Genomic DNA, 142,136 nt, shown 5'->3' with positions numbered 1-142,136 from the left:
TAATGTAGGTTTCTTGTAGACAGTATATAGTTTGATCTTGTTTTTATTTATCTGCTCTGATACGCTCTGTCTCATAATTACGTATTTAGAACGGCACACTAAAGATTATTGCCATGGCTACCATTGCTTTCTATTTGCTGCTGGCATCCATAGTTTGCTTTCCTTGATTTTGCTGTTTTTTTTTCAGTGGGGGGAGTGGTGTCTTCCATTCTTTTTTCTTCTTTCTTTGATTCTAATTACACATTTTCTTGCCTCCTCCCTTTTTACTGTTATTAATTCATATTTACTCATGAGTAGACATTTGACCTGTGTAACTCATCTACTTTCAAGCACCCTGCCACTTCATAAGGAATACCAGAGATTTTTCTTAACATAGTTTGAACACTCTTTGGCTTCTGATACCCCATGAACACACTGTTATCAAAAAACAACATTGCCAGCAATGTATTTAATGCCCTGGATCATCATAAAGTCAGACAGGATGGATGAGTTGAATACAAAAGAAACACAGAGCCTAGAGATGTAGTTCACTAAGTAGAGTTATTGCTTAGAATGCATGAGGCCCTAATTTAATCCCCAATGCAGTAAAAGTAGGTCTGGTGGCATCTACCTGTAACTATGGAAGTGGAGGCAGGAGAATCAGGTGTTCAAGGTCATCCCTGACTACATAGGGAGCTTTGGGACAGCCTGGGGTACATGAGACTGTCTCCAAAACAAAAAAAAATCATCATCATCATCATCAACAACAACAACAAAAAAAACAAACCCACAATACCCAAGAAGTTCAGTGACTTACAAATATCAGATATATATGTCATGTTTCCCTTCTGGGATGAAGGAAACAAAAGAAGAAAAGAAATTGTAGAAGTATCTGAAGTAACAAATGCCTGAGAAATTTAAAAGTTAATGGCAAACACTAAGCTACAGATCCAGGAAAGTTAGAGAGCACAACCTGCATCTTACCATGAGGTTGAAAGCTCTGCATGATATCAAGTGATAGGAACAGCATTGTCTTAGTTAGGGCTTCTATTGTTGTGAAGAGATGCCATGACCACAGCTATAAAGGAAAGATTTAACTGGGGCTGGCTTACAGTTCAGAGATTTAGTCCATTTTCATCATGGACTACATGGTGGTGTATAGGCAGATGTGCTGAAGGAGCTAGAGGTCTATATCTTGACCTTCAGGCAGCCGGAAGTACGCTTAGCTTGAGCATAGGAGGTCTCAAAGCCTGCCTCCACAGTGACTCATTTCTGTTGGAGGAAGCTGCTTGTTGGTTCCCGGCTGCTTAGCCCCGAAATAATCACACAGAAACTGTGTTATTTAAATCACTACTTGGCCCATTAGCTCTAGCTTCTTATTGGCTAATCCATCTCCATTAATCTGAGTATCGCCACGTGGCAGTGGCTTACTGGCAAAGTTTCAGCATGTCTGTCTCTGGTGGAGGCTCCATGGCTTCTCTCTGACTCTGCCTCCTTTCTCCCAGCATTCAGTTTAGTTTTCCCCACCTAGTTCTATTCCCCTATAGTTCTGCTATAGGCCCAAAGTAGTTCCTTTATTAACCAATGATATTCATAGCATACAGAGGGGAATCTCACATCACCTCCCCTTTTCTATTTAAATAAAAAAGGAAGGTTTTAACAAAACAGTTAAAGAATTACAGTTACAATATTTATATCTACTTTATCTTTTATCATAACTAAGGAAAACTATAATTATAACTATCAATTCTTTAACTCCATCAAAGACTCCAGAAGGATAGAATATTACCTAAGTTAAAAGAAAGTACATTGTAAGCAACTTCCAAAACTCTAGAATTGATAGAGACATCTCTGCCTGGGCACTCACCCAAAGTTCTTTTGTACCATTGCAGCATCAATCTTTAGCCCACAGGCCCATAGTATCCAGCAGACTTTTCCATGAAGCAGGAAATTCCAAAGACAGTTACACCTATATTAGCCGTTTGTCGGTCACTTTCTTCTGTGTCCTGCAGAATGTCTAGCAGACTCTTTCATGAAGCAGGAACCACGAAAGACTGTCTCATCTTTAGGCAAGCTCAGCAGTCATTTCTCTGTGGGTCCTACATGTCCAGTTAAACAGTCCAGGCAAGAGCAGTTTCTTGCTCAAATGGCTATCAAACTCCATAAGGAGCCGCTTCGATGCCCGTCTTCCTCTTGAAGTAACTGGTGCTGCCAAGAACAGACATGTCTCTGTCATGAAAAGTCCTAACTTCTGAAAGCATTTTAAATGCCATATTCTGTCATCTTTGAAAGGGTTAAGAATGCCTATCCATCTGAAATACATCTCTGTACATCTAGAAAATTTAACTAATGACTACAAGCTTGACTATTATAGATGACTATCAACATGTATTTCTTAAATATACATTACATTTTTAAATGAGCTACATAAACACAATACCTTAATCAAGAACAGAAATACATACACACAGTCTAACAAAATAGACCTTAAATTTGTATCAATAGAGCAAGATCCATACCAATGCAAGTCTCTATAGCATATCTCCCTTTAAATGTAAATAAACATATATAGACAATATTTGGGAATATGGGCATAGTTTTTCTCCAAACTGCTTCCTGCTGTTTATTGTGTGAAATAACTTTTGAGGGGTGTTCAAGGTGACCTTTCATCAAACTATATTAGTCTAGAAGCAATCCACAGGTTCTCATCTTCTGTGGAAACAAAAGAAGACCCTCTTTTCCAAAGCAACATATCCTTAGACTCAAATTCTGAAGTCAAGATACCTTTAAAGCAAGTATGTTGGTTACTTAGCTCCTTCACAGTCAAGAAATTCAAAGAAAACCCATTAATACATAATCCAGACTCACTTTACATATTCCATCTTTACGTGGCTTATTTTTCTTTATTCCTTTTTAATCTATGGCTGTCTGTACTCTGTCTCTTTAAAAACTTTACCTTTTTAAAAAACCATTTACTTCCTTTTATAACTGTCTATATTATTTTTCTTTCTTCCAAGCCTACGTACATTTATCCAACACTATGAACTATTTAGAGGTCTTTTCCATCTGAATTTGTTGTTATTGTGTATCTGTAATTATTTTCTGACTAGAAGCACTTCTTAAAATGCTAAGCCCTTCTTATGAACTTAAGCTGAGACATTACTAGGGTTCATATGGTACTTCCTGCTTGCTCCACACAGACCAACATGGTGGAGCTGCTTGCTGCCTCTGAGAGCCATGCACAATGCCCCATTTTTAAGCACACAGAGGGTCTATATTGCCACCAAGCAAGCCGTAGCATGTTGCTCACAAACCCCATTCAAATGCTCAGTCTCCTGAAAGAGCCAGAGGTCTCACTGGCAGCACAGTCCCAAAAGCTGGCATTTCAAAACAGCATGGCTTCCTTTTCTGCTACTGCTCAATCAGGAAAACCTCTTAAAGGAGCTGTAGCTCACTGCCAGCAAACAGCAAGAAACTGTGTTAAACTCTGTACTTTTGTGTATAGAATTTGTTTTCAAGCCCTCTCAGGTTTTAAATGGATTTTAGTCAACCACATTGGCACCAATTTGCTGGAGGAGCTGCTTGTTGGTTCCCGGCCACTTAGCCACAAAATAATCACACAGAAACTATATTATTCAAATCACTGCTTGGCCCATTGGCTCTAGCTTCTTATTGGTTAACGCTTACATATCAATTTAACCCAACTCCATAAATCTGTGTATCGCCAGTGGCTGTGATTTACTGGCAAAGTTTCAGCATGTCTGTCTCTGGTGGAGGCTCCATAGCTTCTCCCTGACTCTGCCTCATTTCTCCCAGCATTCAGTTTAGTTTTCCCCACCTAGCTCTGTTCCCCTATAGCTCTGCTATAGGACCAAAGCAGTTCCTTTATTAACCAATGATATTCACAGCATACAGAGGGGAATCCCACATCATACTTCCTCCAACAAGGCCACACCTCCTAATAGTGCCACTCCCTATGAATTTATGGGGGCCAGTTGCATTCAAACTACCACAAGGTAAATGGGCCTACAAAATGATCTTCTGTGTCTGTCTGTTTAGGAGTTGGGTTCCATTTACAGCTGCTGTTTCTGCTAAGAGCTCAATCATTTTGTTCTGCTGGGATAGCAATTGTGGGTAGGTGAGGATCAGCTTTTGTGGTTCTTGGTCCTTTTGTAAGCCTAGACAGAGGGTAGTAGCAGCAGCCAGTCAGGAGCAGCAGCATATGGCTCCCTCTAGTGTTATGGGCTTCACCCCGGCCTCAGGGCACTAAACCTGTGGCTCTGCTTTGACTGGTGTTAAAAGCCATTATGTGGGCCTATGAAGTTCCTGACCCTTGACATCAGTTTGTTTTGAGGGTTCTCTTGACAGTGGCCAGAGTTGCAGCTCCTAGGCCTAGGGCATCTAGACTCTTGGCCCTTGGCTGCCACCACCACTACTGTTGCTGATGTCAGAGCTGCTGTACCCCTGCTGCTCCCCTGTTGGCCCCTCCCAGCTGCCTCTCTCACTGTCCACTGCCCCTGTGCCCCTGCCTATTGCCTGAGTTGCACTCAGGCTGTGTTGTCTGTCCGTGTCCCCTGCTGCCCCACATCTCTGCTCTTTCTTAGGCTACTCTCAGGTTTTCTGTTACTGTAGCTTTCCATCTTCTCTGGCTGTCAAAGCTGCCAGGCCGTTTTCAGCCCCACTTTTTGTGGGCCCCCCGACCACTCTGCTGTCAGGCTGCTCTGCTGTGGCCCCAGCCACTGCTTCTTTCTCTGTTATCAGCTTAGTGCATGCTAGCAAAGATTTTAACTCAAGATACCTTTACTGGGTCTAATGTAACTCTGGGGTGGGCAGTTCTAGTTGGAGGCAGTAGGGTGCAGCATAGAGGAGCCCAGCAGTGTGCTTATGTACCCACAAAGGGAAGTTGCAGCAGTCACCACCGACTTCCCTGCAAGTGCAGGATTGCCTGTGTCCTCATGCCTTACCCCTGGTGCACTAGTGACAATGGGCCCTGAAGCAGGCCACCGGGGAAGTTACTGAAGCTCTGGCTTTTGTGGGAATGGCTGCAGGGAAGATCCAGGTAAAGCTATTTGAAATAGTCCTGGCTGGTAGCACGCTTAAGAGCCTGGAGTTGTGCCTATGATGCAGCAGTTGGCTGCAGTTGTGGTGTGGCTTCCTTCACCAAGGTGTCTGTGGAGTGTTCTCAGCAACAGGTGCTGGTATATGGTCATGCCGTTGGACATTCCTTCTCCTTCCTTTCTTTGTGTTTTGTATGTGAACGTGTGTGTTCATGTTTGTATGCATGCATACATGTGTATGTGCAGCCCTTAAGTTGACATGGGATGTGTTTGCTCTTCACTTTACTTTTTGAGGGTCTCTCTTTTACTGAAATTAGAACTTACTGATTGGCTAGGCTGGCTGGCCCGTGAGCTACAGAATTGACTGAATCACTCAGTTCCCCAGCGGTGGGGTTAGAAACAGGCTCCATATGCCTGGCTTATACATGGGTCTTGGGATCCAAGCACTTTACCAACTGAGACATCTTCTTAGCCCCCAACAGTCCTTTTCTTAAGACAGACAATACCAGAAAACAGTCTTAACAGCTGTCACTTAGGGAGCCAGATCACCCATCCCCCAGTATCTTTTTTTACTTACAGGAACATACACACAATAGTACTTACAATAAATAAGAGCTTACTGTTAACACCGATAATTGATTTTAACAGTGCTTTTCACAACCATGGCAGCTGCCCATGCAGCAGAGAGAGGCAGGTCTCCTCATCAGTCTAACCTGTAGCTGGCACAGGGCAGTGTCCTCTAGGTTCCTTGCTTGTGTCTCAGGTCTTGTTTGAGTTTTCTTTGATTCCTTTGATAGTGCCTTCCCTCTGTTAGAGATGAACCAACGGATGAAGGAAGGTGTATGGAAAGTGCTCTAGAACCTTCTGTGTAGTGCTCAGTCCTGAGTGGGCCTGTACCCCCCAGAAAGCAAACATCACAAACACTTCTCAGACCCTCCCCTGGGGAGACAGCAAGGCTCAGGGAGGTGAGCATGGGCTTATTCCTCCTTGCCAGAGGGCCTGTTGGAGGTACCTCAGGATTGTTGCTTTTTCTTTCTTTGGGGGAGGCAAACAGTAAGGCAGAGGGAGCTGAGGCTTGCAGAAGGCAGGAGCTTGCTCTCTGGAAGCTCTTGAGGCAGCCCTGCCCACTGTATGCAGGGACCGGGCAGAAGCTCCAGTGAGCGGTAAGCTGGTTCTTTTTACTTGCCCGTCCCTCCGCTTTGTGAGATCCGTGGCTGGTTCTGTGCCTGCAATCCCTGTTGAACCTAAGACAAGCTGTTGAGTTGGGATTTGTTTCAGCTCTTTTCTCTTTTTATGTATGTGTTTTGCCTGATGATATGTGTATCATGTGCATAGCTGGTGTCCAAGGTCAGAAGAGGGTGTTGGAGCCCCTGGAACTAGGTTTTCAGATGGTTCTGAGTACCTCTGGGTGCTGGAAATCAGTGGGTGCTCCACTGTAAGAGCAGCAAGTGCTCTCTTGCCTTTGTGTCTTAGGGTGACTTCCAGGCCCTTCATGTGTTCTGTTATAAACCTGAAGCTCCCATCGTCCTGGATTTATCTCTTTGTATTTCAGGTTGGGTAGTTTCTCTCAGTTCGCAGCTCTGATTGTTTTCTCCAGCTGTGTCAGGTCTACCAAGAGACCATCACAAAAAGCTCTCTTGATTTTCAAGTCTGTGCATCTGTAGACCACCTTTCTCTTCTCACTTTTCTTCAGTAGCCCCTGTTGCCCACAACTGCCCATAACATTTTCCAGAGATGTTTAGTGTTATCTAATGCGGTTCAGAAAATCTGTGTTGTTTCTGAGCCTGGAAGTGGTGAATGCTATGTGCTTTTCTGTTGCCTTTTGGAATGCCATATTTTTGTTGCTGTTTTTTAAGTTATACATAATTTATCCAGTAAATTATATGGGCATATGTGAGAACTGGGTCCCAGGCTATGCAGTGTTTGTGGTTGCCATACATGGCAGGAACTTCAATTCTCTTTTGTTTGTTTACGTGTGTGTGTGTGTGTGTGTGTGTGTGTGTGTGTGTGTGTGTTCTTCTCACACTCGTGCCTGCAGAGGTCAAAGGGCAACTTGTAGGGATCGGTCCTCTCTTCTACCACGTGGTTCCAGGACTCAAACTCAGATTGTCAGTTTTAGTGGCAAGAGCCTCTAACCTCTGGGGTATCTCTTTAGCCTCTGTGTTTTCTTTTTTCTTTTTCTGTTTTGTCTTTGTTTTTGCCGTTGTTTGTTTGTCTATTGTTTTCTCGGCTTCCTGTCTTGGAGTTCCAATAACTCTTTCTTGCATAGAACCTGTTTTGAAGCTTCATTTGTGATCAGTTGTTTCCTGGGGTCTTTTTGACGTCGTCTTAGGGCGCTAAGGAGAGGAAACAGTCTGCCCGCTTAGGACTTAATCTCAGTTGCTTCATTTATTTATTCATTTTATTATGTGGTTGTTTAGTATATATGAATCTGCTTCCTTGGCTGATACCCTTTACAAACATGCTTTAGCTTTCTTGTTCTTTGCCTGGGGAAGACAAGCAGGAGAGGTCCTCTACTAGGCTTGAGTTGCTGGGCCTCCTGTCTACTCCTCCTTGCTAGTGGACTTTGCTTAAACCCCAGGAGATGCTGTGGGGCTCTGAGAGGAGCAAATCGGTCTTGAGACGTGGAGGTCCTCAGGAGCTGGGATCCTCTCTGGGCTTGCCTCTAGCCATCACATAGGCAACGTGTGAGTGTTCTAGCTGTCTACGGCTCCTGAAGAGTTTCTGTTAGTTAGCTCCTTGCTAAATAAGATTAGCAAAGACGGTTTGAGCTCACAGTTTAGGGTTTCTGCCCGTGGCCTGTGGCCTTGTTGTTTAGGGGCCTGTGGAGAGGCAGGCATATAGAGGAGAACCCCTGGTGTGGCAGTTGCTCACCTTGTGGGAGCTACAAATCATGGGCCCCTCCCATGCCTCACCCTTTCCTAGCCTCCTTTCCCAAATCTTTACCTCCTAGAGGCTCTTTCACTTTCCAGTAGCCTCAGGTTGGGGGCATCCTCCAGCACGTGGCTCTCAGGAAGGTTAAGGTTCAACCCATAGCCGTACGGCTCTGCATTAGCCTGAGTCTCGGCTGTGACGCGTCAGTCGCTCTGTGCCCTGGGTTCCCCAGTGCATATAAGAAGACCTGTTTTCAGTTTTTCCATCTCTCTTCTTGTGAGCAGAGGAAGGTTGAAGTTTGAGCCGCTTACATATCAGAGTATCACTGGAAATCCATGTGGTGGTTCTTGACATTCTCTGGTGTCATGTTGACTCTGGAGTACTTGGTGTCTCTACCTAGCCTCGAGACTAGCAGAGCCAAACAAGCCTGGGCATGCATAGTAACCTGTTCATTCTTGGCTCTGGGATTTGCTTATTATTTCTGCCCTTGTGAGGGACCAGTGGTGGATGGACAGACTCTAGGGCTAGATGTCTTGCATCCAGGATTACTCTCCTTTGATTTGGGGTCTTAGTTTTTCCAGCTGTGCAATGGGGACAGGGTCCAAGCCTGCCAGCATTCCTGCTGTGACAAGAATGGTAGCTTCCAGTTGATCTCCCTGGAGATGAAGAAGTGCTTGGGATGAATAACTAGGTTTGGGATACGCAAGGGCCAGAGATGGGGTAGAGTGCTGAAGACCGGGAGAAGTCAGGAAGTCACTTGGAAGCAAACCTTGTGATTAATGGGAAAACATATTCTAGGAGCAGAGCAATAAGTGAAAAGGCCCTGAGGTTGGAACGAGCTGGGTGTGTGGGAGGAGCCAGCAAAACACTTCCCCTGTGGGAGGTGGGGAAAGTAAGAAAGTAACTGGATGGCAGATCGTCTTAGAGGCCACTGAGGAGGAGTTGGTTTTTTAATTTTTTCTTTGTTTCTGTTTTTGTTGTGTTGGTAAGGCATTGATGATTACGTCAAGAACCAGGGACAAGTCTGGAGTAGGCCAGTTGTGTCTGGGTTGACCACTAGCACATGGGTATTTGACCATGGCTCATCTGGGAAGCGTGAGGGGAAGAGAAGCCAGGAAAGAGGATTCCTCAAACCAGGAAGGAAGAGTTTGCTAAGGTGAGGATCCTAAGGATCCTATTGGTTTGGCATCAGAGGCCACTGGTGGCCCTGGGTACTGTGATCTCCATGGAGGGTCATGGTAGAGGTGGCACTCAGTGTGAGTAGAATCCGTGCCTGGGTGTTAGCAAGGGAAATTATAGAGTTCATGCAGCTTCAGGGAGTCCTGTGCAGGAGTCCAGTTAGGGAGTGGTTCATGGACACTTCCTAAGTATTAGGGTGGCAGCCTGTTTTGTGTCCTGCCTGAGGACATTGGGTAACAAGCGAAAAGGATGCTGCAGAAGACCTGAGGGAAGTTGCCTGTGTAGTGGCCTGTGCTGGCGTTGATGCCGTGTCCAGCCGGGAAGGTCCAGCTTGGTCACTATGACAGGGGAAGAGCTGTCTCGTGTAGAAGCAGGGAGCTGCTCGAGTCAGTGGCGTCGTAATAGAGTGCTCTCTCTTGACTTTTCTTTCGTTTTCTGCAGAAAGCACTCATAGTGGAGAATGGGTTGTATGCGGTTTGGGGAACTAGACCACCTGAAACTCTCATGTGGGAGTCCAGACCGCAGGAGAGATTATCCCCGGGATGAATGACCCACTGGAGGCTTGTGGTTTCAACTTTACAGTGTGATGAGCCACCAGCACGAGGCAGCCAGGACGCGGGTGTGGGGACTTGCCAGGGGTGACCGCAAAGAGCTGGGCCAAGAATAGTAACGTTGTGATGGGTCTGGCTCTAGCTGGGACACACAGCAGGGAGAGGAGGGGACAGGTTGGTGGGACAATGCCATGGAGGTGACATCAGTGAAGAGGATGCTCCCAAGATCTGCCACCCCTGCATCCTCTTTGAAAGGCACAAACTACAGTTGTCTAATCTCCTGCACCAATTGTGAGGAAGTGTCAGAGTGCCCAGGGCTCATCTAATGGGAAGCTCCCAGAACTTGTTGCTGCCCTCAAGAGCAGCAAAGTTGTCCTTAGTGAGGAAAGCTGGCTTTCAGGGACAGGGTGCTTCTCCAGAGAGGATGGCTGGAAGGTGCGTGGCCTAGCAGGGCTCTCAGAAAGGGACTCCTTTGGTTATATTCGTCCTGGCAAGACGGTTGAATGACATTTCAGGTACTCGATGGAGGTACGTCTTGATTTATGCTGAATGGAGGGATGTGGTGAGCTGGTGTCACATGGGTAGATGGGAGGAGTTGGGGGAGGCCTTGGGCAGTTCTGACAGTAATCTGAACATGGCAGGGCATGGTCTGTCATGCCATGTGAGCTCATTTGCCATGGCAACTTCCGAGGTGCCATGGGCGCCCTATGTAGAGGAGAGTGAGGCTTGTACTTACGCAGGCATGCGCGGGAGCCTCCAAACCTTACCCTGCAGATACAGGACAGAGCGACTGCTGATCCAGGCCTGGTTTTGTAAAAGGTCACAAGACCCCAGGGCTAAGCAGGGGTGACAGACTGTGGGTGACCCAACTAGAGCCCTGGTGGCTAGTGTGGGTGGTCCAGTTACTGGGTGGGAAGCTGTCTTATGGCCTTGTCCATTGGGTAGGAGTCATGCAGCTTTTCCTGACCTCTCTGCCTGCAGGCCTTTGCTCTCACCATCAGAGCCACATCGGGCTGCATGTGCTACCCTCTCCTGGATCCTGGGAGCACCCAGTACTGTGCCCAGGGCATCACTGTGTCAAAGAGGTGTGTTCAGGACAGGGTCGGGCAGTCTGGAATTTAGGCCGGCCTCTTCCTGCCTGGTAACCAGAGAAGCTGCACACACGTGTGTCCTGGAGTTGCTTCTGGGTAATGGGTCTAGGTCTCTCAACAGGACCCTTTCTTCTTCCTTCTTCCATGTTTCCTCTAATCCAGGTCAGCCTTAGCTGCTTTGTCAGTAGCTGGATGACGAAAAATCCAACCTCTCTCAACTAGGTACTCCTTGAGAGTGGACAGCGTCTCTTAACCTTCAGTGATGTCCCCAAGATGTGCACATTGTAGTTGCTCAGAATATTTGTTGAATGAATCACATCCACCATGTCACTTGTCTTTCATGGCAAATAAGGATGTGGTCCAGTGGCTGCCACAGAAGTAGGTCTGGTTAATTTCTCCCTGTGTCTTTCAGGATTGATGCTTTTATCTCAGGGGAATTGGCCATTGGCTTAGGCACTGACTGAGACCAGACTCGGGAGGCAGAGTGGACCTGGGCCACATTCTCATGATGCCCAGTTAGCCATGTTGTTTTTGGCATCTTTCTTAGAATCTGGGCCTCAGCTGGAAAAACAAAACAAACAAAAAAGGGGAAACAATAAAAGCTACCTCAGGATGGCAGTGTGAATTTCAAAGACCATAGTGACATTGAGAAGAGGCAGTGCAGTGTGGAAGGAATGTCGAGAATTTTCTAGAGGCTGTCTGCTCTGAGAGACCATACAGGACCTGGAACTTCTGCCAAGGTAGCATAGAAGGGTGAGAAGTGTCACAGCTCCTGTGGCATGGAAGGTGCCCTGGCTATGGCCCAAGGTTCCCTTTGACTTCCTCTTCACACCTGTGTCTTCTGGTCCCTGAGGGTCAGGTGAGTGCACGTTGACCGTGCTTACAGCAGACCCAGAATGTAGGCCAGCTCTCTGTCCCACAGCCCAGACTGCGTTGAGAGCAGTCAAGGACAGAGAGTCTCACTCTCATACTGTTTTGTTTTACTTTGTTTTCGGGAGATGCGTAGAAATACTTCTTCATTCCAGTATTTTCAAAATTGTCTGTTATTTAGTACTGAAGTGTTTCCCCTGCCATCCCAATTAGCTATTTAATCCATTTGGAATTTCCTTGCCTGTAGTTTTTCCCAGTGTCTCACTCCTAGCTCTTCACTTAAGGAGTTTTATTTGCTTTATGGCACCTGAGTCATTTAATGAAGGTTGCTGGTGAGCGCATGCCACTCTCCTGGCCTTCTCCTCTCGCTCTGGAGGTGACAGAGAATCTGGTGCCTCTAACCCCCAGGCAGGATTTATAATATGTTATGCATAGATGAAATGGAACTCTCCCAATGGGCCTTGCAGCTCAGACTTTTCCTTTTCAAAAACTTATTTTGGTGTAATGTAGGCTTACAGAAAGGTTGTAAGAACTGTACAGAGAATACGTGCGTGCTCTTCACTCCCTGTCCCCAGACACTGCTGGACCCTCCTCCCCTCTCATGCCTTCTGGCCTTCTGTACTCTTTACAGGACTCTGTTTCTAGATCATTCAAGCCAACATTGCTACACACTTACGGATGTATTTCCTAAAAGCATAACTACATCACAGTGATCAAATTGAGACGTTAATGCAGAAGAATACTGTTAACCTGTAGACCTGATTCACACCTCCCATCTACTCTAGGGCCCCTAAAGGGGAAGAAGCCCCAAGTCACTAGGTAGGTTCAGTTTTCCCCATTTGACTTAGAAGTAATCTTGCATCTTTTAGTAGTCCAGGCTTGTCGTGAGTCTGTGTGGACTTTCTTGATAGCTGGATTAAAGATAAGCATGTTTTAGAGAACTCACCAGAAGCAGCTCTGAGGTGACGTAAAGACCATTTGCAAAACTGTTCTCTCCACCAATTTGAAACAGTATCTTCAGAGTTCCCTAAAATTCTCCAGTGTCTATGGGGCTGCCTTTGCCCTTGTTACCTTAACTGCACTGGCTGACTTACCTAGCCATTTTTTTCACCAGTTTGAGGTGCTCAGTACTGTATTAGTGTGAAACCATAGGTTATTATTTTAAAATATGTGAAGAGTCCGCACTAGAAGCCAGTAGTTTGTCTTCTGTGTGAGCTTTGTGTGGACTCGAAAAGGTCTGCCAGGAATCCTACTAGGATTTTTGCCTAGAGTCATTGCAATTTGTGGATCCGTTTGGAAGGAAGGGATGTATATATGGTGTGCCAGCTTCGTTGTAATTGGAGGTTTCTAGGAAAACTTCACCATAATCTCCTAGGCGACCTACTCTTCTCACTGAGTTTGCTGTTATGTAGCTCATGTTGATCATACGGTGCTGGGACTTGAACCTAGGGCCTTACAAATGTTAGGTGAGCCCTCTACCAGTGAGTGACATCCCATCCCTACCTGTTCTAGTTCTCACTGATTATTATTGACACTGACTTGTGAATATGTATGCTGCATCTGGTTACTTTTCCAGTTGATCCTCTTAGATTTTTGATGAATACAGACCTGTCTGTAAATAAGGCTGCTTACTGCTTCCTTTTCAGTATTTATATTTCCTGTCCTTCCCCCGCCCCCAGTCTTTCTATAGTGGCCAGGATCTCCAGGATATGAGCATCTTTCTATAGTGGCCAGGATCTCCAGGATATGAGCATCATTCTATAGTGGCCAGGATCTCCGGGATATGAGCATCTTTCTATAGTGACCTGGATCTCCAGGATATGAGCATCATAGTGACCTGGATCTCCAGGATATGAGCATCTTTCTATAGTGACCTGGATCTCCAGGATATGAGCATCTTTCTATAGTGACCTGGATCTCCAGGATATGAGCATCATTCTATAGTGACCTGGATCTCCAGCCACTGTTGAGGAACATTCTCAGCTTTAACTGGAATAGTGCCCCTGTTTTACTAGTATTTGTATGAAGTTTCTGAGCGGTATCTATTAAAAAGCTGTAAAGAAATTCCTAGTAAAATAAATCTTTTTTGGAATGCTGTTGCTTTTGCAGTTTGGTACCATATTTTATTTGCTAACAATTATTTAAGGAAGTTTGGATCTGTATGATTTATGTAAAATTTAGTCACAATTTTTTGCTAACATTTATTTAGAAGTTTAGATTTGTATGATTTGCATAAAATTTAGACACTTTTTTCCTCTCTCAAATTTTCCTTAACCCAATTATAGTAGAAAATTTGGTGTTGTAGCAAGAATTTGAATATCCTACCCACCCAACAATTCAAAAAACAGTGTTTTTTGGTTTTTGTTTTTCTAACAATTTAATATAATTTGTCCATGGAATTATTTGTATAGTCCCAATAATGCATAATTCCTATTTTCTCTCAGATTATTGGCCTATCCAAGCTTGTTGTTTCCTTTTGAATCAGTTTTGTATAATTTTCATTTATTTGGAAAATTCTCATTCCATGTACATTTAAAAATACATCCATATAAAACCATCCTTCTTGTCTCCTCTTCTTATTAATACTTTGAATTTGCTTGTATTTCCTTGACCAGACTTACTGAGGACCAGGCAGGTGCTGTTTGATTAGTGATTTCAAAACCCTTGTCCTGGGTTTGATTCTCAAATCTTCTGATTTTCTTTTCTTTAACTTCTTATATTTCATTCATTTCCTTTTTTGATTCATTTCCTTCTCATTTGTTCCATTTTTTAATGACTACTTCAGAAATACCCCTGGGCATTCCTGTGTGGGACTCTCATTGTTCCTTTTTAAAGAGTCTGCACTCTTTAATTTCTTTCAGAAATATTCCCTTAAATGACCTTCAGGTTACAGTTCTAAGTTCTTGAATTTTTGTGGTTTTCTTTTTGTTTAATTTTTAGTCTTACTGCTTTGCGGCCCGGGAATATGGCCTATGTAACTTCTAATTTTTAAAAAATTGAGGTTTTCTTTGTGGCTTCTCACATCACCAACTTGTGGTTGTTCCACAGATATTTTTGAGATGTATATTATATTAGAAATGTGTATGAAACATATCAAACTTGTTAACTGTGTTTTTAAAAGTTGTTTATTGTCTCATTTGTGTTTGGGTTTTGTTTTAATCATGATCTGCCCATTTCCGGGGAGTGTGCTCAGGCTCTGGACTTGATGGACTCTCCTTCACTTCTCCATGAAGTCCCAGTAGTTTTCATTATGCATTTTTATGCAGATACAAAACTTCCTTGTTGTGCATCTTTTGGTACATTTAAGATTTTGTTCAACTGGGTGGTGGTGGCACACGCCTTTAATCCCAGCACTTGGAAACAGAGGCAGGCAGATCTCTGTGAGTTTGAGGCCAGTCTGGTCTACATAGCGGGTCAACCAGGACCACAAAGAAACCTTGTATTGAAAAACAAAACAAACAAAAAAATACTAAAGGCTCCTTCATATGCTGTTGTCGGAGTCCCACCAGTTCCTGCAGTCGTTAAGTCCCAAAGAAATCACATAGAGGTCTACATTGATCATCAACTGATTGGCCCATTAGCTCAGGCTTCTTATTAATTCTTATAACTTATATAGCCCATTATTCTTATCTATGTTAGCCACATGGCTTGGTACCTTTTTCGGCAGGGCAAGTCACATTCTGCTTCTTCCGTGTCTGGGCAGGACTGCAGAGGAATAGGCTTCCTCCTTCCCAGAATTCTCCTTTTCTCATTGCCCTGCCTCTGCCTCCTGTCTGGTTGTCCCATCTATACTTCCTGCCTGGCTACTGGCCAATCAATGTTTAAATTGACAGAATATAGACAATTGTCCTGTACCAATCTTCTTCATCACTGTCTCCCCATCACCTCAGGCCTCATTTTTCTTACCTTTTTGTGTCTTTTTCTAGCCCTTGACCTGCCCGCATCACCCAGTTTGTGATGCCCGGTTTTTAATGGGAATTTACATACCATCCATATGAAATACAATTTTTAATTTTTCAACTTCTCCCATTTTGATCCCCCCCCCCCCGTGAGGTTGCCAACATTTTCTTTTCTTTTTAGTTCCATGCTATTTCCATTTTTTCTGCCTTCCTCCACTGTTCTGTCCCAATCCCTGTTCTTTATGATTTGGAAGTCATGGTCCTATTTCTTATGTCTTATGCGTAAATCTGTAACAGAGGCATTTAAACTTGTGAGCAAGAATAAATTAGCTTTGCTAGCACCCATCCCCAATCCTTGCACAGAATGTGCACCCTTCCTAGCCCACGTAGAATTGCCTTTCCATGCACTTCTAACTGACCAGGCCCCCCCCCCCCTCTCGTTTTGTTTTTCAAGACAGTGTTTCTCTTTGTATCTCAGGCTGTCCTGGAACTCACTATGTAAATCAGACTGGCTCCAAACTCATAGAGATTCTCCTGCCTCTGCCTCCCTGAGTGTCAGGATTAAAGGCGTGTGCCACCAAGGCCTTTAATCTCTTACTGGTTAATGGAATTTGAAATTTTCATTTTCAGCTTCTGAAAGGAAGGGAGAGAAACCTGTCTGTATTAATTTGGGAGATCAGAAAGCGCCTTGAGTCCTCTGTCAGCACTTAGACTTAGCTCAGTCTGGCCCGTTTATGGTCTTCCTTTTACAATGGGGTCTTTTCCTTCATGTTTGCAGTGTGGATGAGATCGTGCAGGTCTGGAAGGACCTTGTTTTCCCTCAGCCTTGTGTGTTGGATTAGAAAGTGTTCTCTAGGCTTCTAGCCAGTGCACCCTTGATCTTACGCACCTGGCTTGGGTCGTGTCTTTCTGTAGGTTTCTCCTTCGTGGAGGGAGGCCCCACTGTCTTCAGGTTGGGAATCTTACAGAAGTGTCAAGGGGTCTTGTTTTATCTCTCTCCCCCTTCGCTACTTGGCTCTGGAAACTCTGGCCTTTTCTGGTCCTGTTCTCTGCTGCTGCAGAGACTCCTGTGAGGTAGAGTGGTCGTCAGTCCCCTGTGGCAGTGCCCTAGGACTGGTTTTCCTCATCGGGAGGAGACCAGCAGGGCAAGGCTGTGGCTGGCGTAGGAAGCAGTCTTCCTGGCAGGTGACAGAGATGGAGGCAGGATTTGAGTCAGAGTTGGAGACTGGGTAGGCAGAACTTCAGAGCCTCACTTTCCCACTGATGGAACTTGTAGATTTTTGCCTTTGTTTTATTATTTAAAATTTTCTTGTTAAAGAATGGCTTAGTGGGAGATAATTTTGCATGTGTCAGTCTTAACAACTCCTCACCCACCCCCTCCTCCTCATCACCCCCCCTTCTATTTTGTTTTCCTGGTTAGTGAGACTTTGCTGAATTCGGAAATCTGGCCATTGCAAGAGGTTTTACTTTGACACAGCATGTTGTAGACTTTACCAGAACCTACTTTGGTACAGCAAATAAGAAGCAGCCGGTGTTTGTGCATGTTTGGCACCTGGTGTGCCATCTTCAGTTCTCTTCTGTGTGTGTGACCACTTGTCAGGTGAATAGCCACCGTCCCCTGAGAAAGGGCAGAGAGCAGGCCTCAGCAGCCAACTATTCCTGCACTGGAGAATGCTTCAGTCTCACCTCACCGGGCAGGGTGCCCTCGCATTTACAGTTTCATGGAAGATTTTATTTGTGGTTGACTGACAGCGGGAATTCTTTCAGGAAAACCAGAAGAAATGGTTTAGAACCTTTGTGAAACTCCATTTGTAATAGCAGCAAGGCAGGGCTCTGGCCACTTCAAGAGGGACAATCAAGAATTCTTGTTTGCACAACAGAAAGCGGAGATAGCATGGCTTCAAAGTTACCTCAAACTCTGTATAATCTTCAGTGTAACATGTTTAGAAGGGTGCTCAGGGTTGGTTTCACCAAGTAGGCCACTGGCCCAGGAACATGGCTAAGAAGAGAGATCTGTCCAGGAGAGAGTATGGTATCCAAATGTCTTCTCTCTGCTTAGCAGGCTGTTTGAGCATTTATGTTCTGTTTCATGGCCCAGCCATGAGGATGGGGAGCATGGAGGAGCTGATAGCAGTGGAGGGCTGGGGAGTCTGGTCCTGAGAGGGAAGGTGTCCTCATTAGCCGCTGGTAGTTTGGGGCATCGCCTCCTTGCAATAGATAGGGAACCCCTTATTCAATTTCAGGGCTTCCAAGCACTTCTTAGCCCCTTACGATTAGTGCCAGAGAAAACCAAGAGTGCAGAGAGACTCAGGTCCCTGGACTGCACAGGCCCACCCAGTGTTTCCCTAGCCAATAGTGCGTGAGAGGATTTGGCGTTCAGTTTTGAAAATGAAGTGTTGGGGACTAACTAGCACCTGCCCGGCTTTCTTCATCAGGGCTCAAGCATGACAGGTGGAAGGCCTAGCAGGCATCTTAAGTCTGAAGTCCCAGTAGAGGCTAAAGTGGTGGTATCCTTGAGTCCCAGCCCTGCCTGGGAGACCTGTGCACTCTGGTCCATTTTGGGCACAGAGGGAGACTTTGTTTCTAAGATCTAAAAAGAAAACTCGGGCGGGGACTGCTTACATTTTTTTTCATTTTCTTCTAGCGTTTTTTTAATTCGTAAGTCTGACTGACAAGTGTGTTGGGAGCGAGTGGAGACCGGTGGGGGGGGGGGGGCGCGATGGCCTTCTAATGCCCCTTGCTCAGCCTCCACAGTTGGAACCCACTGGAATTTCTCCCTTCTCCTTAGTTTTGTTGAAGAGTACGAAGAAGATTAGAGAAATAGGCCCAGGCCTAAACCAATCCAGGAGGAGGGCCTGCTGCTACCCACCCCTCAGCGCTAGGTAGCTACATTTTTATTTAAAAAGCCTTTGTTCTTAAACACAGATCACACAGCTGCATAGCAGAAATACAAAGCAAGCTGTGCCTGTCACTTTAAATTTTCTAGTGGCCGGATTGAAAAAGGAAAAATGACACAGGTGAAATTAATTTGAATAACGTATTTCATATAACCTAGTATCTCCACAGGGTTATCTGTCCAACATGTAATCATAATAAAAATTCTTACAAAGGTAATATACATTTCTTATCTTGTAGAGCGTCTCCAAAATCAGTGCATGTTTTCCAAGGACCGTGCATCTCAGTTTGGGGACGAACCCCGTCACAACAGCCGAAGCCACATGGGACTGTGGTGACCTTGCTGGACACTGTGGCTATAACAGGTGCATATGGAAAATGTTGTTGTACAGATGGAGAAGAAACACAAAGATCCCAGTGAACGCCATGTGTCCCTCTATTTCCTGCCTGTTTGAGCTTTAGTCAGATCCTCTAGGAATGAGATTCCCCAGCTCTCAGCTCCTCGTCCCAACCATGGCTTGCTCTGAGTTTCTCTTCTGGCTTTTGAACCCTCCTCCGATGCCCTATTCCGAGACTGGGTCCTTCCTCCCGGTGTCTAGCTCATGCCAAGGCTATCTTTCAGGTTCCGTTTCCATTTTTCAGGGTGGCATTTGTTTGTCTCCAGGACCTGTGTTGGGTGCTTCTGTGAGGAGGAGGGGTCTTTCATTCAGCACCTACTGCAGTGATAATTAGCTCTCCAATCCCTCTTTAACCCGTGGGCTGTGCATTCCAACAGCAAAAGGGCCCTGACTTCTTTGTTCTCTTGATTTCTCCACAGCAGCTAGCTAGCAAGGTGGCCACAGAAAATTAATGATCAATAAGTAGGGAATGAATGATGATAGCAGGCTGGATCGATCTTGTGGAATAACCTAGGCCCAGGGGACCCCACCCCACCCCCACCCAGCGGCCCCAGACCCCTGACAGCAAGATCAGGAGCTTGGCCCTTCCAGCCAGCACTGGCCTTCCTGGATCATTTTCAACAGAATCACCCTCTTCCTCTCCCTCTCTTGACTGACTTTCAGTTGCCTCTAAATTATATTTTTGGTGGCTGTTAATAAAAATATAGAGCTGGGAAAAAAAGACTTCTCCTAATAGAATTTTATTAAATGGCACTAGTTTAAAAATGTCTCGTAAAAAGTTAATTAATTTGGGATTTGGGGATGAAAGGCGTGATATAAATGTCAGTTATTATTATTACAATTTCAGCCTTACGCTTACACTCTGGATCCAGACGCTGATCTGGAGTCTCTCCGAATCCCTTGGCCTAAGAATCCCCACTGACAGGGCAGAGGCAGATTGGAGCTCTGAGGTCCTGTGGGGATGGAGAAGACCTCACTAGGTTACGTGGTCCTGCCTGTCCATTTGGAATGAGACAAGGCCTTGAGAGCTGGCACCATTGCCAGGCCACAGCGATTCTGCCTGGGAGGGGCCTCCAGCTGCACCAGGCCTGCGATATCAAGGTCACAGAATTCTGGGATGTCCTAGCTGTGTGTGAGCCAAGAGAGTTTGTAGAGAGTAGCTCTACTCTTGTTTTACATAGAGGGAAACTGAGTTTGAAGGGGAGGCGGTGGCTCCTCTAACCCAAGGTCATATAGCAAGTTAATTAATTTACGAAGAGAAAATGCAGCAAATGCAATTAGTGAAATGGGGGAAGCCATTGAAAAAGAGTTCAGACAATTTATTGGTGACGAATCCAGAATTTGTTTGCCCATGAAATAGAGCCCTGGGACTTGCTGTGAGTTCTCAGAGGCAGACAGCCCTTCAAGACACCTCACCTTTACTCCCTGATGGCAGCCCTTTCCTTGTGTGTAATTACCAGAGCGAGGTGGGGGCATACCACTGTGTTAATTGAGTGACTCCATGCTCGTTCCTGTCATTTTTAAAGAGATCATGTCAGCGTCCTTTAAGAAGTAGGACTGAGGAGATGGAGACCATGAATTTCTGTGCATCTCACAGCCTCACTGAGGTCTAGCCTCAGACCTCACACACTGGTTGGTCATTTGAGACCCTCCGTGGCTGCTCACTCTTTTCCGCAAGTATCTGGCGACTGTCTGCTCATTCAGAGATGGACTCACCCTCTTCTCCCTGTTGGGGATGGCTTCAGAAAGCTGTGACCCTGGAGCTTCTGCCTGACTTGTCTCTGCTCCTTAAGTCCTTATATTCTGAGAGTTGACTTGTCTCTGCTCCTTAAGTCATTCTATTCTGAGAGTTGACATCTTCTGTGCCCTTGCTGAGTGAGCTTTATTACTCACTAGTCATCAGAGTCACAGAGTGTTCAGTCAGGGCGGAGGCTCAGGGAACAAGGAGGCAAGCTTGATCAACTCTGGCCTGGGCTTGTCAGTCAAATTCCCACTACCAGTGGTTAGTATTATCCAGGGAAAGTTGAATTCAGACATAACTGTACTTGAACCTGACCTCTCCTGGAACAAGATTCTCCATCTCCATCTCAGTGACACTGGGGACAGGGACAGCTACACTGGAGTGTTTCTGAAAGCACCAAGAGGAAGGACATGACTCCAGTACTTAGGATTGGTTGCAACAAAATTAGTGGGAGCTCTAGTCATATCAGTACTGACAGTGTCCTCATGACTCATCTGTGTCCCCAAAATTCAGCACGGAAATGGCCCTGCCAGACCTTCACATAGTCGCATGCCCCGACCAGTGAGCTGGAGTGGGGACCCTGGCCTCTGCCTGTGCTAGGTTTCTTATGTCTTCCCAAGCTGACAGACATGACACGAGGAAAAGCCTCAGCTTCGCATCCTGTCTAGAAAAAAGGGAGGTCCAGGATGGACGTGTCTCTGGTGGGCATCTTGGCTATCTTGACCAGATAGGGTGCTCCTCAGCAGCACAGCTTCTCTCCCTCCAAGGTATCAGTGAGTCTGTCCACCCTGGGTCACACATACTGTGTACCCTCCTCAACAGTGTTGTGGAATTCTGGCTGCCATGTCCTGTGGGTCCTCAGCACATTCCACTGCCACTATGGACCATGAAAACCCAGCATACTGCCGCCTCTCCTGGCAGCCAGGGTGTTTGGGATGCAGTAGTACTGTTGGTAGACACAAGATAGAAGGCCTGCCCTGCCAAGGGCCTTTTGAGTGATGGGTCTCGGCCTGGAAATCCATGTCCTTATCTTTCTGTTGTAAGGAAGCCACTTGTTTGTTTCCTGGCTGCCCTGAAATAATCACATAGAAACTATATTATTTAAAGCACTGCTTGGCCTATTAGCTCTAGCTTCTTATTGGCTAACTCTTATATCTTAATTTAACCCATTTCTAGTAATCTGTGTATCGCCACGTGGCTGTGGCTTACTGGGTAAAGTTCTCGCATCGTCTCTGGCGGGGCTACATGGTTTCTCCTTACTCCTGTTTTTTTCTCCCAGCATTCAGTTCAGTTTTCCCTGCTTACCTCTATTCCCTGAGCAGGCCCAAGACTGTTTCTTTAATAGCCAATGGTATTCACAGCATACAGAGGTGAACCCACATCATCTTTCCTGTGGAATGTATTAGGGCCCTAAAGGATCTCCAAGGCCTTATACCTCACTGCTTCACAGTGGAGCAGAGGAAGTGGAATTAGAAGGTTCAGGAATTAGAAGGTTGGGAATTAGAAGGTTTCTGGAAGGAAGGATTCTGGGAAATCATTTCCTCTGACCGGGTAGTGAGAAAATTCAACCATCACGTGTTGTTTTATCAGAGTACCTGGTCGTTCCTTGTTAAGGGCTGTAGCTATGCCATTCATCCATCTCTGTCAGGCACAAGGAAATCCATGATCTCATGGCACGTACGGAAAACCGGACAGCTCTGCTCTCGCTGATGTAAGGTACACCCAAGGTCAGGGCGATCACTGCCTTTACTGGGAAGAGACCTTCCTGTTGGAACATCACTCCTTTCACATGGAGGTAACTGTGGGTTGTTAGGATGCTTCCTGCATTTGAGAAAATAACCAGAAAAGGAACTTGTTCTCCTTGTAGCCACCATATCGAGGGCCAGCTTCCCTATACAAGTGTGTCACTCAGGATCGTGGACGGAGTGGTCCTAAAGAGGAAATGAACCTTTCTTTCCCCAAGACTGCCTTCCTGTCTGTGGCCTGGGGACAGGACGGATTTCAGCCTTTGGAGGTACCCAGTTTGCTTACCTAGGAGGCTTCTCAGCATCCGGCAGCGGCTGTCCAACTTGAATGACTCTGTTGCCAAGGTGCTCACTGCCTTTTGTTGGGACTCTTCCTAGAAGCAGATGCTCCTCTTTATCCCATCCCAGGGCTGCCTCCTCCTGGCTTCTGTTTTCAGGGGACTTCCATGGTTCCCTAGTGTCATGAAGGGGCCAGTGTGTACAGACAGGAAAATACTGCCCTCAGGTGTGGAATTGTGTCACTGCCAATGATAGTTGGTTGGCCCAAAAGCAAGGGCTTTTCTAGGATTGCTTCCTGATTAACTAGGTCAACATTTCCAAAATCAGTTTCCAGCAAGGTTGAGCCATCTGGTTAGTGTCGCCTTCTACCTAGCCAGGCCAGGGGGCTGACGTGGAGATAGTTCCTGCTTTAGCGGGGAGGCCTTGTCTCTACCAGAGAAGAAAGTCATATTACACCTTTCTTCCATGATTACCCCGACTTTTTTATTTGCCCCCCCCTTCAAATCTTCTAGTTGCTTCAAACAGGCAATTAGACTAACAACGTAATTATATCCCTCCATGCTAATTGTAACTGGTTTAGGGGGAAAACAAAGAGAAAGAGGCTTTGAAATTTCTGGAAACTGAAAGCTATGGTAGTAACTCCAGGTACTTATGTCTGGTTGCTGGGGGCTAGTGTCTGCTTCTCTTAGTGTCATGTGGTCTAGGCTGTTGCTAGGACCGTCCTACTGCTGTCTCTCCTCCTGAGTGTGCCTGTGGCTCTGCCCTTTCTCTGGCCTTCCATAGTTTCCTACTTCTCCTGCCCTGCCTTATCTGACCATGCCTCTCTCTCTCTCTCTCTGATTGATTGAACTGTATCCACTCACAGAAAAGGAAGACAAGGATCTGGAGGCCAAAGAAAGAAGGAGGCAGCTTTTCTTTCTGTCTTGCTTGTGCTGTGTTCCTTGGGAGGTTGTGGGAACACAGGGAGATTGGACAAAATAGGCCCAGGTCCTAGGGTTTGAACAGGCCGGGGTTGTATGACGTAGATGCCACTAATTTTTAGAATTTATCTGAGTGTGTTCTCTTGGGGCCAGGCTACGGTTTGGTGAATGGTCCCTCTAGGCTGCTTTCAGCCTGGGGAGAGTCAGATAAGCGACTGAACAGCGGGGCCTTTGGAAAGAGTGACATCTGCTCCACTCTGCTTGTGTGGTGGACACTGAGGGCACAGGGCCGGGCTGCCCTGGTGTGAAGGCCATCCAGGATCAGACTGTGAAGATGGGAGAAAAGATAGCCTGATGGGGGCAGATGTAGGAACACAGGTGTGATGGAACGTTGGTTATGAACATGGCTGCAAGAGAACAGGTGGCCCGAAGGAGGAGGGGCGTGGTTTCACCTTGGCAGAAATGAGAGTCCAGGGTGCAGTGCTTCAGGTAAGGGAGGGTGACAGGGGCAGCTTTGTGTCTCCAAGGAAGGAAGGAGGGGGCGGTGCTTAAGCAGAGATAGCGAAGTCTGAAGGGACTCATAGAAGAAGCATGGAAGAGACAAAGGAGCACTTTCTGAGATGGAAGAACACTTTCTGAGATGGAGGAGCATTTTCTGAGATGGAGGAGCACTTTCTGAGATGGAGGAGCACTTTCTAAGATGGAGGAGTACTTTCTAAGATGGAGGAACATTTTCTGAGATGGAGGAGTAGTTTCTGAGATGGAGCAGCACTTTCTGAGCACTTCTGAGATGGAGGAGCAGTTTCTGAGACGGAGGAGCACTTTTTGAGATGGAGGAGCAGTTTCTGAGAGGGAGGAGCAGTTTCTGAGATGGAGGAGCAGTTTCTGAGATGGAGGAGTAGTTTCTGAGATGGAGGAGTAGCTTCTGAGATGGAGGAGCAGTTTCTGAGACAGAGGAGCACTTTATGAGACAGAGGAACACTTTCTGAGATGGAGAAGCACTTTCTGAGATGGAGGAGAGGTTTCTGAGACGGAGGAGCACTTTCTGAGACGGAGGAACACTTTCTGAGATGTAGGAGCACTTCTGAGATGGAGGAGCACTTTCTGAGATGGAGGAGCACTTTCTGAGATGGAGGTACACTTTCTGAGATAGAGGAGCAGTTTCTGAGATGGAGGAGCACTTTCTGAGATGGAGGAACACTTTCTGAGATGGAGGAGCACTTCTGAGATGGAGGAGTAGTTTCTCAGACAGAGGAGCACTTTTTGAGATGGAAGAACACTTTCTGAGATGGAGGAGCACTTTCTCAGATGGAGGAGTAGTTTCTGAGATGGAGGAGCAGTTTCTGAGACAGAGGAGCACTTTCTGAGACAGAGGAACACTTTCTGAGATGGAGGAGCAGTTTCTGAGATGGAGGAGTAGTTTCTGAGATGGAGGAGCACTTTCTCAGATGGAGGAGTAGTTTCTGAGATGGAGGAGCAGTTTCTGAGACAGAGGAGCACTTTCTGAGACAGAGGAACACTTTCTGAGATGGAGGAGCAGTTTCTGAGATGGAGGAGTAGTTTCTGAGATGGAGGAGCACTTTTTGAGATGGAGGAGCAGTTTCTGAGATGGAGGAGCACTTTTTGAGACGGAGGAGCAGTTTCTGAGATGGAGGAGTAGTTTCTGAGATGGAGGAGTAGCTTCTGAGATGGAGGAGCAGTTTCTGAGACGGAGGAGCACTTTCAGAGATGGAGGAACACTTTCCGAGATGGAGGAGCACTTCTGAGATGGAGGAGCTCTTTTTGAGATGGAGGAGCACTTTCTCAGATGGAGGAGCAGTTTCTGAGACAAAGGAGCACTTTCTGAGAGGGAGGAACACTTTCTGAGATGGAGGAGAACTTTCTGAGATGGAGGAACACTTTCTGAGATGGAGGAGCATTCTCTGAGATGGAGGAATACTTTCTGAGATGGAGGAGTAGCTTCTGAGATGGAGGAGCAGTTTCTGAGACAGAGGAGTACTTTCTGAGACAGAGGAGCACTGTCTGAGATGGAGGAGCACTTTCTGAGATGGAGGAACACTTTCTGAGACGGAGGAGCACTTTCTGAGATGGAGGAACACTTTCTGAGATGGAGGAGCACTTCTGAGATGGAGGAGCTCTTTTTGAGATGGAAGAACACTTTCTGAGATGGAGGAGCACTTTCTCAGATGGAGGAGCAGTTTCTGAGACAAAGGAACACTTTCTGAGATGGAGGAACACTTTCTGAGACGGAGGAGCACTTTCTGAGATGGAGGAACACTTTCTGAGATGGAGGAGCATTCTCTGAGATGGAGGAATACTTTCTGAGATGGAGGAGTAGCTTCTGAGATGGAGGAGCAGTTTCTAAGACAGAGGAGTACTTTCTGAGATGGAGGAGCACTTTCTGAGACGGAGGAACACTTTCTGAGATGTAGGAGCACTTCTGAGATAGAGGAGCACTTTCTGAGATGGAGGAGCACTTTCTGAGATGGAGGAACACTTTCTGAGACGGAGGAGCACTTTCTGAGATGGAGGAGCACTTTCTGAGATGGGACTGGACCAGCTGTGTGGCTTAGTGGCATCACTTTCCTCAGAAGATTTGAAGGGAGGAGGGTCTTGTAGTGCTTCTGGCTCAGCAGCTTATGGAGCAGGATCTGATCAGTATTTTTAGCTGGGAATCTTGTCCCAACCAAACCTAAAGCCTCTTCTTCAATATGCATACTCTGTATGCGCCCACTTCCAGATGAGTGAAGCTCTGTGGTTCTGTGGCTGTGCCCCTCCCAGATGTGCTGGGTTTTTCCAGCTGTACCTTTTGTCCTTTTGGTCTCAGCCCATGGAAGAACGTGTGTGTGTGTGTGTGTGTGTGTGTGTGTGTGTGTGTGTGTGTGTTCTTTCTTATTTCAAATATAGCTTCCCAGTTGGGTGACAAATATGACTATGTTTCCCTTAGGACAGATGTCACTTCATGGCGATTCTGAGGTCTGGGGTGGAGAGATCTTGCTATGCTTTAGATGCAGAGCTGCTTGGAACTTCTTTCATTGTGTGTCTTCATACCTGGTGGCATCCTGTTTGGGCTACTTTGGTGCCAGGTGTTTCAGTCCTGGGCTTGCCAACAGCTCTGTAGAACTGACATTTCCTTAAAATTCCATTAGCTATATTATTCTTTTTTTCAAACCAATGAGCAATTTATGGATTCATTAACTTTTTACAACACGTGTGAAACCATGAAGAAGGGAATAAAGGAAATTAAATATTTGGTCCACAGAGTTTCACTCAAAGATCGTGGCCCTTAAATACGGAGCATAAAAGGTGTATGATGAAGGCCAGTCTGAGAAGCATAGGAAGGTCTGGGATCTTCTAGACATGTCTACAACTAAAGGAATCCTGTTCACACACACACACACACACACACACACACACACACACACACACACACACTTTTTTTTCCATTACCATGCTAGGGTAATGGAAAAAGCATTTTCCTCCTGACACAAAGTGGCTGATGTCCTGTGCTGCTGTCCTGTGGGGATGTCCTGTGCTGCTGTCCTGTGCGGATGTCCTGTCCTGTGCTGTTGTCCTGTGCTGCTGTCTTGTCCTGTGGGGATGTCTGTGCTGCTGTCCTGTGCTGGCTGTCCTGTGCTGCTGTCCTGTGGGGATGTCCTGTGCTGCTGTCCTGTAGGGATGTCCTGTACAGATGGCCCATGGAAGTACACCACGCCTGGCAGTGACTCTTCATGTGTTTCCTTATTTTGAAGTCTGTGTTGTCTTTTGGCTCTTGCTTTCTTTCCTTTAGGGCAAGGTGGGATGCCTTGATGCTTGAGTATGTGGGCTTCAGGGCCAGACAATCTGTGCTTTAAATATTGACCTTTTTGCACACAGGACAGAGTGGCACAGCCCTTGTGACTTTACTAATATAAATCTCTCTGTTTGTATGACATTATAATAGTGCTGGAATCTCTAGGAAGTCCCCGGAGAATGATAGGATATTTTGTTTATTGTGTTTGAACTCCTGGTCTTCCTGCCTTGACCCTTCTGGGTGCTAGGATTGCACAGACACTGTATCTGGCCCTATGGTGTGCTGTGGATTGAAATGCTAGGCAAGCAAGCATTCTACCAACTAAACTACATCAGTAGTTCATGAATAACCATTACCACACAACCCTGGTAAGGATGAAATGAAATGTGGCCTAATTCCATTCTTATTCCAACCTGGACTGTGTGATCGAACCACAGGATTGGGTCACTTTGTCACCCACGGGTTTGCTCAGTCCAGCTCTGTTCCACCAACAGCTGACCTGGTCAACTTTTGACACTCCAGTTTATCCAACTGTAAAGTGAATAAGTGGCTCCTAATGATTGTAGTATGAATAATAAAAACCCAGAGACAGAAGTTGGAATCCAACCTGAAAACCAGAAAAGCAAAGCAGCTAAGCCACTAGAGAAGTTTTACCTTTAAGACTGGTCGACCACAAGTTAAACTGACTAAGCCTCTCCTTCTATTTTATATTCCCTCTAGTTCTGGGATTAAAGGCATGTAACTCCCTAGTACTGGGATTAAAAGTGTGAGTCACCACCATGTGGATTTCTGCATTGATTTGTGTAGCCCAGGGTGGCCTTGAACTCACAGAGATCTATATGCTTCTGTCTCCCATTTCCTGGGTTTAAAGATGTGTGTTACCATTACCTGACCTATAATGGCTTTAGCTTTGCCTCTGATCTTCAGGTAAGATTATTTATTAAAACACACATAATATACCACTCTAAATATTGAAGCTGCTAAACGGGATCGTGTGATGGGCCTTTTTGGGTGTTGGACACTTCAGGGGGTCTTCTCACCCAGCGGTGTCCTGCTGCTGTGGCTGCCACCGCTTATTTATGAAGACAACCAGTATGTATTCTTGAGCCACTTAGCTTGGAGATTTGCTGCCCCTTGTGACCTGGAGGGAGACGGCTCAATAGCCAAGAATGCTTGCTGCTCTTCTAGAGGACTCGAGTTCAGGTGCCTGCGATTCAGCCTCTGACCTCCAAGGACACTGTCATGTAGCACTCACAGATGTGTGGAGGTCAGAGGTTAAATTCTGAGCATCAGTTCTCTCCACCATGTTGGTCCCAGAGTTGAACTCTTGCGCCTCTACTGACCAAGCCATCTTGTTGGCCCAAGGCCAGGTTTTTGTAAAGTTGTAAGTGGCCAGGATATGTCTCATCTGGGATAGGGTGAGACTTCAGTCACTGCTGCAGTGACAGCCCTTGGAGATGTGTAGCCGACTTATTTATAGGCGCTGTGAGGTTTTCTTCATAAGTGACAGTAAAGGGGCTAAGCAGGGAGGGGAAAGGTCATTCCATTTCATACCCTGTGGGGCGGTTGGTTTGGGGATTTTGTGCATAATGCCTGGTGCATTTGTCCTGGTTCACTTTATATAAAGTGGTTTTTTTGTATACTTTTAACTGAGCCCTTGTAGCTTCAGTTTAGCATGTATGTTTTTCCATAGCTCTTTACCAGTTTCAGGCATCTGTCTTGAGTTATTTGGAAGTGGGGATTTGCTGATGTTCTTATTGGCTGTCCCCAAGTTCTTGTATAAACAGGACAGTGGGCATCTTTGTGCATGAAGCATTTTCCTTCTGTACAATATTTACAGGTGCAGTTCCTCAGAATGAGATGCTGGAGTCAAAGGATTTGGGAATTGGTAAGGCTGTGATGATGGTGGTGATGGTGTGACACCTGAGGCTCTGAGCTGCTCCAGAGTCTTGGTGAGGATGAAGACAAAAGTCTAAATCTGATTTCAGAGTCTGGGCCAAGCCATGAGCGGGTGTCTGCAATGCTCATTTGTCAGTGCTGGACTAGAAGCTCACAGAGCCCCATTACAATCTAACTACAGAGGAGATAAGGCTGTGGAGGCTTGCCACCTGCACCCAAACTCATAGGGCCTCTGCACTGTAACTCTTCCCAGGCGTGTCTTCTGTGCATGCAACATGCTACCTGATTCAAAAGGCCATTCCGTGCAAGCAACATGCTACCTGACTCAAAAGGCCATGGCATCCACGACATAGTGAAACCGATAGTGTGCAGGAAGGGGAGCTGCAAGTCTAGCTTTGGAGAATGCAGTTGTGCTTGGTATAGGGAGGTTAGTATTTTGGCTAGACTCCTGAGAATCTTGCTGTCTTCAGATGTTTCCTTTAATTGTTAAGTCCTAAGCTTAAATTAAACGTGGGCATTTTCCATGGTCTACTGTTTGCTTCTGCATTTTGTTTACTGTGGCTATCGTGATAGGTTGGCTTGTGGAGACAAGTTCACTGGTGGAGAATACGGCATGTGGATGGTGACAGTGAAGACCATGGAGTAGTTACTTGCACAGAGCTTGATCTGTGCTGGCCTTTGATCTAAGAGCCTTATATTTACAAACTCCTATTCATTGAATGATTTTATCCATTAACCCAATTTATGAAAGAGACCTTGGAAAGGTAAGTAACTTGGTATTTATCTTAGAAGATGAGAATTTAAACCTCTGCACTACTCCTAACCATATGATTCAGTAGAGTGACCCCAAGCCTGCCCATTCCTCTCTGACATGGAAATCATGACTCCATTCAGGTGAACTGGATGAGGTTGTGGGTGTAGCAACCCCCCATCGTGAAGCAGATGGATCACAGAGCTGATGGGACATGTCCTCCTCCCCCACCCAGACCCAGGCGTCCCAGAACCCGAGTCGTCTTCCCCTTCTAGGATGCTGTGTAGACACACTCTTCTTTGGACACCTGGGAATGCAGAGGCATGGCCCCTGCTGGAGAAGATGGATGGTCCAGCTGAGAAGACAGGTCCTGAAAAGATGACCAAGTATCCCAGCTCAATACTGTTTGAATGGCTCAAGCCATAAGTGCTTTAACAAAACAGGGAGGTGGGAACTGAACCTTAAAGGCAGTCTTCTGTTCCTAAATCAAACCTTTCCCAACAGCCTGCACAGAGACCCCCAGGGTTGCAGCTACTCCCTGCTGTGGTGGGAATGCTGTTGTCTTTAGCAAACTTCAACAGTAACAAAAAGCTGCAGTGCTCTGGAGTGGCCTTGGAGGTGAAAGAGTTTGGAAACTGAGGAGCTTCAGTCCCTGAGGAGGATTAGTCTGGTCAAGGGGTGCTTCCTTGATGCTTGACTCTCCTGGGTGGTGGGTTTGGACAGCTAGTCTTCCATGCTAGGCTCTCAGAAAATTCTGGAAGTAAAAGTGTCAATGAAGGTCATGCAGGCATACCCCCTGAGGTGTCAGGGGTGGATATGGATAGATTTCACACACTTTCCAACCGCAGTCTTGAGATCCCAGAGGGTCTTTGATGAGCTCTAAAAATTACCTCTTTCCTAGTTATGGTGTTTGTTAGAGAACTACATTTCCCAGATGCCTTTGCTGTCTGGCTTTCAACGCCTTCAGCCCAAAGGATATTCAGCAGGGAAATTGGCATAGAAGAAGGAGATGCCTAGGGTTTTTCACTTCTCTCTGTCTGCTTCATGACATGTTTTCTGTGTGGCTGCAGCCCTCCTCTTGTAGTCCTTTCCTGTAGGATAGCTCTTGTTGTAATTCTGCTTATGTCAAACAGCTCTAACTTTTGGCAAGATGAGTTCTTCGCCTCCCCAGGCCCTGACTGCCAGCAGCAGGTCCCTGGATGCTACTCTGGTTAAAGGGCTCACAGTCCCTTTAGGGTCTGAGCTCAGCTCTCCATGTTAAATGGTCTATATTTAAAAGACTCTCGGTGACTTTTTTCCCTCCTTTGTTTCCTAATTGCTTGTTTGCTTGTTTGTTCTTTCGTTTGTTTGTTTTGGTCTGGGAGACGTAACCAGTTGGACCCGAAGAGCACCCTGAGCAGGTGCTCCAGCACCGCACTGTCTGATGGAAGCCGATGGGAAAAGTCACAGCTGCCCTAATGAATTCAGAGCAGCAGAGTCCTTTTTTTTATTTGAGAAGAAAACAAAATTACAGAATAATTTTAAAATAGTCTGGCCGCCCAGATTTCCCGGCAGGCGCCCACTGGGATGTGTAGAATTACCATCTTCTTTGCTTTGTAAGGCTCCTCATTTTGTTGGGAAGTGGGTGACTCCTTCCTTTCCATCTAAGAAAGAACTATTTTTTTAAATTTTTTTATTAAATTATATAATTTTTACAAATTTTCACCTCCTCCCCTCCTCCCATTTCCCTCTCCCATTTCCCCTCCCCATCCCTCTCCAGTCCAAGGAGCAGTCAGGGTTCCCAAGAGAGAACTATTTTGATTTTGAAAAAAATCATGCAGTTGTTCCTCCTCCTTCCAGTTTCCTTGGACTGTTGATCTTGTGATGTATTTATAGAGCTTGTGGTTGGCTGGCCAGGAGTTATTTTGCAAGAGGAATTCATAAGACTTCAACTTGGAGCATGTGTTCTAGACTTTTTTCTTTAAAAAAAAATCTTAGAGCAGCTACCTTGCCCTTTATAATTATTTTTCTTACACACACATACCTCTCTCTCTCTGTCTCTCTCTGTCTCTCTCTCTGTCTCTCTCTGTGTGTCTGTCTCTCTCACACACACACAAATTTTGTGTTTCTGCCCCCCTCGTGTATGTGTCTATATATACATATACACACATACATACATACATATACATATATATATATACATATATATGTATATACATTCCCCCCCCAAATTTAAAAGCCCCAAACTCCATTGTATTGGGATATTTTGCATTGTGATGTCCTGGGAAAGGGTGTTTGGGGTCAGGAGACTCCCATCTGTACATAGAAAGTCTTCGGTTAGCTGAGAGGTGTGAGCAGGCTACCATCCTCAGCTTAGTTCATTGCAGACACTGGTAATGGATCATAGCACTCTCTAGAGGTGCTCTAATGTGGTCCCAGAATCCTCTGGGCACGTTGTCCTAGGCAGCCACTACTAATTGATTAAAATTGGCACTGAAATAAAACCTGCTTGCCATTCTTGGACTGGATGATTCCCTAGACCCCAGTTAGTACCACAGTTTTCTCAATATTGGCAGTACAATTCATTTATGTTTTCAGCCAGTGTACTGGTCCCATGAAGCCCCACCCACATGTAGCACAGCTGGGGCCCTGGATGCTGTGGAGCTACAGAGAAACAGAACACAGCTGGACACCCTCAGGAAGCCTGCAGTGCAGAGCTGCTGGGAGCAAGACTGCAGAAGTCAATGGTGGTCCTTAGTCCTGTAGGATCAAGTTGTCCCTTGATCACCTTGGGCTTCCTGGTTAGAATAGACTAGAACAGCAAGACAGCAGCAGAGTCGAGACACTTCACAACTGGGAGCAGGGGTAATGTCCTCAAAAACGCACTCTGTCAAAATTCTCGGTACTTAACGAAACTGAGGTTTGGAGAAGAAAAGAGACTGGAAACTTATTTTATCTCTTGTTTCCTCATGTATATACTCTTCAGTTACTTCTGAGCTTTTAGACAGGGTCTTGTATAGCCTAAGATGGCTTTGACCTCTTGATCCCCAGTCATAGTCTCCTGACTGCTTCGTTAGGATTGTGCCTCATCACTCTGAGCAGTAAATGGTAGTTTTCTGATGTCCGTTCCTGAGAAACCATTTTCGTAAGAGGTCATTGTTTGTGCAGGTCTCAGTGTGTACCAACCACTGTTTAGAGCTTCGTATCACGGATTCAGCCCTCGGTGATCTCATGAAGTGATGCTGTAACCCCCTCTGATATATACGTACCCTGAGTCGTGAGTTAATGTGTCACTCAGGTATTGAGTTTTGGAGCCAGGGTTTAAAACCCAGCCATCAGCCCCCATAGTCCATTCTGAGAATCACTATGCAGAATCTGTCTTGCTGGAGTAATCAGGATGTTTTTAAGACACTAGTTTTATATCTTAGCATCCGTGTCATCAGAATGACGAACTTTGGGTCTTTGGGTCATGGAACATTTTAGCACTAACTAAGAATGTCCTGGCAGCCTTGTAAAAGGGCTGATTTTTAAACTCGTTTGACATTGGAGGAAAAGGTGGTCCAGAGACAGAGTGTGAATGGAGCAAGGTTACAAAGCGTAATTGTCCCGGCAGAATCTGAATTCAAGGCTGCCTGGTTTTACATGTTGGTGTTAGAGGGTTTGAGAACCTCCCAACCTGGCACTCCACTAGGCAAGAGGGCAAACTAGACCAGGGGCGTTCATCCAGCAGCCATGCAGGCTCTTGCTCCTCCCTGGCAAGATCATCTGGGCCCTTTACAGTCTGTTCTTGAAGCGTTGCAGGGTGGCCTCTTCCACACTCACTCAACTGAGAATCCTATCCTGCCATTCTTGGTCATCAATTCAGACTTCACGGCCCTTCCTGTACTTATAAGAGACTTTCTTAAAAAAAAAAAAAAAAAAAAAAAAAAGAAAAGAAAAGAAAAAAAAGCCGGGCGGTGGTGGCGCACGCCTTTAATCCCAGCACTCGGGAGGCAGAGGCAGGCGGATCTCTGTGAGTTCGAGACCAGCCTGGTCTACAAGAGCTAGTTCCAGGACAGGCTCCAAAGCCACAGAGAAACCCTGTCTCGAAAAACCAAAAAAAAAAAAAAAAGAGAGAGAGACTTTCTTCTCTCCAGGAAACAAACAAACAAAAATGTTTTTTTTTTATGTGCCCCTCCCCCACTTCCTGCTGATCTGAAGTGAGTCGCTATCACTCTATTTAATGAGTAATCTGAGGCTTGGCATGGTAAAAGTGTGCCAGGACATGGTTTATAGCTGGTCTGGTTTTAACTCGCTCCAGGCAGTTTTCCCTGGAGTTTTCTGTAAAATCATAAACCTGGAGAGAGAATTTTTGTGGAATTTGGTCACATGGCTCATTCTTCTGTAAACTGAGAGGTTAGCCATGTGACCACAAAGAGATGCTTTTTTTCCCCTTCTTTTTCTTTCTCGTTTAAGAAAACAAACAGCTGCGCGGACGCACCAAGAGGAGCGTGTCCCCCCCCCAGATGACAGGGAAAGTCATTCGCCAAGGTTACCTTGCAGCCTGGCAGTCAGGCTGCCATTGAAGTGGGACTGTCCAGGCCCAGGGTCTCTGTATCCAGCCCACTGCGAGGCTTTGCCTGGCTAGCAGAAGTTTCCCCTCCTTGGAGAGTGGCAGAGGACACTCTCCAAGCGTCCTGAGATGCTCCTGCATTACACTTATCTTCCTTAGGGTTCTTCCTGCTGTTAACAAGGCTGCCACACTGTGGATGGGAGCCCTCATCTGGACATATGACTGGTTAGCCTGTTTCATCCTCACCATAGCGGGGTGAGATAGACACAATACCTCCCATCTTCCTGCACAGAGAAAAGAATTGAACAACTCTGAGGTCCAGACTTGTCTTTTGTGATTTCTTAGTCCAGACCTGAGCTGGCCCTGCCTGGGTTTCCACTTCTACCTCTACCTGCTTTCAAGATCTCTGCTCTGAGCTACTTTGAAGACAGAATTCTGACAGCGTCTGCTCACCTGAAGCCCCTCATTCTGGATGAAAGGTGGACAAGGGTCCCCACACTGTCAGTCTGTCCTTTGACAATATAAAATGGGTTATGCATATTTAAAAGCCACAGACTTCCCTGGGCCTGACCCAGGAGAACCCCCTTTCTTTCTGAAGCAGCGCTTAGAAGCATTGTGATCCACCTAGTGTGGGGGAAGGCGTGGACACTCATTGAGAACTGGGGCCATCACTGCATCCTTTGGTTCAGAAGTGGACTTGGGGCTCCAATTGCGTTGGTGACAATGAGTCCCTAGAGTGAGGGCCAGGGCTGTGCAGCCTGGAGATCTGTACCTGCCAGTGTCGGGGCTGCTGCTACTTGTGAGGTTTCATCAAGGTGATTCTTGGATCTTACCTTCTTCCTTTTTGTACAGGGCTGTGCAGGCAGGTGGTCCCACCCTCTGCACACACTGGAAGAGTGGCAGGGATTTCATAGCAGTACAGAGCTCTCTTTTGAGAAGTAGACACAAAATCTTGCTACTCTCCAATCAGCTCCCCTGCGTCTGTTTGGCACTGGGGCATTTTCTTCATGTCCTCTTAGCGGTTTGACCCCTGCCCAGAGGGCAGCCTGAGCTCTGGCTTAGGGGGCCTAGTCAGAAGCACTTGTAAGAGCCTGTGCAGATGGTAGACTGCTGCTCCATCCAGAGGTGATCCCTTGCCTCTGCCCTGCGCCTGGGGTGCCCTTGCTCCCTCCACTCATCCCTAAAGCCTGCTCCCTTCCCCTCCTTGGCCCTAAGGACCCTGCAGTCTTAGCGCCGATTGCCAGGGATGTGCTTGGAGCCTGCCCTTCTCTTTTGAGCACATTGGTGATGTCATTGTCACCCTTGGCTCTCTCCTCAGCTGTTCTTGTATAACTGTCCTGGGGCCCTGCCCATCATAGGTGGTGCACAGAAATGCTGCATGAATGAATAAAGACCACGTTTGCTCTCAGTCTGCCCAAGGCCTTGCTTACTGGAAACAACACTTATCTGCCTTCCAGTTCTTTCTTCCCCAAATCCCCTCTGTCCCTACTCATCCCACAGGCTTGGAATCCAGGGCAGTCAGTGTTCAGCTGGGAAAAAAGACACACATTTGAAACCTGAGAAGCATGTCCTAACTGGGGAGATTATATACTACATTCAGTTTTAGGGAACAGAGCCCCCTTTATAACTTGCAAAGCTTTGGCTCTGCATTGACACAGTCAGTCTGTTTTCGTGGACACCAGGGCTGAGTGGTGTCTGAAGGTGAGGTAGGAAGACACTTCCTCCAAGGCTTTGGAGACACAGGTCTTAGTGCATAAAGGAGATGAACAGAGAGTGAGAAGACACATGTGAGCCCAGCTGGCTGCTCACCGCTGTATGGCCCTCAAACATTTCTGTGGCCCCAATGGCTGCTGGGTTAATTGCTATCAGAAGTGTGTGGATAGTAGTGGTGTCTCCTCAGGATCTTCAGGACTGTCCACATGATACACCCCTCTCTCCCTCTACATACCATGGGTTGTTGACATTGGATATCAGAAAGCTATCCATTTTTTTCCTTGGTGTTCCTGTTCCACAGTTTAAAAGTTTTTTTCTTGCAACTTTCTCTCTACCCACCCACATCCATTTCTTGAGTGAGTCCTGTCCTGCGTTCTCTTTCCTACCCCCTCTGCTGTCACACACCGGTTACAGTCAGTTACAGTCAGTCGCGTACGCCAACTGTAGCTCACCAGCTTCCTGCTCAGGGCCTGTTTTCAACACAGCAGCCACGACAGTCTTTCTGAAATCCAAGTCAAATTGTGTCTCTTTGAAAAAACCTCTTTGTGGCTCCCTAGGGTTAAACACACACACACACACACACACACACACAAAACACGGCTCTTTAGTGGCCTCTCAGGGCCCTGTGTGAGCTGACTCTTCGTTACTTCTCCTTATCTCAATTGCTCTGCCACATCAGCGTCCTTTGGGCCACATGCACACTAGGCACACACATGCACCCGCCCGTGGACTTCACAGGGGTCATTCACTCTGGCCCAGATACCTCATGGCCCAGTCTTTGCCTGTTCCTAGTGTTCTCTCAGTTATGCCTATCCTGACCACTGTTAATTCTGATCACAACACACAACTTGGCCTTGTGTCCAACATTCCGGACGTCTCTACCGTTGCCTGCCTTGCATAGAACCCATTAGAAATGATATATTTTACTGATTTCATCTAATGGTACCATCTAACACTTGACTGCGGTGCTGTGACAGCAGGGATCGCTTGTGGAAGGTATAGTGATGCAAAGTCGTATTACTAATTAAGGAAGTTTGGCCTTTAGCTTAGGCTTGTTCCTAACTAGCTCTTAAAACTTAAATTAACCCATTTCTATTAGTCTATGTTCAGCCACGTGACTTTTTATTTCCTCCATCCTGTATGTCTGACTTCCTTAGTGTCCTGCTGGCATCTCCCATGCACCTAGATTCTTCTCCAGTTCCTGCCTCTCCCTGGAAGTCTGCCTATTCTCTCCTGCATCGCTATTGGCCTTTCAGCTCTTTATTAAGCCAATAAGAAGGTGTCTTTCACACGGTGTGATCATATACCTGCAAGAGGAAGGCACTCTGTAGTGATGAGTGGGTGACTTCTTATTTGAGTCCTCCCTCGTTACGTTGTTAATTTGGAGGCAGTGCTGGCTATTGGAAAGGAAAAGGATGTGTTGATGTGGCTCCAGTTCCTTAACTGACCCCCATAAATAGTAAGAAACATAGAATTGTTCCCTGGGCAGGTCCTGGTTCTGACAGCTGCTTCTTGCTAGTAGGCCTTCACCCTTCCTACAGAGCTGAGTATACCAGTTGACATAGAAACAGAATTTTAATTTAATTTAAAATTTTGAACTAACATATATACTAAATGTGAACACACATGTACATATAAATATACTTTACGGACACTTAAGAATGTGACTTTCATGTGAATTGGTATGATGGAGTATGCAGAGACATTGCCTTTGCATGTTTCCAGTTCCTGTGGATACAACAGTCTAGTGTTCTGACCACTGGGGGCTTGTTTAGAACTCAGCATAGTACTTGACACGTAGTAGGTTTCCAGGAAATACTCACAGAGTAAATGAGGAGTGGCCAATCTTTAAAACTCAGTTGATGAGGACTGGGGAGGAGGCTCAGCTGGTAGAGTGCTTGCAGCACAGGCAGGAGGGCCCATGTGAGAACTGAGGACCAGTGTGCACTTGTAATCCCAGCACTGAGGGGCTTGTTGACTAGCCATTCTCAAAGAATCTGTGAGACACCTCTCAACAAACACGGTAGAAAAGTAATGGAAGCAAAGCTCATGTTGCCCTCTTGCCTCCATATGTGTGAGCACACACAAGCGTATATGCATGTGTGTGTGTGTGTGTGTGTGTGTGTGTGGTCACACACTTTTCATCCATGCTGCATTCCCAATGTGATTTGTTCACCAGGGCAACCTTACAATCAGAATTTTCTGGGCAGTGATGTCTATAAAACAAATCCAAAAGTATTTGCTGAGTTTTTTCCCTGAACTGGTTCCTAGAGACATGGCCATGAAATACAATTAATAAAAACTCAGAGACAGATATTCGGGTTCAACCTGAAGGGCAGAAAAGCAAAGCATTGAGCCACTGTCTCTTACCTTGACCTCAGTCTGAAAATGGTGATCCTGACTGGAGGAACCTCAGAATGAGACTGAGACTGAGACTGAGAGCTGTCTCCTCCCGTTTTATGATCCTTTCTAGTCCTGGGATTAAGGGTGTGCACCATTGCTGCCTGGTCTGTAAGACTGGCCAGTGTGTCTGTTTTACTTTTCTGATCCTCAGGCAAGCTTTATGTATTAAAATACAAATGCAGTGGCACTCCATGGCTGTGTGGGGGTTATAGTCTCTGCCTGGGAGGAGTGGCACCTAGTCTGGGGTACATCAGGCACTCCTGTGGAGTTGGTGAAGATTCTTATGGTAGTGTCTTAACAGTGCTGGGGGATAATGCATAGGGACAAATTAAATCTTGCTGGGGGAGGGGAGCCAGTCAGACCTCCAGAGAGGAAGTGATTTTCAAATTGCTATGGGGGATGGCAAAGTCAAGAACCTAATTATCCCACTACAAAACTGCACCATGCCGGGGCCTGTCCTGATGCCATCTTGGATCACATTTGTGGTGCCACCTTAGCCTCTGGCCCCATTCTCTCATCACAGAAAGGCATTTCATTCTTGAGATCAGGCAGCAGACCCAAGGAGCTGTTTTCCTCCATTGTGCAGGCGTGACAAATCATTAATTTTTGATTGATTTGCTTAGAATTATGGGCGCCCCAGCATTCTTTCCGCCACTGAACAGCTGTATAACAAATGAATATATCACAGTGCACAAAAGATTAGAGATCTAAGAGAAGCAATTACATTGGCCACCCTCCCCTCCCCCACCCCCTCCCAGCCAGGGAAAGGAGGAAATTTTTACCAGAAATTCCTCAAGTGGCTTTACAAAAAAGAAAGAAAGGAAGGAAGGAAGGAAGGAAGGAAGGAAGGAAGGAAGGAAGGAAGGAAGGAAGGAAGGAAGGAAGAAAAAAGAAAACCCCCCAAAAAAACCAAAACCAAAAAAAACCTTTTCATAATTGAATTAAATCTTTATTTCTTTGTCTTTTAAAGCTGATTTCCATACACATACCATTTCTTCATATGCTTGGTTGGGTTCTGTCCATCCAGGAAGAATCTTTAAAAATGAAATCTTAACTTGTGAATTAAAACCAAAATAGAAAAGGAAAAAAAAAAAGGAAGAGAGAGGAGAATGCTTGTATTCTACCCCTCTTTTTTACATTTTTTGTTGTTGTTGCTCCTATGCCTTTAAGATTTTGGAACTGTACCCATGCACTAAATGTGACCTCCATAACTTTTAAATTAAGAATTTATGCTGGCTTGAAATTTATGAAATATTTCAGCATGAAAGAAAGCCTTTTTCCCTCAGGAAAATTGAGCAATAAATCACAGCACTGTGGATTTACTGCCCTAGAGCCAGCGAGAGATAGGATTTTTTTTTTTGCTTCATTCTGAAAAAAAAAATGTAATCATATAAGACAGCTTAGCTGCTGTCCTCCTACTCTCTAGAATTTTTAATTTCAGCTGTTTCTGCTTGGATTTATTTCCAATATTCCTGCTCGGCTTTTCAATTTCCTCAGTTATTAAATTTTAATTCAGTGCATTAGCATTTAAATTAAAAAAGGGTTTATTTTATCGAAATCGTTGGCCAGCCCCCATCCCCGTAGCACACGAATTGCCTGTTTCTGCCATTTGCACAAAATGTGAAATGCAGCTAATGTCTTACAACTTACATTTGCACAAATTTAGAAATAAAATTTCTGGGTTTGGAATAATATTTTCTTTCCAAGAAAACCCTTAATAAGAGAATGGAAAAGAACATCTTAACGTGTGTTGGGGAGGAAAGAAGAGGGAGGAAGGAAACCAAAAATAGCCTTGCCCAGGTGCTAGAGAGAATCTGGGATATAAGAAATGGGTGGAGCTGGGAAAGAAGGTGGGTTATCAGAGCGTGGCTGGAGGGCTACCATCTTACTCCAGCCAACAAGAGTGAGAAGGAGGTGCCCATCGACCCATACATACCTAACTGGTCATAGAGGTTGGGTTCACTCAACATGGAGTGGCAGAGGTGGCAGGGATGGGGAGGGATCTGATTTTAGCCCTCAGTGCCCACCCCCACTTTGTGGAGAGCTTCAGGGCTACAGGAAGTTTGACTGAGGTTCAAAGTAAGACCCAGACAGAACCCGAGCGAGAAGCTACATCATTTTGGAACATGAATTCTCTTAGTGGAGGATAGCATGTGACCTCATCAGTCATAGTATCTGAGCTGTTGCAATTTGCCGCCCCCCCCCAGACTTATTGCTAAACTGTAATTGATGTCATTTGGGCCATTGGAGACAACCTTGGGGTTATGGTGGTCTGGTAGAACCTATTGAGATGCCATCTTGAGCAAGGGATTCTGGGAAGTCCAGCCTGACTATTCAGCTTGTTCAGACCGTTCTTCTTTCCCGATCCTTCTTGGCTTCTGTAATTACTTCTGAGGCTGCTAGTGGCTATTGTTGCGGAATCCACACTAAATACTTTAGCATCTGTGACCTTATTTACCTCACACCAGTCACAAAAGCTGTGCTCTCCATGTGCTGTTGTGATAGTGACACATTACCGTGGACTCTCCCTACTGTGTCCATTACCCAGTCATTCTCCAGCCTGACCCGGAATTCCCACATGGGAATGGACATTTCCATCTAGAGAACCCTTCCGCTAGCAGCTTGTACCTGGGGCTCCTGCCCCACTCTCTGCTAAAGGACTTGTTTCAACAACAGTTTGAACGGTTGGGAACATTCTGCCTTCATCACTCATTTTTACAAAACAAGTAGGCGTGACCTCCAGCTCTATGAAGCCAAGAGTCATTGGTAGAGACACAGGTGAAGACTGTCAGGTGTGCCCCCAGCAGAGCATCCATCCTTCCTTCTGCTGCGCATTCACTGGCTGCACCTAGCCAACCTGGCATACAGTTGTGATGGGAAGGGCTGGAGAGATGGCTCAACATTTAAGAGCACTTGCTGCTCTTGTAGAGGACCAGAGTTGGGTACCCAGCGCCCACACACGGCAGCTCACAGCTACTATAACTCCAGCTCCACTTGGTCCTACACCTTCCAGCCTCCACAGCAACCTATGTAGATGTGCTGCATATAAACTCACAGAGACACACACATAAGCAGAAATAACAATACATCCTTTAAAAATTGTGATGGAGAAGACAATAAAAATATATAAAAATGTTACAAATCTATACCCTGAGTTTAGTCTGAAAGGTAAGAGATTATTTGGGATTATACAAGTTTTTAAAACTCTCAGAGTCAGATGTCTCCTGCTTTGTAGGAGATTCCTGACACAAAAGCAGCCTTGCATCTAGTTTGAGAACTTTGGGAGGTAGAGAAGTGGCCGTAGTTGATCCTGTTCCTTTGATTCCATGAAATGGTGGGCCTTTTCCACCAGTTTCTTCTGACATTACAGGTTGTCATTCTTTCCAAACCATACATACAGTGGCACCTCTCCTAGCTTCATCTTTTCTGTTTTCCCTCTGTGGCGATTGGGAGCTCCATGGTCACCTTGCTCTTCCCAAACATTAGCAGAGGACTCTAGGGCTGAGAAAGGTGGCTTTGGAGTGACCTTGGTCTGTAATCATAGCTGTGAGACTTTGTATAAAGAAGGTCTTCTGAGTGAGGACCCACAGTGAGCATTACAGGGGAGGAGGTATCCATGTCCTACACTGGCACTCAGCTGGGAAGTAGACAAGGGGAGCCCGCGGGGACACTCACAGGGACCAAACAGATGCTGGATCTGAGAGGAGGAAGGAATGTGGACTGTGGAGAAGCAGAAATGTCACATTGCTCGCCCATTACCATGTATGACTGAATGTCACTACTGATTACCTGGTGTTTGGGTTTGGTTTGTTTCTAAGAGAAACTGAAAACATGGCCTTTGTGATGAAACTTATTTTTTTAACATATCAATGGTTTGTACGACTCAAACCCAGCCTCATGGTTTCACCAGTTTTTAGCTTCTTAAGAACACATCAAAAGGTGGCTGTTTTACTTTAGATCCTCAGCCCTTTGTCCACAGCTCTGATATTTAGAAAGTTTGGAAACAGAAAGGTAATGGCCATTGAGCAGTAGAACTTGACCTGAGGGGCACAACAGTGGCGGGAGGCAGGTGGGAGGGGGAGGGCTTAACTATCTTGTCACTCAGGAATCCATGCAGAGTGACTGTGTGTGTATTTCATCACGGAAACAGCAGGATGCTAGGTTACCCCAGTGCCACAGACCCTGCTGGGGGTGTTTGAAAACGTGGGACCTGCAGTGGGGCCTCTCTCAGTTTGGCTGGATTCTGGGTAATGGGCACATGCGCCTGGGCTTTGTACACAGCCTAGAATTACTGTGGCTGCAGGTATTTTGAGATAGCAAGAAGGGCATTGCCTGCATCCCGTGGGGGAGGAGGATCTTGGCACTGTTCACATTCTGTAGCCTCCTTTGGTCTCAGTGCCAGAGTCCTCCTGAGCCCTGGACCCCAGGCCATTGTCAGTTGGTCCTGAGACTGAAAACAGTTCCCAGGGCCATGGTCTTTCCATCTGCACCAGAATTTTCTGATTTGTGGAAATTTCATTTGGTCAGCTTTATCTCCCAACCACCTTTACCCCCAAATAAAACGATTAAGAGCTAGCCTCTCTTGCTTTCCTCTGCTCATAGGGTTGGGGGACAGAATATTTAACATAATGGAATTTCCCCCTCTGGTTGGCAGGGATAAATCTGCAGCCACTGTTTTATTGGAAATCCCAGCTGAAAATAAAAGCAGAGCAATTCAATCTCAGATTTAACTAGTTACTTACTTCTCACCGAGTCCCCAGGGTGTGCAGTTACTGGCTTTGTGCTGGCATTGGTGGCCTGTGTTAGCAGTGGGAGCCTGTGGTGGCAGTAGGTGCTCCTGGATTTAAAGGGCCAAGCAGATGGGAATGGGCGAGTGTCCTGACTCCCTCCGGCCCTAAGGACAGGTTCTCGTGCCTGGAGGGATGGAGCAGCCGTTTGTGCCCGGACTATCCATCTTACGGCGAGTGTTCTGTGGGCATCAGGCAAGGTAGTAGTGGTAGTTAGACTCTATCTTCTGCCTTGGCTGATGAAGGTGTTCTGGGTTTCTTTTGCAGGCTGACGGAGCCAGTGCAGCTGGAAGGAAAAGCACTGTTAGCAGGTACATCCCTCACCACACCACACCCCTTCCTGCCCTTGGTCTTGGCCACTGGGAAGATGAGAAGCTTCTACACATCCTCACGGATATGAGCTGGTGGGCAGGACTGTACCCTCTGGGCATCTGTGACAGTGACACATTGGAGAACTTAGCGAGGGACTGCTAAAGTTGGGGTGAGCACAAGTGGGGGATCCCACTCAGCAGATAAGTGGCAGTTTTAGGGTACTAGTTCACCTTAGTGTGACATTCCTGGACCCACGTACTTGGGCCCGGACTTTTGTTCTGAACCCATCACTCTAAAGCAAGGCAATGGACATTTGCTGGACAAGAGGTCCATCCCTACCCTTGCACTTGGCAGGAGATGGGAAGGGATGGCCAGAGAAGAGCTGGGTCGCATTGCTGGAGAAGGGAGAAAGATGTAAAGACACATCCATAGGCTTGATGTAGCCAGCTGACCCTTGGTAAGTTTAGTGCTCGTGCTGCTGCTGAGCCTTGCAGGAAGCTCAGGTGACCATGCGACTTGTGTGTGAGGCCTGGGAGGCAGGAGAAACCAAAGGACAGAGAAGAGGGATGGCTTCCTGGCACATATAGTCAAGGGTCTCATGAAAAAATTTGCCTTTGGACCCCGAACACCAGTTCTTTAAAATGTTGATGGATTTGTTTCTGTGGGAGGAGTAAAGAAAACACTTTCTGTGACCAGATTTCCTGCGAGAGCTCTGGAATAAACAAAGACAAGCAGATTTATTTATTTATTTACTTCCTTATTGCTATGGGATGTTTTATGCTTAAATGTGCTTTGTGCTTGCTTGGGTGGGGAAGAAAAGAGGGGGGGAAGGGATGATAATGTCATGTTTCTTAAACCTTTTGTTGAGATTCACCTACTTAGTGAATGTTCCTTAGAACACCCTTTGGAAATCCTTGGGAAGTGCGTCCTTTTTGTTGAGGGGCAATGTGTCCAACCTTGTTTCAGCAGCCTTGTGTACGGTAAACAGAGAGGGTTTGTCGTGACACTGAGCAGGAGGTCCCTTAACACATGTAACCTCGTATGCTCAGGTACATATTTTACACAATGCGTTATGCAGCGTGAGAGATGGGTAAGTGGGGGTATGCAGGAGCAGAGTATGTGGGCTGGAATGGAGGAGAGATTGTCACTATGACAGAATATCCTGACAAAACAGCTTAGAAGAGAATGGGCTGATTTTCTCTCACAAACCAGGATGCAGTTGATAGTGGGGAAGCCAGTGTAGCAGTGTCCTGAAACGGCAGATCCTCCGGGGCTAGTCAAGAAGAGCAGGCATGTAATCCAGTGTGACAGTTCCTCGTTTGAGACTCTTATCTCAGGTGATCTTGGGTGTGTCAGGTTGGCAGTTGAACTCAGGCTGGTTGGTCAGGCCAGGCCCATGAGCTCTGTGGCAGCATCACTGGAGAAGCTTGTGGCCAGCAGTGCTCTGGATGCAACTTCTCTTGCAGCCTGGTGGTGGACTCTGTCTGAGTCAGCGGCCCCCAAAGCAGTGGCTCCCATAAGCTCAGAGCTGAAGGGGCCTGCGATTCGTCTGGACTCTCATTGTACATGAATGGACGCTCAGGCCATGGCCAGGAGCTCTCCTGCTCGGGGTCATCAGAAGAATGAGTGGCTGGGCCAGACCTGGAACTTGTCAGAAATGGCATCCTCCTCTCTCCTACACTCAAGTGGGGTGCAGCCAGCCGGTCCCCACTTCTTCCATGTCTGCCTTGCACCTGCTGAGGTAGGCCTTGTGCTTTGTGATCAGATGGGTCAAGTAGTCATTGATCTAGCCGGCTTGTGTGGCTTCTGTGTGCCAGACAATGTTCAAAGTGTTGTGTCCATAGCCATGCAGGGGAATGAAGCTGAATCCACACTGTCACTCAGATGGGAATGTGGTTCTTGCGTTTATCATCTGGTGCAGGGAACTCTCCTGCTGCAGAGCACGTATCTGGGTCATTGTAGCCAGAGCACATAGATGGGTTTTCCATAGCACTGGTAGTAGTGAGGTACATATTTGTATTTTTCTGAGATTTTGCTGAAGTATAGGGATTGATGTGCCCAAGGATGCTTAGTTGGATAGATGCAGGAGAACCAGGCTGCCTGCCAGGTCTGACTTCAGGCCTGCCCACTCTGCTGTCCTGCCACGCCGAGTCTCAGTTAGGAGTTCAGTGGCCGGCTAGGGATCCTGGAAGAGAGGGTGGCTGGGCCTGGCGGTGTAGGCTTGTCACTCTGACTACTTGACAGAAGGATTATGAATTCAAAGCCTACTTGTGTTTGCAGAATGTGTTCAAGACTAGCCTAGGTAACTTAGGGAGGACCCCATTCAAAAATTTTTTTAAAAAGTAAAGAAAAGGCATCAGAAAATGACAAGGCTCCCTGGTAAGTGTGTGTGGTTCTGTGAGTGAGACCAGCAGTGCCCAGAGCCGTGCTTCTCTACCTTCCTCCTGCTACTGCCTCTCATGCGGCTCTGTTGTGGTGACCCCAACCATAAATTTGTTTTCATTGCTACTTCATAAGTGTAATTTTGGTACTGTTATGAATCGTAACAGAAATATCTGTGTTTTCTGGGGGTCTTAGGTGACCCCTGTGAAAGGGTTGTTAGACTCCAAAGGGGTTGTGACCCACAGTTTGAGAACTGTTGTTCTAAGTGACCACACTGTGTGGCTGGTGAGTAGCTCAGTGTCCCCAGGAGTGACTGACATATTAAAGCATCAAGAGAACCTAAGCTATTGCCTCCAGAGAGTATGGTCCTGGGCAGGTAGGGTATGGTGGACGCTGAACCATTAGAGCTTACTGAGCCAGTTTCAGATGGAAAAATGAAGGCTTCAGTCCCCCACCACCAGTCAAGACTGAGATTAGAGAGCCATGGGCTTCAGAAATGACCTTGAAGAGTGGACAGTGCCCTCTGTAGGCCCATGCCCCCAGTCAGCCATGGCGCCCTGTTATCCCTGTGCCCTCTTTTGGGCCTAGAACACTCAATTTTGTTGTTTTTCCTAGGGGCCTCTGGCTAACCCCCAAAACCAACAGCATGGCCTGCTAAGGAGTTAGAGTTAAATTGAGGGGGACACGGAGAGGCCGTGTTTCCAGTGTTAAGGAGCACATGAATGTGGTTTGCTGTACTTCCCGGTAACCCAGGCTGGGATGCTTTTACAAGCCCAGGGGTCTAGTGCTTGGGTGGATGCTGCTCTGATGCTCAGGTTGCTCCCCCATATCCCTCCACAACAGCCAAATGCTCTGTTCCAAGGGGCAGAGGGCCGTAACTGGGAAGTCTACGGGAAACACAGGCTTCATGGTTAAGCAGATATAGACACCGCCAGATGTCTTGGAAAACTGTGCCCATTTGGCCTGGGAGAGGTCCAGATTTAAGAGATGTCAGCAGGTTTGCACAGGATCCTGAAGATGGGAAGGCCAGGTCTCATTCATTCACTCATTCTTTCCGTAAGATAATATTCCTAAATGCCTAGGTTCTGATGATACTACAGTGGGCTCAACAGACTGCAGGCCCTGCCCTCCAGGAGTTGGGATTCTAGTGGGGCAAATACGTAAAGTACCTTCTTGTGGGATCTAATGAGTGTCTTGGCAGAAAAAGAGGAGAGGGTGGCAGGGGGATTGTGAGAGTCTGTCTGTCCTTCTTCAACTTGGATACTTAGTCACTAAAGTTACTGGGGAGGTGACACTTAAATATGGACATGAAAGAGGCTAAACCTAGTGGTTCTTTGAGGGAAGCACATACCAGTCAGAACTCCAGATGCCAGGCCCTGGGGCTGGGGGCCCTGAGGCTGGGAGCCCTGGGGCTGGGGGCCCTGGGGCTGGAGGCCCCGGTTGGGGCATGTCCTTTGCATTGGAGCAAATTCAAAGAGGCTTCCTAGTCCCCCAGAGGCCATTGCTAAGACTTTGGCACTTGCTGTTCTCCACATCAGGAGCCACTAGGGATTTTGAGCAGAGATGAAGCTATATTTGATTTTAAAAAGGTCATTGTGTCTTTAAGAGGACAGGAGTTGGGGGCAAGATGTTAGAAGAGATGCTGCCGGGGGTTCAGACCCATGGGACTGTAGAAGGTAAGCACATGAAGGACTGCTGCGTTTTGAGCTCCAAGGATGCTGACTAGGAGAGGCCTACATCTGAAAATGCACAGACTCCTGTTCGGTGCTCGGCAACCCCAGACTGGGCAGTCATATCCGCATGGCACCCCTCTCCCCGACCTTGGTACCTACCCTCTGCTTGGTTGGTTAATTGTACATCTTCTCTGCCTTCCCTCTAGCCATGCTGAAGGCCAAGCAGCTCACACAGAGTCTGTCTAGGTTCAGCTCCTGGTGTTGCCACTGGCTGCATTTTGGTTTCCTCATCCGGACAGTGGAGGTTGGGTCAGTTCCACGCCTCAGTGTGATGGTAATGTGTATGCGCTCTGCACAGTGCTGAGCCGTAGCAGCTCATCTGTGGACACCTGCTTTGCTTGCCACCATGCTGGCCGGGTGTAGGAGAGGGTGAGGATGGAGGCTGATTGTTGAGGGACCCTTGGGACCTGGCCACCATGCCTTGACATCACACATGCCCTATTTGTTCCTCCAAACACCTTGTAAAACAGTGCTTAGCGTCCTTCAGATCCAGCTGAAGATGCCCAAGGTCACCGCTGAGTTAAATGGCTTTGGGCTTAGCTGAGTCTTAGCTGAGTACCCTTAAAGCCAAGGCCTTTCACCAGTAGACTGTGTAGTACTGACCTCATGTGTGAGCCTGTATAACCATTCTTTAGGGAGTAAATCTTGTTTAGCATCCTGGTTTTCAGCAGTAGAATAAAGGCTGTCCCACACAAACCCCTTCCATTAGCACCAGCTTTCTATAGTCACCTAAGCCGGTGAATGGTACGGTGTAGAAGGAAAAGACTCTGAGAATTGGCTTGCTTCAGTCAGGAAGCTTCTTCCTCTGGCTCCAGGCTTATGCTCTGAGTGACAGAGCTTGGATTTGATATCCAGAAATGGCCCTTCTCCCTCTGCCAGACTCTAGGCTAAGTGTGGGTCCTAGACCCTCGCACACAGAAGGTTGACTGTCACACTGAAGTGCCCTTGCTCCAGGGGACCTGTTGCTTTTCTGGTAGGCATGGTTCACTTTTTGCTTAACTAGTTCCTATTAAAGCTAGACTTTCTGGAAAGTTCATATGCAACTCTCGCTGCCTGGCAGAGACAGCCAAGGAATGCACAGCCTCACTCGCAAGTGCTGGGGTCCCCAGGTCGTCCTCACCAAAGGGCGTTTGAGTTTGGGGTGGCCTTGCAGAGACCTGAGCTAGGTCTCCTGGGACTTTTGCTTGACTCTGAGTCCTGCTGTGTGTACCCCATGAGCAGTGGGGCTTCTTCCTGATAGCCTGACTCTGCTGATGGGGGAGGAAACACCTCACTCAGCTGAAACTTGCTCACACACTATTGAAAGCATGTTGGTAAAGAAGGTCCTCCCACTCCATAGCTGCCTTCTGGTTCCTCCAATCTGTTTCTCATAGTCTCTGCCTCATCTTTGCTGCTGCCTGGAGAACAACCATGCCCACAACTCCTTTTGCTTTCATTGGGGCTGAAAATTCCCCTGTTCCCTTTATGTAGAAAACATCCGACTGGGCTGGCTGTAAAGCTGGCCATCCTTTTCATAGTCTGAGCAAATGCCACCTTTTGTCTCTTTGTAGAGACTAGAGAAAATAATGACTTGTTGGGTCCCTGATATGGACAGATATCTGTGTGGGATAAGGGAGGTCCAGGATTCCCACCCACCCCAAGGATACTGAGTCCTGTGATGCTCAGATCTCATCTGAAAATGTGTTATATTTGCCTGTAATCTCTGCACATCCTTCCACATGCTTTGAATTGCCTCTGGATTATTCATAACTAGTACAATATAAATGCCCTGTGTTGGGCTGCTAGACTACACAGCCTAGGGAGTTATGAGAAGGATGTACCTCTGTCTGTGCTGTACACATGCATGCTCGCACGCGTGCGCACGCGCGCGCGCACACACACATGCACACACACGCACACACTCACACACAGGGCAGAGTCTGTTGTTGGTCTGAGGGCTACTTACTTAAGCTAGGTGCCCCCTGGAGAGTGCTGCACTCAGAGATGGCTGGGAACAACAGACGCTGTGTATCGCCCACTAGTTTTAAGGTCTGACTGGGGATCGAGGGGGAAACTCACCAGAGAGAAAGACTACAGAGCGTCTACTAGCATGGGACCAAAAGGAGGAAGAGCAACCGTCCTATGAGAAACTTCTCCTACTGTCAATCCTAGGAAGAAGTGGGGGCCAGGAAGGGAGGAAATGGGAGTTGCTAACCTATAGGCTAGTCAGGAAATAGTATCGTGGGCAGAAGCAATGTTGATTCTGGTTCTGAGACCTGCGTGAAGACTGCCCATGGGTCCACCCACCCTTTGGGATCTGTCTGTATGTGTCCTGAGCAGGGCTGTGTAGGACCTTGGACACAGACCCCTCCATGACTTTTACTCCCAGATACCTGTTTGGAGGTTGTGTGGGCGCTAGTGGCTGGAGCTGTGGTGTCAGTATGTGTGAGAGCAAGGAACAGGGCATGCGCAGGACAGTTCAGAATTATAGTACTGCCAGGCCCACTGGCAAAGGCAAGCCATGTGTCTGTTTAAAATGCTACCACTGCTAATCCCTTGTGATGGTCAGTTCTGGGCCAGCCTCCCATGTGCCCCAGTGCCCATGACATAAGCTTCCGGGTTTAAACAGAACACCTTACCAGCTGAATCTTGGCATTTGGGATTTGATGAGGTTGCCTGAGACTATTTCTTTTTTCCTGCTTTAGTTTTCAATTAACCAGGGAATTTTCTCTTAATATTTAAATCTTAACATTGTCTCTCTGAGCAGCAATATTAGTCAGTGTTTTGGCTGACTGACACTGTGCATTGAAGAAAATTAAGTGCCTAAGAATTATCTCAAAGTAATGATGTATTTATGTATTGTAGGTTATTTTGAGTTTCTAGAATGTTAAGAGTTAATAGGTTAATAGTTTCAATCTATTATTTTAATCTTTTCTTCTTGACTATTTATTAAAATATATCAGTGATACACGACAGGAATGGAAACAGACAATTTGGAGGTTATTGAGGGACAGATAATGGGGCAAGGATTGGAGACTTGGGCAGAATAGCAAGTACAGGTTCTGGGCCAGTCCCCTGTCTCTCCAGCCTGAGCTCTCACTGCAGAGTCCTGGCTCCCTCCCAGTCAGAAGTCTGTCGTTTCCCTGCATGTCCAAAGGACATACGTTGTAGCAAGCAGCTACCTGAGCAGCCTTAGGAAGAATTAGAGGTTGACAATGGGCACCAAGCCCTGGTAATTTTCTCCATGGAGGAGAGGACCCGCCCACTCTTCAGTGTCTCGGTCCTGGATTGGTACTCCCGATTTCTTGGAGTCCCTGATGCTAGTTCCACATCTGTTAATTCAGTCAACAGCTGTTTTACTATTCTCTTTTCTTTTGAGAAGTGAAAACTGAACCTGTCCAAATAGTTAAAAACCTCAGCTTTGGAGTCAGGCAGACCCTGTCGTTAGGGAGCTCAGAGACCCTGCAGAAACTCCATTGGAATTACTGTCCCGGCCTTCTCACCTGTAATATAGGAACTGCCTGCGTGGTAAGGGGCCTTCCAGGGATGGTGGCAGCAACTGCCCAGCATAAAGTGCCCCGCCTGGATACCGCATCCTGGAGCACTGTCTCCTCGCCACTCCCAGCCGTGTGCGTTCTCACCAGAGCATCACCAGCTGCTCCCTGCCTTGTGCTGACTCTGGCCTTCTCCTGCGCGTGTTCAGGGCCCAGGCACGGAAGCGAGTGGAGCTGTGGCCTCTGGATGTCTTTCAGAGTTGCATGGAAACCATAGGTGCAGGTGAGGGCTTAGAGCAGGATGCATTAGAATGGAGTAAGCGTGCAGACTCCAGGGCCTAATCCTCACTCAGGAGTGTTTGCCATGGTGTCTTAGAGTTTCTGTTGCTGTGAAGAGACACCATGACCATGACCACTCTATAAGGAAAACATTTAATTGAGGGGATTTGCTTGCGGTTTCAGAGGTTTGATTCATTATCATCATGGTGGGGAGCATGGCTGCTGCTGGGAGTGCAGGCAGACACCGTGCTCTGAGTTCTACATCGTACAGGCAACAGGAAGTTGGCTGTGACATTGGGTGGTATCCTGAGCTTAGGAAACCTCAAAGCACACCCCTACAATGACACACTTACTCCAGCAAACCACCCTACATAGTAACTGCACAGTCTGAAGAGTGTGCGTCTATTACAGGTATCCACAGCCACATTTTAGACTCTAGGGAGAATGATGCTTCATCTGGAAGAGCAGAGGTAAGCTGACAGTAAAGGAACAAGGGTCACTCATTCACAAAGTTGGCCTCTTGGACCATCTCCTGCCATAGCACAGAGAGGGCAGCGTGCCAGAGACACCCTCCATGTTGTTCTAAACATTCCAAAGCACAGCGCATCAGCAGTGATAGGGATGGGTCATCCATGGAAAGGGCTTGGCCTTGTCGGAGGCTGCGGGTGCTGCCATTGGCCACCCCAGGGAACAGGCTCATAGCTCGCGTCTGTAATGTGCCACCACTGATCTGAGGACAGTGGACCAATGAGACCAAGTCCTGTCTTCTTGTAGCTCACATTCTAGCTGGAGAAACAAAGAGATCATAGAAAATGTTGACTGGGAAAATACTCAGGAGAAAAAAAAATGAGTTTCGAGCCCAGAAGTGATAAAAACCTGGATTGTATGTGGCAACATCATTCTGTCTGGCTGTCAAACAGAGATCTCAGAGCAGAGGCGAGGAGAGAACCTAGCATGTGGATGTTAGTACCCGGGTGAGAATGTGGCTCCAAGTGGAGGGGTGGCTGAGGTTGTAAGGGGAGTTTCGGGGCACACTTTGCAGATGGGATTTGCTGGTGAGCGTGTTGGTTGGGAGGAGTTTGGAGTCGAGGTGTGAGGTGCTGGAGGGAGGATAAGGAGGACTGCTGTTACAGGATTTTCACACATCGGTGTCATGGCAGGAGCATTGGTGTATGAGGCACCAGCGACTGCTCAGCCTACTGTCTGTTACTTTTGAGACAGTTATTAAATATATAGTAGGAGTCAAGTAGATACTTACATAAGTCAGACTGTGGAGCAGTTCCAAGCTGGAGGAATCAGTCTGAGTCTTATGATCATATAGTTCATGTTTAAGTATGAAAGTGAGAGATAGATATGGTCACGCATGTAGGTGGAGGCTGAGGTAGGTTCATGAGTTTAAAGCCAGCTTGGGCTACATAGTAAAATTTTGTCTGAAGTAAGCAAACAAAAGTCTGAGCATACATGAGCTCATTAATGGGGTCCATATAGATAGGCACAGAGGGACTGCACCGCTGCTCCTTGGGTGTGTTAGCATACAAAGGTACGGGGAGATTCCGGTTCACAAAATATACAAGAGTAGGCAGAAGGTGGGAGGGCTGCAGGGGAGTTCAGTGCAAGGGTGGGAAGTTCTGGGAGGAGGAGGATGCACCATCAGCGGCTGGAGATAGAAAGCTCAGTGGGAAGAGAGTGGCATGGGGCAGTTGGTCACGGGGCCTCAGAAATGCAGCTCTGGGTGGCAGTGGAGACAACAGCTCTGTAGACTGAGGAAGCGTTGCCAAGACAGGGTCTTTGGTGACCCACCCCCAGGAAGCAATCTGGCTCAGGTCATCAGCAGGAGGGCAGTTTTGTGAGGACTTGATCAGAGGTCGTCCTCTGCAGGGTCATATGGCCCTTGAGGGTGTGCAGTGTGTGTTTCCGTTTTGGAGAGAATAGTTACACACAGCTTGAGTCATAGTGACTTTTTATTCTGGAGGGGATAATCAAGGCACTGTTTGCATGCTTCAAGGAGGGTTGTCACACCGTTGACGCTGATTTAAATGGATGAACAATAGGGTAAATGGCTCCTTTGGAAGAAATAGGCTGAGTCTGGGGTGCAGGTGAACACAATGCTTCCCGTCTTATAGTGAGGGACACACACCTGAGCATACGGGGTTCACCTCTGTGTGTGCTCTATGCATCCAGATAGAGAAGCTGAATTCCAGAAGCCTGACTTGGTATCATTATGCTCATGGCCCCAGCCACTCAGAAGGTTGAGGCTCAAGGGATCAGCTGAGATAAGAAGTGTGAGACTGGCTTAGGCAGCATAGTGAGACTCCCATCTCCAAAGGCAAAAAGGTTTGCCAGATCAGCCCAAGGGAATGAGCAGCATCAGGGTTCAAGTCCAGGGAGCTGAAATCTCCATTTCCTGAGACTGTGTGGAACTTCATAAGGTAATGTTTATGGTGGAGTGGTGTAGAAATTGTGCCTGAGAACAGCATTGTCTGGGTCATTAGGACCAGTCCTCCAGCATTCCCAGAAACTGCAAGCCTTTGGCCTTGGATCTACTTGATGCATTCTCTGAGGCTGTGAGGTTTAACTGGGAGAAAGTAGAAGCCAGAATTGTTTTTATACTAAGTTCATTATCATTAAAAGTTGTATGACTTTGGGCATGTCCTTCGTTCACCTGGCTGGGTGCTAAGCCTTATGCTGGACTGGGTTCTCCTCTGTGCTATGGGTTCCCTAGCTGGCAGCAGGACTTGGAAACTCAGGTGAATGGGTGGGTATATGCTCTTGAACTTCCAGGTAAGAGTCCAGGGAAGCAGATTGTTTCTGGGGCTTTGCTCAGAGTCTTTGGGTACAGGAGACTGGCTACATGGCCTAGGACTGTAGTGAGAAGCGGCGGGGCTGCGTCCCGCCACCCGCCGCCGGCTAGCTTTACACCCGAAATAATTACACGGAAACTGTATTCTTTTAAACACTGCCTGGCCCATTATCTGTAGCCTCTTATTAGTTAATTCTCACATCTTCCTTTAACCCATATTTAGTAATTTGGGTAGCACCACGAGTTGTGGCTTACCAGGAGAGATCTTAACCTGCGTCCATCTCGGAGAGGAGCAGCATGGAGACTCACCACGCGACTGCCTGAAGCGTCTCTCCCTAACTCTACTTCCTTGTTCCCACAATTCTGTTCTGTCTACTCCACCTACCTAATTTTCTGTTCTTAAAGGGCCAAGGCAGTTTTCTTTATTAATTAACCAATGAAAGAAACATAGACAGATAACTCTCCTCCATCATTTCCCCTTTTTCTGTTTAAACAAAAAAGAAAGGCTTCAACTTTAACATAGCAAAATTACATATAACAAAACAGTTATCAAGCAAGTATTACAGTTACAATATTTAAATCTATTTTATCTTTTATCATAACTAAGGAAAGCTATAACTATCTATTTATTCTTCAACTCCATCAAAGACTCCAGAAGGATATAATGCTACCTAAGTAAATAAGAAATAAGTAACTTATAAAACTCTAGAAATGACAGAGACAACTCGCTGCCTGGACAGTCACCCAAAGTTCCTCTGTACCGTTGAGGCATCCATCTTTAGCCTACAGGCCTATAATGTCCAGCAGACTTTTTCATGAAGCAGGAAATTCCAAAGACAGTTCAGTCACTTTCTGCTGTGTCCTGCAGAACGTCTCGCAGACTCTTTCATGAATCAGGAACCCCGAAAGACCATCTCACCTTTAGGCAAGTTCAGCAGTCCTCTTTCTGTGGGTTCCTTGTGTCCAGTTTATGCAACAGTCCAGGCAAGAGCGTTTTCTTGCCCAAATGGCTAACAAACTCCATAAGTAGCCTCTTCGATGCCCATCTTCCTCTCGAAGTAGATTGGTGCTGCCAGGAGCAGACGTGTCTCATTGTCATGAAAAACCCTAAGTTATTAAAACATTAAATGCCATATTCTGCAGTCTTTGAAAGATATGAAGAATGCCTATCTGAAATATATCTATGCACATCTAGAAAATGACTAACATGACTACAAGCTTGACTATTAATCGATGATTATCCATTAACAACCTATATTTCCTAATTATACATTACATTCTTTAAAATGAACTACAATCACAATAGCTTAATCAAAATCAGAAATACATATACATATAACAAATTGACCTTAAAATCCATACCAATGCAAATTATTCATATCTATATCATATCCCCCTTTAAATGTAAAAGAACATTTATAAACAATATTTGGGAATGTGGGCGCAGTTATTTCTCTCCAAACTGCTTCCTGCTGAGTGGGGGCGTTGTTATTTAGGTCTTTCATGGTATAACCTGTGTGCTAGGTTCCTCTCAGTTGGCAGTTGAGTGAAGTAATTTTTTGAAGATGTTCACAGCAACCTTTCAGGAGGGCGTGGTCTATCATACCATATTGGGATAGAAGCAATCCACAGAGTCTCGTCCTCTGTGAAAACAAAAGAAGAAACTCTTTTCCAAAGCATCATGTTCTTAGATCCAAATCCTGAAGTCATACCGTTAAGATGTCCATTCTGGTCTAGCCTGGCAGCCCATATAATGAAATGTCTCTCTGTACTTAGCTCCTTTACAGTCAAAAAAATCAAAGAAAACACAACAAAATACATAATCCAGACTCTCTGTGAATTTTCCATTTTTACGTGGCTTATTTTTACTCTATCACTTTACTTCTTTTAATCTATAACTATCTGTACTCTGTCTCTTTAAAGACTTTAACCTTTTTTTTTAAGGCATTAACTTTATTTTCTATATTTTCTTTTTCTCTCTTTTAAGCCTACGTGAGCCATTTAAAGGCCTTCTATGTCTAAATCTTTTCTATTGTGAATCTGTAATTTTTTACTATCCAGGAGCATTTCTTAAAAGGTTAACCACTTCTTAAAATAATACGGTACTGCCTGTTTACAGCCAAGTCTAAACCTTAACTGCGCTGTTAGCATGGTAATTACGATAGTTCCTGCCTGAGGTCAGCACAATTCAGCATGGTGGAGCAGAGCCAAAGCCGCTCCTGCCTCAGTCATTTGGTGCCCCTGAGCCGCACACAGTTCCAGGCACACAGCAGTCGACATTGGAGCCGCACTCAGCAGTTTAATTCTGAGACTGAGCGTGCAGCACAGAAACTCTTTTCATCCAAGTTACAGCCAAATCTGACACGCAGAGCACCGCGAAGTCTGAAAACACCTCTCTCTCTATGGCGGCAGGAATCCGCAAACGATGTCCCGCTCGCCTAAGCCTGATTCCGCCATCTGCCCAGGTGCAGGCAGGGAGCAGTGAGCCATTGGCATGGTCTCAGAGAACTTTCTTTCCGATCCCAAGCGGGCAAGGTTTTTAAGTGGATTTAGTCACCACGTTGGAGCGCCAATCTGTAGTGAAAGAATACAGTTTCTGTGTAATTATTTTGGGTAAAGCTAGCCAGCGGCGGGTGGCGGGACGCAGCCCCGCCGCTTCACACTACATAGGACAATAAGCAGGGAACAAGACGAGTGAGAACTGGGGAGAGGGTGGATCATAGACTTCACTGCTTAGCGCCATTGCTTCGGAATTCCCTCTCTCCAGTGTTTGTTTCCTGTGGCCTACCAAACAAGTTACAGTAGCCTTCCCCGCTCACACTCTCACTTCCTGCGCTTTCAGAACAATATCCAAAAATATTAAATAAAAAATTCCAGATAGCTTCCAAGTTTTTCAGTGATTTACTGTTCTCCATGGTGCTGTGAAATCCCGTGCAGTCCTGGTACCCACGTTGTATATGCTGCCTGTTCCTTTTCACTAGTGAGCATCTCCGTGCACATCTCTGTCTCAGCTGGTGTGTAAGTGGCCCCAATACCACTTAATAATGTTTCCAAAGCACAGAAGTCAAAACGCAAAGAAGACCCTAGTACAGGCACAGTGGAAGGACAGGTGCCTTTGGTGTTATGAGGTAAAACTGTGGGGAGCATAGGAAAATTGTCAACACAGTCCCAGCTTCAAGCATATAGTAGGGAAATATGTCCGTTAAAGAGACAAAGGGCCTGTTACACCTCAAGTTGGGTAGCTTAGAGCAACCAAGGTTTATTCCTTAAAAATCTTGAGCAGGAAGTCAGAAATGGGTGGAGCAGCAGGTTAACACTCAACACTAGAGGTCTTAGGAGGATAATGTTTCCTCCTGCTTCCAGCAAGTGTCATGGTTCCTTGATTTATGGCCACATCTACCTGGATGTCAAATAGCTTCCTCCATTTCTCTGGGGCCTTATCTGTGCTCTTAGCAACATTTGCTGCTGGCTATAGGATGAGTTCAGTTCCAACACCTTTACATCTGTAAACATCTGGGGGTTTTGTTTGTTTTAAAGAAGCTCACATCGGGGCTGCGGAGATGGCTCAGTGGATAAAGTGCTTACCATACAGCACATACAGGGTTCTCATCTCAGGTACTCACACAAAGTCAAATGGGTGCGGTGGCATGCCTGTAACCCCAGCACCACTGTAACCCCAGCAGCACTGGAGAGGTGGAAACGGAATCCTCAAAGCCAGCCGGTGAGCCAGATGACTAATGGTTCCATGAGCTCTGGGTTCAGCGAGAGACCCTGAAGGAAAAAGAAAGTGGAGAGTGATCTAGAAGACTGACTGTTAGCTTCTTGCTAGCAACCCCCAACACACACACACACAAGAACACACATACACACACATACACACAAACACACATACACACACACACACACACAAGAACACACATACACACACACACACAAGAACACACATACACACACATACACACACATGCAGAAGTGTGTTCATAGATTCTGGGGTTAGGATGTAGATATGTCTTTTGGGTAAGCTCCAGTCCACCCCACTCAAAGCAGAAACTCGAATATCTGTATGTCAGGCAACAAAACAAGGATGTGGCTATTAAAAATTGAGGAAATGGAGTGTTAGAATCCTACTCAAGGCTGTCCTCACCATCCCAGCCTCTTGGGTGCCTGTGAGTGTTTGCAGCAGGACACCTAAGCCCTTGAGGAACACACTTGAAGACACATTGCCCAAGAGATGGGCAGGAGCTTTCAGCACCTGCTTGGACAGGGGACTCGTTTGGTCTGACCTCTCTCCAGGCATCCTCACTTGCAGTAAGCAATGACCAAGGATGGCAGGTACTTACTGAGAAATACCCTTCTAGTGCCCGTCTTTGGATATTATGTTGAAGTGTGACTGGGTTAAATATAAAATTCACAGCATATCTTGAGCAACTATTTTGTAGTTATCTATATATAAATCTATTTTACAGCGACACAAATAGAATAGATTATGGAGTGTCAGCATGTAGATAGATTCTGAGTGCTTTTCCACTAATATACCTAATGATTCGTGCTGAGAATATTCAAGGGCTCCACTGTACATTTAAATGGATATAATTAAAATAATGAGCTCTATTTTAAAAAATGATATATGAAAAAAAATTTAAGAAGTTGGAAGTAACTGCACCACTAATTCAAAGTGATCTAAGTACTTGTGTGATGCCGTTGTTATTAGGACACCTAATTAAATGCGGAGCAGCTGAGGAAAAGAGAGGTTTGGGCTTGTAAATCTCAGCGCAGGAGTCGGGGAAGAGATAGGAGCTGCCTGTGTCCTTAGCACCTGGAGCCTTTATGGGAGGGGAGCCGGTGGCTCTGTGCCGTGCCAGAGAGTGATTCCTGTGACCCCATCCATAGGCTGCTTCAGCTGGGTTTCCAGAGTAAGCCTTACTGATTTAGAATGTGGTGGGGGCAGGGAGGGGGCTGTGTGGGTTGGGGGTGTGTCTACCTGTCCTTGGGAGGAAGTCATTTGCCGTTCCTCACTCTGGAACCCTAGTGTCCCTACTGGAGGTTCCAGGGGTCAGCAGATGTGGCCTTAAGTCCTCAGTTGGTGCCTTGCCCTGTGTCTCCCTGTAGTATATTTCCACCCAGGCCTGATGCAGGTGGGTATGGCTACCTTAAGCCCGGATCCATCTGCTGTCCCAGAAGTCCCAATGCCTGTTTATTCAGGAGGGGTACGTTTTTGTCATTAAGTAAGTACAGCATTTATGGAGCATCTATTGTATGCCTGCTGTATGCTGGAGATACGGTGTTACAGTAGAGCATTTATGGAGCATCTACTGTATGCCTGCTGTATGCTGGAAATACAGTGTTATGCCAACAACTCTTAGGGGATGTACAATTAGGTGAGTCATTAATGGACAAGATATTTTCAGATAGCAGCCAGGGCTATGAAGATAATAGAACAAGACAGTGACGGAGAGGCTGAACAGTGAAGTAAGAAAGGGGACAGCTGTGCCAAATGCTGTGAGAGTCACCTGTGGGAAGGAAAAGTGACTTCTGTGAGGGATTGCGGCTTGTGCTAGGAAGGCTTCATGGTGGTAAGAGTGACATCATAAGCCAGTGTCGTCATAGTGATAACTACGATTTGAAATTTGTATGGGCATCCACTTCAGGCCACTGCCCCAGTTGGACTCCTTACAGATGTCCCCACGCATCCTTGTGTCCAGCAAGGATCCTCACATAAGAGACACGGAAACGAAGGCTCAGGGAGGGCTTTTTGACCAGCATTGCACAGTGTTGGGAAAGCAGATTAGAGTTACACAGTCTGTCTGATCCATGGCTCCTCTTGTCCCCACAGTGTGGCCTGCAGCTAGTGAGGACATGGGGTGGGTAGGGGGCTGAAACAAGAAGACGGGGTGAGCTGGGGAGGAGATGGTGGTGTTCCTTTTTGTCCTATTTCTGAGTTTAGCAAACCATGGAGAGATCAGGCCTTTGTACCTGAAGGTGGCCGTGGCTGCCTTCCAGCATTCAGTATGTTCATTTCTGTCTCACGAACAGCTCGGGTTCTCGCTCCTGGTTCTCAGCAGTGGTGGAGTTGGGGTTTGGACACTCGTGGGTTGGATTCCCCATCATCCATGTGCTAACATATGTGCCATGTAAGAGTCTTCCAGTTCTGTTGCTGTAATGAAACACTTGGGGCTGAGTAGTTCATAGAGAACAGAAGTTTATTCAGCCTATGCTCGTGAAGTTCAAGAGCCAGCATGAGTTCAGCTCTGGTGAGGTCTCCTGGCAGACAGCTTCACCATGATGTAGTAACAGGCCCAAGTACTCTGCTACGTGTTTTCTGTGTGTTCTCTGGTTAAGTCTCATGTGACAAGCCTGTTAGCTGTGCTTGCCCATGGGAGAGCCAGGCTTCAGGGTGCCATGGCGAGCAGTGAAGTAGCAGCTGGCCCCTCCCTACTTTTCGTGGATGGTGGAAGCAGCGGCCTGGGTGGTTAGTCAGGCAAAGTATTTCTTCAGGCTAGGAACTTGAGGCCAAGTCAGGGGTCTGATGGCTTAGGCTCCAGGGAGCATCCACTACCAAGTTTGCAGACAACCAATTTGCCCTCCATTGGAAGAAATAACTTTTGTAAATTTATTTTTATCTTGGAATTGGAGGGGGCCACATTATAAAGTGTGTCAAGGTCACTTCTCTCCCTCCACCATGTAAGTCACAGAGATGAAACTCAGGTCATCTTTACTGACTAAGCCTTCCTGCTGGTCCAAGAATGCTTTTATGAAGTTACTAATGTCCTCACGAGACTCCACCATGGGGCTCTTGTTTAACCCCAATTACTTCTCAGTCACTCCAGCTCCAGAAACGGCTACATCTGAGATTTGGATATTAATGTGTGAATTTCTGGGGGGGGAGACACAGTTTGGTCCAGAGTAGCTCCCTAGTTACCTTTCTCTGTGCCTCTCTAGTATTCAGGCCCTCAAGGATTCTTTGCTCAGCATCCAGCTTTTGCCCCTCTGGGAACAGCTGCAGCAGGAGAATCAACTTGTGCAATGAAACCATTGCAACTCAACTCTTGTAGCTGCTGAGACCCAGAGAGCCAGGCTCCTACAGGTCCGCACAGCATGGTCCAGGTGGATCCAGGACCAAGTCGCAGGCCCTGCCTCCCAGGCCGCCACGTCTTCACAGTGCTCCACTTTGTTTGTCGTGTGGCCAAGCCTGAACATGCCTGTGTCTAGGTTTCTCTGAGCAGAAGAAAGGACCAGATGTAACAAGGCAGTATCCCTAGGTGTAGAATGAGATTTGATTTTCATCCTGTGCCTACCTTGCCTTACTCACCTCCCAAATGGAAGTTGTGAGGATAGTTCTCTTACTGAAAGGATGTGAGAGTCCATGGAGAATAATGTGGAAAGGGTGGCCCGGGTGTGGGTACCAGAGCCTTGGCTGCGTGTGTTCACCCGTAGCTGCCTTTAAGACCTAGGCAAGTCATGGCTCTGGTCCAGCTACAGAATGCACTCAGCTTCCCGGCCAGTTCCATCTGACCTCAGTTCCTTGAGGATGCTCTCAAATGTTTGGAGAGCAGTCCTGTGCCAAACTGTCACCACGAGAGCCTCTTGGGGCTAGTGTTTTCCCAGCTAAAGTGGGAGTAGAGAAGAGCTTGGATGTGGTCTGAGGTCCTGCTGCCAAGGAACAGAAACAGCGTGAGACGCTTGGCATGCTGATTACGCTGCGCAGAGTGCTGTTGGCAGAACAGATCCCAGCTTGGCCTGGGACTTGTTAGAAACAGAGTCTCAGGCACTGGCCCAGGCTGCCTGAACCAGACCCTGCATTTATGAGGACCCATAGCTTGTACAAATGACAGGACGTCACCTGAGTACTCTCAGAAGTCTGTAGACCTCCACTTATACAGACATAAAATGGAGCTGGTGGGGCAACTGTTAACATTTGGTACAGAGCTGTGTTGTAAGACTGTCTGGTGCTAAGGGCTGGTGGAGCTCCCGTTGCAGATTCCCTCTGAACGGCCTCTCTTTTTTTCCCAGGGAGCGCTTGAAGCGCAGTCAGAAGAACGCCAAGGTGGAGGGCCCAGAGCCAGTGCCTGCTGAGACCTCACTGAGTGCCGAGCAGGGGACGATGACGGAGGTGAAGGTAAAAACAGAACTACCAGACGACTACATCCAGGAGGTCATCTGGCAGGGCGAGGCCAAGGAGGACAAGAAGGCGGCTGGCAAGGACGGAACTGGTGATGTGCCTGCCGAGATCTGTGTGGTGATCGGTGGTGTCCGCAACCAGCAGACCCTTGGTGAGTGCCTGCATGAGGACCAGGATGGGGGCAGGGGAGTGTGCCCAGAAAGAGAACTTTTGGTGTCTTGCTAAAAGTTGCCTTTGCCTATTGAGTTCTAGCCTAGAGACTTCATTTTCTGATATGACAAGACCCCATGCTTCTGTAGAGCCTTTGATGAGGTCAGATACTTAGAATGTCTGCTGGCCCCCATCACACCTCGAGGCCCCCAAGCTCCTGGTGATTGGTTAAGTGTAATAGCCTGCTCTAAGGTCTGACTGGCTGACTTAGCGTATGTAGAGAGAACATGAAGATCCAGAGGGCAGTTGTCCCTACACCACAATGCTTGACAGCCTCTTGAGAGTCACCTCAAGAGGGACCCCGGCTCAACCCTGCCAGATCTCTGCACAGATCCTGTGCCCAACATGTGAACATATTGGTGTGAATTCTTTTGGCTTTCAGCATTGGCTCCCAGATTGACTTTTCAAATCTGCCAAACAAAACATATTGTTGGTTTAACAACTCTCTATGAGCCACAGCTTTGAATTCCAGGGATAGTGAGACAAGGCCCTGTTCCTAGTCTGGCCCCACACGTCTCTCCATCCTTCCTTCCTCCATGGTTGCCATGCCCAGAGTGTTCACAGGCATGCTCCAGCATCACCGTCTGCCCTTCTCTGACTCCTAGGCCCCTGTGTCTTCCTGGCTCACATATTGTCTGCAGCCTGCAAGTCCTCATGGGGAAGCCCTGTTTCCAGTGCCTTTTCTCCTTAGCTGCTCACCTCATCCCCCTGCTCTCTTTCCCCCTGTTCTTCCACGTCACCGTGTGCATCACCACAGTATCCCATGACCAGCCACACTTTTGTGTCTCTCCGCCTGACATACCCTGCTCAGCTGGCTACAAGGAAACCGTAGCTAATAAAACTGCCGAGATCTGCGTGATGATCGGTGGTGGTGCCTGTGATGGAGAGCACTCATCTCTGGTGCCTGTGATGGAGAGCACTCATCTCTGTGGTGCCTGTGATAGGGAGCCCACCTAGGACCTCTGACTCATGGAAGAGCTCTATGTACCACAGTGCCCACCATACAGATTCATGGGTCATATGAGGACATGTTAGGATATGTGCTATGTTGTCCTTCTCAGACCTTGAGACCGACTCCTACCATCTCCAGAAATGTGGCCCCAGCACTGGGGTCCTCCATTGTGCCTATGTTTTTGGCCTCTGGTCATCCCAGACCTCTCATTACGATGTTCATCCTGTCTGCTCTTCCTGTGACCCCTTCTGGGATTACCTCGACTCATTTCCTAAGCCCAGCATGTCGTTCAAGGCAAGTTCCAGGGCCACCTCCCTCCTTCCCTGATTGCTGGTCTGCGAAGTCTGCATGGACTGTGCCCGTCCCCTGCCAGGTTAGCCGTTTTCACAGATGGCCCGATGACAGAGGATAGCAAGCTCTACGTGAACTCAAGCAGGCCACTGACTGCTAGAGCTCGAAGGAAGAGGTATAGAGTTCATTTATAGCTGTCAGACCACGTGAGGAAGCTAGAAGATGCCCACATCCCAAGGATAGCATGAAGGACAATTAGGCATGAGAAGATACGTGGTGGGGAGCCTTGCCTGACCTCTGCCCCTCACCATTTAGTCCCCAGAGCCAAGGACCAAGCTTCCTCCAGCATCTGTGTATGGAGGAGAGGGTGCATGCTTATTCTCGCTGATGAGGATATGTCAATACTCTCTAAGCCCAGCAGCCATTGCTGCCCTTCCCAGGATGTCCTGTGAAGATAACTGTGCAGATCCAGTCAGGGAGGCCTCTGGCAAGCAGGCCAGAGAAATGTGGACAGCCTTCACTCAGCCAGTGGCCCACACAGTGGAGGCCCTTTGCCCTCGGGCCTCCTGCTAGCCAGAAGTGCGCATTTCACACTCAGCTGCTGCTCAGCAGCCTGGTCTTTGGCCTCACTGTCTCAGTGTCCTTTGCTGTTAGATGAGGACACACCGCGGCAACCTCATGGATGCGGGATGTGGTGGGCAGAACAGTGGGAACTCATCTCTGTGGTGCCTGTGATGGGGAGCACTCATCTCTGGTGCCTGTGATGGGGAGCACTCATCCCTGGTGCCTGTGATGAGGAGCACTCATCTCTGTAGTGCCTGTGATAGGGAGCACACCTAGGACCTCTGACTCATGGAAGAGCTCTGTGTACCACAGTGCCCACCATACAGATTCATGGGTCATATGAGGACGTGTTAGGATATGTGCTAAGTACCTGGTGCTGTGTCCAGCAATGCATGAAAAAGCTTTCAGTAGTATAGTCTGAGTGTTGGTAATTGTGGTTGGAATTTTCTTTGAGCCACCAACCAGCTCCCAAATAATGACAAGGAGACTTCTTACTAATTATGAAAGCTGAGCCTTTAGCCTAAGCTTGTCCCACTAGCTCTTACAACTGAATTTAATTTGTTTCTGTTCATCTACATTTTGCCTTATGACTTTATCTTTCTTTCATTCTGTATGTTCAACTCCCTCCAATTCTCATTATTGTATATGTGCACCTTGATTATCTCCTACTACTTCCTCTCTTTGTGCCCAGAAGTCCTGCCTATACCTCCTGCCTAGCTATTGGACATTCAACTTCATTGATCAATCACAGCAATACATTTTTACCCAGTGTACAAATATCCCACATTTCCCATTTTTGTCTAAATAGAAAGGAAAAGTTTTCACTCTAGCATAGCAAAACTATATACAATAAGAACAATTACCAGATAAGAATTATATTTACAATATCTAGTTCATTTGTATTTGGCAAATTCAGAGAAAATGCCCCATTATTTATCCTATCTTGGTGAGTCCAAAGTTTTGCACCTAATTTGCCTTCTGTCGTAGCTAAGGAAAACTGTAACTTTAATTACCTGTGTCCAACTCCAACAGAGACCCCAGAGGTATGTAATACTACCTGAGTAAACAGGACTTGCCGTGCAAGGGACTTCTAAAACTATAGAAATGACAGAGACATATGGTGGCCTAGACAGTCACCCAACGTTCCTCTGCAACATTGGGGCATCCATGTGCTGCCTACAGGCATAGAAGATCTGACAGACTTTTCTATGCAGCAGGAATTTTGAAGGACTGTTCCACCTTCTCTTGGGAATATTTGGTGATCTTTTTCCTTTGTGTCCTGTTCGTCCAGTTTGTACAGTATACTGTTAGCAGTTGAGGCAAGGGCAGTTTCTTGCCCAAATGACCAGCTTTGCCACAATGAAAGCAAGCTCCATATGGAGGTTCTTTTACACCCATTATCCCTTCATGAAGTAGATTGGTGCTGCCAGGAGCAGATGTGTCTCACTGTCATGAAAAGCCTTAGGTTATTAAGCATCTTAAATGCTATATTTGTAGGTCTCTGAAGCATTTGAAGGTCACCTATCTAAAATATCTCTGTTTGACCTTGAAAACATAGCTAACATGACTACAAGTTTGATTGTTATATATGACTAACTACTAACCTGCATTTTTAAAAAATTATCCTAGCCAGTTTGTAATAATAGCTTTCAAAAACTAGAACTTTACATTGCATTTTTAAATGAGCTGCATAGGTACAGTACCTTAAGCAAGAGTAGGAACATATATATGGTAGAACAAAATTAATCTGAAATTTGTATCAATGTACAATAGTCAATATCAATGTAAAATATTTGAGATGAATAGTTGCCTTTTTATCCTATATTCCTATCCCCACTAAATGATGACAAATATCTATAACCCACCAAATTTACCAGAAACCACCGATCCCACCTCTTGGGAATGTGGACAGTGTATACTCTAGACTACTTCCTGTTGTCTGGGGCTGACAGCATCTCCAGGGGACTCTGAGAAAGTTGAGACATTGGCCGAGTACTGAGAAATCTACCTAGCTGTAACATTGTCAGTCCCAGAACTGTTCACACGCAGAAGTCTCAGCATATATGTCTGCTCTCTTGTGGATTTTCCTGGCTATTTCTTTTTTTTTTTTTTTTTTTTTTTTTTTTTCAAGACAGGGTTTCTCTGCAGCTTTATTAGAGCCTGTCCTGGACCTAGCTCTTGTAGACCAGGCCTCATGGATGGTATTGTCTAGGAGAATCCTGCTGCAGGTGTCGGTACCCAGAAGGCTGGTATTGCCTGGAGAGGGCCTGTGTTGAGAAGGGCATGTCTTACTCTTAGCATGTCAGTGCAGGTATAGCTGGCATGGGATTTGTGGGCCAGACCCACGGTTCACTTTTTAGCAAGAGCAGAGATGGTATTGAGTCTGACAGTGTTGTTACGTAAAACCAGAAGTGAACGGATGAGTTCACTGAGGCCTTGCTCCTCTGACAAGCTATAGGGACAGCTCTGCCCTGTAGCCTGGGGAGGGGCTAGAACATGAGGTTTCCACTCCTTCATGAAGGATGACATACACTAAGGACCCCTGTGCACTGTCCCATCAGTGTCCCTCAGAACCTCAACACAGCACACTGCCAGATGGCTGGAACTGAAGACTGGAAGTGGAAACCTGTTTGCTATCGTTGTGCTAGGTAGAGATAAGGAAGGCCAGCTGTGTGTGCCACAGTCAGGACACCATTGTAGATCATTGCATGGTCCCAAGAGATAAGGATGGCCAACACCCACCCTTGTTTGCAATCAGTGAGTGCTTATCTCTGTGGTTTGGAACCAGCCAGGGGCTGAGTGGCCGAGGGAGGCTTCCTGTTCATGGCGACAGAGCTAGTGAACAGTCTTGCCTCCACTGGACTCTGCTTCTCGTGAAAGCTGAGCCAACCAGGCCGTTTCCAGGTGTTAACCAGTATGGGGAAGCCAAGGATCTTGAGTTCTGGAGAAGCAACAAGAGCCTGTAGGGGACGGGGAACAGGGTGACGAAGGCTAGATACCCACCACCTACAGTATTTCAGGAGGCCTAGCCAGTGTGGAGTAGCCACCAGGAAGTCATCTGTGACAGAAATTGTTTGGTAACCAAATATAACCTGTGAGGGAATGAGTTTCTGGTCCTGGAGGTGGGCAAACAGAGAGGAGGGATGGCGGTCAGCCAAGCTATGAGGAAGGAATTAAGGGCCAAATGGAAACTAGATTCTGCAGGGAGGTTTCCTAGGCAGTGAATAGGTGTGCCAAGGAGGAAGTACAGTGTATACACCCCCCCACACACACACACAGAGAGAGAGAGAGAGAGAGAGAGAGAGAGAGAGAGAGAGAGAGAGAGAGAGAGAGAGAGCACATCATCCTGGGAAGAAGAGTGGAGGAGGAAGAGGGAACTCCAGTCAGTAGGAAGCCCCAGGGCTGTGGCTCTGGATGGAGTGACGAGTTCCACGGCTACTCAGACATAGCCACGTGGGCTTCAGTCCTTGACAAGTTTAGGAGCCGAAGGTGCCAGGTTCTACTTGGTAGTGCTAGCTGATAGTGGGTTTCCTATTTCAATAGGCTGTTGGCAGGTCTTGGTGCCTGAGCCTGCCAGAACCAACACTTAGTTTTTTGCTACAGCCATGAGGGAAGGAGGAGTCCTGGCTGCCCTCCAGGCCCAGTTTTCTCTGCTATTGACTCTGCGTCTGGGGTAAACTAGGAAGGGGTCTAGGTGGAGAATCCCTATTGGAAAGTCAGAGATGTTTGGAATGCTCAGTGGGTTACACCTGCAGGGCTGTCAGGACAAGAGGGGAGAGGGAAGCCACAGTTCTGAGAGTATCTTTAAAGGTGGACTAGAACACAAGGTGTCAGCTGAGGCCCCCAGGATGGCCACAGTGGCAAGAGGAGCCCCCAGACCAGAGCGTCGGACATCTAGTTCCGTGCTCCTAAAACACTGTCTCTCGTTTGTCACCAGCTGCAAAGGTTATAATTCCTGGAATATTGTATTGCTTTTTAAAGGTAGAATTGAGGAAATAATCACCATGGCACTGCTGTTTAGGGCCCGCTGTTGTCACTGCAGAAAGCATGTGAACAAGCTCCTCTTTAGCAGACAGAAATTTTATGTCTTCGTTTTTCCTCCTTGAACTCCTGTGTCTAGCCCACCCCCCCCCCACAGGGTTTCATCCTAATGTAATACATTTTCTATGCTTGAAAGTCCTTTATTGATCACTGTTTCACACTCATCTGCACAACACGAGCTACATAAATTGAAATAGAAATTTCTAGAGGAAAAAAAATTTCCTGGGATCATAAAGCTCTCCATTTTAAAAACCTTTTAATTTTTCCCTCAGATTGAGTTGTGATTAGTATGCAAATTGTCAAAAACAAAGTTAGATAAATAGTAAGTGTAAAAATAAAAAATTACCAAAAGCACACTTCTCGATAAAATGGATAAAGCTTTCTTTCTCTCTCAATTGGCTCATGTATCTGTGAATTAATATTTCTTAGAGCTAGAATGAGACAGGACTTGGCCTTCACTTCATGCTGATCTTCCGTGTTTGTAGGGAAGGTGCTCGGAGGGCTGGGTCGTGTGAACAGGGAGCTAGAGACCCTGGGGTCTGCTTCATGGTGTCTCTTGATTCTTTGCACTCTTTCCAAGATGTATGCCTAAAACCACATGAGGGTCTGTCTTCAGACAGTGTTTTTAATGGCCTCTTCATTTACAGCTCTCTCTTTCTCTTTCTCTCTCTCTCTCTCTCTCTCTCTCTCTCTCTCTCTCTGTGTGTGTGTGTGTGTTTGTGTGTGTGTGTGTGTACACGCAAGAATATGAGTGTGGAAGCCAGGAGTCACACTTGGGGTGTCTTTCTTACTCTCTGTATTTATGTTTTTGAGACTGGGTCTCTTGCTGAATCTGGAGCTCACCTATTTGGTTAGACTGCAGGACCCTTCTGTCTTAGCCATCTCCAGCAGTAGGGTTACAGCTGTGCAGCCAGCTGTGCAGCACCACACCTGGCATTTGTGTAGGTGCTGGGGTTCCAAACTCAGGTCCTCATGCATGTCCAGCAGGCACTTCACCCACTGAGCCATTCCTGCAGTCCCTCCGTCTTCATTCAGAGTGGAAGCAGAGGATTGGAAATCCCTGAATGAAGAGCAGGATCTGTCCCCAGGCTTTAGATCCAGTCAGGACTTCAATGTCATCCCGCTCCAGGGAAGCACTGGCCCTGTGAAAGTGTAAGGTACCCTTGGTAGTTGGGAGAAGCTGGAGAAGAGAAGAGAACAAATGAGGAGACAGTGCATAGCACCTCCCCCTGTCTGATTCGTTGTGTTTACGGGGAAAGTGCTTTGACGTTGGCAGCAGGGAAACAATTTTCTTAAAGTCATTGTCCTCAAGTGCCCCCTTTAGAAGACCCTGCTCCAGAGGGCATTCAGCTTGAGGCTAAGACCTTGAGAGCCATAGGAAGCCTACTTGTCATAACTTCCCACATCCACACCCTTTCTTCATCAAGTTCCAGAACCAGCTGCTACAGTTTCTGGGAACTGAGGGGGATAGATGTCCATGAGCCTTACGTCTGGGATCTTCCATTCCTTCCCTTTGCGTGTCTATTGTTTTATATTTTGTGTTGAGGGGAATGGGGCCCCTTGTTCCATCCCACCTGGCTAGCTTACACCCAAAATAATCACACAGAAACTGTATTAATTAAATTACTGCTTGCCCATTATCTCTAGCCTCTTATTGGCTAACTCTCACATCTTGATTCAACCCATTTTCTATTAATCTGTATGTCACCATGAGGTCATGGCTTACCGGGAAAGATTCAGCATGTCTGACCTGGCGGCTCCATGGCAGCTCTCTCTCTTTTCTTCCTTCCTCCCAGAATTCAGTTCTCTCTTCCCGCCTACCTATGTTCTGCCCTATCAGGCCAAGCAGTTTGTTTATTGATTAGCCAATGAAAGCAATACATAAACAGAAGGACCTCCTACACAATTTCCCCTTTTCTGTTTAAAAAGGGAAGGAAGGCTTTAACTTTAACATGGTAAAATTACATATAACAAAACAGTTATCAAGCAAGAATTACAGTTACAATATTTATATCTATTTTATCTTTTATCATAACAAAGGAAAACTATTAACTATAACTATCCATTCTTCAACTCCATCAAAGACTCCAGAAGGATATAATATTACCTAAGTAAACAGGAAGTGCATTGTAAGCAACTTCCAAAATTCTAGAAATGACAGAGACATCTTGCTGCTGGACAGGTTACCCAAAGTTCTTCTGTAACACTGGGACATCCACATTTAGCCTACAGGCCCATAGTATCCAGCAGACATTTCCATGAAGCAGAAAATTTTAAAGACAGTTCAGTCACTTTTTTCTGTGTCCTGCATAATGTCTCGCAGACTCTTTTATGAAACAGGAAGCCAGCCTTCATGTTACAGAATGGTGCCCACGTGGATAACTGCATCCACAGAAAGCCTGAGAAAGCTTGGGAAAGAATAGAGTAAAGCATGTTTTCTTTTTGTTTTCTTTCTTTTTTTTTTTCTTTTTTTTTTTTTTTGGTTTTTCAAGACATGTTTTCTTGGTAGCAGCAATTTCTTGGGTCTGCTCTGCTTCCTAGAGGCAAGCAAGTGCTCTCATCTAAGAGAGGCTTCCTGACTCAGCTTTAGCTGTAAAACCTTGCAGCTCTTTTAAGAGGTCCTGCCATGAAACACTTAAATGGTGTTGATGAAAAGCTGAACTCACGCTTTTAGGTTTTCAGCTGTAGCAGGAAAAAAGCTGCACTGTTTTAAAATGCTGGCTTTCTGGGCCATCCTGCCAAGGCAAACCCTGACTCTTTCAGGTAGGTGGTCCGACTATGGAGCATTTGAGTGTGGTTTGTTAGCACTCTGTTGCACCTTGCTTGCTAACAAGGACCTTGAAACACCATAGAGTTGTGGCAGTAAATGTGGCTACAGCCAGTACCTCTGCCATGAGGCTGGAATCACAGAAAGCTAAGGAATGGGCTGGATCCAGCTGTCAAAGCCACGGCTTTAATTCTACCCATATTGCTTGGTAAATTAAAGACTCATCTGGTCAGAAAAAGAGAGATATACAGTAAAGAGAGAATCAAAGATGAAGAAAACCTCTAAATGGTTTACAGTGTGTTAAAAATATATGCAGGCTTAAAAAAGGTTAAAGTCCTTAAAATAAAAAAGAAAAAGAGTAAGAAAAATAAAAAAAAGAGAGTAGTTGGGGGTGGTGGTACACACCTTTAATCCCAACACTTGGTAGGCAGAAATAGTCAGACCTCTGTGAGTTCAAGGTGTGGTGGCACACGCCTTTAATCCCAATGCCTGGGAGGCAGAGGCAGACAGATCTCTGTGAGTTCAAGGTATGGTAGCACACACTTTTAACCCCAGCACTTGGAAGGCAGAGACAAGTGGATCTCTGTGAGTTCAAGGACAGACTGGTCTACAGAGGGAGTTCCAGCCAAAGATATACAGAGAACCTGTCTCAAAAAGTAAAAGTAAAAATAAAAGAAATAGAGGTTAAAATAAAGCCACAGAAAGATGAAAAATACACAGAGAATCTTGATACTGTATGTTATTATGCTCTCTTTGAATTGTTTGAATGCTGAGGAAGGAGCAACAGCTGCTAAAAGATACTTGCTTATAAATGCTGTTGAATTAATTCAAGATAGGTATTTTGAAAATACCTTGACTTCAGAAGTGAAGTCAAAGGATATGTTACTTTGGAGAAGAGGTTTTGCTTTTGTTTCCACAGGAAATGAAAGGCTGTGGATTCATTCTGAGTTAAGAAAAATCAGGTTTGATCAAAGAAGACCACCTGAGAAATCTCCGGTAGGCACAGATGGCCCAGATGTCAGAGTTCTACATCCAGAACAGGTTCAAGATGCTATCTGAGATGGTCAAGACTCACAGGATACTCCAGTGAGGACTTGATTATAATTCTAAATTTTCTTTAGGTCCCCATAAGATTATCAGCACCCCCAACCAGCAGGAAGTAGCCTGAATAACTACACCTACATTCCCAACAAATGGACTATGGATTTTTCCTTTGTTTAAAAAAAGGGAGAGAAATTTTAGGGGACAATTCTGTATTCTGTCAATTATGTTTTAAATAAATGCTGATTGGCCAGAAGCCAGACAGGAAGTATAGGCGGAGAAACGAGAACAGGCATATTCTGGGAAGAAGGAAGCTCTCCCGCCAGTCCTGTCTCAACCACCTAAGAAGCAAGATGTGACCTGCCCCGCTGAAAAAGGTACTGAGCCATGTGGCTAAGATAGATAAGAACAGTGGGTTAATATAAGTTATAAGAGCTGATACAAAGCCTGAGCTAATGTGCCAATCAGTTTATAACTTATGGAGACCTCTGTGTGATTTTCTTTGGGATTAAACGGCTGCAGGAACCAGGCAGGACAGAAACCCCAACAAAGCAGGCCCTTCATGTTACAGTTTTGTCTAGGTGTCCAAGCTTCTCTGGGGATGGCTCAGAGAATACTCAGAGAATACTTCTCTGAGTATTCACACTTGGAGTCAGGGGTCCTACCCACACATCTGTCCTCTGCCAGGGATGCAGCACAGTGCTAGGTGGGGGCTGCCGACAAGGATCTGTTTGTGACCTGGGAGCCGTCTTGCAGCAAAAGCAAGAGTGGGGACAGGGAAAGACATAACTGGGCAGGCAAGAGCAAGAGAGTCCCTCCCAGATCTGAGAGTCCTGTAAGTGGTGTCAGATCTGGTGAGGACCATAGAATGTGTGGCCTCACTGCTGAGGAGAACATAACTTGCTTGGCATCCAGAAAGAGACCTTGCTGTGCTGGCACAGGGCTAGCTCTGGAATCCCGGAGACTGGCTTTGAGCATTTATCCTCACCAGCCCCAGAGTCCCAGGCCTGGGCACCTCCAGGACCAGTGATCCAGAGGACTGGAAAGGTGGTGGGAAGGGAAGCAAGGCTGTACCTGCTCATAGGCACTGCCCTGAGGATATCCCCTGTGAAGCTCATGGTGTGACACCCAGTTTGGTGGAGCTGAGCAACCTTGGGCCAGAATGTGTCACCCCCCTTGGTCCTCCTTTCCCTCTGTTGAAAAATAGAGATAATAGCTGTCCCTCTCCCCTGGAGCTTTAAAGATGTGTTGAACTAATGGGAGAAGTCTCCCGAGCTGGCATCTTGTATCCAGAAGCCTGGATAGATTCCTGAGTGTGTGTCTCCATCTCTGCTCCCCCACCTGTGCAGGGTCAGAGGTCAGCCCCGTTCCAAGATGTCCTAGGTGACAGCCACAGCAGTGTTTCACAAGGGAGCCAGCAAAATAGGAAGCGTGCAGAAGTGCTCAAGTGAGGCCGTTGCCACATGGTCCTACCTATTCTTACTAACATCAGCTACAGAGACTGAGGCCTTGCGAGCCCAGCTGCCTGGCCGCCTCTTCCCCAGCTGGCCTTGACCCTAAACTCAGGCATAAGTCATTCTCCAACGTTAAGGGCTCTTTCTGATTCCTTACATAATTCAGATGGAAAAGCTCCAGAAGGCAGCCCCCACAGTGGATCTGTTCGGAGCCAGTATTCAGGGACCTGGATTTTTGACCAAGCTTTGAGATGTGCATCTGGTACTTGATGGCTGAGGGGTCGGCATGGAGGGTGGGCACAGTTGGCCATGGCTGCCAGCTGCATCTCCTGAGCGAACTCTGCTGGAATCTCAGGGCCTAAATGGCCACCCTCCCTACTCCTCATCCGACCATTGTGAATAAGTCTTGAGTCTACCCTCAGGGTTGACAGGACACCTGGAAATCTGGTGGTCTAGACTCTCTGGACCATTTCAGCTAGACTTCCTATGGGTCACTGACAGTCACGAGAGAAGAATAGTCCCCACAACCTTCTGTGCAGCTTTGTCTTATGTGCCCACCAGCACAGGGCTTGTGTTGAGCCTTTCTCTGTTGGATGTGAGCCTCCTCCTCCTCCTGTGCATTCTAGAACTTTGGTTCTGAAGAAAGCACTGGAAATGCTGGTGATAGCCTCAGCTCTCACTTCCTGAGTGCCTGCTGTACCAGGCCATATACTAAGGACAGAGTTACACCACTTACCCTGGCTGTTGTTTTACAGAGAGGAATCCTGGGCTTTTCCTGACTCCTCTCAGGGAGTTAAGATTTAGACCTGGCTTGGTTACCCCGACTGCTCAGTGAGGCCACTACTCTCGTGGGCTTCTCATTTCTCTGTCCATTTGATACCTTCTGCCCACAGGAAACTGAGAGCCCTGGGACTGAGGGCAACTGGAAGGTGAGCTTGGAAGTCCCTCCTGCCAGTGTATAGAGCTCATCTTTACTCTGCCAGGGTTAGGGAGGTTGTCAGAGGCCTCACACAGGCAGCATGAATCCTCAGCTTTCCACAAACAGAAGAGATGGCTTGCCTTAAAGCCACTGGTTAGAAACAGCGTTGACTCTGTAGACACCCTCCTCACTCCAGCTGGGCCAGGGTCCCACCTCGAGCCTCCAGGTCCCCCTCTGGCTGTCACAACACCATCACCAAGTTATCCCCAGGCTTGCTGACCTATCTGCCCCCCATTAGATGGAGGGGCGCAGGGACCACATCTATTTCACTGCCGAGCCTCAGTGCCTGGCCATCTCAAATGCTTAATAAATCCTTGGTTGGTGGAAAGAAACTGGCAGAAACTGTTAGAGTGGGTAAAGGTGCCAAAAAGAAAGTCCAGAAGTTATCACTTGGTGATTGATGTGCACAGTAGCAAGCCACCAAGAAGTACCATGTGCTTGCTGTGTGCAGGCTACAGGGCTGAATGCAGAGAATTGTGTGTGCTCTATTGCTGTGTTTGTGACCTTTCCAGTATGGCAGGGGTGATGTATAAACAAAGCCCTAAAAGGTAAACTGCTCTGTGCTGTGTGGCATTAGGATGGCAGTGGCCCTGAAGTAACTCACAGTAACACAGGCAGCAACCACTGCCTCTTAGAACAGTGCTTCTCACCTTCCTAGTGCTGAGACCCCTTAATTCCTCATGTTGTGGTGACTCCCAACTATAAAATTTTTGTTGTACTTCATAACTGCAATTTTACTACTATGACTCATAATGTAAATATCTGTGTTTTCCAGTGGTCTTAGGTGACCCCCCTTAGGGGGGTCATTTGACTCCCCAAAGAGGTTACAACCCACAGGTTCAGAACCGCTGACTGCCCTAGTACTTCTCCTGTGCCCGTGGGTCGTGTGCTGTCTGTGTGCCTTGCTCTCGGTGTGAGAGGCAGGAGCCACAGTCCTGTTGGCACGGGAGGAATCTAAGCCACAGACAGGGAAAGGGAGTTCTAGTGGAGGGGTAGGCTTGGCATACAGACTCTCTCAGTGTGCCCGACTGAAGCATCTCGACTTCTCGGCACAGAAGAGGGAGTGGCCGTTAGCGATCGCGGTCACTCCCGTGCATCTGCAGGGAACATGGTTCTTCTGTATTCAGTCTTCTGTTGGCGCCCTTGCCTTCTCCAGAGAAGAAACTTAGGCACAGCCCATGAATGGCAGAGCTGAGCTCCTTCTCTGCACCTGCACTGAAGGAGTGGTGTCCCACCTTGACTGCTGGGTGCCAGACGTTCCTGAAAAGGCACATGCCTAGGCCCCCAGCCCCAGCAGCTTGAGTGTGACCTCTTCAACATGCTTCCTGACCTTGCTGTTCTAGAAGGTGGAAGCTGCGCCCAGGTAGCCTCAGGTCTGCAGGAGGGCTCTGCCTATCAGAGATGGGCAGGCTCTTTACCTGGGGTTCCTACCAGGTTAGGTCCTGTTCGCTGTATCCAGTCTTACTTCCATGGACTTTGTCCTAGGCTCTACATGGTGGGTCATTTTTTGGTCCCCTTGAGGATCAACTGTTTTAGTTCTCTGCACCTGGGAAAAGGCCCAAGCAGCAGAATTCATTCTCTCTCTCTCTTTCTCTCTCTCTCTCTCTCTCTCTCTCTCTCTCTCTCTCTCTCTCTCTCTCTCTCTCTCTCTCTGTATGTATGTGTGGTGTGGTGTGTTCTCTGTGTCTGAGTACCATGGCTCCACAGCAGATGTGAACTGCTATGTTTGGTGAGCTTGTCTCTCGTGGGACTGGACAGTTGCTAGGGAGAGTGAAGGACCAGAGGGAAGTGCGCAGACCAATCCTACTGTGTCTGGAGAAATCACCAAGGTCAGATGCTGGTAGGTGCACAATGGGGACCTAAAGCCCTGTGGCCTGATGGAGCGACATCCTCATGGTATGGTGGCCCCTCACAGAGCACTCTAGGTCCCTCTCTTTCCTCTCAGAGTGTGGGTGCAGGACTCAGTCAAGGCTGTCCCCTTTATTCTACAGATCTGGAAGCCGGGGAGCAGAGGTGGTTGCAGGTAGGTGTGAAGCTGAGCTCCATGAACTCCAGCTCAATGCCTTCTCTGTTGGTCCTCATTGCTCCTTTGTCTGCCAAGGGACCCTCCCTGCCCAGTGACACTTGGTCCTGGGCCTCATGGTGGCAAGGTAGTTTACCGGCCCTCTCCGCTGTTTTCCAGGGTCCTATGAATGCGGCATCTGCGGCAAGAAGTACAAGTACTATAACTGCTTCCAGACCCACGTGCGGGCGCACCGAGGTGAGGGCGGCCGGCGGCCCCATGCTCTGATGGCCCTAGAAATCAACCATAGGAGGGGGGCATGGAGGAAGGGAAAAGCCTTCTTGGGGTGGGAGAAATAGTGGGGGGGGGATCAGGCCCTAGTTTTGGCCTTGAGGGCTCTGGGGATGCTCAGTAGGAGTATCACCTGCCACTACTCCCAAAGGCCATGTGTTCACATCATCTCATATTCCTCTTGACAACTCAAGAGAGACGCCAGCAGCTGAAATTATGGGGACAAAGGAGCTGGCATGTGCCCCTCCTGAGCCAAGTGGCCGGGAAGAGAAGCCCAGGTTCAGGCCAAGGTGACCTTGTCCCTCATAGGATCCAGGCATGGACAGCACTTCCAGACTCCCTTCAGCTGCCCCACTCAGTCTCTCCCTCAGCATGCCCAGCCATCACCTTTGCCAATTGGTTACCTCCTTCCTCTCTCTCTCTCTCTTTTTCTCGCAGATACCGAAGCCACCTCAGGGGAGGGCGCCTCCCAGAGCAGTGAGTACTTTTCCCACCTCCCGGGTGGGTGGGGGCCAAGCACAGTGCCTGGAAAGGAGCTGTTCCTCCCTCCCCGGAACAGGCTTGAGTAGCCTTTGAGAAAGAAACTCGTTGCCAGGCCTTGGGGCCAGAGGGGCCTTATGAAATCAGAGAAGGCCTTCTCAAAGTGGGTTCCATAGGTTGCACATTCTGAGGAGGGTTCTCTTGAAAAAGGGTTCTCTGGCCAAGTAACCTTGGGAAACCTAGAGTTGTGCTCAGGTGGGCATAGCTGACATCTCTGCTATGGGTGTCCTGAGTTGTGTTCATGTGGGTGTAGCTGACATCTCTGCTATGGGTGTCCTGAGTTGTGCTCAGGTGGGCATAGCTGACATCTTTGCTATGGGTATCCTATGCCACCTGGAATATCTCCAAGAGGAACCAACCTTCCCTGTGCTTTGGACCCTGTTCATGGGCCTGGGGTTCTTAGCCTGTGCTAGGAAAGTTTTCTTGGAGGACCCTCAGCCTTGGGCACAGTTGGTTCCAGATGCTGGGCCCTGTGATAGTTTCTCACAGGTCCTTCTTACCCTCTCTCCAACTCAAACCCCATGGGATGATACACTCTGCCCTTCCACCATCCCTCCCACCCCTGTGCACACATGAGCCTCAAAAGTTCTACCCTTTGTGATTATCTCATGGGAGCACGTGTCTAGGCCCATCTCCATCAGAAGGTACGAACTAGGTTGTTCTTAGTGCATTGTTCCTGACAGCTCTAACGCAGAGGCCCCCAGATGCCTAGCCTTGGGAGTGGCTAAGTAAGTACACTCACATAAAGGGCCACATACAGAAATGAGGGATGAGTGCGGTCTAGCTACCCACGGCTGTGTGCACAGAGCTCTCGAGGGAATCATCTCCTACGACTGTCAGAAAGCATAGGCATAGGGGAAAGGGGTGCTGAGGGAAGTCAGGAGATTAGGCACCCTTGAAAGGGTCTGCCGTCTGCTTCTTGAGCCAAGGGTTCCCATTCCTCAGGACTTTGTGGGTGGAACATGACCAAGCTGCATGCTTAATACCCAAACACTTTGTTCTGTAGGGGCCAAGAAGTGTTTGCTGTAGAGGAGCAGATGGTGAGGAGGTTGTGCCAGGGTCGTGGCATCTCCATCGCCAGCCCTTCACTTGTAGTGGGAACTGTAAGGGGATACCGTGAGGCTACATTCTACCAGTAAAGTTGGTGGGGTCTGGCCTGGGGAACCAGTATGGCCCCTTGTTGCTTGTGTTTGTTGCACCACTGCACTTAAAGATAACAAATGTTACTCAAAAACAAAAGAGGTGAGGGTTGAGCTGAAGAAGGGCCCTACTTGAGGCTAAGCCCCGAGAATGTCCTTCTTGAGATACCCACTCTAGGAAGGTGTTCAGCGTGGCTATCAGCCTGCCATAGACTCTAGCTGGGAGGCACAGCAGCTGCCTCTCCCCGGCCCAGCCCTGTCTGTCTGCTTCACTAGCTGCCCCCTTCTTCTCTGGACCCTGTGGTCAGCCTGTGGTCAGCCACACATTTAACGGCCTTCCCTACTTATCCTTTCTTCCTTGGCCTCCCTGGATGCCGCTCAGTGGGCTGTCGCTCTGTCTGGCTTCCACTCTACAGCTCCCTAGTGTTGGTGCTGTGGTGGGAGGCTTTTTAGACCTTTCTTCATTTTTCCATTCCTCTACACGGGTCATTTTTCCCATGGCCAGGATGCTATCATCTATGTCCCAGCCTCGGTCCAGTCAGCAGCAGTGCTCTGTGTCTAGTGAGGTGCTGGATTGGCCTTGACACAGGGCTGTAGAGCATTGGGACTGGAAGGCTCCTGTGGAAAATGCCAACTCCACCCTGCCGCTTGCACACGAAGACCCCGAGTCCCAGGGTGTGGAAGTCATGTAGTTTGTTAGCCGTGGGGCCGGGCCTGGATAACATTTAGCAGGGAGATAATCCCGTCACAGACAGACAGACAGACACACCTGCCCACGCATCCATCTTTTAGTATCAGATCAAAGACCAGTCAGTCCCTGCAATACACTCCCCGAGCACCATTTCCATCTCCTAGGTCTTTGGGAAACCCTGCCAAGTGACATTTACCCTGTTAGTTGGGGTGGAAGCCATTGTGTTCTGTCTTAGTTAGGATTTCTATTGCTGTGATGAACATCATGACCAAAAGCAGCCTGGGGAGGAAAGGGTTTACTTGCCTTACACTTCCTCTTCTCTGTTCATCACTGAAGGAAGTCAGGACAGGAACTCACACAGGGCAGGAACCTGAGCCTGGAGGCAGGAGCTGATGCAGAGGCCATGGAGGGGAGCTGCTCAGTTGGCTTTCTTATAGAACCCAGAACCACCAGCCCAGGGATAGTGTCTCTTAAAATGGGTTGGACCCTCCGCTATAAATCACTAATTAAGAAAATGCCCTACAGCTGGATCTTGTTCCTTTCTTCATTACAAGGAGCTGCTATTCCCATCTCAGAGGCATTAGGGAGTGTGTCCCAATTCAGACACATTTTTATCAATAGTAGAGTTTGGGCTTAGGTGTCTCGCTCCAGAATCTGCCTCCCGTAGCAGGTCCACGGTGGCATTACTGAGATGCCGGGCTCTCTTGTGAGAACTGTCACTGGCAGACGCTTTTGGGAATAACACTCTCTTCCTGTTCAACTCCTCCATTAACGTTCCGGAGCATGAGGAGACAGTGCAGACTCAGCAGGACAGATGGGAGTGGTTTTCAGTCTCAGAAACGGGGGGGGGGGGGGAGGGCGTCTGTGTTTTATTGGAGCTGGGAAATGTGGCCTATGGGGAGATGAGCGGGCCTGGTGACAGGAGAGGCAATGGGCAGAGACACATGAGAGCCGAGTGAGCAGCATCCACAGAGGGCAGACAGCTTTGGACAACAGAACGAAACTTCATCTGGGTTAGCCCCAGTAGCTTTCCCTGCTGGCATCCAGAAAGATGGTGGAACTGTGGGAGATGCTGAGGGTTATGGGCTAGGTGGTCCAGAATGAAAGGAAGGAGTCTCCCTGAGCTGCCTGGCTTGCCATGGGAAAGGAGGTGATGCTGAAGTAGAAGCCAAAGAAAGGACCCGGAATCACCTGATCTGTGCCCCCTACTTCAGAATTTAGATAGGGACAATGAGGAGGCAGAGACCACACCTCTCACCCACCCCCCTCAGCTCTCCTTTGGAAGACTCTGGTACTCATCCTGTGAATGTCTACTACTGCCCAGACTGTGGCTCCTTAGTGACAGTTCATCTCTGCAGCCCTGGTGTCTGCTAAGACACCTTCAGGGGCCGCCAGTTCCAGGGATGAGCTGGGCAGAGGTGGGAAGAAGGGCGAGTGATTCCTCCATCCCGAGTCCAGCTGAGAAGGGATTGGAAACCTTCTCACCCTTCCACAGATGGAACAGCCTTGGCGTGAAGTATTTTTTTTGACTCCTGTACCTGGTGCTGAGGAGCAGGGAATGGGGCCAGAACAAAGCACCCCAGCATGGTTTATCCAGCAAGGAAAGGCTGCGACCCCTGACTCGGCTCTGGCTTGAAGTTCAGTGAACTTTGGTCCCTAGCTCTTTCTTCTCTCTGTGCAACCGTACCTCTGTATCCTAGGGACCTGGGGAGATAGAATTGATGGGCCCTCCATAGAGCAACCAGAGGGACACATTTCACCAGGTCTGAGCCAGTTCAAATGCAGGAGGGTGTGCCCTGGAGGGAGAGGTATGGGTCTGGGTGCTACTAGCCTCACTGTGGGAGGCCCAGGAAACAGGCAAACTTGGACCAGTGTTAATGACTCAAAGCAGCCCACCCTGCTTTCTCCCCGTTTCTATGGCTGGGAACTTCTATGGTGTGGCTTTTCAGGGTCCTCTGGCGTCGAGATTCCCACAGGACCACAGGCAGATTTGATCAGAGCAGTGGCCTCATCCTGGGCTCAGCTAGTAGGGCTTTCTTTTAGGTTTGCTAGAGAAAGTGTGGGTTGCAGGACTCTGTACCTCTGACACTGTGGCTCCGAGGGCCTCGGTTCCCACTAGCACTCAGAGAGGGCCAAACTCAGTTCCCTGCCCCCTGCATCTGCCCATGACCTAACTAAGAACATAGCAACCAACCACAGGCTGAGCAGGGTCAGGTGGCTTGGGCAAGGCCAGTTCCCTGGTTGCCTGCCACCTAGCTTCCAGAGTGACAGCTCATCACTTTGGCCACATTATCCTAATTAGAAAGACCCTGAGAGCCGGACGATGGTGGCACACGCCTTTAATCCCAGCACTCGGGAGGCAGAGGCAGGCGGATCTCTGTGAGTTCGAGACCAGCCTGGTCTACAGAGCTAGTTCCAGGACAGGCTCCAAAGCCACAGAGAAACCCTGTCTCGAAAAACCAAAAAAAAAAAAAAGAAAGAAAGAAAGACCCTGAGAGGAGTCACACAGGGTGTGGACATGAGCTGCAAGGGGCATCAACATATCGGTGAAGCCAGCCCACCTTACTCTAGGACTTGGGGCAGATCACATCTCTCTAGTTTGCTCATTAATGAGAGACTGCTTCTCCCCTCTATTGAAAAGAATGGTTGAGAGAACCCAGGGAAGGGCCTGGTCCAGCACCTTGCTCACAGTTATATCTGCCTCTTCCGTGATGGGAGATGAGACTCACCTAAAATCAGGACCTGGAGAGCCTAGGTCTCACAGGGAGGGTTGAGGAGTTGGTGTTGGAGTCAGGGCTCCCAGGTATCACGAGTCTCCACAGAGGGCTCCTGTTGTCACCATTCCAGCCCTTGTAGTCCCAGCGTGTGCTCTAAGACGCCCTGGAGTGGAAAGTGACGGAGGTCTGAGGGCCTTGCTAAGCATGGAGGAGGAGCTGCTCAGAGGTCCAGGGAGTGAGCAGGACAGCCACTCCGACTGTTCAGAGGAGCTGAGCAGTCCCTGGACTCAGACAGCTCAGGATCAGCTGGGTTGGTTCCATCTTGGTTCCAGAGTCTGGTGTATTAACCAGCAACCTCACCCCAGGTGACCAGTGTCTTTCCACTAAACTGGGTGTCTTTCTGTTCCCCCCACCAGACAATTTCAGGTACACATGTGACATCTGTGGGAAGAAATACAAATACTACAGCTGCTTCCAGGAGCACCGAGACCTTCACGCCGTGGATGGTGAGTCAGGCCCCTCACTCTTGGGAGTCTGTCCCCATATAGTACCAGACCCCTGAGGAGAGGGATCTCTGTTGCAAGATTCTGGGGAGGGATTGTCCCTGCGTTTCCATATTCTTTCTGTGGCTGATTCAAATGAGACTGCTGGAGCTTTTATAGGTCAACATGAGTCGAATGTTGAAAGTTTGTCATTTTATAATTTTATATTAAGTCTTTGCATGCTGTAATAAAATTAAACCAGTTTGTTGAGATGAATGATGTCCCCTGAGCACCTTAGATTATAGAGATGGAAGTTAGAGCAAGACATTCCTCTAAAGAGTCCTAAGACTCCTAAGAAGGGTGTTGTGGGTCCATAAAGGTTCCCTGTCTGGCCCCCCACCTCAGCCCCTGAACAGTGATATAACACCAGGTTGCCTCTGCCATGACCTCCCCTCACCTCCCTTTTCCCTCTCATCCCCATGAACTGCCTCTGCTGTCATATACATGCTGGGGATTTCTGAGCAGTAAGTGTCTGGGGTGGGCCCCTGCCCCCAGTGAGGAAGAGGAATGGGCCAGGGTGGAGACATGCCCTATCGTGGCCCTGCCTTCCTGTGTTTCCTCAAGGGCCAGGTCAGGCCTCCCCATGATGCTAGGCATGACCCGGAGTGGTAACTGTGGCCCGGGACTAACAGGGCTTCTGTTCGCTTTTTTCCTCCTGCGGCTGTCGCCTCCCGCCTGGGTACAGTGTTCAGTGTGGAAGGGGCTCCCGAGAATCGGGCAGGTAAGTCTTTGTGGCTGCCCATTTTCTCTGTCTCCAGCTGGGTTCCTATGTCCTGGGTGACCAGCATGCTAAGGTCATGTGTTCTCCCACAGACCCCTTTGACCAAGGTGTTGTGGCCACGGATGAGGTGAAGGAGGAGCCTCCGGAGCCTTTCCAGAAAATTGGACCAAGTATGCGGGACCCTGGGGCCAAGGGCTGGCGGGGCTGGGTGAGGGAGGCGGCCTGAGCCACTCTGCTGGAAAGCCTGTGCTCCAGCCTTGCAACTGTGCACCTGCCTGTTGGTTGGGCTAGGCAGGCTCAGATCAGCCTTCAGGGAACTGTAGACGTGTGGGGTCAAGAGCAGGGTAGTGAAGGTAGCCAGTCCACAGCCTTATCTCAGTCAGCTTGTTTATGGTTTCCCCCAGTCTGTTAGCCGCTTGTACTTCAGCCTCCCACAGTGGTGAGGAAAGTGCTCCCTGCGGACTTGGTAGATGTTAATGAGATCACAGACTGAGTATGCTGTAGCACTGTGCCTGGAACATACTAGGTGCTCAGAGGGTGATGACTAAAGCCATTCAAGAAACATCTTAGTGAACCAATCCAAGTAGGGCAGCCACCTGTAGACAGGGACATTTCTCCCATACAAACCCTAAGGACAGGAACCACGCTTGAACTTGTGTGTCTTTGGCAGACTTGTCTTAGATGATAGACATGGCCCTGCACTCAGGTAATTCAGTTCCCCCTTTGGATGGCCCTGTGGTAAAGGAGCCTGGGATTGGATGATGAACAGACCTCAGCATAAGATGGATAGGCACAGCACAGCACAGCACAGCACAGAGTAAGATGAGAAAGGATTTGGGGAAAACAAAACACAAGAGCAGAATGAAAAGTTTCATGTCAGTAATGACAGAATTGATCAGCACAAAACTGATTGGCACCATGAAGGACAGTGGTTAACAGAAGACGGTAAGAGATGTAAGAACAGGGAGCCAGCCCCAGGGGGGATGGTGTGACAGTGTGACACATAAAGACTATAAAGATCTGAGAGAAGAAACTTGTTGAGTGGGTGTGTGTCTGAAAGGCTTGTCATAGTGAGGCAGAGTCAGCGTAAGGAGATCCTACCCTCAGTAGGTCTTAGTGGCTCTAAAAGTGTAGGCAGGAAGAGGAAAATTGAGATAGCCACGTGTATAAAACAAGTTGAATCTACCCGAGTTCCAAGTAGACTTGGCGAGACTTCTCTGCAGCATTGGTTATCCGAAGAAAGTGGGTGTGTTTGGAAGGAAAGACGCTGGAAGAATTTTACACCACAGTACATTGGAATTGGCGTGCAAATAAAAATGAGGGGATTCAGAAAAAAAAAAAAAACTTTTTTGAAAGAATATATTCGGGGAACTGATTGATAGAGCATGTGTAGGCACTTGGGAGGCTTTAGGGTAAGAGGACTGCAAACTCTGAACAAGTAAGTTTAAACCATTGTGAATCTAATTATGGAAGTTGAGTGTGTGTTCACAATTAACCTAAATACAGAGGTGAGTTACCAGAAAGGACCAGGATTAGCTCAGTTGGTAGGTTAGGTACTTGCCTAACATGCACAAACCGTCCTGGGTGTGATCTCCAGTACCCCGTGAACCAAACATGGGAGTGCATGGCTCAGCCATCTTCAGCTACAATAGTGAGTTCAGGGCCAGCCTGAGCTGTGTGAGACCACCCTTTCCCAAAAATAATAAAAATTGCAAGAAAAGGAGGCGTGGATTGTTGAGTAATGCACTAAAGGGTCACAACGCTGTGCACAGCAAAGGCTGGCTTGCCCTACTCTGCTTAGAGTGGGGTCCCATACCAGCTGGATCAGCCGCCCCTTGAAGTTCATCTGAAATGTGAATTCTCTGACTCTAGGCCAGACCTGTGGCACCAGAATCTCTAGAGTAGAATCTGGTGGTTGATCTTTGCTGTGAGACTTTGAGGGGATTTTTACATGTACTAAATCTCAGAAAGGTCTGGAGAGAGACCTACTGATTAAAGGCTGCCCCCCCCCAGAGGACCCAGGTCTGACTCCCACCTCCCGCATCCAGCAGTTCATAGCATACAACTATAACCCTAGCTCCAGGGGCTTGGTACCCTCCTCCGGCTTCCATGGGCACCCGTGCACATGTGGCATACACAGAGACATGTAAATACAGTTTAATAAGCACCAGGTTAAGCACTCTTTTTCAGCACTAAAAGACTTTAAAATGCCATTTCTGCCCCTGTTAACAATTAAAGAAATATATCCTATATGTTTTCTAAAATAATAAGGAATATTGAAAAATAATGGAGCACAGGTGAAAGTGTAAAGGCAAAGAGCTCAGAAGGATAAACCAGAGTGTGAGGCATGAAAAACAGAAAACATAGAGTTTTGCATATCATAAGGAAATATCCTAGGATAGGACCCGAGTCTAAATACAGAATTTACTTACCTTTCATATATATGCATAGATAATCTCTAAGTAATTTCATTAAATATTTGTAATGACATATGTGACACAAAGATTTGAAGCGTGGGGTTTCTTTCTTGTGGCATCTTTCGGAGCATTTCAGGGTTGGGGATTAGGGATGTTCACCCTGTAAAACCGAATCAATCATCGCAATAAAAGCAAGTGGTATAATCTCTCCAGTGAGAAAACAGTAGCTGTCAAGTTCATTTGAAATAATCCCAGCACTAATGGTCTACGAACATTGCACCTAGTTCAGTCCTTATCCTTTCTCTTTGCTTCAGCGTGTCTTGGGGACTTCTCCCTACTTCCGTAAAGAGACGTACCCGTCATGGCTGTTTGAGACACTGTCTGTTTCCTCGAGTGTGCATACCATGGGTGCAGTTTGAAAGTCGTATGACGCTGTGAGCGTTCTGTTTCCCTTTCTACACAGCTCCCTGAAGGCAGGGACATGACAGTTTCTGCTCAGCCTCCACTGTAGTGCCATCTCTGCTTAATGTGAACGTAGGACCATTGGAGCATGCCATTAGACACATGCAAACAAGTAGAGATCATGGCCTGACAGATTGCTGGGAACTTCATAATATTAATATCAGACAAACTAATAAAATGGTTTAATTAAATGTTCGAGCAATGCTTCTTAAACTTTCCCATGCATTAGAATGTTCTTGTTAAAACATAAATTTATGGGCCATGCCCATAGAAGTTTTCTCTTAGCTGATCTTAGGCAAGTCCAGAGATGCTGGGTTTCTGTCAGGCTCCTGTGGTCCAGGAACCACTTAGGAGCAGTGTGTCAGGACTGCCTGTCATGTCACAGGATGACTTAGGACTCCATGTGTAGATGAGAATCACTTTGAATCCCATCTTCTTCCCTCTGCCTTCCTTTTGCTGGGACTGCCAGTGTTACCGCCACATTCAGTTTACCCAGCACTGGGAAGGGAACCTAGGATATCCTGCATGCTAGGTTTAAGCTATAGGTCAAAGAACTTGACCTATAGCTCCATTCCTAGCCCACTAGTAAAGATTCTGAGCCATAGCTTTCATACACCAAGCAATAATGTACCTAAATATCAAAGTAAATCGGAAAAGCAATGGAATGGGAGGGTTTAGCACAGCCTTTAGTCTTTGCTGGAGCAAGCAGACATGGTTATATAATATTGGAATAATATAATTAATACAGTTGATTTAACAACCTTGACAGGAACTAAAATGCATACCTTTCTGGCATTCCTGAGTCAGCTCCTAAAATTGTTTACCTACCCTAAATCCTAAAGCTTCCATCTTGAGAGAGGGAAGCAAAGTAGACTGAGAAGCCCTTGGAGGTAAAGCTGGCCTGTGATAGATGTGACATAATGTTGATATCACAGATCTACAACAATGTAGTGGTTTTAAAGGAAATTCACAAAAGGAAAGCAATAGTTCATTATACAAGAAAGTCAATTTCCTTAGAAATCAAGGAAACAGAAAATAAAACCTGTAGCGCAAGTGGACGGTTTCTCCCAGGTCAGATATGCAAACTAGAGAGGTGGTAGGGGTGTGGTGTGTGACTGGGGGATGGTACTGTGGCCCCTTCCCCACCTCAGAATCCCTAGAATCACAGGCAGTCTCCTGAGCAGTGAGCTTGATTTTGTGATCCTGTGAGAAACTAATGAGCAAATATGCAAAACCCCTGCAAAGATGTGGATTGCAGCATTATTTTAAGTGTGTGTGTGTGTGTGTGTGTGTGTGTGTGACTTGAAACAATCTGAATGTCCCTTGGTGGAGGGCAACTGGCTCAGCAAATTCCCAAGTCCCATGGGAGCCATGCAGCCGATAAAGGCAGTCCTGGAGATCAATACTTATTGATTGGGCAAGATGTCCACAAAGTATTGTCGATTGAATACACCAGGTTACAAAGAGGATATCGATCAGGGCTGGCTAATTCAAGCCAGACAAATGGTAGCAGCAGAGAAATGCCCTAGAGGAGGGTGATGGGAGTGTGGGGGCAGGGCAGGGCCAGGCAGCCGGTGATGCCCTGAGGGAAGGTGTTCCCTTTGGTGTAGGGATCATGCAAGATTGCACTTGCTCCTTTTAAAAACTTTGAGCTTGTATTTATTCCTAATTTAGCACTGTCCCAAAAGAACCATTTTACATCAGACGTCTTTAAAGGAGAATTTAGGCAGAACCTAGAGAGACAGAAAGATAAAAGTCTAGTGATGGACCAGCAAGATGGCTCAAGGGCTACAGTGCTCACCTCATATGCCTAAAGGTGGACTCAATCACAGAACCCGTGTTCTCTGACCTCTGCGTGTTCTCTGTAGCACACATGCACGCACATGTACATTAGAACATGCAATAATAAATACGTAAATAAATAAATATTTAGACCCAGTGAGAACTAAGAAGTGTGACCCCAGCCTTGGTGGGTGGTGACACTTGGGGACAAAGTCCTGGAGATAAGGGACTATGGTTGTGACCCTTGCAGTGGACAGGGCTTGCAGAAAGGCAGATGGAAAGGTTGGCTTTGCGGGGCAGCTGGGGTTCCCTTAATACCAGGGCTGCCACTCAGAGTTAACCCCCCAGCAATCCTCTAGGGTGGCCCTTCCGTCACCTTCCTTGTACAGTTAGAAGGATGGGGGCATGAAGTGGTTAGGGGCGGGAGAGTTGGCTCAGTTGGTAAAGTGCTTGCATGCAGGCGTGAGAACCTGAGTTCAGATCCCTAGGACTCGTGTTAAAAGCCAGGGGCAGCAGTGTGTACCTGTCATCCCAGACTGGGAAGGCAAAATGGGTGGATTCCTGGAGCACACTGGCCAGCCAGCTTCCCCAAATCAGTGAGCTCTGGGTCCAGCAAGAGACCTTGTCTCAAAGCAGTAAACAGCTTTGGAGAAAAATATCCAAAGTTGATACTGGGTCTCCATATGATATGATAACCCATGCACACATGTGTACATGCAACTGCCCCGCCTCCCTGCACCCCCACCACATAAAGAGCTCTAACTGTCAGAGGTTATGAGAGAGGCCACACTGGGATTTGAACCAGCCAGTGCAACTTTACAGTCCCAGCTGAGTCTGGCTCGTGGTCCAAGAATGAAGCAGAGTTGGAGGCTAAGAGATGCTGATGTTTTGTTGGGGGCGGGGCAAGCACCTGATCTCATACTTCCTTCTCCTCTGCAGAAACCGGCAATTACACGTGTGAGTTCTGTGGAAAGCAGTACAAGTACTACACGCCCTACCAAGAGCACGTGGCCTTACATGCCCCCATCAGTGAGTCCCTTCTCCAGCTGGGGGATGGGGAGGCCTGGAAAGGGGCAGGGGTTAGCCACTGACCAAGAATCTGGAGCTTTCCTGGGAAGGAGCCAGCAAGGTGAGCTTGGGTCTGGGTCTAGCCTCAGCCATGAGGGAGACTAGGAGGTAGGAGAGCCTAGAAAGCCTGCCCAGCATCAGAAACCAATTGGTGGAGCTCTTTCATGGTAGCTCAGAGGACTGCCTCTCATACTGGGCATCAGAAGTGGAGATTGCTTATCCAAACACTGCAGTGGGTCCTCTTCTCCAAACACCTGCACGTGTGAACTTCCTGGCTCTGCATCCGTCTCCATAGTGTCTGTCTTAGGATGTCGGACCAAGGTCTAGCCTACCTGACGGGAGGGCACCTGGGCAAGGCAGCCCTTATGCTATGATGGTAGAAAGCTAAGAAGGTGGAAGACGTACTAATGTATGAGGCTGAAAACCTGAAAACCAGCCTCAGGCATCGTGGGCTTCCTGGTGACTGTGACCCGTAGTCCCTTACTCCTCTGCTGATAAGATAGAAAGGGATTCCATTGGGTACTGCTGTTTCTCCACACTCTGGATGCCTGTCAGCCTACCTGGTGACTCCCGGGTGCCTTTCTGCAGATAGGAGTCAGAGGAAGGTCCATCCCTAAGTGTGTGAGCAGAGGGCCTCAGCCTTCCACCCTTTCCTGTATAGGTGGACATAGACGTTGTGATGAGGCGGGAACACATCACCTCTGGGATACTCAGATGGGGTGTGTAGGAGCCTCTGCTAATTTCCCTGTGTGGGCATCTCACTGCAGAACTGTTGGGACCACCCCCTTTCTGAGACTGGGAAAAGTTGGGGTACGGGATGAAAGATAACCTGTGGAGGTCACAACAGCATCTAAACCATTTCTGGGGGGTGGGTCCCAGACCTTCAGTAGCAGCATAGGCAGGTGGCTCCCCTGAGGGCATCTGAGTAGGGAGAGAGATGTCTAGTGCTTGAACAGAAGCTTCCCAAGGAACTCCTCCATGCTGGTGGAGCCATACAGCTGGGACATACTCCTCACTGGATGGCAGCTTCAATTCTATCTTTGCACTGGGTTGTGGTTCTTGGTCTGGCTCACTGTCTAGCTATTGTGTGACCCTTTGCCTGGTGAGTTTCTGAGATATTTCTTGAGATCTTTCTTTGCCAGAGTTTGGACTGACACCTGCAGCAGGTAGTGACTTTCAGGTAGTGTCTGCTGTGGCCCGGATGTACTCTATGTTACCAGACCATCTACCGTGGGCGCGGCTCTGTCCATTTGATCTCTTTTCCTAATGCTGGTGCCCAGGCATTGGGCTGTTTGTGGGTAGCTGCTGCCAGGTGCCAAAGAGGATGCTGCCCAGAATGTACTTAGAGAGGCCAAAGGCAGCTGGGCATCAGTGTGTGTGCTACTTCCTTTTCCTCCCAGAGCATGTTGATAAGGAGTGGACCCTGAACCCCAGGCAGCTGCAAGCTTATCTCCACCCTGAATCCCTTGGCATATGAGAGGAAGGGGCACCCCACTTAGCATCCTAACTTCGTCTCTGACATACAAGCACTTCCCTCCCAAAGGGCTTCCTGTATTGCTTCCTGATTTTCATTTGGTTTTTTTTTTTTTTTCTCTCCATTTTAGACTGTTTTTTTTTTTCTGCATCTCTTTGTTGGCTATGTTTCTCTGGTACTCATCGATGTTGTCTAGGATTTTAGAAACACCAATACGGCATGAGACTTGGTCTAGTTTCAGCAAAGGGTAACTTCTGCAAGGCTGGGCAGGAGCCGGTGTGTTGATGACTTCAGGATTGGGTCTGTGTAGGGGTGGTAGGAGTTGGGTGTGGAGGTGAGATTGGGTGGTGGCCGTGGTTGGACGTGTGTCCCTGGTTCTGATGAGAATCCAAAAGGCTGACGGCACAAGTTCTCCTGTCCCATGTGTGCACTTGTATCTACTTGTGATTTCAGTCACAAAGCATTTTTAAGACCCACGTGTGCCATAGTATCAGCTCCGCTTTGACTGCTGATGGATCCCCCACTGTGCAGAATCTGAGTCTGTTTGCTCGCATGCCTGCTCACTTGGGCCAGCTCCAGCGTTAGGCTGACATGAGTAGAATCCCTGTGAAAGGTTTGTGTGCTGTGTTCTTCAGCCTTACAGGTTGTTCCTTGAGGCTAAATACAAGAGGGGAGGTGGGGGGCTACCGCAGAATAGGTTTGTTTCTCTTTTTATTAGAACTGACAAGCCATTTTCCAAAATGCCCATAGCATTTCAGCCTCCCCAGGAACTCTGCTGGGAAGGTTTGGGACCCCTCCTGTCTCCCCCCCCCCCCCCCGTTGTTTGTCCCTTTTTCGTTGGCCGTAGATACTCTTTGTCTGTTTGAGTTGCTCCGCATCCTTCATCACTGGATAGTTTCTCCCAGCCTTTGGCAGACCTGGTGGTTTCCATGCAGCATCCGCTGATCAGTAGGTCATTTTCTTTCATGAAACATAGTTTATCATTCTTTTCTACAGTGCTTTCTGAATCCTTCCTCGGGGGTATCCTTGCCTACCTCATAATGGTGATGGTCTCGTCCTTGCTGTTAGCAATGTTTTAGATCATTTTAACGTCCACGTTTGGGGCTGCAGCTGAGTTGCATTAGCCCGTGACTGAGGTGAGGTAGGAGGCTGGTCCTACTCTGTGTAGACCCCGGGTTGTCGGACAGCCTTTGTTGAACTTACCTTTTCTTGTTCGGTGGTTTGGTGCCCTTGCTGGAACCAGCTGAATGCCCAAGGGATGTCTTTCTTTTCCATGATTCATTGTTCTACTTTTCTCCGTGCACCAGTGCTCTCGTTTATTGCACCTCTTCTCAGGTCTTCCGCTTTATCCTTCTGTTGTAAAGAAGATAGGCTCATCTAAGAACTTTATATTTTCACATGCATGTTAGAGGCTTGCCAGTTTCTACCGAAATAATAATGATGAGAAAGGAGAAGGCAAGTGGGGCAGAAAGAAGGTCAGTTAAGTTTTGAGGGGGTTACACTGAGTCTGTGGAACAGTTTGAGGAGCACAGGCATTGCAGTGGTGTTGGGGCTTCAGGCAGTCCTGGCCACGGTGTAACCCTCCAAGGGTCTGGGGCTTCTTTAGTTCTCTCAGCTTGCGTGTGCTCTTCGGTCTTAACACCTGTTTCATTAGGTTTCTTGTGTCTTGTGATGCTGCTGTAATTCTTAAACTTGAATTTCCCAGTTGTTCCTGCTGCTTCAAGGGAGTAGTAGAATTTTGCCTTCTGGATTTTATCCTGCAGGTTCACTGAATTTGCTTGTTGGTCCTTGTAGATTCCTTCTTTTGTATTTTTTGCTCATGGTAAAATGATTTGCTAATAGAAGCAACCCCCCTCCTGGTCTGTCTTCTTTTTGTGCTCATCACAGTCTTGTTTTAGGGTGTGTTGTACGGTGTTGAATGGAAGAACTGAGAGGGCGCGCCTGCCTGTGCCCTCACAGGGCTCAGTTGCTGGCTGCTGAGTGTCATCATTTTCAGCAGCACCACTGTGCCGGTTGCAGCAGCTTCCTGGAGTGGCCCTCGGCAGCTCAGGCTGCCTTTCCCTCAGTTCACTGGAAGTTGGGCTTACAAATTAGGGTTGTGTGGCATTTTCCTTCTGTTGAGATGAATGTGGATTCTTAACGTTTCTGTTTTGTTTTTGTTTTGTTGTGTTGTGTTGTGTTTGTTTTTTGCTAGTGTAGTAAATGTGATGTCTTTTAATGAGTCATTGTGCCTATATTTTATTAAGGTTGAGAATATCAGAAAATGAATGTGATATGGGCTGAAGGAACTTGCAGTATTGGGATGTCTCTTCTATGCCAAAATTTCTGATTTAAAACAATGTATATTTAATGTACACAACTCAGATTACATATACACATTTGTGTACATGGATGCACACTCTGAAGATGCCATCACAGTGAGGTTAATGTATAGTTAATGTACACAACTCTGATCTACACATTTACACACATAGATGCACACAGAAGCGCCCCCCCAGCAAGGGCTTTGCAGAGGGATTTATTTTGGAGTACAGAGTCAAGGGAGTTTCGTCAGTTGCTTTGCTTTCCAGAGTGTGTTTTTTACTCACTTCTGTGTAAAATTTCTCGGGATTTTCCCTGACATTTAACCAGACTCCCCTAAGGGCAAGGAACTACAATCCTAAATTAGGAACGTGCCCATGATCAACCAGTGGGGTGTGACTAAGGGTTCTTAATCAAGAAAGTAAATATTTTCAGTGAGTCTCTAAGGCACTAAATAACATTGGTAAAATGTGGTGATCCCATAGAGAAGTTCCCACCATTTATAATGTAAAAGTGGTAAGCTTTTGTTTGGTCCATGAATGTACCAAAATTCAGATGATGAATGCTAATCCACCTGTGCCTTTCGTCATCCCTCATGTGCTGGTCCCATCCCCCACCAGTCACCAGTCCGCTTATGTTTTTGTGGATGAGATTTTATTTCCAGCTTACGTGGACTGTGACAGAATGTGCTCCATTACTGAGGTAGCCTGCCCTTCGGTAGTTCACTCTGAATGCAGCCACAAGTCCCTTAGGCCAGGCACAAGATGAGAAGTACATCATTAGGGTGTTTTGTTGTGCACCTCAGAAAGTGACACTTACACAAACCAATAGCCGTGGCTTTATTAAAGGGTGTGATATTATGTAATCCCCATATACTGGCTTTGTCGTTGACCGAAGCACTGAACAACAAATGGCAAGTAATATTCAACGGTCTGAATAAACATTATCCTTGGGTGAATATTTGGATCTCATGCAGACGAGCTGCCATCTTTATGGAATGGCTGCATCATCTGGTAGGTGTATGTTTAAGGACAGCTAGCGTTTAGGCTGGTGGACGGCTCAGGGATGGAGTACTGGACGTGCAAGCATGAGGAGCTGAGTCTGGTTCCCCTGCACCCACTTAGAAGCTGAGTAGTGGCAACGCCTGCCTGTGATCCCAGCACTAGGAGTGGAGAGAAGAGAGTACCAAGGCCTTACTGACCAGCCATTCTTGTGAAAACAGTGAGCTCTGACTCAGTGGCAGACCCTATCTCAGAAATATGTGGTGAGCTAACAAATCCATCTGAGGCTGACCTCTGGCCTCCATATATGCACACACAGGTGAGTGTGCTCACAACACACATGTACACAACACATACATAGCCAAAGATTAACCTCTGTTTTCCAAGGTAGTTAAAGCCACTTTAACTCCAGCTTCTGTTAACTTCCATGTTCTTTCTGTCACGTTCTTGTGTTTATTATATGTCAGAACAGAATTGTTTCACAGAAGCAGTTTCAAAGAAAATTCCTTTCTCTTCCATTTTCTGAAGAATTCATATAGAGTTGGAATTGCTTTTTATAAATATTTTTATAGAAATTCAACACTTACATTGCCAAACCTGGCATTTTCTTCATAGGAAACATTTAGAAAATAGATTCCCTTTCCATATATTAGTAAATTAATTATTTAAAATTTTTAATTAATTTTAATTTGATTCTATTATGGTCAAATACATATTGTGATTTTCAATCTTTGTAATTTATTGAGTTTTGTTTTATGATCTACCATCTAAATGGCTTCTCTTTGCTATATGTTCCTTGTTCACTTGACCAAAATTATTGATTAATTAATCATAGGTAAGTTTGTTATATGTTTTGTAGTGTCAGTTAAGTTAAGTTAGTTGATAATTTCCAAGTCTCTGTGACCTTTCCTGCCTTTAAAAAAGAAATTGGTTTACCTTATCAAGTACTAAAAAAATCAAAACCCTCAAAATCCTCACCTTCCAGTCTGGGTTTTTCCATTCTCTCTTTAAGATGTATTCATTTTTGGTTGCTTTGTTTGAATGTATCCTGTTAGATGCACACACTGTGTCAAATCTGTATTCCTCCCCTTTAGAATTTTTAAAGTTTTTGTTTTAAGCTTCAAAATAAAATGGAATGTATAAGCCAGGCATGATGGTGCATGACTTTGATTCCAGCTCTCAGGAGGCAAAGGCACAAGGTTCTCTGTGAGTGTCAGACCATCCAGGGCTACATAGAGAAACCTTATCTTGAAAAAAAAAAAGAATATACAATTCTTTGGTACAAAAAGTACAATAAATGAACTATTTCCCTTTAATTGAAAAGTTTAATCCATTTACATTTAATATAGATTATTGATGTGATTGGATTTCATTCAGTACTGTATATTTTTCTGTTTGTTCATATCATTCATTTTCACTCTGACTTTTTTTTGCATGGTTCAGTACTAATCAAGTGTTTTTAAGTTTATTCTATTAATATTCTGCTATTAGTTCTTTTTCATTTTGTGGTTTATAGTATACATCTTTGGTGTATTAGAGTCTATCACGAATTTAGGTCCTAACCACTGAGTCATCTTTCCAACCTTCTGACCTTTCTAAGTACTAACCCATGATACTAGTTCTTAGTAATCTGATTTTTGTTGAGATTCATCTTCTTTGACCAAGAGATTTTTTATTTTTCTTCCCTGATTTTTTTCCTCTCCTTGGACTTTAATTGCATGTGTGTTAGATTTCTGATGGTGCTAACCGTCAGTCTGTGTTTACTTTTTCAGCCTTATTATCCCCCTGTGCTTCAGCTTCCCCTGCTTTCAAAGACATTAATGTTTTCTTCTACAATATCTAATCTCTGCAAATTCTTTTTTATAGCTTTCCTGTTCTCAGTCAGGGTATTCTTTAAACCTTTGGGTACATTTATAATAGTGGCTTTAAGGCCTTTGTCTCATAATTCCATTATCATATTTCTTTCTTTGTTTCTTCTGATTGGTTTTCCTTTTGATCTTTAACTACATTTTCCTGGTCCCCCTCAAAAGTAATTGCTTTCTGTTGCTCATTGTAGATGGTATGTTCTGGACTTGACTGGGCTGTGTTTTCTTCCTTGGTTTTGTTCTGGTAGGCAACTAATTTCCTTACAGATCAACTTAATGCTTCAGAGTCTTGTTTTTAAACTAGGTTAGAGCAGCAGGAGCAGCTCTTACTCAGCAGTGCGGTAGCTCTTCCAGGCCGTGGCTTTTCTGTGACTCTGCTGACATCACCAGGCCTTCAGCTCTCTGGCAGGTGGGGCCCCAAAGACCGCCTAATCTTGTGTGACTTTTGTATGACCTCTGAGTCCTCATTCACGTCACACACACACACACACACACACACACACACACACACCTCCCTCTCTCACATCCACATAAATGCACACACTTGTCTGTTTTCCCTGTGCAGAGACTCAGCCTACACAAAGGATTCGGAATTCAACTGAAGCCTTTGAAGAAGCCCACTGCACATTTCTGCAGTTCTTCCTTGGCTCAAATGTCTGTTCTTTGCTAATCTGCCCTGTGGTGTCCAGCCTCATCAGAAACCCTGGCCTTGATCTCTGTCCTTCTGGTTCAGGTTCAGTGAGTGGGCATGCCCTCTGGGCCCTGCTCTGTTCTCTGAGCTTAACTGTCTCCAGGAGAGATTTTGGAATGAGCTGGGACTCACCAAGTCTCATCCTTGCATCACACCACCTACTGGTGAGGTCTGCTGGGGAGGTCTGTGTTTTTCTAGCTTCCTCAGAAACTCCAGCCCTGTTCCAGTCAGTGCATCGTGGCCAAAAATTTTCTCTGGGACAAAACCCCATGGAGGTTTCCTCTGTCCCCACCTCCATGGTAGAGCAGATGGTTCCTTTGCTGAATTCACCTCTGCTTCCTAGCGTCTAGAGACAGCCCATGCCTCTCTAGTCTCTTACTTTAATTTTTTTTCCTGCTTTGGTTAATTTTTCAGCTTCCTACAGGAGACAATTTGCACCCTCTCATTGTTTAGGTGTGTTATGTATAAAAATATCTTGTGTTTCTTATAGTAGAAAGTAGCCAATCTGCCTGAGGTGCTCATTCCTAGTACAAGGCCAGGCAGCAGCCTGATGGTGTTCTCTGTGAGGTCAGCATATGGAGTAGACTGTTGGGGAATGTGAGTTGAGAACCTGCTGGGATCCATCCATGCTGAGGAGCATCCCACTGGGTGAGCCTGACCTCTGTGACCCAGTCTGCTCTAGGCTTTGAGGCAGTGGGAGGATAAGGATAGCCTCTTGTTGAGCTTTCTGACTTCAGCATTCCAAGTTTCCCTCTTCTGACCGTTCAGTACATTCATTCATGGATGGCATGACTCTTCTTGATCGCCCCCTGTGGTTTGTTCGGGCAATGCATGAAGATAGGGGGACAAACTGAACCACTCAGGCTTTGAGAGAGCAGTCATCAAAGATCACAGCAAATGCCGTTGATGACAGTCACTGCCTGGACAGGAGGAGGTGATGAGATGGTCAGGCAGGGCTCCCTAGGCAGGTGCTGCTCAGGCCGCACATAGGGCCAGGCAGGGCCACTATAAAACAATCCCCAGAAGTGGTTCTGCTGCTACAGAGACAGGTCTGTCAGGAAAACACGTGACCAGGCAGTTCATGGACTCTCCCTGTCCTTGTACCCAGGGCTCGGGATATGTGGGCTAGTGTCTCCTGGTGCGTGGAGGAGATATATGATATTGATAAGCCTTGAACTCCTGACTGGCTTCAGATCCTGTGTCATCCAGCACCTTCCTGCTGGGCGCCCCTAAGGAACTCACTGGAGCTCCTTGTCTTGCATTCCCTGAGTAAGCAGGAGCAGCAGGAGCAGTTTCCATATGGGGACTAGTTACTTTAGGGTGTCTCCCTGGCTTCTAGATGTCTCAATAATCCCTAGGGTGCTGCCCACTCAGAGAGGTAGGAACAGGAAACTGTGTGCCCCTTATAGTACAGAGCCCAGGGCTGCTGAGACCAGAAGTCATGGAGCTAGGCTTCCACCGGGAACTGGCTTCTCCAGCCTCAGTATAGGCCTGAGCGAGAGCCCCAAGCCGTGGCTCTAAACTGTTCCTCCCATAGGGAGACAGTGGAGTAGTCAGAGGTGGGCTGGGGAGGCAGCATCGGGTTATTCTGTGATAACACTGAAGAGGGGGAACTGTCAGATAAGCCGTCCTGTTTGACTCAAGTAGGAAAGAAAGAGCGGGAAGGGAGAGAAGGAAAACACGGAGGTACCTTTGCCATGAGAGCTCTCTGGGCTTTCCTCAGCCTGAGGCCCCCCGGGATCTCCTCAGCTAGGCTGGAGCTGCTAGAGCTGCGACTGAATGGTGCCCCTCCCCTGGCACAGTCAGCCCTGCCACAGGCAAGCATCTCTGCATGAAAGAGCCATGGTTTGCGTGGGCCCGGATTCCTTGGACCTTGACTTCTGCATCAGTGCTGGAACGGCTGGAAGTTGGGCTCAAGGTCCTTCATCTCAGCCTGTGATGTGGTAGCTTGAGTCTTGGACTCCCAGGATGGGCACTGTCCTGAGAGCAGGGTTCTAACAAGGCCCCACCACCCTCACAGAGCCCGAAAGACAAATTGGCTGAGAACAGTGACACCCAGGCCCTGTGCACAGGTAGCACCTTCAGGATGATGCTCATTCCTGTGGGTTCTAGGACCCCCTGCCCCTCTCTGCCTGTCTGCTTGGTCCCCTTCTTTCCATTAGAGGATATAGCTGTAGACCTTACACAGTCTCAGGAAACAGGCCTTGTTTGCTGCTCTTCTGAGTGGGTCAGGTTAGGGACAGGTTCGGGGAACCCAAGACTGCCTGAGAATCCATCCATTCTCATAACCTAGCTCTGTAGAGGGCCCGGTCAGAGAGAGTTCCCACACCTCACAGGGGACAGGCATACCTCTGTTGGCAGTGACAGGTCCCGAGTTTTCTAAGAATAGCAGTCCCCAGACCCTGTCCCTTCCCTACTCCAGCACGGAACCCAGCACATACTGCCTGTCTGTTTTTCATCGCCACTGATGGGCCAGACTCCCTCTTGGAGGAAAAGGGCCGGGAAAATGTACTCGTGCCTGGGGGATAGTCCAGATGCCCTGATGTGGGCACGCAGAAATTGCACAGAGGTGTTGGTGACTAACAGGTAGCTCTGAGCATGCACTGAAGGTCAGGCTTTAGGGAAGATTCCGATTTTCAAAGGTTCTCGGCCCAGGTAGGAGCCTGAGCCCTTGCTCTCTGTAGAATGAGGCAGACTTGTAGATATGTCAGATTGGGCATTCCAGGGCAGCCTGCTAGTCCAGCCACTTGAAAGAAGGCTCGGGAGGCCCTGGAGGACTAAAAGTATGATCCTCTCAGGTACCGCCCCCGGGTGGGAGCCTCCAGAAGATCCAGACACGGGTTCTGAGTGTTCCCATCCAGAGGTCACCTCATCTCCACGCTTCGTGGCTGCGAAGACCCAGACGAACCAGTCGGGGAAAAAAGCTCCAGCCTCCGTGGTCCGATGCACCACCCTCTTACACCGTACCCCTCCAGCTACCCAAACTCAAACGTTTCGAACTCCAAACTCGGGATCTCCAGCAAGCAAGGCAACTGCAGGTATGGATGGCCTCCATTACCCATGCCTCCCTGACTCCCTGCCTACCGCCTATCTAAGCTGTTCCCCTGCAGGAACAACACTGGAAGTTCCATCAATCTTTGGTACAGATTGGGACCCGTGGCCTCTGGCTACCAGTGACCTGGTAGACCAAGTTCTGGACCTCAATTGGAGGGTTAAACAACAAAATTCACAACATTTAAAAGTAATTTGATACATTTTCCCCAAATCATAGCCTGAAGGGTTCTGTTTTATTTGGCCTTTATGAAGTTTAAAAGCTTCTTATTAAAGATAAATTGGTAGTGTTTGACCGTGAGAAGAGTCTCTGTAGAGCCCTGGGGTGCTGACTGTGCTGAGACACCTGCTCAGGCTCTGAGGCCATGGTCCTGCAGGGCAGTGGTTGATGCTTCCTTCTCAGTTTCACGATTCCTACCACTCCCTGCCACCCCCCTGCCGCAGTGGCCCCATAGCAGGTATCATTTACCTTGGTAATTATGCCATTGTCTGTGACCATCCAACCCCATTCTCTGGACCCCTTGGCATGAGCTTGCTTTTTCACCTTCTGGAAAACGCGCTCAAGCTGCTTCACTACAGATATGCTCTCCACCAAGTACGGCGGCTGACAGGAGCTCTGTCACCCTGGCTCCCCACTCCCTAGAGTTCCCCCATGAAACCCTCCCAGAGATAGAGGTCCAGCAGGAAACCAGAGGATTCCAGCCAGCTCCAGAATTTTCCAGCCCTATGCAAAAAGGAACCCTGTCTCCAGAAGGTGACCGAGCAGCAAAATCCCCAGAGATTGTTTCCTCCAGAATATAAGACCTACTGTGTCCTGGGTACCAGTTGCCAGGCACCCTGGGTCTCAGACTTGCATGAGGAAAGTCTTGGACCACATACCCAGATGATGATGCTGTGCTTTTTGGAGGCTATGGGCCTTTTGGTTGCCTTCAGGAGGCCAAAGCTAAGCACACAGAGAATGGTGGCACCGAGAGGGCAGATAAATGAGCCCTGGCATCATCTGGTGACTGGTTACCTGGCTGGGAATTAGTGCTGCTTGCCTTTCTTCTGATTAACAAGCTAATTTGGGCCAAACTGTGGTCGTATGTTTAATGTGCTTGTATCTCCCAAAAGGAGGGGAGTCAGGCAACCTTGAAGTGTGGAATTTTTAAGTACCATGTTGTGACAATTGTGTTTTTGACTACAGTCGAGAGGACCAAAAGTTCAAGCCCTGCTTGGGCTACAGAGTGGGTTCAAGGCCAGACTGGGCAACTTAGTTAGACCCTGTCTTAAATTAAGAGGAGGGTTGGGGGTCTAGCTCAGTGGTAGAGTGACTGGGGGGGGGGCCTTGTCGGGGTCAGTCCTCAGCATTAAAAGCCCCCTGGAGAGACTGGCTGTTGTGGGCCCTTAATCAGATGGCACATCATGCCTTCTGCCTTTGCTTGAGCTTTGTAGCTGAGTTTTTTTTTTTTCGTTTTTTTTTAATTTTTTTTTATTATTAAAAATTTCCTCCTCCTCCCCGCCTCCCATTTACCTCCTCTTTCCCCCTCCACTCCCCCTCCCTCTCATACCCAAAGAGCAGTAAGGGTTCCCTGCCCTGTGGGAAGTCCAATTTCATTCCCCCTCCATCCAGGTCTAGGAAGGTGAGCATCCAAACAGGCTAGCCTCCCCACCCCCCCAAAGCCAGTATGTTTAGTAGAATCAAAATCCAGTGCCATTGTCTTTGGCTTCTCAGCAGTCCTCATTGTCCACCACGTTCAGGGAGTCCGGTTTTATCCCGTGATTTTTCAGTCCCAGTCCAGCTGGCTTTGGTGAGCTCCCATTAGATCAGCCCCACCATCTCAGTGGGTAGGTGCACCCCTCACGGTCCTGACTTCCTTGCTCATGTTCTGCCTCCTTCTGCTCCTCATTTGGGCCTTGGGAGCTCAGTCCGGTGCTCCAGTGTGGGGCTCTATCTCTATCTCCATCCATTGCCAGGTGAAGGTTCTATGGTGATAATGCAAGATATTCATCAGTATGGCTATAGGATCTGGCCTTTTCCGGCTCCCTCTCCTCAGCTGCCCAAGGAAGTTGTAGCTGAGTTTTTAAAGTCCCTCAGCTTGCACTGAGAATTGTTCAGGAACTTCGTGGCATTTGGCACTCATTGAATGCTGCGATCTTCAGGCAAGTGTCCAGCAAGCCATGGGCACACCAGCAAAGTCCAAGGGCTGCAGGTTGGGAGCAAGAGATGGCAGGGGCTATTAAATGGTGCAAAGTAGAGACACTAGAGTATGGCTGTTTGTGTGCATATTATACCTGAAATACCGCACACTGGTTTCCAACCAGATGCCCTTGCACCAGGAAATTCAAACAATGGGGACTCAGTACAGGAGCTGGTGACCTGAGTTGCACTAAGTCGTACCCATGTGCTAGTCCGAACAAGGATCTGCCTACCTGCCTGCCCTCCTGTGAACACAGGCAACGGTAGAGAAGGGGATCCCTTCCTTCCTAGAAGGGAAGCGCCTGCCTCCAGTTGAGCCTCACATACTATCTTAGTGGACAGGAGCCTGCTAACTGCAGTTTGTCTGTTCAGTGGGCAGTACCGCACAGCCTCATGGATTTGCGAGGATTAAAGACCATGATGGCAAAACTCAGACCCAGTGCCAGGTATAGAGTGGGTGCTCAAGAGTGAGCACTCCTCCACTCCGTAGCTAGAGAGTGATTGGGCTATTTGGAGACAACCCATGCTATTACACATGCTGGACACAGAAGGAGCATGTTCCTAGTGCCAGCAGCCTCTACAGGCTATGGGAGACCCTGAAGTGACAGTAAAAGAACTTAGCAGGCCCGTAGGAGCTGCATCTGGCTGCCTTTGCACCCATCACTCAGAGCCCTGACACCCAGCACTTTGCTGGGAAGGATGGACCGGTGAATGGTGTTCCCAGAAACACTACTTGGAAGGAAATTACAGGACCCAGTCTTTAGAATCCCAGTATTTTGCAGGATGCATTAATTAATGCTCAGTGAGTCACCTTCTGGTTAGTTTCTCTGAGCCTGTGGTGGCCTCGTCCAAGCTGTTTAAAGGGTTCGGGCTGATTGAGTATCTCAAGTTGACTTTGCTGAGACCCACATCTCCTGGATCAGCCATGCCCTCTAGAGCCTGGAGCACTGTGGAAAGGCTGGGTTATCTTCTGCAGGTGGGGCTGTAACTGTAGAGTTCTGCTTGCTGGAGCCCGTCTCTGCATTATGGGGTTTCCAGAGAGAGAGCCTGAGTCACAGTGAGCTCTCAGAAAGCTGTTAGACACGGCTCACGGGGAACAGGGAGTTCCAACCCTCCTCACCTGGTCTCTGGCCTTTTCCTTTCTGCTTGTTGTGCGTCTGTCTGTCCCAAGACATCCTTTATGCTTTGCGATACTCACTGGGCCAGAGCTGCCTCCAGATAATGGGCTGTCGTCCTTCATCCTCTTCTGTGGGGGCTGTAGCAGCAGAATCTTCCAGGGTTAACACAGTTCATTTAAATGATTTGGCCTTACACATATGACCCTGACCTGTTTGCTGTCTGCTATTGGCTGCGTTTCATTGGTGTGTCCTTAAGCAGGTCACTTATTCCCCCTCTGACCCTGTACCTCCCAGACACTACCCAGAGATGCTCTTGGGAACCAGGTGGCTCAGGGATCTGCAGGGTTCTTGTTCTCCCAGCCCCAGGAGCCCTCTGCCCACTCTGACAGACAAGCTGATCCCTCCTCTGCCGTTCTCATCCCCCCACCCAGCAGAAAGCACCTTCAGTCGGCGAGTAGAAGGCAAAACACAGAACCACTTTGAAGAGACCAACAGCAGCTCACAGAATTCCAGCGGTGAGTGTACCTGTGATGTGCCATCATATATGACTATGGAGTCTTCTGGTGCATGGTGGGAGGGGAACTGAGCAGTGGAATCAGAGACGATGGAGCCTGTGGAGAGCAGAAGACCTTTGTGTCCGTGGATGCTCTTCTGAGGCTGAACTTTGACCGTTTGTCCCTTGTCCTTAATCCCAAACTCAGGCATCAGTTCAGCCAGCCCAGATGGATAGCCCTGAGAAAGCCAATCGCTAAGTTAAAAGTAACGCCGTCACATGTTTCTTTTCAGGAGATGCAAATGGGGTACAGTAGAAAACGGCTTACAGGAGCCAGAGGTCCCAGGTTCTGGACCCATGCTGGACCTGGTTCCACAGAACAGATAGATGCTCTTCTAGCCCCTGCAGTGCTATGGCTTTGCATGAGCGCGCCTGATAGTGTTTGCTGCCACCTAGTGGCTACCTCGTTCTGGAGTCTAGCGGTACCTCAAAGCCTGCAGAACAGAGAGCTTTGGACTCCAGGGTTTACCCGTGGCTGGAATGTGGCTGAGTGAGTGCCCCCGTGCCAGCACGGCCTGACGTACACAGGCAATGGCATGCATCTTAGCCACCATGGGCTTCAGCAAAGAGCACAGACATTAGGTGGAGGCTTCTGCCTAGTAATAGAAGCAGCCTCTCTGGATCCACTGCCTCCAGTGAGTGCTCCCGATGAGCCCTGATTCCTCCTTGGCAGTGAGTGCTTGGGGATCACAAACTGCCCCAGAGCACACAGGCAGAGAGGAGGGTGCACTGCTTTGAGGCTTGTCTGCTTTGTTTTGCTTTAGTGTAAACCAAGCAATCGGCACAAGTTCCAATGCAGAGGTGTCACTGTGACCCTTCGAGCCCCTCTAAGGGGTTAGTCTAGGAGGGATGGCATGACCCGTGCAAGGCCACAGAGGATTGAGTGGCAGCCTGGAATTAGAACCAGGTTTTTCTGGCAGGTCTCGCAGCCAGGCCCTGTTGCACCCCTCGTACCTCTCCTGACACCAAGGCTGATGTTTGTTTGGGAACAGCACTGCTGTAGGTGGTGGCGGTGGCAGTGGCTGCTGCTGCTGCTGCTGCTGCTGCTGCTGCTGCTGCTGCTGCTGCTGCTGCTGCTGCTGCTGCTGCTGCTGCTGCTGCTGCTGGCAGCCACTGTTTATTGAGCACTTACGACGTGGCTGGCATGTGTTCAGAGCTTTGTGTGTTGTATCTGTTTCACCCATACCACAATCCTGTGGGGATCGTGTTCCCTTTATCCCCACTTTCTGGATGAGGAAACTGAGGCTCAGGATAACTCCATGGTAGCCCCAGGTTCCCCAGACTATAGGTAGAGCCAGGACCCCCTACTCTGCCTGCACTTCACTTTTTCTGCCTGTTACGTTGGAGGCTTGCCAGCCTCACCCTCTGGCACTGCCAGCAAACACCGTCCAGGGCTACTCAGGTGCTTTTGTACCAAGCACTCCCAATCTACTGTCAGACGCTGGGGACAGTTTCCAACAGTCTGTCACCAAGTGTATGGCCACTTATGGACACCGTACCTGTGTCCCACGGCCTCACTGTCAGAGCACCCTAGAGAAATGGCCCTACCAGCACCATGTGGTACCTCCCTTCTCTGATGAATGCAGCCTCTCACCCACCTTCCCACAGCTTTCATGCCTACCCAGAGTACCCCCTGGCTCAGCCCCAGGACTGATGAAAACCTTAGCTAAATTGTTTCTCTTTTGCAGAAACTGCAAGTCCCCTGATTTCCAATCCTTTCCCTCTCCTGCAGAGTAAGTGATGATCCTGCTGGGAGGGCTAGAGAGGGCAAGGCAGCTCAGGGAATGAACACTGCCTGTCGCACGGAGATGTAGATGGGCTTTGGGCCATCCTCCAGGGAACCAGCAATAGCCTGGGGAGGCTGCAGAGGGCTCAGGAAGGTGGAGAGGTGTGCACAGGTTGTCAGAATCCTGAGCACACAGGAGGGAGAACATGTTTACCCATTCCTGGATCTCCAGAAGCCTCAGGACTTCTCTTCCAAGCTACCTTCCTCCCTCTTGCTTTACACGTGTACCTAATAGTGTTTTGTTTCCTCCTTCCTCCCTCTTTGCCAGGTACTGGTGTGAGCCCTGGATACGCAGAGCTGATGGCGCAGGTGCAGCTTGTCCCCCTCAGCCCAGCCTCCTCTTCCTCTCCAGTCCTACCCCGCTGCTGCTGCACTTCCTCCATCTCTCTCTCTCTCTTACACTCCCATTGTGCATTCCTGTGTTGATTCGCGCATCTGCTCACTCCTTCTGTCCATAGCAGTGACCCCTGTGTGGTGCCACGGGCAGGGGGCGAGCTGTGGACCACAAGGGGCACAGTGTGTTTCCTGAGAGCTCCCGGTGCCTGGATGTTGTCCTTTTCTGTGCGCTCAGAACAGTGCCTGGCATGAAGTAAGCACTTGATAAGAAGCCCATTGCTCGAACAGCCTGTCTCTGCCAGTCTTCCCTTCTCTGTGTTTCTGCCTCTCCACAGTGTTTCCCTCTCCAGGCTAGAGACAGGCCCGTGGACAGGTTGGGCCCTGGGCCCCAAGTATGCATCTGGGTCCCCCACCTTCAAAGCTGCCTGCAGCCCAGTATCAGGGTACCTGGGTAGGAGCGACCTGTCACATGTCACCTGTCTTCCCCAGAACCCTACACATGTGGTGCCTGCGGTATCCAGTTTCAGTTCTACAGCAACCTGCTGGAACACATGCAGTCCCATGCAGGTAAGGCCAAGAAGACCCAAACATACAAACGGAAGTGATGAGCAGAGCCCGCTCAGAGTACACACCCCTCCCCATCTCACCCCTAACTCAACACACACATAATGCTGTCACTTCCTGGGCACCCACCCTCTGAGCTCCCAGCCAGTGACTAGTCTAAGCTCTGGGATCTCAGCTCCGGCTCAGGATGGGCTGGACGTGGGGGTGGAAGAAGGGCTTCCTAGAGGTTGCAGGCCAGGAAACGAGACCTGGAAATGGGCGTTTTCAACAGGAGCAGAGGCTGGGGTAGAGAAGCCAGCAGTTGGGTCTTCCCCGGGCAGTCCTGTGTACTGACCATTCTGCCTCTCCAAAGCTCAGTGGAGCTCCTGGAGGAGTTAGCTGGGAGGTATTGAGGCTGTTGCAGGCTTTTAGGCCTGAGATGCTGACTGCTCCACCTCGCAGGCACAGGCTTCTGCTGTCAACCCTCTGAGCCTGTCCTCACTCTTGCACTGCACAGCACAGGCATTGGGCTTCCCAGCCTGGACCTGCAGACGTCAGTTACAGTGGCACCAGCTTCTGGTCTAATCTGTGCTTAGTCGGAGAATGTGTCAGTAGGGAGAGTCCCTAGTCCCAAGTATTTCCACAAACAGGTTACTCTGTCTCCACACAGCCATTGCAAGAAGCCTGGCTGGGGACCTTCATGTGGGTAATCAGGGGTCCAGGTCCCTTCCCTCTCATGGCCCTGTATTCCCCTGGGTACTCAGGGGCTTTCTTCTCTGTAGGTGTGGAGGGAGGCAAGGGGATACACACACAACACATTTCCTACATGCTCAGTTCCTGTGGGTGGGCAGTTAGGAATATGACCAGCCTGAATCTGTGCAGAAGGGTGCCCCGAACCTCTGTCCAGGAACAGCCCAACTCTTGCAAAAGGAACCATCTGGGCAAAGAGGCAGCCATCACCTGTCCCTCAGACAGTTCTTCTCGGGGCAGTAGAAACAGCATGTGAAGTGGAGTGGCAGTGTGTACCTACATTCTCTGCCCACCTGAGACAGGAGAATCACAAACTCAAGGCCATGTTGGGTAACATGGCAAGGCCTTGTTTCAAAAAAAAAAAAAAAATCAAGAAACGAAAAGAAATATTATATGAAATGTAGGTGAGCCATGATGGGGCTGAGTAGTTGGCACTGCTGGTGTTGTCAGTTGCTGTTACTGTTTGTGTCCCTGAGGTTTACAAAGCCTCCAGATTAGACCTGACTAGTACACAGCTTTACAAATTGTCTTAGTCGCTGTTCTATTGCTTTAAACAGACACCATGACCATGGCAACTCTTATAAAAGAAAGCATTTAACTGGGGTAGCTGACACTTCAGAGGTTTAGTCCATTATCATCATAGTGGGAAAATGGCGGCACTCAGGCAGACATGGCGCTAGAGAAGTAGCTGAGAGTTCTTTATCTGGATCCATGGGTACCAACCAGGAAGACAGACCTACTGGCCCTAACTTTGGCTTTTGAAACTCCAAAGCCCACCCCCAGTGACACATTTCCTCCCATAAGGCCCCACCCCAACAAGGTCACACTTCCTAATCCTTCTCAAATAGTGCCACTCCCTGATGACCAAAAATTCAAATATGTAAGCCTGTGGGGACCATTCTTATTCAAACCACCACATTCCACTCCCTGGCCCCCATAGGCTCAGAGCCACACCCTAAGGCACACATGCATTTAGCCCAACTTCAAAAGTCCCCATAGTCTATCACAGTCTCAACATGAACATCCAAAGTTGTAAAATTCGTGACATTCTCTTAATTGTAAACCTCTCTAAAACCAAAATCAAAAAGCAGATGACATGCTTCCAGCATGCAATGGCACAGAATATACATCACCATTCCAAAAGCGGGAAAGGGAGCATGGTGAGGAAACACCACACCAAAGCAAGACCAAAGGTCAGCTGGGCAAACTGCACATTCCTTATCTTCATGTCTGATGTCAAAGTGCCCTTCAGATCTCCAACTTCTTCTAGCTTTGCTGACTGCAACACATTTGTTCTTTATTGGGCCAGTTCCACACCCAGTCTGCAGCTCTTCTTGGCAGGATCTCATGGCTCTGGCATCTCCACCATCTTGGGTCTCCAACACAATCCATGATACCTTTGCAGTTTCACACAAGGGCCTCTCTAGGCGTCCACTCAGGGACACCCCTGCCACATGTCTGGCCTCAGCAACTCTTCTTAACAACGAGGAAAGTTTTTTAGGGAGACACCATAATCCCTTTCTTCTATCATTTACTCAAAAGCCAGAACCATGTGACCAAAGCTGCCGAGTTCTGCTGCTTGCTAGGGCTGGAGCATGGGCCCCTTGTTCAGGTGCATCTGCACCAGCTTTCTGTTGCCGATTCTTCCTTCACTGTTGAATCTTTTCTTTAATTCCTTCTCACAAGTTGGAAGCTTAGCTGGGTGGGGTCTTGCCTTGAGGTCACTACTCCCTTTATTTCATTTAGCTTCAAGCTTTAAAATTTTTTATGTCCTTGAGCACAGGACTTAGCTGTGTTACATTTCCTGGTGCTCCTCTTCTCCTCAAATCTGTTCAATCTGTATTTTTTCCTTTCTCAGCTTGCTCCTTTTCACAATAGATCTGCATAAGACTGACCATGAATAACCAACTATGTGACACATTTATTGAAAAATCTCTTTTGCCAGCACCAGTAATCCAAAACTCTTCAATTTGGATTCAAGCAGATTTTTCAGACCAGGACAAAAAGTAGCCACATTCTTTGCCAAAGTATCACAAAAATGATCTCTAGGCCCTTTCCTAATATTCTTCCCCCTCTGAAACTTCCTGAGCCAAGCCCCCAGTCCAGCTCACCCTCAGCACCGTCTTCCATGCTCCTACTAATATAGTCCATCAAGCCCCACTTAAAGCATTCACCTGATTCCTAATCCAGTGTCCCAAAGTTAACATTCTACCCCCAAGCAGTACGATTAGGCCTGTCACAACAACACCCTACTCCCTGCTACCAGCTTCTGTCCTAGTTTCTGTTGCTGCGAAGAAACACCATGACTGCAGCAACTCTTATAAGACATTTCATTGAGGCCTTGCTTAGAGTTCCAGAGGTTCAGTCCATTGTCCTCATGGCAGGGAGCATGGTGGCACACAGGCAGACCTGTTGTTGGAGACGTAGCTGAGAGCTCTGCATACAGATCCACAAGTAGCAGGAAGAGAGAGTCACTAGGGCTGATTTTGACTTTTGAAACCTCAAAGCCCACCCCCAGTGACTTACACAAGGGCACAGCTACTCCAAAAGGCCACATCTCCTAATCCTTCTCAAGTAGTGCCACTCCCTGATGACTAAACATTCCATATATAAGCCAATGGGTACTGTTCTTATTGAGACCACCACACAAAGTGTGATGTTACTCCAGCCTGCGTTCACTCGTTTCAAGGTGTGTGCTCTACATGAGGCACTAATTCATATTGCTTGGGGGCACAAATCACTCCTGATGTAACCAAGCTATGAGTGCTCAGGACTCTGGGGCTCTAGTTCTGCTCCCTAGGTGCTGTGAGACCTCAGGCAGGAAGCTGTCCCAGTCTCTAAAACAAAGACACACAGACTCCTGTTGCCTGGTGTTTTTGCCCCACTCGGAAGTGTTTCCCATCTCCCAGTGACTCCATGGTTAGCCAGGAATGGTTCGAAGCATTTAGGATGCTTAGCATGCCATCAAGGGAAACTTACAGCCCTGGAGTGATGGTAGCTGAGGTCCTGCTCTTTGGATACCAAGCCTGGTTCCTGAGCCTCACAGCCCAGCCTCCCTGATGACTGTTAACTCATATTCATTCATGCCCCTTCCATCTACCTCTCTCAGTCTCTCTCTGTCTCTTTGTCTCTGTCTCTGTCTCTTTGTGTGTCTTTCTCCCTCTCCCTCTGTCTCTGTCTCTCTGTCTCTCTCTCTCTCTCTCTCTCTCTCTCTCTCTCTCTCCTCTCTCTCTCCTCTCTCTCTCTCTCTCTCTGTGTGTGTGTGTGTGTGTGTGTGTGTGTGGTCTCCTGGGCTTTCCCTGTTTATACCAACTGGGGAAGCTGTAATTAGGCATGACTCTGTATGTGGATGCTTCTCCATCACTCCTGCATTTGATGCAAGTATGTCTGAGCCAGGAAGTGGCCCCCACTATTCTTCACCATCTTGGCTTGTTCGGAGTTACTGAAGAGCTGCTTTGTGCTGGTCCAGCATAGCCAAAGAATGCCTTCCAGTGCAAAGCCAGGCGGAATCCCAGCCAGACTAAATCAGGATTAAAGGATTGGCTTCATGGAGGGAAATTAAGTGTTGTGAGCTGCGCAGTTCACAGCACCACTGATAAGGGGTATCAGCCTCCAGTACACCAATCTCATTAAGAGCTGCTGAATGGCACAGGCTAATTCACGCTAGTAAACTTATGTGCTGGAGGGAACCTGTCTGCCCTTCTGACAGTGCAGTCATGATGCCGACTGTGGTTAGTGATGGCCTGCCAGGTGTCAGGTATATGTGTTGACTGAGGCACATGGAACTGTCCGAGATTGACTTCTCATCCCCTGTATAATGGTCCAGAAAGCACAGCTCCTGGCACAGCACATAAGAACTGTCCAGCACCATTTCACTGATTCTTGCTGGCGGGTCTTGGTCTGAGAGTTTTAGACATGTTCACCATTTAATTCCCAAAGTGGCCCTCTAAATGCCACCTTAATGCCATTTCACAGAAAAGGACATTGGAGAGCTGGGGAAATGGCTGTCAGTACAGTGTTTGCCTTGTAAGAATGAGAATCTGTTTGATTCTCCAAACCCACATAGAACAGCCAGGCTTGGCAATACACACTTGTAATCCTAACCTGGGAAGTCAGAGACTGGTGAATGGAATGTTGGGACTCTCTGGCCAGCCAGCTTGGCCCATCCAGTAAAGTTTGTAAGGTACGTGCCAGTGTTAGACCCTGTCTTCAGAGAAGGTGTGGACAGGTAACCCCTGGGGAAGAGCAGGCAAGGTGTCCTGCAGCTTTCGCTCACAGCACACACTCATGCGCCTGCACGTATGCATCCAGACACCAAGAAAAATAATCTGAAGTTCCATGTGACCGTGGGTGGTTCTGTGTGACCATGGGTGGTTCTGTGTGACCGTGGGTAGTTCTGTGTGACCGTGGGTGTACTGGCTGATTCTGTGTGACCGTGGGTGGTTCTGTGTGACTGTGGGTGGTTCTGTGTGACCATGGGTAGTTCTGTGTGACCGTGGGTGGTTCTGTGTGACCGTGGGTGGTTCTGTGTGACCGTGGGTGGTTCTGTGTGACTGTGGGTGGTTCTGTGTGACTCTGGGTGGTTCTGTGTGACTCTGGGTGGTTCTGTGTGACCATGGGTGGTTCTGTGTGACCATGGGTGGTTCTGTGTGACCGTGGTTGGCTCTGTGTGACCGTGGGTGCACTGGATGGTTCTGTGTCAACTTGACACAAGCTAGAGGCATCAAAGGAAGGGGCCTCAGTTGAGGAAATGCCTCAGTGAGATCCAGCTGTAAGGCATTTTCTCATTTAGTGATCAGTGGAGGAGGGCCCAGGCCATGGTGGGTGGTACCATCCCTGGCTAATGGTCCTGGGTTCTATTAGAAGGTGGGCTGAGCAAGCCATGGGAAGCAAGTCAGTAAGCAACATTCCTCCATGGCCTCTGCATCAGCTCCTGCCTCCTGGATCCTGCCCCATGTGAGTTCCTGTCCTGACTGCCTTCCATGGTGAACCACAATGCTGAAGTGTTGGGCCTTTCCTCCCTAGCCTGCTCTCTGGTCACGGTGTTTTGTTGCAGCAGTAGAAACACTAACTAAGACAGTAGGTTTAGAACTATCTATTGGTGAGCTTAGCCGTGGCACACAACTGAATATGGTTGCTCCCACATCTCCCAGAGTCTGTCAGGGCCAGGCTTATGCAGGTCCAATGCAGGTTACTACAGCTGCTGTGGGTTCGTGACTTTAATGGTTGTGTCATGCCTAGGTGACATTTTTCAGTCCTTTTCCCTGTCTTGCAGCTCTTTCATTCTTCCTGACCCCTTGTCCCCAGTGTTCTCAGAGCCTTAGGAGGGATAGTATACATTTTTTTAGGGATGGGCACTCAGACATCACTTAACTCTCAGTACCTTGGGGAGTCCTAAGTCTCTGCAGTCAACTCTATTCACCGAAAAGAGGCTTATCTCAGGGCAAGAGTAGCCTTTGTCTATTTGTGTAAAAGAGGTGCTTAGTCATTTTAGTCAAAGAACAGTTCTGAATTATCCCCTTGGGCCTATCTATGTATGACTTTGCTAGGTATGGATCATTGATCTGACTTTCAATACTAAGCATGAATTACTTCCTGTGGAGTGGGGTTCAAATTGAATCATAAGGTGATTTGTTGATTACCTAAGTACTCAGGTGGGCACATCTTCTCTAGGTGGTTTTGTAGTTAATAAGATTCACAGCTAGGGAAGTCCTTCGGTGCCTTTTCTACTAGGGTTGCCTGCATACATCACAACGTCTGGCTCTTCGGAAGAGAGTCAGGAAGGAGGAAGTTTCCCAGCTGAGCTCCAGCGGCTCTCTGGAGCTCTCTGCTTTTTAACTGATGTGTGTAGAGTCTGCAGCATAGGGACTTACACTCTAGTTTTGATTGGCAGCCAAGAGGACTACAAGAGCCTGAGTTGTTTGGGGGCCTGACTAACTCTTTTGGAGGTACCAATACCTGGCAGCTGGAATTTTGCATGGTAACTCACTGCCTATAGGAGAAGCATCATCAAGTCATGATGGATGTCTCTCATCAATCTGCCTTTTATATTTTTAAATTGCATTACAAAATAGTAAAAGCTTTTAAGGCTTTTTTTGTATATCCCATGTTTTGGCCAGCCCTCGCCTTCTCTATCCCCATCCACCACTCCCCATTCCACATCAACACTTCTGCCCCCAGGGTTGCCACTCTCTACTTTCCTTTTCCTGTGCTCTGGCACCCTCCCCTCCCTTTTGTTTGTTTTGTTTTTGGAGAAGGGTTTCTCTGTGTAGTCTTGGCTCTCCTAGAACTCACTCTGTAAACGAGGCTGGCCCCAAACTCCTGGAGATTTGTCTGCCTCTGCCTTTCAAGTGCTGGTATTAAAGGTGTGTGCCATCATTTCCTGGCTTTATGACACCCCACATTACTCCCCCACTCCCCCACCCACCCCTGCTCCCACCCACATCCTGATATCCTCTTTCTCATCTCTGGACTTTCAGGCTAAAGCTGGAGTGTAAACTGGAATTTGCATTTAAAAGAGACAGTGTGGTATTCCTCCAGTCTGGGCTATCTCATTTAGTATAATTTTTCTTTCCAGTTCCAGTCATCTACCTGAAAATGTCATAATTTAATTTTTGTTATAGTTAAATGAAATTCCATTGTGTATTTATGCCACATTTTCATTACCCATTCATCAGTTGATGAACATCTAGACTGCTTTCATTTCCTGGCTGTTGTGGATTCAACAGCATTGAGCATGGGTGTGCAAGTGTCTCTACAGTGTAATCTTTGGGGCGTATGCTCAGGGGAAATAGAGCTGGGTCATCTGGTAGCTTGATTTCTAGTTATTTGTTAGTGTATGTTTACAGTGAAACTAGATCTCTATCTCTCATCTCGCACAAAACTCAACAACCTTAGCATGAGAGTTAATACCCCAGAACCTGTGGGGAAGGAAGTGGGGAGCACACCTCAAAAGCTGGAGATCCCAAAACCTGTGGGGAAGGAAGTGGGGAGCGCACCTCAATAGCTGGAGACCCTGGAACCTGCTGGGAAGGGAGTGGGGAGCGCACCTCAAAAGCTGGAGACCCCAAACTGGGGGGGAAGGAAGTGGGGAGCGCACCTCAATAGCTGGAGACCCCAGAACCTGTGGGAAAGGAAGTGGGAAGTGCACCTCAATGCCTGAAGACCCTGGAACCTGCAGGGAAGGAAGTGGGGAGTACACCTCAATAGCTGTAGACTTTCTGAGTGGTACTCACAGCTCAGGGACTAGACCAACAGTGAATCAATGCAATTTCCTGAAACTAAAATGTTTCTGTAAAGCAAAGGAATCTATTAGAATAAAGAGGCAGCCTACAAAATGAAAGAAAAAAATTATCTATATTGGGCAGAGGATTAGTGTCTAGAAAGAACTCAATAAATGAACATGAAGGAAGCAAGCAATCCTATTAGAAGGGGGTTATGGAATTAAGCAGAGAGTTTTCAAAAGAAGAAATATGGATGGCAAATGAACACTTACTTTTGGAAGTGTATAACATCCTCAGTTCAGGGAAATGCAGATTAAAACTGCTTAAGATTACATCTCCTGGGGCTGGGGAGCTGGCTCAGTCATTTAAAGCACTGGCTGCTCTTGCAGAGGAACCAGGTTTAATTCCCCACTCCCACATGAAAGCACAGCTTTCAACTGTCTGTAACTCCAGTCCAAGAGGATCCAACACCCTCTTCTAATCTCAGCAGATACCAGGCATGCTGTGGTGTACAGACATGCTTACAGGCAAAAATAAATAAAGTATTTTTTAATATTGAATTAGAAGATCTCGTCTCCAGTCAGAATGGCTATCATCAAACAAATGGCAATACTAGTCTCATAAAATGAGTTGTGGGATGGTCTTACTACCCATGTTTTCTAGAAGAATTTGTATATAATTAATATCATCACTTACTTAAGTTTTTCATAAAAATCAACCAGTGAACTTTTAAGAGTTCCTTAAGGGAATTATTTAACTATGAGCTGTTTCTTTAATGGCCACAGAATTTCAAATTATCCATTTCTTCTGGGATGAACTTTGTTTCCTTGTGTCTTACAGGTATTTGTCTTGCCTAACTTTTTGAATTAATTGGCCTAAAGTTTATAGTTACTCTTAGACCTTTTGGCATCTGTGGGCTCTGTAATGATGACTTCTTTTCTTTCTTTGTCCTGATAGTCTATGGACTCTGGTCAGAGCTTTATCAAGTAGACTGATCTTTACAAAGAATTGGTGTTTGTTTTTATTGGTTTTGCTCTTTTATGTTTGTCCATTTTCTATTTCATTCATTTATGTTTCTGCTGAGTTATTTCTTCTCCCTACTTTTGGCTCAAGTTGCTTATTGTTAGACCTCTTTTTAAAAAATATTTGTTTTATGTGTATATGCCTGAATGAGTGAATGCCACATGTATGTGAGGTACCTGTGGAGGCCAGAAGAGGTCACCAGAGCCCTTGGAGCTGGAATTACAGTGTAGGGAGCTATAGAACACAGGCCTTCTGGGAGATTAGTATGTACTGTTAACTCCTCAGTCATCTCTGCAGCCTATATATAGACTTCTTGTTGTCTTCTCAATCCATATATGTTCTTCCCCCAACCCTTTTATGATCAGTAACAGTTGTTAAGAGAAATAAGTCAGATCTCTAGTGGTAATTTGTCCATTTTGTGTCAATTCAGTTTTCTCTTTTGTATTTAAAGATATGTGTGTTTTTAAACTCATATTCTAGGTAAATTGGCCAATTCATCATCATACAGATTCTTTTGTTACTCTTGGCAACATTTGATTATCTAGTATACCTTGAAGAAGTGGAAGATGGTGAGACACTTTAGAGTACTTGGGGTGCACACACACTTCAGGGCTGTACTTTGTGACTATGGTGGGCCCATGTTCTAAGAGTCCTCTGAGTCCTGGCCTCTTCCCTGTCGTCCTCATAGTCCTTCCTGAAGTTGTGTGGTAGCCATACCATAGTCCTCAGTTTCCAGAGTGTGCAGGTGAGGCTTTGAAAGCATAGACGTTTTCTGAGAAGCCTGAACCCAACTCCCTGGGGTCATGTGTTGCTTTTCCCCTGGCCCCCAGGTGTTCTTAAGTTGCTCTTCAGCGTCCTCTTAGCTTCAGAATAACCCATTGTCCCGTTGTGCCTACAGCAGACAGTGAGAACAACATTGCCTCCAGCCAGTCCCGATCTCCACCTGCTGCGGTGGAGGAGAAGTGGAAGCCTCAGGCCCAGAGGAACAGTGCCAACAACAGTAGGTCTCAGCGCCAACCCTGCTGCAGCTGTGCTGTGTCCCCGTTGTTACTGTCTGTACTTCCTGTGGAACTAATTACTTGTCCTTAGGACTCAGGCAGAGATTCTTAACTTGTGGATAGACAAAAGGGGGCCAGGAGAAGGGCTGTGCATGTTTGTGCCCAAAGCACTACGTAATGCCAGAATCACAACCCCACATTGTCACAGTTTACATAAGCTCTTTTCTTGACGCTGTCCCTAAAACACATTACTCACTAAAGACTCCTATGTAATTCCTGTTGAGGAGAAGGTTGTGTTCAAAGGTTTAGGTGTTTGGCACCTGTGGCAAGTGTGTTACACCCATACCACTATACACAGTTCTCGTGCCCATGGCATTATTAATCACTCATAGAACTTTATCCCTATGGTACTGTCAGTTGTCAAAAACAGACCAATTTGTATGCAAGTCTAAATCTATTTGTTATTCTTCATACCCGCCCTTTAGAGTATTACTGCTGCCAAGTTAAACTTTGAATGTCAAAAGTAACCCTTCTTTCTTTGTGTCCCCTGCTAGCCACAACTAGTGGTTTGACACCCAACAGTGTAATTCCTGAGAAGGAGCGGCAGAACATTGCAGAACGGCTACTGCGGGTCATGTGTGCTGACCTGGGTGCGCTGAGCGTGGTCAGTGGGAAGGAGTTCCTAAAGTTGGCCCAAACCCTGGTAGACAGTGGCGCCCGCTATGGGGCCTTCTCAGTCACCGAGATCCTGGGCAACTTTAACACACTAGCACTGAAGCACCTGCCACGCATGTACAACCAGGTGAAGGTGAAGGTGACATGCGCCCTGGGCAGCAATGCCTGCCTGGGCATTGGTGTCACATGCCACTCCCAGAGTGTAGGCCCTGACTCCTGCTACATCCTTACAGCCTACCAGGCTGAGGGCAACCACATCAAGAGTTATGTGCTGGGTGTGAAGGGTGCAGACATTCGTGACAGCGGTGACTTGGTGCATCACTGGGTGCAGAACGTGCTGTCAGAGTTTGTGATGTCAGAGATCCGGACTGTGTATGTAACGGACTGCCAGGTGAGCACATCTGCCTTCTCCAAGGCTGGCATGTGCCTTCGCTGCTCAGCCTGTGCCTTGAACTCAGTGGTGCAGAGTGTGCTGAGCAAGCGGACGCTGCAAGCCCGCAGCATGCATGAGGTCATCGAGCTGCTCAATGTGTGTGAGGACTTAGCAGGCTCTACGGGCCTGGCCAAGGAGACCTTTGGCTCTCTGGAGGAGACATCACCCCCACCCTGCTGGAACTCAGTAACAGACTCGCTGCTTCTGGTCCATGAGCGCTATGAGCAGATCTGCGAGTTCTATAGCCGTGCCAAGAAAATGAACCTCATCCAGAGCCTCAACAAGCACTTGTTGAGCAACCTGGCTGCCATCCTGACACCTGTGAAGCAGGCAGTCATCGAGCTCAGCAATGAGAGCCAGCCCACCCTGCAGCTGGTGCTACCCACCTATGTCCGGCTGGAGAAGCTCTTCACAGCCAAAGCCAATGACGCAGGCACCGTCAGCAAGCTCTGCCATCTCTTCCTAGAAGCTCTCAAGGAGAACTTCAAGGTGCACCCAGCCCACAAAGTGGCCATGATCCTGGATCCTCAGCAGAAACTGCGGCCAGTGCCACCCTACCAGCACGAGGAGATCATCAGCAAGGTGTGTGAGCTCATCAATGAGGTGAAAGAGTCCTGGGCCGAGGAGGCCGACTTTGAGCCTGCTGCCAAGAAGGCGCGCTCAGCTGCGGGCGAACACCCCACAACTCAGGAGGATGACCGGCTGGGCAAGAACGAAGTGTATGACTACCTTCAGGAACCTCTCTTCCAGGCCACTCCCGATCTCTTCCAGTACTGGTCATGTGTGACCCAAAAGCACACGAAACTCGCCAAGCTCGCTTTCTGGCTCCTGGCTGTTCCTGCTGTGGGGGCTCGAAACGGGTGTGTAAATATGTGTGAGCAAGCACTTCTGATTAAAAGGAGACGACTGCTTAGTCCAGAAGACATGAACAAGCTCATGTTTTTGAAATCTAACATGCTTTAAGACTTGACTTTGGGGAAAACAAACAAAGGACAAAAGATGAAAGACATTAGGAAAACACACACACAATACTGTCACAAAGAAATTTAAGTTCTAAACACTGTGGAACCTCATTGTAAATGCCCCTGGAAACTTAAGTGCTTTTTTTTCAGTGTGTGTGTGTATGTGTGTTTGTGTGTGTGTGTCCACACCCACACATGTGACATTGCATGGGTAAAGGGTGTGGGGAGCTCATGCTTCAGTGCACAGCCAGAGCACGCACACACACACACACACACACACACACACACACAAACCTGGTGTGTGTACGCACGCCTGTTCTTGGGCATGTGTGCATTGAGCTGGGTGTGTCAGGAAAGCCGAGAGACTGGGAAAGCGGGATGGTTTCACTTTCCTCGGGCAGGGGCTCAAAGGACTCCATTTTCAGGTGTGCAGAGTGGAAGAAGCTGAGATTGTGAGTGGCTTGAAGTCCCCTCCCCATCTCCAGCCCTTCCTTTGCATTCCTCCAACCCCTCACCTCCTCTGCCCCAGCTGCTCATCAGATGGACAGTTTCTGCACTGGACTTCATTTCTGTCTCACCTTCAGGGCATTAAGCTGCTGTACCTGTGACCTCCCACTTGGATGTCTGGGGCAGCTGCCTTAGATACACACTATCTCCCCAAGTCAGGAAAGGAGACTTTAAAAATATAAAACTGATGTTTTACTTTTTAATATAAGAGAGAGAGAAAAAAAGACATTTTTTTCCAGAGATGTACAGCTGACTCTACACGCAAGGTTTTTTTGTTTTTGTTTTTGTTTCTTTTCCTCCAATGCTAAAGCAATTTTTTTTTTTTATCTCTCTGGGGATTCAGTTTCTTCTCACCTTTGATTAGACCGCTGGGAGGCACTGGATGTCGTGGCTCACTTTCTGCAGGTTTGTTTCGTTTGTTTTACTTGCCCCCTTTTTTTTGATCACAAGTCACACTGTAAACTAAGCTCATCTCAGTGGCGGTATTCAGGACTCACATGACAGTGGTCAAGGCTGTGGCTACGCATCTGGAGGAGGGAGTTGAGAGGAGTCATGGTTCCTTGGCTGCAGCTTTGGTAGAAGCCATAGAGGGCAGCATGTGGCTTTAGGGGTCCTGAATGTCAGCAGGAGGCCACTGCCTGGTTTCTGCCTGTGGTAGTGTGCGTGCCCACCTCTTGAATGTTCGCCTCCGTACTACTCACCACATCCAACCTCCAGCTCTTCAGGGACCGTGATACACTCCACATCTGTGTCTGCCAGACCCACCGTCTCCCCCCTCTCTCGCCTGAGAGTCTGTAGCCCTCAGAGGTCTGCACAGGCACCTCAGACCTGCAGTCAGAGGTCTGCACAGGCACCTCAGACCTGCAGTCAGAGGTCTGCACAGGCACCTCAGACCTGCAGTCGGGGCACTGGTGGGCACAGTACATTGCTGGTTGAACATTTGGCATCCTGTGGGTGGATGACCTTGATTGAACGCTGTGAAAGGGGTCGTTAGCCCTTGCTGCTGATACCCCTGGCTGGGAACTAGTGCTTCTGCACAGTCCAGATGCCAAGAGGGGACACCATTCTCTCCACAGGATGATGAACACAACCTCCCCATAAATAAAGAACTTGATGTCCCTGGTCCTCCGGTGACCACAGCTGTGGGATGAGCTTGCATGCACATCAGGCTGAGAACGGCCACCCCTGTTGGTTATTTGCAAAAGCACCTCTACCACTGGGGGCTTGGACTGGCCCCCACTTCCCAGTCCTAAAGCATTACTCAACTGAAAGATACCTCGACTTCAAAAGCACTGTACCCAACAGGAGGGTGAAGATGGTTTAAAAACTCAAAGGCTTCTTGTTACGTTCCAGGTTCCAAAACACTGTCCTTGAGGAATAAGCCTGCACTCTTTGCCTCAGCAGACTACCCGAGCTCTCCTGCCGATTCTCAGATCCACAAATAGATCAGAGACGACTGTGTCCACATTCACTCCAGCAAGCTTTGTTCTCAGGAACCTCTGCAAGTCTCTACTCCAGGGGAAGTTCTGGACGTTTCCATCACAGTGTCTTCAATTTGAGTCTTAGCATCAGAGGAACCTCTGTTCACAGTGGAGAAATCCAGACAGGAACTGAATGTCACTCCCTGAAGAATGTAGGAATGTCTTCGGACTTGGGACATTCCAGGAGGGGGCGCTGGACGGCAAATGGTGGACACCTCCAATCTCCCTCAGCTGTTGAGAAAGGGGCCGCAGCCTGACACTTGTAGCCACACTGGAAGCTGGGTGCTCAGTGCAGTCAGGGAGAGCCAAAGCTGGGCGAGCTGCTGTTGCTGGCTCACATCAGCCAAGCCCGCATGTGCATTTCAAGCATTCTTTTTGAAGCATGGAACATTTGCCCTCCAGAAAGAAATTGGTGTTAAACTCCAGGCTTTGGGTCATAGGCCGTCACTTCCTGTCCAGTTCGTTCGCACCTAGACTCTATCCCTGGGCTTAGATCGCCTCTGTAGGTCCAATGCGAGCCCCAATTAATCCTCAGAAACCTGTCTCCCAGGCTGCCTCGTCCTCACAGATTATAAAGTGGCAGGCTGTCAATCATTTCTCTCTAGTGTCAACCAGAAAGACTGTGCCTATCACACGATGCACATCCTGCAACCAACAGCTCATAAATCCCAAAGATCTCCCGGGTTCATCCACAGGCCCCCACAACAGCAATAGCCACCTTACCAAATTCTAGTTCAGCCAAAGCACTAAGATAGGCTCTTCTAGTTTATCTCCAATTGCCCGGGCTGGCCTTGACCTTCAGAAGGATCTTTGTCGTCTGCCTGCGTGTGTGTTCTGTGACCACTAAAGTTGTACACTGTAGGCTTTGGGGGACTGGGAGACCAGGAAGCTGGGCCATTTCTATCTCTGTTCTCATAGCTTACCTTGAGCTGTGTGATTCCCTGGCCAAAAATTGTCTTTGCTTTGACATCTGTGAACCCTAACATGGAAGTAGAGAAGATGAACTTCCATTAACATATTCTCCGCGAAGTTGAGGTCACTTTGTTTCACTCGTGAAGCCCAAGCCAGGGATTGTGACTTGTTTGCGGGGTTCACCACTCAAGAGGTCACTGTGAGGAGTGATTGTACATGGAAGCCCTTGTTCTTGGCGCGGCTGTGTTCTCAGGACCCAAGTCTACCTGCCAGGCCCCCTTGCATGGCATATTCAGCAACCAGAAACAAGACTGGTGCTTCCTGAGCACAACTATCTGCATTTCATCCCTAGGATTGCCTGCACAGAAGCCTTGTGCTACAGCACCAATGATGTCACCATCCCTCTTGAGGACTTCGTGTTTGGCATTGTGGGGCAGACTTGCTCTTGGCCAGGGAAAGGTGCCTGTTTCCTGGTGGGAAGAGCAACCGGTGATGAGAGCCCAGCTTGAGGTTCTAGGACGGTCCTGAGTCCTCTGTCCAAGAGTCTTCATTTCACTTTGACAGATACATCTCCTGCACTTTGAAGAAATGGAAGAATTCTACAAGGCGTGTTTTCCACTGTGAAGCTAAAGCTCTACCTTTGGAGCCCACTTTTAATCAAGGTCCCCTATTTTCCTGGCCACAGGCTAGACTGCCCAAGAAGGGGGACACCTGAGGAGAGTCTGGGCACTGTCTGTACTCACTCTGAGGACACAGGGTCACCAGGAAGGATCAAAGATGGTATGTATGTGAAAAGAGACCCTGTGAGATACCACCCCAGACATTATGCCATGCTTCAAGAGAAGCACACAAGGCAGTTCTTACCGCATAAGCTGTGCCAAGCCCCCAGCTTCCTGGCCTTGGCAGTGGCGTGACACTTGTCTGGAATATATCTAGAGGAAGGCTTCTAGGGGCAGAACCAAGAGACCCAGGCTCAGGCTATACCCTGGAGACAGTACACAGGGGCTCCTGTCCCCAGGGCAGTGGGAGAGCTCGCAAGGAGGTTGGCCCTCCCTTTCACTGTGGCTAACATTTGCTAGGCCAGTTATGGTGAACCAATGATACAGTGTTTCCTCTTACGTTTCCCTCCTGTCTTCCCTTTACAGGGTTTCCAGGGGGGATTTATGGCTGTGGTTTTTTTCTTCCTATCTCATTTGGGTCTGAGGATGGCAGTCTAAAGAGCTCAGGCTTTGACCAAGGGAACCTGTGGTCTCTGAGGTTTCACATGGAAGAGGGTGGCACCTTCAAGGTTGTATTTCCATATGGGAAATTGACTAGGCTTGGAGTTGACATTAGCATCATGGCCCACCAAGGTCCTACCTACCCAAGCTTCCCATTGGGAAACCTTGACTTTTTGAACCAAAGTTCCTTAGAGGGGCACAGCCCAGCCATGTCCTTCAGAGCCTGAATTTGCATACCAGCTCGAAGGAGGAATCCTCCCAAAGGCTCTCCTAGGACCCTTCTCCCACCTAGTCAGGGTGGGTGGTTTCCCCAACAGGGCTCAAGCTTGTGGCCAGATGTAGGCTGGGTCTGGCCAGCCAGGAAAGAGCAAGAGCCATGTGGCAGGGCCTTCCAGACCTCCAGCATCAGGAAACCATTTTGTACAACTACCGGGAGCAGAGATATTTTTTAAGAGGCATGAGTTATTTTCAGTTGTCTCCTGATCCTGTCTTTTTCCTTTCCCTCACAACTTCATGTGGGTGATCCGTTCACATCAGGTAAATCTTGAGAACGCCTTGGTGCCCCCATCCCTCTTGCCCCCCAACTCAGTGATCACATGTGTGCGTCCCCATCCTGTCTCAGTAGTAACGACGTTCTAGGCAATACCATAGACACATCCGTGTCTCACTTTGAGTGCAAGAAACTCAAGTCATCTTTAAAAAAATTAAAAACACAAAAAAATTACAAAAAAGCAAACACACACACAAAAAAATATCTTTTTTAGGCCAGAGTTTTCTACAGGTATTAATGAATATTTTTCTTAATCCTTATAAGTTTTATGTGTTTAATATTTCTTAATACCAGTAGCATTAATTTATACTTTTGTAGCAACATAATATTTTTATAAACAGCCAGTGCTTGGCTCAAGTCTTCACGGGGGTTTATGCAGGGCTATCTTAGGGACCCTGTGTACCATGTACTGTATTTAAAAAGTTACCTAGTGTCACACTTGCTGTGTTAATTAACAAAGATGTCGTTGGTGGTCTCCTGTCCCGATGGTGTGGGTCCCGCAGTCCTTCAAGGAGCCACATTGCATGGGGTTGAGTTGCCAGTTCTGGTGATACATAAACTCTCAAGGTCAAACTTGTGGGTTTATTTAGGGTTTTCTATGTGTCCTTTGAGGGTGTTTTACCTTTGGTTTGGATACTGTTTCTCCATTTTACAGCCAAATAGGTTTCATGCTGTTTAAAAATTTTACTGATGTTAAATGGAGGAAAGGAACAGAAAAAAAAAATAAAAAGAGAGATTTTTACAAAGTAATAAAATTTAAAACTGAGCTGTTTCAATGTTGCTGTTTTTACCTGTCTGTTCTCATTCAAAAGTGGAATGTTCCCATGGAGAAGTGGAAGGTTCCACTGGGTTCCTTAAGTCACCAAAAGCTCCAGCCCAAGATTCAGTTCCTCCCCCGACCCCCAAACCATTTCCCAGTTGGTTGATGCCAAGGCAGAAAGACATCCTTTCGGTGACTGGAGGACCAGTCGCTGGGCACGTTCACAGTTCATGTCATCAGTGTTGTATTTATGGTTTTACAATAAAACGGCCTCTAGGAACTCTGGTGTGTGGTGTTTTTCTTAGGGTTGGAGTTGGACCATGCCATCAAAGAGCTGGGTGAGGAGGACAGAGGGCTTGAGCCTGTCATACTCTGAGGTCATACTTGCCCACGTCTTATGTAAGGGTCACTGGTTGTCACAGCGTAGACCCGGCTCAGCCACTGTTTGATGGATTTGGAGAAGGTGTCAAAGGAGACCAGGACCTGCTGTGAGATGGCTTGTCAAGGTTTGTTTCAGAATAAGGGATGGATTTACTCAGTCCTGCTGTTTAGGACATAAGGACACATCACAGTAGGCCTGGCCCCAGAGCTGTCCACGAGGTGCCTTTAATGTAGTGCCCCGAGTCTCCCATGCAATGTGTGTGTGTAAACAGCTCTCGTGTGTAGCGAGAGTCTTCCCTGGACTCGCCCACTCTTGATAGCATTGGGACTGTGAACAGAGAATTGGCTCCCACAACTGATTCTGATGTCACAGACAAGAGGACATTCATGCTTTTCTTCTGTAGATTCAAAGTTGAGGGGGAGAAGATCCCACCAGAAAATGAACCGAGGCCTGTCTAGAGGGGAGGGTAGAACACCCCAAGGGAGCCCAGCGTGGAAAGGCTGACTTGGTCTCCAGGTGAGTAGAGCACAGACCCCTCCCACCTCAGGTCCTACCCATGTCCCTGATTAGCTGTGGGTCATACCACTCTAATAAGCTGAGCCACTTGGGTCTTCTGGCAAAAAAATCACCTATCAAATTCTGTGCAGGTGTCATCTATATTCTTGGCTCCTTCCCAGAGGGCAACAGCCCTGCCCTGCAGGCATGTCCCCATGGAAGCTTCTGCAAGAAAACCATGGCATATGTGTGCCAGCAGTTGGTGCAGAAGTTTCTCCACAGCCGAAATTATCAGGAAGACAGCAGCATCCACAGAGTTTTCTGAGTTCCTTTGACCTTGAGGGTCAAATAGGGTCAGGCCATGGCCTGTGGACCTCACCACTGATGGGCCAGCCTCTGGGCTGTGTGATCATTTAAGAAGGTGTTTATTAGGCGGCTGTGTCTGTACTGTAGCCGCTACTAAAAACCCTGTGGCAGGACCGAATGTGCTGTGTTCCCTTTCAGGGTGGAGTCCCCCTGGCAGGGAATGAATCTTGAGCCCTTTTGTGATGAGAGGTGTGGATTCCTGGGACTGGATTACAGGCGGGCCTCGCCCCATTCCACTAGAAGGGTAACTGTTGTTGGGACACACTGTCATTTAAAGCTGTGGCAAGCCCTGGGCTCCTGGTGTGTCTTCCAGCACTGAGCAGCCCATACCTCTGATCCCAGCACTGGCTAGGTAGAAGCAGGACAATCATGGGTGTGAGGCCAGCCTGGGCTACACAGAAGGATCTTATCTCAAAGCCTCCAAGATCTGAGCAGATTTTCTTTAGGGCACTTTTTAATAGGAATTCAGAATTATGCAAAAATCTGACCGTGAGCCTGACCTTCCACCACTGGTGGGAGCCAGCCGGCATATGGAACCTGTACTTTCTGTCAAAGATGTTTCCCCCAGACAGCCCAAAATGCCCCAGTTCAGAGTGGTAGCTCCAGCTCCTGTTGTCTCTGGTATATGAGGATGGATTATATGGTGATGGTGTTTGTTAGCCCCGTGGGGAACCTTACTGAAACTTTCTTCTGCACAGTTGCCTGTCTCCCCCGAGGATTCTTGTAACTTCAAACCAGAGCCGTGAGCATAAGGACTGTCCCTTCAGAAAAATCTCTTCTCTTGGAAACTAGGAAGTCCAAGTTCCAGACTTTGAAGGACAAGGTAGTGTCTATGTGTGTCTTGAAACTATAGAGTGTTCTAGATTCTCATCCTCCTTGCCTGACAGAACATGTCAGAAGATGGCCTAGTGGTATGAAAAGCAATCTCCATGCAGAGCTGGCCGTCAATTCTGGGGACTATGGTGGCTTTCCAGAGCACTAGGATCTCCTACAAGGATGACTTTCCGCTCGAGAGCATATCAAGCTGGGAATCTTCAGCCTCTGCTCATTATCCACCCACCATCGGGAACTGGATGAATATGATTGCACCAATTATAGGAGACTCCCAGGGCATGGGCATGAGCCATGCTTGTCCTCAAGCTGCTCTGACCGGCCCACCTCTCTTTTTCCTATGGCAAGAAGCCAGCCCAGCCCAGTGCTTTGAACTCTGCTCCAGGGTCCAGCTGGTTGTTGCAATCGCACCAGAAAGGCCAGCAGAGGGCTGGGTGAGGACCCCAGGAGACAGGTATTCCAGGTCAAGGTGGAGAGACAGCAGGTGCTGCAGCACCAGGAGATTTGGGATGTGTATGGGACAAGCTGACAGCTGGAGGAAACCACTGCAAAGGATTTGGGTGTGACAAGGATAGGGACAACCTCAGGCACCTGAACTTTCCAGGACACCACTATTTCTTTGTCCCTGGGTCTCAGTGACCCCCATCCAACCTCTTCTAGAAACACATGCCGGAGTTTCTGGGCTTGCTTTTTCTGTTTGTTGAGATGAAACAAAATAACCCCACTCTGCCCTACTGAGAATTGGGGACTATTGTCTTTGAAGTGGTACACAGCCAGGATCTTGTACTACAGGAAGTTGTCACATTGCAAGCCATACAGCTTCCTCTCCTGGAAAGGCTGGGTTACTCTCCTTCCCCTGCAATCCCCTTATTCCAGCCACGATGACAGTGAGATGTCAACACATAGAATACCAGGAGGTGACAGCTTGTTTTATTTGGGTCCAGATCTCTTGGGCTAGCCCACACTGGGACAGACAGTGGCTCTCCTCTCTTGTTTGCAGACTGTACCTTCAGCTGCGCATTAGCTCCTCGTACCCTGCAGATACAGAGAAACTCAGGCTGGGTCCTTGGGAAGGGATGAAACCTTACTTGGTAAACAGCTTCTCTGCTATGGCTGTTGCCTGGAACAGCCTGACCTCTGACCTGCTGTAGGTACTGTTCCAGTGGAACTCGTAAGGCCCAAGGGTTCTAATGGCTACCATGCCCTGGTCGTCCTTCTGAGAGCAGCTCCTGTCAGCTGAGCACTAACTCTACTGTGGGTGCTGTGAAGTTGGGGAGGTGGGCGCTTTTTCCCTTTTTACAAGAGTATAAAGCTGGCTTCTAATTTCCCCTGTGGCCAGGCCTGGTGGCACAGGTTTATAATCCCAGTGACAGGAAGATGGGGCAAGAAGATGATAAATCGAGACCTTCCTGGGCTACAGGGAAAATTTAAGGCAAACAAAGCAATTGGCTGAGACTCTGCCTCAAAACAAAAGCATAAAAATAAAAGGCTCAGCACCTAGCATGAAGGGCCTAGGTTCAACACTAAGCAAGGAAGGGTGTGCCCTTCAGTCCTGGTAGTTAGCCTGAAGGATCTGAAGGTCAGCACCATCAAGCTCCTCAGCTGCCCCGCATGCCTCCTGCTGATGCCTAGCTGTCATCTTCTCTGCTCCAGCCAGGACCAGCTAGGTCATGTTCCTGCCTGTGGCTCATTCCCCAGGGGAGGAGCTGAGGCCCCAAGAGTGGACCAGGCTGCTGTAGTTGGACTCACCAGCCCCCAGCCTCACCAGGACTGCCCTGCCTGCCCCTCCCAGGGCCTCACCGTCACCGGGAACTCCGCAGTACTCCTTGCACTCCTTCTCGGAGTAGAACTTGTTGCCGTTGCCTTTGCAGCCCCCATAGGTGAACTGGACACACTTCCCTTGCGCTGCATCGAATGCCCAGAGCTCTGTATTGGCTCGGCAGGGGCCTTGGACTATGGGGAGATTGCAGGCCGCTGTGCAGGAGAAAGGGACAGGGAGTGTCAGTCACTCTTGCCGCTGCTGATGGGGCATGCACAGGACTACTAAGATGGGGACAGAGGATCCTGAACCTTTAGAGCACATGGTCCTTTTACAGATGGGAAGCTGGATGTGTCTCTGGGAGATGGGTCATGTCTGTCTGACCTAGGCCACCTGTGTCTAGATGTGGAATGATGAGAACTGGGGGCACAGAGGGTGCTCACCTATGGTCCGGCATGTCTGCAGACACTCCTTCTCAGAGACAAAGTTGTTGCCATTGCCCAGGCAGCCCCCATATTGGAAGGTCTCGCAGGCCATGGAAGCGCCATTGTAGTAATACCTCTCTATCATCCCTAGGCAGGGACCTTCTGAGTAGCTGAGCTGACAGGAATCTGGGAAGGAGCATTAGAGCAGCACTGGCTGAGATCTAGCTGTGTATGCATGCATGATTTATGCATCACCCATGCTAACAGCACTTGTGTGTACCCACGTATGACTTATGCATCACCTGTGCTAATAGCACTTGTGTGTACCCACGTGTGACTTATGCATCACCCTGCTAACAGCCCTTGTGTGTAACCATGTATGACTTATGCATCACCCTGCTAACAGCACTTGGGTGTAACCATGCATGACTTATATATCACCTCTGCTAACAGCACTTGTGTGTACCCATGTATGACTTATGCATCACCTGTGCTAACAGCACTTGTGTGTAACCATGTATGACTTATGCATCACCCGTGCTAACAGCACTTGTGTGTACCCATGCATGACTTATATATCACCTATGCTAACAGCACTTGTGTGTACCTATGTATGATTTGATATGCTAACAGCACTTGCTTTGTGTCTATGTATGGCCTGATGTGCACCCTCCATGCTGAAAGAGCTATCAACTCATCCATTGGATGAGAAGCACGTCTTCACTCCTAATGGGTGAAATCCAGAATGAATACCCAAACCCAAACCAAAAGACTCATAACCCAGAATGTGAGGTTTACCAATGACCCAAAGACCTATCTGCCCAGAGAATCTAGCTGGTTCCCCCTCTCCTCAACATCTGCCTTGACCACCACTTCACCAAGGTGCCACCCATGCCTTTGCTCTCCTGTGATCCATAAAACCCTTCTTGGTGCCTGGACACAGCCTGAATTTACTTGGCCCAGGGAGGTGTCTTTCCTCACCTCACCTCTGTCGTCTTAGGATCACCGGCCCTTTGATGATGCTTCCCATTTGCTCCCTTGGGAGTCTCCCCACTAAAGCACAAAGAGCTAAGAAGACCCCAAGTCTGTCTGCCCACCACAAGACCTAGGGTGGGGCAGACTTGGCATCTGCTGAGCAAGTTAAATGAACTGTCAACCACACAAAGCATCCTCATGTCCTTCTGCATTACTTATTCAAGAGACCTAGCAGTCAACTCAGGAGTATCCCATTATATAGCAGGAACACCAGGGCTTTGTGAGCATACAGACAGGCAGAAATCCACTCCTCCTGGCAGAGCTGAGCTCCCCTGTACCTGGGACCATATCTACTGCTCCTCGCCCTCCAACCCCACAGGGTACAGAACTTCATCTGCCTTATCTGGGCCAGCCGTCAACTCTATAGCACAGAGATGGGCCTCATAGTGCTGAGGCAGCCAGGGTAAGGCAGCCACTGGCACTCTTTTACGTCATGGCTGAAGCAAGTGAACAGATGGGAGTCCTTACCTTCTTTCTTGAGGACCTCAGTTACCAGTCGCCCATCCCCTGATCCCTCATTTTCTTGGGGCAGCACTGCCCTCCGGGCTCTCTAGAGAGAGGAGAAAATAGCTTTACAGAGATCTCGGTGTGTTGCCCCTGAACCAGTGGAGTTGTGTAAACAGACTAGAGTACCTAATGAAATGTTAGCCCCAGTATCAATCTAAATTCCAGAAGGGGCTTTACAGGGTGCCAAGCTCAAGAGGGTGTCTGCTGTAGCGGCTCCTGAGGCCGAGTCCAAGGCCAATCTAAAAAGGGATGGGTAGGGAGACTGCTGGTCACTAGACAGCCTTTCTGCTCACATGAGTGGTCTAAGAATTGAACAGACAGAACTATGGTGGTCTTGGAATTTTTTTCTTCTGAAAGGCAACTGAGAACTTGGGGCCCAGTTCTTTTCCAGATCCACTTTAACCTGGTGGCATACAGGTCTTCCGTGGTGATAAAGATGAACAGAAAAAAGACAAGCTGAATAACAGCTGCTCAGAGGGACTGGATTAAATTGAAAGACAATTTTCACTTAACAAGGATGAGACCAAGAAACATGAAAAAAGATTAGGTCACCAGTAAAATTCACAGTGATCTCCACTAACGTAACAGCCGCCACCAGTGGATTCAGACTCAGAAAAGATGTCAGGTTTAACCTCATAGTTGAGCTAATAAAGTGCTGTTTAGATACTGCAGGAAATAAATCTGCATCCTAGGTGTTATGGAAGGAAGACAAATAGGGTAGAAATTATAGAAAAAACTTTTCTGAGTTGAAGGAAGATTTGGGTTGCCCAATGATGAGGGGAAATGAAATCATCAAAATTTAAAACAAACAATAACAACAAAAAGACCCCAAAACTAAAAAGACTTATAGACATTCCAGAAAAGAAGGACAAGGAGGCTGGTGGCCCTTGAGGTAAATGACAGGATTTAAACATAGAAGCTCAAGGCAAACCGTGAAGGCCATGGAAAAGATTGCAATCCAGTAATTCTCCCCTCACCCAAGCTGCTGACCATGGTAGACTCACAGAAGCACAGTCTCAGCTGGGCAAGTGTGCTGTCTATCTTTCATGTCAACTTGACACAAGCTAGAGTCATCTGAGAGGAAAGAACCATGGCTGAGAAAATGTTTCCATAAAATCAGGTTGTAGGTAAGCCGGTAGAGCATTTTCATAACTAGAGATTGATACAGGAAGGCCCATCCCATTGTGGCTGGCACTCCCGGGCTTCTGTAAGAAGCAGACAGAGCTAACTATAAAGAGCAAGCCAGTAAGCAGCACCCTCCATGGCCTCTGCATTATGTCTTGCCTCCAGGTTCCTGCCCTGTTTAGTTCCTTCTGACTTCCTTCAGAGATGAACAGTGCTGTGGAAGAGAAACCAAATAAACCCCTCCCCGAGTTGCTTTTGGTCATGGTGCTTCATCACAGCAATAGAAACCCTAAGACATCAAGGAACAAGAAATATGGCTCAGGTGGTTTGCTGGTGGGGGTATATATGTTTGTTATAGAAACATTTCCACCAAAGAAAAGGAAATTTAAATGCCAGGAGTAACATGTAATTGTAAGGAGGCTGTGGTATCTTCCGTGGAGGATTCAGCATGGTTGTGGCTGATGGCCGGGGCAGAGGTTCATCTATGATGGGACAAGACAGTGCAGAAGTTCCTCCATCTTGTATTTTTGCTGAGATGGCTTCAGGTTTAACTAGAATCTGGCCTCCTTGATGGAGAATCCCATAGAAAATTACCCAACTCTTGTAGGAACCCAAAGTTGGGATGTTCTAGCTAACTTAGTTTTGGGTAAAACTGTTTGCTTCAAACAACTTATTTCTGAGAAGTCATCCCCCCTGCAGCTGCAGAGTGAGATGTGAGGACATTGTTTCTGCCATTTAAAAACCTGTGTTCTGGACACGCGAGGCCACACCCAGGTCCTTAGACACTTGGGTGTGGTCCCGTCTGGCTGGAATAAAGAGTTTCAATTGCCTATGCACTGTGTGTAGGTGTTCTTCTCTGGTGAGATTTCTGTAACACGTGGAGGATCTTTGTCACCAAGCTGGGTCACCTGGTCAAGGACATGAAGGTCAAATCCCTGGAGGCGATCTCCCTGTTCTTTCTGCCCTTGCTGGAGATAGATTATTTAATTTTTCCTGGAGACATTCCTTAAGGATGGGGTTTTAAAGATCATAGCAGTGCAGAAGCAGACTTGGGCTGGCCGTTGGACCAGGTTCAGTGTTTCTCTCACCACTGGGGACTTTTACATGGCCATGTGGGTCTAGATGTTAAGTGCTCCAAAGAGGCGGCCACTATCATCCAAGAAACCAAGATCTTGTTCAAGCCTTCTACTTCTTCTTGTTCAAGTGTGAGAGGCTACTGGGGAAAAATACTGGCAAGTTCCACACTGCCCCATACAAGGTAACAGGCTGCTGGGGCTCTGTTCTTGTGTGCTTCAGCCCTGCTCCCCACTCCCAGAGACATTGGCATTGTCTCTGCTCCTGTGTCCACAAAACTGATGTTGCTAGCTAGTTCTTAAATCCCAGCCGGCTGACGGTCTTGACAGTGCAGAGGGCCTGGGGCATGGCTACTGAGGAAGGGTGGAAGAAATACTCACCTGAGGTGACGTGGGCACCTGCTCCAGATCCCCAGGGACACATTCCCCTAGGCAAGGACACAAAAGAAGAGTGCACAAGAGGCCCAGGTTAGGAGGACAGACCCAGGAGATCCTAGACCCAGATTTCTATTTGGTACAGGTGAGCATTGTGTCCTGTGCTTTAGAGCGCTTGGCGGAGGGCCTTCCTCGCATCGCTCAAAGCCACTGATGGGACAGTCTACAGCTTGGGTCATCTGAACTTTATTCTGTCAGTATCCTCAGGAAGTCAGCAACAGAGGCATCTACAGAGCACTTCTAAGGTACCATGTCGCTAACGGCTCTGTCTCACTGACCCCCACAGCACTGTGATCCATTGACATTGAGGAGAGTAACACTCTAGGAAGGCTAGCCAGAAGCCACACCTCTGTGCTTGAACCGCTAAACTCGAATGTGGGTGTCTGACCGTGGAGTCTGTGCCCTCAGCACCGAGGCTCTGCTGCTTCCTCAGCCATGTCTGAGGATACCTTCATGGAGACTTGTGACCCTGGGACAGGAATGGGCTTGGTCAAATGCTGCATCTGCTAGTGTATGCTCTGAGGCTTGGAGCAAACCCAGGACTCTCCGTGGCCTTGTTTGCCTCTGGGTGTTACAGGAAAGATGCAGGGACTAAGGATGTCCTCTGGGGGCAAGACAGATGAGAGGCCCAAAATTCAGAGCAGGGCAAGATGCTACTTACCTCTGTCAGCCATAAAAACGATGGCGTTCTCAGGGATGCCCACACTCAGGGCCACCTCTCTGAACTCCTGCAGAAGGCTGTCCCTCAGCTGCGGCTCCCGGCCTGCAAATGGAAAGCAGGGGAAGATACCTGGAGCCTAAGGCACCTGGGCTGGCCAGGTAGGGTGACCGTGTCCAGTGAAAGGTGTGGAAAGGATTAAGCCATTAATTCTCCTTAATATACTGTTGAAAGATGGCCCCCCCAAGAGAGAGAGAAAGAGAGAGGTTGGCCATCATAGGTCCTGCGTCCTTATTCAGGGCTCCTCCTATTGGCTCTGTCTGGGCCCTGGCGGCTTTGGAGTCACTTTCTTCCTGCCTCTTTGCATTTCGCGAGGGCACCCGTGTTTGTCTATGTGGGCAGCTGTGCAGATGGAGCTAGGGGTTGAAGAAGGAAATCCACTCCATTGCTCTCCCACTTACTCATTGGGTCAGGGTCTCTACGTTAAACTCAGAACTCACGGACACTGCTAGTCTCACTTTCCAGTTTGTGTGGGGGTCCCCTGTTGACTGGAATTACAGGCAGCTGACCATGCCCACCTGGTACTTACGTTGGTTCTATGAATGCCAATTTGGCCTCATGGGATTTAACCACTGAACTGTCCCCCCGACCCCAGGAGTCCCTTCTAGAGATGAAATGAGAAATCTACCTCACCAGGGAGGCTGAGCTTTTCTTCCTCAAGGACAGGACCCCTTGTGCCTCCCTAACCAGAGTTCTCTCACCAAGAAAAAGCAAACTTTCTCCCCGCCCCAGCTCCAACAGGTTCCTTGTTAAGGCCTTTACCATAGAGTTTGGCAGTGATGGTGGGTCCATGGTGGCGGCTGAACTTTTTGGTCAGGAAAATGGCATACTCATCGTAGTCCGTGTGTACCACATAGGATTCCATCGTTATGTTCCATTCTGTGTGGGAGATGCCGGCAGACCGAAGGAGTCAGTGGTCAGGCTCTTCACCCTGGAGGCCCATCACCTGTCCTCCACTCAGGATGGCTGCATCCACCCCACAGCCACGTGGACAGGGTCTCAGCATCTGTTGTGTCTCTCTCCACCTGCTCAACAGCATCGCCTCACCCGTCTCCACTCATCCACCCACTCTGTCTGTCCTCTCCTCCTTTCCTGCCTCCCGCCCTTGTTCCTTCCCTCTCCTTTCCATGTCCTCTTTTCACCCCTTTCATTCTTACTTGCACCCTCTTCCTTCTTCCTCCCTCCCGGCTCCCCATTACCTCTCCTTCCATTCCTGTTTTTTTTTAATTTTTTAATAAATAATTTTATTTTTAATAAATAATTTAATATATTTACCTCCTTTCTCTGTTTCTTATTTTTTAAATCAAAGTCTTATTGATCCCAGGCTGGCCTTTTTAGCTTGTTATGTAGCCAAGGATGCCCTTGGTCCTTCTTCCCCCGCCTCACTGCTGGGACTATAAGCACAAAGCACCATGCCCAGTTTTCCTTTCTTCCTTCCCACCCATCCCCTCTCCTTCTCTCCTGTCTGTCTATCCTTCCTTCTTTTCTCCCTCCATCTCTTCACCTGTCTCTCAGGTGAGACAGCTCACCTGTCATTCATCTGCCCATTCATTTACTTATTGTTGTCCATCCACTCAGTGTTTCCCACCCTTCTGTCAGACATTCAGTGTTCATCTCAAGCACCCTGACTCGGCACACAGAGGAGATTCGACAGACAGTTGCTAACTGAGTAAATTCATTCTTCTGTCACTTAGCTCCAAGCATGAGGCCTGCGGGTGAGGAACTGCTGACATCATCCTTGGCATTATTCTGGACATGATAAATGGGAGGAGCTGTGGAGTGCCAACCATTTGAGGGAGGGCTGGGTGAGAGGGAAGGCTGCGATGGCAGAGAAGGGCGAGAAGGGGAGGGAGGGCTGTGGTGTGTCCCCACACTCACTGGGTTTGCGGTGAAGGAACTTTCCCTTGATGTCTGTCTTCTCATATGTTCCAGAGATCTCCTCGCAGACACCTCTCCTGGTAATGACCAAGCCAAAATGTCCTCTTTACGTTTACTTGGAAATGAAAATTTCCAAATATCTTATTTCATGGTCATCTAACCCTTAGAAGTCCCCCTTTTGTACATGACCGAGAAAAGAGATACATTTATGCTTCCTTGAGGGGCAAGCAGTAAAGGCGCTGCTGTCATTGCTGCACATTACCCTGGTCAGTGATCCGTCCACTGCCTACTGTCCCAAATGGGGATGAGGCATAGACGCCCCATGGCCATCGCTGGGATCACTCAGCACTCCTCAGGGAACGTGTCTAGTTATTGCTGATTCATAATCACCCTGTCCTGTGAACAGCTCTGTGCTTCATTCTGGGGACACAGAGGAGAGCCAGACCACCCTGTCCTTCTATGGGGTTTGTAATGGGAGCCACGAAGTCCAACCAGGGCCAGATGCAACCAGTGTATTCATGGCAGTATGTAGAAACACTGTACTCAAGAGGCCATGTGATGTGGCCTAAACCTGGGGCCCAAGGGAGCTTCCTGGAAGAATCAACACAGAACTAGCATCCCAAGGACTCACAGAATTAGGCCAGGGAGGCAGAAAATAGTGCCTAGAGGACTGAGGGTGTGAAGGGCCCTGGGAACCCAAAAATTTGCTGCATAGGAGAGCATGGAGCAGGAAAAGGCAAGTGCCAACAGGCCCAGAGGCTGCGCCAAGCTTTCGTTCTCAATACTCTGGTCAGTAGGGAGCCATGGAAGGTTCTCCTCAGCAGGGATGGTTTTTTGAAAAGGCCTTTCTGGTTGTTGGGTGAAAACTGGATCAGAGGGAAAGATTGAGGTTGAAGGTAGAAAGGAAAGAAGATGGGAAGGAAGGGAGGAAGGAGGAAGAAAGGAGGGAGGGAGGGAGGGAGGAGGGGGGAAAGAAGGGAAGGAAAGGGGGGGGGAGGGAGGAAGGGGGAAAGGAAGGAGTGTAGAGAAGGGACGGGCGAGGAGGGGGTGGCGGGGAGGGCGGGTGATCGGGCTTTTTGTGAGGCCTCGCGGCGCTTTGCCGTTTGGCTGTTCTTCTCTTTCCTCCCTTTTTCTCTTTCCTTTGATCTTATTTCTTCTTGGCTTCGGCCGCTGCTTCCTCCTATCCAATTCCTTCCTGGCGAAGGAAGGAAGGAAGGAAGGAAGGAGGCTTGAGCTGCAGTGGCAGCACTGGAGAGAAGATAGGCGGGAGAGACCTGGAGAAATGGCAGATCTTCATGATGGCTCTGCAGTAGCAGGAAGTGAGTAGTCTGGGGACTCTACCCTAGGCCAGCTGGCCTGAGGCTCTCCAGCTAGGTCCATGGGATAGTTGTTTCCTTCTCCAGCTGTGGAATCCCCAAGGAGAGGCAGGTGGCACAGCAAAGCCTAGTGCTGGGGACATGATCCTTGAGAGGCACAGAAGGCTTGGGAGGGAGGACACTCAGAAGCAAGGTCCTAACTGTAGTTTCCAGGACAAGGTGAGGGTATTGGAGGGCCTGGTTGCTCCTGTGCCCCCACTTACCGCCATCGGGTGCTGGTCATGCTGATCTCTGCTTCTGTGGCTCCTCCTTGCAGCACCAGTGTGCTTACGCTCATCTTGTCCTTGATCCTCCTCAGCCATGGGCAGGTGGAGCCCACCGCCAGGTTGAACCATTTTCCATAGATCTAGGAAGAACCGCAAGCTAAGATCTGGATTTACCCAGGGCCTTTGAGAAGACATGTCCACATTCCCCTTCTCTCCTCCAAGGGCCAGCCCTTTAAGGGACAGTGTATTCGGTCGATGGTGGAGTTCCGGGTACAGCAGTTAGGGCAGAGGTGTGCAGTGTCCCCGGCCTTACACAAGGCCTACTTGACAGATTTAAAGTGCCTGTGATACCTCTGTAGGCAAGTGGGGTCCAGACTCATGCTCTGAGGTCACCAGCCGCCACTGCTCAGGAGTGTGAGGCTTGGGTTTTATACTTTCCACAGCAGAGTGTCTGTCACTTAGTGGGCAGCCTGGAGAAGTGTCGTGGAGACACTACAAACCTGACAGGGCCTCTTGACCCCGTTCAGATGGTGCTGACTTTCCAGCACACCTGGTCCTTGTCCCGAGGTATGGAAAATCACTCGGAGAGTTCTGAGAGCCCCGCAGATAGACCATGGAGACATGGTCTCCTGCTCCTATCATTTTAGGTTTCAGGACAAAGCTGGGCTGCTGGCTCTACAACACACACACACACACACACACACCATGCATATGAAATATTGGCACACACACACAGACGCACAAGTGCTTAGCCTGCCACAGGCCAGGGTGCCCTTAGTCTCATACTTCCCAATTCCCCCAACCCCATCAACCCATGTCCTGCTTCTCCTTCTTTCATGATCTCACAGGCCCATGCCCATCCTATGCCGCCTGCCCCATGTGGATTCTGCCGTCTGGGAACCCATGGGACAGGGCAGAGTGGGAAGACATTAGGCTCACAGGGGGCCAACAGAATGGCACTGAGGGAGCTGTAGTTCTGGAGAATCCCAGAATAACCCACCTAATAGTTCAGGAGGCCCTGTAGGGATTGAGATATTGTGTACAGGACGGGAAGACAGCCACTCCAAGACAGACAGGTCTTGGCCATCAAGGCCCAGTGGCATGGATATGCCACCACTGTGGCTATCTCAGCCAGAGAAACCAGCCTTACCCGGGACTCGCTGAAATTCTCCTGAACCTGGATGTCTGGGTCAGCCCTTGAAGCCACGCAGGCAGTCAATAGCAGGAACAGGGTCCTGAGACCCTGCATGGCTCTGGGATCTTCAACCTTTGATGTCTCACAGCTTGGTGTGGAAGCAAAGGACAACTTCCCTGCCAGCAGTAGCTGCAGAATGAAGCTGGGGAAGGGGTCAGAGGCGGGTGATGACCTTGCTGTTTGCTCTGCTTAGCCAAGGCCAATCAGGGTCCTGGGCCAGTTCTAATCAATCCCTGCAGCCCGGCCCAGGTCTAACTCTGTGGACAGGAAGCCATGGCTCCTGACTCAGAAGGGACATTGACCACAATAAAGTTCAGACCCTAGAAAGGCTTCCTTGTAGGTCTAACTAACTCTCCCCAGGGAGCACAGGGCATGGGGGAGACAGGCAATGGCTGTTTCCTCTAGTCTCTTCCCCTGGACCTCACGCCAGTAAGCTACCAGGTACGGTTTCTCACCTGACAAAACCGAGGCCTGGGGAAGGGGCTGCAGAGCAAGACCAGGTCCTGGCTTCCTTCTCCATAAGGTTTTTTTTCTCCAGCTTTTCATATCTTTTAAGATAAATTTAACAAGGAAGGATGTGGTCCCTTCGTGGAGCCACACTGGTTTCTCACAGTGAGAGTATCAGGATCCAGTTGAACCCCACCTCCACCTTTCACAGACGTGTGTCATGAGCATCCCAGGAGTGACAGGAATGACTCATCGCCACACCATGAGAAAGGGAAGGCCTGGAGGAGATCAAGGGCAGAGATTCTGAAGCCAGGCAGCTTCCTGTGATCGTCCTGCTGTGTGAGCTTGGAAAAGTTGCTGAGCTTCTCAGGGCTCATTTCCTCACCCACAAGCAGGGAGAGCATTGGATTGGGGTGAGGGTTGAGGGGTTAAAGCCAGTGGGCAAGAGACTGAAATGTCTGTGTAGGGTAACTCACAACCTCTGCAAAATGTATGTCCATCCAGAAAGAACCACAGAACAGGATTCCACTTTTAGGTGAGATTGGCTAAGGCAAGTTTGAATAGGATGACACATTTCTTTCATTTAGCTCCTACTGATTTGAGTCTTTTGCAACAGCAGCCCAAGGGGAGTAACATGGTAACCTTTCAATGTAAAACAGCAACCACAAAATTTTTCTTGAGACAGGGATTTATACAGCTCAGGATGGCCTGAACTCCATTCGTAGGCAGAACTGCCCTTGGATATCTGGTCCTCCTGCCTCTGCCTTCTGAGTGTCAGGATCACAGGCATGGATAGCCTTGAACTCCATTCATAGGCAGAACTGCTCTTGGATACCTGGTCCTCCTGCCTCCACCTTAAGAGTGTCAGGATCACGGGCACGCACTACCTCACTTGGTTTATGCTGTGGTGGGGGTTAAACCCAGGGCTTGGTGCATGCTGGGAAAGGACTTTACCATCTGAGCTCTATTCTTAGCCTTGTGATTTACATATTCTAAAAGGAGATTTTTAAAACCCTCATCTGTTTGTCTCCAGAGCTCAAACTCCTGTCCATGATACTATGATCCCTCCCCACATGCTTCTCTCTCCTCCAGGGGTTCCAGCCACCATCTTTCCTGCCTCCCTGCTCCTCTGGAGGCAGATTCCTGCATGCAGCAAGTAGCCCCTGTTACAGCTGACACCTGAGAGAGTCAGAGGTCCTTCCCATAGTCTATGCCTGAGCAAATGGTGCGCTTTGTCCTTCTGTGAGGCCCGACAGACACAGTCCCCTTTTGCTGGTATCCAGAGCACATATGTTCTATTTATAAATGAGAGGCTTTCCAATGCACGGTAACAGACAACCTGCCCATAAATGTTAATCTTTTTTTTTTTTGCTCTGGTTGCTAGAAAGCCCAAAGCCTCCATAAAGAGTTCAAGACAGCAACTGTCTTACCTTTGTTTGTGTTCCTGATTCTCAGACTATTTTTTTAAAAAAAAAAATTTATTGGACTGAAAGAAATCAAAGAAACATCACCCTTTACAATAGCCCCAAATAACAAAATATCTTGGAGTAACTCGAAAAGAACTTTAAATCTTTGAAGAAAGAAACTGAAGAAGACACCAGAAAGTGGGAAGATCTCCCATGCTCTTGGGTAGGTAGAATTAACATAGCAAAAATGGCAATCTTACCAAAAGCAATCTATCGATTCAATGCAATGCCTATCAAAATCCCAGCAAAATTCTTCACAGACCTTGAAAGAATAATACTCAATTTCATATGGAAAAGCAAAAATCTCAGGATAGCCAAAACAATCCTGTACAATAAAGAAACTTCTAAAGGCATCACAGTCCCTGACTTTAAACTCTACTACAGAGCTACAGTACTGAAAACAGTCTGATATTGGCATAAAAACAGACAGGAGGACCAATGGGACCAAATCAAAAACCCAGGTATCAATCAACATACCTACGAACACCTGAGTTTTTTACAAAGAAGCAAAAGATATCAAATGAAAAAAAGAAAACATTCAACAAATGGTGCTGGCATAACTGGATATTAATATGTAGAAAAATGAAAATTAAAATAAAAATTCTGAGATCCCATCTTACACCTGTAAGAATGGCCAAGATCAAAAACAATAATGACAACTTATGCTGAAGAGAATGTGGGGTAAAGGAAACACTCCTGTATTGCTAGTGGGAATGCTAACTGGTACAGCCACTTTGAATATCACTGTGGCAATTTCTCAGAAAATTAGGAAACAACCTACCTCAAGACCCTGCAATACCACTTTTGGGTATATATCCAAAGGATGCTCAATCGTGCCACAAGGACATGTGCTCAACTGTGTTCATAGCAGCATTGTTTGTCATAGTCAGAACCTGGAAACAACCTAAATACCCCTCGACTGAAGAATGGATAAGGATCCTTCCGGAAGTGCGACAGCTCACAAGTAGAGACAGCACCATTTCCTCAGACACTTGACTTTGCTCCCGACGCAGATATACTGTCTTTCTCTGTTCACAGCAGAGGGTTTTTTTTTTCCAGAACACACTGGAAAGCTAAGCTAATCAATGATCAGAGGTCTTCTCTTAAGAGGTGTCACTGGTGTTCTCTGGAAGGCACTGAGTGAGGGGCATTTTAAAAGATAAGAGTTCTTCTTTCCAATATATCGATTAGACAAATGTGTAAAATAAAGTTTCAAGTCAATGGGAAAATGAAGATCCAAAATAAAGGCCAATATTGTTGTTACTGGACTTCAAATGATCACCTCAAGCCTGGAAAGAAGGAAAACAAGGATCAGGCAGAATCTATGGCGACACTTATGGCCCTCTGGACACTGTTCTTCCTTTGTTCCTATGAGTGTCATTTGCTTCTATTTTTTTTATATGAATTTTCTGCAGCATTAAAAAAAAGAATGGATAAGGAAACTGTGGTATATTTAAACAATAGAAAATAATAATGACATCATGAAATTTGTGGGCAAATGGATGGATCTAGAAAACATCATATTGAGTAACCCAGACCCAGAAAGACAAATATGTACTCACTCATAAGTGACCTTTAGACATAAAGCAAAGAACACCAGCCTACAATTCACAATCCCAGAGAACTTAGACAACAATGAGGACCCTAAGAGAGACATACATGGATCTAATCTACATGGGAAGTAGAAAAAGACAAAATCTCCTGAGTAAATTGGAACATGAGGACCATGAAAGATGGTTGAAGGGGAAGGGGAGAGGAAAGAAGGGGAGCAGAGAAAAATGTAGAGCTCAATAAAACAATTAAAACTGGTTATTTGCATGTGGAAATAGTATTGCAGGAGTACGCATGCCACAGAGCATGTGCTGTAGCGGAGGCACACGTGGAGGCCAGAGGACGACCTGCAGGAGGCGGTTCTCTCCTTCCGCCATGCGGGCTCCAGGGATGGGAGCTGGGTCCTCCAGGTTGACACAAGCCCTTGCCCACTAAGGCATCTTGGCAGCCCAGTTTCTCAGTCTTTCATGCTTGGCTAGTGGTGGGCACATGGAGGTGAACTTGTCCTCTGGAAGCTTGGGACAGCTCTCCCTCTTCCTAACCTGTAAACGAGAAAGCAGAGTCACTTGGAGGACAAAAGAGGCAGATGTGGGCCACCAAGTGGGTGCTGGGAATTGAACCTGGTGCCTCTGGCAGAGCAGTCGGTGCCCCCAACATGACCTTTCTGACCTTCCTGGCAGGCCACAAAGCCTAAAGTGCTCATCTCTGATCTCAGACTCTTTGGGACCAGCCTGTACATGCAGAACAACCTGCTGCCGTGAGGGAGGGTGGTCCAGGAAGTTGATTTACTCACTGTTCAACACACCCATGGGTGTAAATGGGGGGTGGGGTGCCCAGAGGATGGCCAGGGGTGGTGATCTCTCCTCTTGCTCCAGATGTTTGCACTCCTGAGATTATTAACCAGAGCAAACAGAGGGGACAGTCAGTCAAGGCCATCTGGACTTTGAACCACTTGTAAACATTAACAGTGGCTACAGGAGACAGGCAGGCCTAGGATCCCATCCCCGCTTCTCCTTTGCTTCTCAGAGTAGAGTGTGGAAGCTAAGGGCCCTGCCCTCCCTTGGGGCCCAGAGTTCACAGGAATCATCAGTATTCTGGGACGATTTGAAGGTGGAGAGGATGTTGCATCCCCAGGAACCTCGAGGGTACCCAGCACAGTAGACATTAGATGAACACACTGGGGAAGGGACTTGTTCAAGGTCAGCTTATGGCCCTAGTGGGGCCCCCAAAAGCCGATACCCCCATTCTCACATCATAGCTATTCAAGCATTCATTCTTTCTAGCTTGTCACTAGGGACAGAATAGGGATCCTGACTGGGTTTGAGAAGGAGGCAGGCAAATGAGGAAATG

At 47.8% G+C, this 142,136-nt stretch overlaps 2 protein-coding genes and 1 long non-coding RNA gene across 6 annotated transcripts; 1 reads left to right on the top strand and 2 right to left on the bottom strand.

Moving 5' to 3' along the window:
- The first annotated feature begins 62,420 nt into the window (after positions 1-62,420).
- On the top strand, positions 62,421-118,093 carry Znf618 (zinc finger protein 618). 4 transcript variants are annotated; one of them, XM_038334575.1, is made up of 13 exons: positions 62,421-62,604; positions 73,940-74,035; positions 76,935-77,012; positions 77,484-77,522; positions 82,549-82,638; positions 83,360-83,395; positions 83,488-83,565; positions 88,996-89,085; positions 99,255-99,494; positions 103,236-103,319; positions 105,969-106,046; positions 115,917-116,018; positions 116,571-118,093. In XM_038334575.1, exons 1-13 carry the CDS (start codon positions 62,436-62,438, stop codon positions 118,085-118,087), a joined length of 2,697 nt encoding a protein of 898 aa, XP_038190503.1. In that variant the 5' UTR covers positions 62,421-62,435; the 3' UTR covers positions 118,088-118,093. The 4 variants fall into 4 exon arrangements, with proteins under 4 accessions (XP_038190503.1, XP_038190504.1, XP_038190505.1 ...); XM_038334574.1 differs by having other exon boundaries at positions 62,436-62,604; positions 103,239-103,319; XM_038334576.1 differs by lacking the exon at positions 73,940-74,035 and having other exon boundaries at positions 103,239-103,319.
- An 8,405-nt stretch (positions 118,094-126,498) lies between these two features.
- On the bottom strand, positions 126,499-137,468 carry LOC119816322 (alpha-1-microglobulin/bikunin precursor). The gene is made up of 10 exons (XM_038332890.1): positions 137,278-137,468; positions 136,125-136,267; positions 134,546-134,622; positions 133,430-133,546; positions 132,611-132,712; positions 131,896-131,942; positions 129,278-129,359; positions 127,793-127,960; positions 127,391-127,564; positions 126,499-126,625 (listed from the first exon to the last, which is right to left on the bottom strand). The coding sequence occupies exons 1-10, from the start codon at positions 137,374-137,376 to the stop codon at positions 126,600-126,602; spliced, it is 1,035 nt and encodes a 344-aa protein (XP_038188818.1). The 5' UTR covers positions 137,377-137,468; the 3' UTR covers positions 126,499-126,599.
- Positions 137,469-140,046: 2,578 nt separating this feature from the next.
- LOC119817602 lies at positions 140,047-141,587 on the bottom strand. The gene is made up of 3 exons (XR_005285922.1): positions 141,456-141,587; positions 141,134-141,328; positions 140,047-140,524 (listed from the first exon to the last, which is right to left on the bottom strand). It is a non-coding gene; the product is annotated as an uncharacterized LOC119817602 (long non-coding RNA).
- Between the last annotated feature and the right edge of the window lie 549 nt (positions 141,588-142,136).

This window comes from Arvicola amphibius, chromosome 6 (genome assembly GCF_903992535.2).
Source record: "Arvicola amphibius chromosome 6, mArvAmp1.2, whole genome shotgun sequence".
NCBI classification, from domain to species: domain Eukaryota; kingdom Metazoa; phylum Chordata; class Mammalia; order Rodentia; family Cricetidae; genus Arvicola; species Arvicola amphibius.
This window is presented reverse-complemented; position numbering and strand designations above follow the sequence as displayed.

What these genes read in the sequence shown, in the direction of transcription:
- Znf618 (XM_038334575.1), top strand. Translation starts at nt 62,436, where the DNA reads ATGACGGAGGTGAAGGTAAAAACAGAACTACCAGACGACTACATCCAG. An exon ending in AGACCTTCACGCCGTGGATG is followed by an intron (nt 82,639 to 83,359) that starts GTGAGTCAGGCC and finishes GCCTGGGTACAG; the next exon opens with TGTTCAGTGTGGAAGGGGCT. An exon ending in GGCTCCCGAGAATCGGGCAG is followed by an intron (nt 83,396 to 83,487) that starts GTAAGTCTTTGT and finishes GTTCTCCCACAG; the next exon opens with ACCCCTTTGACCAAGGTGTT.
- LOC119816322 (XM_038332890.1), bottom strand. Translation starts at nt 137,376, where the DNA reads ATGCAGGGTCTCAGGACCCTGTTCCTGCTATTGACTGCCTGCGTGGCT. An exon ending in AGAATTTCAGCGAGTCCCGG is followed by an intron (nt 136,268 to 137,277) that starts GTAAGGCTGGTT and finishes GGTTCTTCCTAG; the next exon opens with ATCTATGGAAAATGGTTCAA. An exon ending in CATCACTGCCAAACTCTATG is followed by an intron (nt 132,713 to 133,429) that starts GTAAAGGCCTTA and finishes TTCCATTTGCAG; the next exon opens with GCCGGGAGCCGCAGCTGAGG.